This window comes from Coregonus clupeaformis, chromosome 6, assembly GCF_020615455.1.
Source record: "Coregonus clupeaformis isolate EN_2021a chromosome 6, ASM2061545v1, whole genome shotgun sequence".
NCBI classification, from domain to species: Eukaryota; Metazoa; Chordata; class Actinopteri; order Salmoniformes; family Salmonidae; genus Coregonus; species Coregonus clupeaformis.
Window position 1 is genome coordinate 37383916 of NC_059197.1, and position 113532 is coordinate 37497447.

At 45.3% G+C, this 113532-nt stretch overlaps 1 protein-coding gene and 1 non-coding gene across 2 annotated transcripts; one reads left to right on the forward strand and one right to left on the reverse strand.

Annotated features, from left to right (window-relative positions):
• Positions 1–4147: 4147 nt before the first annotated feature.
• LOC121568160 (FRAS1-related extracellular matrix protein 2-like) lies at positions 4148–112360 on the forward strand. The gene is made up of 26 exons (XM_045220365.1): positions 4148–8334; positions 8602–8851; positions 8995–9694; positions 11475–11564; positions 59132–59278; positions 63100–63330; positions 66051–66176; positions 66305–66556; positions 83482–83631; positions 86188–86397; positions 86935–87132; positions 87358–87522; positions 87777–87959; positions 88266–88396; positions 88666–88821; positions 89192–89395; positions 89663–89894; positions 90064–90395; positions 104293–104485; positions 104796–104900; positions 106741–106868; positions 107114–107248; positions 107725–107851; positions 109175–109362; positions 109552–109698; positions 110139–112360. Exons 1-26 carry the CDS (start codon positions 4259–4261, stop codon positions 110742–110744), a joined length of 9462 nt encoding a protein of 3153 aa, XP_045076300.1. The 5' UTR covers positions 4148–4258; the 3' UTR covers positions 110745–112360.
• On the reverse strand, positions 60535–60610 carry trnav-uac. The gene has a single exon. It is a non-coding gene; the product is annotated as a tRNA-Val (tRNA).
• Positions 112361–113532: the final 1172 nt, after the last annotated feature.

Sequence of the window (113532 nt, forward strand, 5' to 3'; positions counted from 1 at the left end):
CACCGCTTTGATGTTAGCGGAGAACGACAGGGTGTTGTCCAGGGTCACGCCAAGGTTCTTTGCACTCTGGGAAGAGGACACAACGGAGTTGTCAACCGTGATGGCGAGATCATGGAGCGGGCAGTCCTTCCCCTGGAGGAAGAGCAGCTCCGTCTTGCTGAGGTTCAGCTTGAGGTGGTGATCCGTCATCCACACTGATATGTCTGCCAGACATGCAGAGATGCGATTCGCCACCTGGTTATCAGAAGGGAGAAAGGAGAAGATTAATTGTGTATCGTCTGCGTAGCAATGATAGGAGAGACCATGTGAGGATATGACAGAGCCAAGTGACTTGGTGTATAGAGAGAATAGGAGAGGGCCTAGAACTGAGGCCTGGGGGACACCAGTGGTGAGAGCACGTGGTGCGGAGACAGATTCTCGCCACGCCACCTGGTAGAAGCGACCTGTGAGGTAGGACGCAATCCAAGAGTGAGCCGCGCCGGAGATGCCCAAGACGGAGAGGGTGGAGAGGAGGATCTGACGGTTCACAGTATCAAAGGCAGCAGATAGGTTTAGAAGGATGAGAGCAGAGGAGAGAGAGTTAGCTTTAGCAGTGCGGAGAGCCTCTGTGACACAGAGAAGAGCAGTCTCAGTTGAATGACCAGTCTTGAAACCTGACTGGTTTGGATCAAGAAGGTCATTCTGAGAGAGATAGCAAGAGAGTTGGCTAAAGACGGCACCCTCAAGAGTTTTGGAGAGAAAAGAAAGAAGGGATACTGGTCTGTAGTTGTTGACATCGGAGGGATCGAGTGTAGGTTTTTTGAGAAGGGGTGCAACTCTCGCTCTCTTGAAGATGGAAGGGACATAGCCAGTGGTCAAGGATGAGTTGATGAGCGAGGTGAGGTAAGAGAGAAGGTCTCCAGAAATGTTCTGGAGAAGAGAGGAGGGGATAGGGTCAAGCGTGCAGGTTGTTGGGCGGCCGGCCGTCACAAGTCGCAAGATTTCATCTCTCAGATCTGCTGTTGGCTCAATAAAAGCCATGCTATGCATGACATGTCAGTCAACGACACACATATCCCACATCATATATTTCGGATGATTGTCCTGGGCTAGACCCATTGGGTCATAATGTAAGCCTAGTATGTGGAATATGTAGAATGAGGAATATGTATGTGTATTGGTATTAGGAATTATTAGTATTATGACTTTGTAGGTGCAATATGTCCTTATACAGTAGGCCTAGTTAGCATTGTTGGGGAGTAGTGAACTACATGTAGTTCAACTAGTAATGTAACTACATTTTGCAGTAGCTTGGTGGTAGTTTAACTAAATTCAAATCTAGGTAGTGTTTTCAGTAGTTCATATTTTTTTGGGCCATGTAGCGGTGTAGCTAACTACTGGAACTACACACTACTTTTTTTGCAAAAATAAAATAAAATGTGGGGGAAGTAGGCAATTATTTTATTATATTTTTCGGCATCAGACCTGCCTAATTCTCACTTAAAATATATGGTTTTGTGTTTAATAGGCTAAACAACACATTCTATTAACATCTGACTCCAGGGAGATGTGTTCTCGCAATTTGTAGTCTATGATTTTTCAGATTTAGATATGATAGTTTTTTACGAAGTAGTTTTGTGAACTACTTTTTCAAAGTAACTTTAGTTAAGTCAACTATATTTTTTCTTAAGGGTAGCTTTAGTGTAGCTTAACTTCTTAGAGTGAGAAGTTATTGGTAGCTTAAACTATATTTTCAAAGTAGCTTCCCCAACACTGCTAGTCAGTAAAAATGTTCTGCTATTGTATTGATCTATTAGCCTATACAAGTAATTCCATTCTGATTAAACATATATTTTACAAGATAAAGGTATATAAAAGGTATATACTGTATATATGCATTACGCACAGTTTACCAGTATTTTTTATACCCAATGGAACTATTATGGTGGGCAGACTACTAGCCCAAACCATAGCTCTGGTCCAGGGTGTTTATGTGCGCCTTGCCAAACATGCTCAATGGGTGACATGTACGGTGACTATGCAGGCCATGGAAGAACTGAGACATTTTCAGCTTCAAGGAATTGTGTACAGATCCTCGCGACATGGGGCCGTGCATTAACATGCTGAAACATGAGGTGATGACGGCGGATGAATGGCACTCAGGATCTCGTCAAGGCATCTCTGTGCATTCATATTGCCATTGATAAAATCCAATTGTGTTGGTTGTCCGTAGCTTATGCCTGTCCATACCATAACCCCACCGCCACCATGGGGCACTCTGTTCACAACGTTGACATCAGCAAACCGCTCCCCCACATGATGCCATACACACTGTCTGCCGTCAGCTCGGTACAGTTGAAACCAGGATTCATCCGTGAAGAGCACACTTCTCCAGCGTGCCAGTGGCCATCGAAGGTGAGCATTTGCCCACTGAAATCGGTTACGACGCCAAACTTCAGGTAGGTCAAGATGACGAGCGCGCAGATGAGCTTCCCTGACAGTTTGTGCAGAAATGATTTGGTTGTGCAAACCCACAGTTTCATCAGCTGTCTGGGTGGCTGGTCTCAGACGATCCCGCAGGTTAAGAAGCAGGATGTGGAGGTCCTGGGCTGGCATGGCTACACGTGGTCTGCGGTTGTGAGGCCAGTTGGACATACTGCCAAATTCTCTAAAACTACATTTGAGGTGGCTTATGAACATTCAATTCTCTGGCAACAGCTCTGGTGGACATTCCTGCAGTCAGCATTCCAATTGCATCCCTCAAAACTTGAAACTGTGGTATTGTGTTGTGTGACAAAACTGCACATTTTAGAGTGGCCTTTTATTGTCCCCAAGCACAAGGTGCACCTGTGTAATGATCATACTGTTTCTTCTTTCTATCAGCTTCTTCATATGCCACACCTGTCAGGTGGATGGATTATCTTGGCAAAGGAGAAATGCTCATTAACAGGGAGGTCAACAAATTTGTGCACAACATTTTAGAGAAATAAGCATTTTGTGCGTATGAAAAATGTATGGGATCTTTTATTGCAGCTCATGAAACATGGGACCAACACTTCACATGTTGCATTTATATTTTTGTTCAGTATATACCGAATATGGCTCTGAACTGGACCAGAGCTACCCAAAACGATACATTCCATTACACCACAAGAGGGAGCTCGAACATGTCGCCTTAAACTCTACCCTCTATATTGATTTTCATCCACATAGAATCCTCTATTTTAGGGTATAATGTGTAAACTATTTGATGCAAATCGAAATGCTTTGTTAAAATATCTTCATGAAATGTTGATGGAGATTCGTTATAATGTAGCGTAGTTATTTAATATTTATTGATTTACTGTATAGACTTGTTATAGATAGGCTTATTATCAAAATGTTTCAAATATTTTGGCAATAATAACCGACTTACATACAGCGTTTCCATTGCTGGTGAAGAGGGCCAATTAAGTCTAATATGTTTTGGACATTTGTGTTTAGGTCTACTGTCAACTAATTACAAAAGAAAGAGATTAAAGTGGCAATCTGTGATTGCAACACCCATTTGTGGACTTTTAAGTTTATGATATATGCCCATTGATTCTTGAAGAATATAACTTATACATGAGCCTAGTTCAATTGTGTTTAAACATAAGCTTGTTTTACTGCTTTGTTTGTAAACAATGTAATTGTAAACAAACACTGTGTAGCCTCAAAACATGGTTAAAACTATCATTTTGATCTCATGGATGGTCAGTCCTTGCATCCATAGCTCTGTCTATGAATTTGAGTGGTAACATTTCTCCAGCCCCATCACGCAGTTATTTACCAAATCAGTGGCGGGCTGCCTGACTGCGTTGTTATTGTTTGAACTGCAGATTGCCACTTTAAGGAAAAGTGGTTTATTAGGCCTACCTGACCGCACACATCACTCCATTTATTATCGCTCCGTATTCAACCTGCTTCTTCAAGTCCAACCCATGCAATATCGTTTTCGGGTTTTGATTGACATCTTTCTCATCCATTCAAAAATCAAAAAACGCATTCCACCCTAAATATTCTCCAATCGGCGGACAAGAGGGCGTATCTCTCACTCCGGGGCTCCAAGTGCATGAAGTTTACCCTGAATAGAAGAGAGCAGCGGAGAGAGAGAGTATGGTACACCTCATCACTGATGCGTGTGAGATATTTATCAACACTCATTTTATACTCTCATAACTTTAGCTGCACTGCTCTTAGTTTTTCTGAATTTTATGTGCAAAATTCAACGTGTCTTTGCAGTGGCTTCTCTCTCCAAATGGCTTGGATTATTTCCCCGCCGTGGCAACACGAAGGGACCTGCGCTGTTTTTTTGCTCTCTGCTTTGATCGCAGTGATTGTGACAGGTGACTCCGCCGCGCAGGTTTTCGACAGTTATGGATTATCATATGCATTGAGATCGGAACTATCAGAGGATGCTATATTGGTGGCCAACAATGGAATACGCGTGCCTTTCGGGAGAGCAGTATTCATTGATCCTATAAATGATCTGGTAATCCAAGTACAACCGGGAGACAGATGTAGTATAACCGTTCTGGATAACGACCCGCTCTCCCAGAGGCCCGGGCAGCTCTCTCCCAAAAAGTTTCCCTGTGAGTTTGGACCCAATGACATAAAGTATTCTCACTTCGGGTCCAGGAGCCCCCCGCGGGATAGGGTGAGGCTACAGCTCAGATATGACACTAATACCGACACGATAATCATTCCGTTTATGATGGAGGTGGAGGTGATTTTCACACAGTTGGAAGTGTTAACCAGAAACATACCTCTGACTGTTGACAAACTGCTTGGCACTAGTAATCCCATTGACAGGAAGATTCTGGAGTTCACCTATGATAGGAGTGAACATCAGTGTAAAATAACATCTCTCTCCAGTGGCAGTGCATTACCCAGGTATGGAAAACTTGTGGATGAGGGAAAACTTGGAAAAATGGTGGACTGTGATGAATTTATTAAGATGAATATCTGCTATCAGCACACTTTTGCACACAAATCACAGAATAGAGATTATTTCCCAATGATTGTGGAATTACAAGATAAAGAGGGTAATCTTCTGAAGCAGGAGTTTTTCCAGATTATGGTGCGTATAAAGGATGGAGAGGAGAACACGGCTCCTAAACCCAGCTTCGTGGCCATGATGATGATGGAGGTGGATCAGTTTGTGATGACAGCCATCACCCCTGACATGCTGGCTGCCGAGGACATTGAGTCTAACCCTGACAACCTTATCTTCAACATCACCACCCCCCTCTCCTTTGAGGAGGGGTATGTAGTCAGCACAGATGACCGGAACCTGCCCATCACCTCTTTCTACCAGGGAGACCTCAAAGAACTAAAGATAGCCTACAAGCCTCCGTCTGTGGACTCTGAGACGGAACGTATCTTCCAGATAGAGTTTGAGGTGGTGGACACTGAGGGGGCTGTGTCTGACCCGTTCGCCTTCATGATTGTAGTGAAGCCTATGAACACGCTTGCTCCAGTAGTCACCAGGAATACGGGTCAGCTTCTCTACGAGGGTCAGTCCAGACCACTGTCCAGCTCTCACAACCTAGGGATCAGTGACGAGGACAACCTGGATGATGTCAGGATCACGGTGGTCGACGGGCTGCGGCATGGCCAGCTGACAGTGCTCGGGTCACGCAGGAAGTTCTTCACCCCGGCCGATCTGGACGGGGGCGTGGTCATCTACCAGCACGACGGCAGCGACACGTACAGCGATAACATCATCTTCCGGATGATGGACGGCAAGCACGAGGTGGAGTTCCTGTTTCCCCTGACGATCGTTCCCACGGACGACGAGCCGCCAATTATCAACGCCAACACGGGGTTAATCCTCTTCAAGAACCAGATTATGCTCATTTCGCCACTCACACTCAGCGCTGCAGACATCGACTCTGAGGACTCCACTATCAGGTTCACCATAGAGGCCCCGTTCTCGTCTATAGGGGAGGTGCTGCTGAGGCAGTCAGAGGCCCCAGAGGACCCCTCCACCTGGAGGTTCAACGCTGAGGATGAGCTGTATGAGAAAGAGGTTACGGAGTGGCTGCAGCAGGATATCACAGACGGGAAGCTGTTCTACAGACACACCGGGCCTCACAGCACTGACACAGTCATGGACCAGTTTGTATTCCGGGTCCAGGATGATAACGATGCCCCTAACCAATCAGAACAGAGCTCGTTCATCATCAAGGTTCTGCCCGTGGATGACATTCCCCCTGAGCTGTATCCCGGCACCACCCTCCAGATGACCGTACACGAGTACCAACTCACCTACTTCCGTAAGAAGTTTCTCCGCTACACTGACCTGGACTCAGAGGACCGCGATCTAAAGTACACCGTCACCCAGCCCCCGACAGACACAGACGAGAACAGCCCTGTGGTACTGGGGTCTATTGTGTTAACAGAAAGTCCAAACACTGTAGTTACTGAGTTTACTCAGGCTCAGGTTAACCACCATAAGATATCATACAAACCACCTGACCTGGAGCTGGGGATCACAGCCCACGTTCTGCAGTTCCAGTACACGGTGGAGGATACGTCAGGGAATACTGTCACTGGAACGTTCTCTATATTCCTGCAGCCTGTCGACAACAAGCCGCCTCAGATAACCAACACTGGCTTCACTATATTAGAGCGGGGAACGCACATAATCACCAGAGCTGAGCTGGATACTGTGGATTTAGACACGGACAGTAGCCAGATCTCCTTCACTCTCACTCAGTCCCCTCAGCACGGAATGGTCCAGTACACCTTCACCGACCTGACCAAAGGAGACGCGTTCAACCTGTTGGACATCGCTAATGACAGGATCTCCTACATCCACAATGGAGACGAGTCCACCAGCGATTTCTTCCAGCTGGATGTCAGTGACGGCGTCCATGTTGTGACCATCACCATCAGGGTTACCGTGAAGCCCATCGATGACGAGACCCCAACCATCAGCCTCCCGGCCGGAACCATCGGCTCCTACATCGATGTCCTGGAGAACGGAGCCACGGAGATCACGACTAACGTCATCCAGGGGCAGGACGAGGACACGGACAACCTCCGTTTGACCTTCATCCTGGAGGACCCACCGGTTTTCGGGGAGATCCTGGTGAACGGGGTCCAATCAGGAAGCTTCACCCAGGCTGACATCATCAACGGACTGGTGGTGTACACCCACACCAGCGGAGAGATCGGCCTCACCACTAAATACGACTACTTTAACCTGACGCTGACAGACATGTCTGATGAGTGGACGGTAGGGGGCAACAGGGTCACGGGGGTCAGGGTACAGATCACCATCCTCCCCATGGACAGTCAGGCTCCAGAGGTGTTCGTAGGCCCACAGTTCACTGTCGTAGAGGGAGAGAAGAATGTGATTGAGATTCTTCACATTAGCGCTGATGATATTGACACTCCTAATGACGACCTGCTTTGTACCATCATCGTCCAGCCCACTTCAGGCTATGTGGAGAACATCTCCCCGGCCCCAGGCTCAGAGAAGTCCAGGTCTGGGACGGCGATCAGTGCATTCACCATCAAGGACATCAGACAGAACCACATCTACTACGTCCAAAGCATCCATAAGAGAGTGGAGCCGGTCGAGGACAGGTTCACGTTCAGATGCTCCGACGGCATCAACTTTTCTGAGAGACATTTCTTCCCCATCGCTATCATCCCGTCCAACGATGAGAAGCCGGAGATTTATATGAGGGAGTTTGTCGTCATGGAAGGGATGAATATCGTCATCGACACGCCCATCCTGAACGGAGCTGACATGGACATCCCCTCGGACGAACTCACGTTCATCATCACCAAACCACCCAAGCACGGTTTCATCCTCAACCAGCTGACCACTGGCACCGTCACAGTCACCAACTTCACCCTGGACCAGATCAGGGAAGCCTCCAGTATAGTGTATGAACACGACAACTCGGAGACGAAGGAGGACAGCTTTGACTTAATCCTGACGGACGGTAAATATACCGTGGAGAAGACCATCATTGTTATGATCATCCCTGTAGATGACGAGACACCTAGGATGGCCATCAATGACGGTCTGGAGATAGAGATAGGAGATGTTAAATTGATCGATAACAATGTTTTAAAAGCCACCGACCTGGACTCTGAGGATAGTACTCTGACGTACGTTGTTCGCTACGGGCCGGGCCAGGGGTTGTTACAGAGGAGAACCCCTTATGGGACGTTAGAGAACATCACAGAGGGGATGAACTTCACCCAGTACCAGGTGGACCAGGCTCTCATTGTCTATATCCACAACGGGCAGGAAGGAATCCGGGACCTTATCAAGTTTGACGTGACGGACGGGATCAACCCTCTGATCGACAGGTACTTCATTTTTACAAATGTGTTTTCTAAAATACAAACAATACACTACAACAATAGAATAAACAACTTGAAAAAAATGATAAATCCATTAAAATAAATCTATTGTACATCAATACAAGACTATAATTCTGGATATAGCACTATGCTTATAGAACAATGATGATTCTTTCTAGGTATGACATTTCAGTTTGTCAGGTTGTCTCCTAACGAATTGTCTTGCAATTGTTTGTTTTGTTTATTTGTTATATTCTTTTTGTCAATTGACAGGTACTTCTACGTGACGGTGGGCGGCATCGACATGGTGTTCCCTGACGTGGTCAGTAAGGGGGTCTCTCTGAAAGAAGGCGGTAGAGTAACGTTGACCACAGACCTGCTCAGCACCAGTGACCTCAACAGTCCAGACGAACACCTGGTGTTCACCATCACCAGAGCCCCACAGAGAGGCCATCTGGAGTGTACCGACGGGCCTGGCATGCCCATCTCCTCCTTTACCCAGCTCCAGCTAGCTGGGAGCAAGGTACTACTGTTTTTTTCCTTTGTGTTATTCTCAACCATTTTTTTCAATACTCGTGATTTTATTCATTGATTTTCTGTAAACATTTTTAAATGGCGTATTGTTTTGTCTTTTCATGTGTGCAATTTTTAAAAATAATAATACAGGTTTACTACATCCACACGGCCGATGATGAGGTCAAGATGGACAGCTTTGAGTTCCAGGTCACCGACGGTTACAACCCTGTGTTCCGCACGTTCCGTGTCTCCATCACCGACGTGGACAACAAGAAACCAGTTCTAACGGTTCACAGCCTGGTGGTTAACGAGGGAGAGAACAAACTCATTACGCCCTTCGAGCTGACTGCTGAGGACCGCGACACAGCTGACCGCCTCCTGAAGTTCACGGTCACCCAGGTCCCTGTCCACGGTCGCCTCCTCTTCAACAACACCCGTCCCGTCACCTCCTTCACCAAACAGGACCTGAATGAGAATCTCATCAGCTACAAACACGACGGTACTGAGTCCTCCAAGGATTCCTTCTCCTTTACCGTGACTGACGGGACGCACACCGACTTCTACGTTTTCCCAGACACCGTGTTCGCGACACGGCGCCCCCAGATGATGAAGATCACAGTCCTGTCTGTGGATAACGGGGTGCCCCAGATCGTGGTGAACAAAGGGGGGCCCACCCTGAGAGTGTTAGAGACAGGTCACCTGGGGTTCCTCATCACCTCTAAGACTCTTATGGCAGAAGACAGGGATAGTCTTCAGCTGTCTGTCACCTTTAAGATCACTGTGGGACCAGAGCATGGATACCTCATCAACCTGGGTACAGGCAACGCTACCGTCACCACATTCACTCAAGGTAAGACGACCGTTACTTTAAATAGAAAGTTATAATCTACTATACTTTAGTCTTTTACAATACAACTTTATTGTCCAATGTTTTTTATTTTTATTCTTCATAAGTGATTGAGCAATTCTCACTTAGAGCTGTAGCGCTGTTGCTCTTATAATGGCTTAAGAGCTTACTATAACACCTACCTGTATAATGGTACTATGTAACTAGTATGGCCATTGGCCGCAACTGCACAGAGGTGTACAGAAATCAAGTATTGTGAAAATGCTTAATTTGACAGAGAAATCTTTTGTCTTTCTAGAGAGAGTCCATGAATGGAGTTCCACAAGTTCCTCAGGCAGACAGATAGATAGGGTTTCACCGGGCAGTGGTTTCTCCTACCCCAGACCTCATCTAGCAAACCTCTGCAGAGTATTAGAGCTCTTGAGTAAATACCAGCATATTTTACCTTACGTGAAGGCAAGGGGCCACAGACATGAAGAATAGCGAGTGAGAACATTAATACCCTGTCTGAGAGAGAGAGAGGCAGAGAGAGAGAGCGAGAGAGGTAGGGAGAGAGATACAGTAGAGAGAGAGTGGGGGAGAGGGAGAGAGAGAGGTAGGGAGAGAGATAGAGAGAGAGGGTGTGAGAGAGAGATGTGTTAGCTTCACTCACAGTGAATGCAGGCCAATGTTTGTTTAAGCCACAGAAATAGCTACAGTATAGAACAACTTCATACATACAGCCCAGTTTACAGTACAAATGAAAAGGTGCAAACAGTAACACAGTCAGTAAGGAATGTATGAACAAGGCCCCAATCGAACTCAAATGGCAGCATCCCAAATGGCACCTTATTCCCTATATAGTGCACTTCTATGGGCTCTGGTAAAAAGTAGTGCACTATACAGTATAGGAAAAAGGGTGCCATTTGGGTGGGATGCAGCTCCATTCTCTCCTTTATTTAATGACCCCCCTTCATCCCCATTCTCCTCTCCTTCTGCAGACCTGTTAAATATTTCAGGCAGATCAATCGCTATTAAACAGACAGTAAATAACGCTAGCTAATCCAGCATAGCCGGCGGCAGTGTCCCAAAACTGGCTTTATGTGCCGGCCGCTTTGAAGGGAAATGTTTTGACATCAAATATTGAAGATAGCAGGGGCAGTAATACACCTCACACCCTCCTCCCTGATATCAGTCTCCCAGCCTATAAAGAAGCCACTCCAGAACCAACCCTCCTCCTAGATAGTATCAGTCTTAAGAACCCAATCCAGCATAGCGTTGTTAGCCGATGCGGCAGACAGACGTGATGTGGTGTAGCTACTGCAGTCTGCCTCTTCTTTATGCTTCCTGTCTTTCAGCAGACTAATAGATAGATAGACACTAAACAGCCTGAGTTAAATCAGCTCTCCTTCCCTGCATCTCAATAGCCATTTCTTCTTCTTTTGTTTTCTTCTTCTTTTTTACTGGTGAGGCTTCATCCAAATAAGTTGTCCAACAGTGTATAAATAGGTTGTAGTAGTTCAGTAATATGACATGTGGAAGTAGTTTTAAGCCACATCAGAAAACCTATAATAGAGAACTGTCTAACAACTGTTCATCGCAGATATGCATATCAAATGTTGTAATATTGTATTGTATTATACCCTGCCTACCATATCAGCATTATTCATTTTCTCAGTCTATTTTCTTAGAGTCTATTAGAAAACATGCAAGGCATGGCAATGACATGAACTATACATGTAAGGCCAATATGTTTCAAGATGAGTATAAGAGTAAATTACATCAATATGATTTTCTTTTTCAGCTGAAATTGATGACATGAAGATTTGCTACGTGCTAAGAGATGGTGACAATGCTACGAGTGACATCTTCTATTTCTCCATTGAGGACAATGGTAAGTCATTCTATAAATGTTTTACTGATGGTACTGATGGTTTACATCGAATAATACCACAATTAAAGACTTTAAGTCCGGGAAAACTCCAGGGTTGGTTGGCATACCAGTCGAGGTATACCAAACCTGTTTTGATATATTCAGAGGACCGTTATTAGCATGTTTTAACCACTCCTATGTAAATGGTAGATTATCAGAAATTCAAGAAGAAGGTCTGATTTAATTATTACTGAAACAGGATACAAGTGGGAAATATAAAGATCCAGTCCATAAAAAAAATTGGAGGCCCTTTACACTTCAGTGTTGTGATGCAAAAATTCTAGCAAAATGTATAGCACATAGAATTAAAAAGGTATTGTCGGACATTATTCATTCTAATCAGACAGTATTTTTACATGGATGATACATTGGAGATAATATAAGGTAAGTACTGGAAACAATAGAACACTATGAAAAATCTGGGAAACCAGGCCTGCTATTCATAGCAGACTTTGAAAAGGCATTTGATAAAGTACGACTTGAGTTTATATATAAATGCCTGGAGCATTTCAATTTTTGAGAATCTCTTATAATATGGGTTAAAATCATGTATATTAACCCTAGGTGTAAAATAGTAAATAATGGCTATTTCTCAGAAAGTTTTAAACTGTCAAGAGGACTAAAACAAGGTTGTCCACTATCGGCATATCTATTTATTATGGCCATCTAAATGTTAGCTATTAAAATCAGATCCAACAATAATATCAAGGGATTAGAATTCCAGTGCTTAAAAACAAAGGTGTCATTGTACGCTGATGATTCATGTTTTCTTTTAAATCCACAACTTGAATCCCTCCACAGCTTCATAGAGGATCTAGATACATTTTCTAACCTCTCTGGATTACAACCAAATTATGACAAATGTATTATATTACGTATTGGATCATAAAAAAATTAAAATTTTACATTACCATGTAGTTTACCAATAAAATGGTCTGATGGTGATGTGGATATACTCGGAATACATATCCCAAATGAAATAAATGATCTCACTCCAATACATTTCAATAGAAAGTTAGCAAAAATAGATAAGATCTTGCTACCATGGAAAGGTAATTTTTTTAAATATTTTTATTTTATTTTTTATTTTTTGTCATTTAGCAGACGCTCTTATCCAGAGCGACTTACAGGAGCAATTAGGGTTAAGTGCCTTGCTCAAGGGCACATCGACAGATTTTTCACCTAGTCAGCTCGGGGATTAGAACCAGCAACCTTTCGGTTACTGGCACAACGCTCTTAACCACTACGCTACCTGCCGCCCTAAATACCTGTCTATTTGTGGAAAAATCACCCTGATTAACTCTTTAGTATTATCCCAGTTTACCTTTTTACTTATAGGCTTGCCTACGCCTAGCGAACAGTTTTTTAAATTATATGAGAAAAAAATATTCCATTTTATTTGGAACGGCAAGCCAGACAAAATTAAACGGGCCTATTTATATAATGAATATGAATTCGGAGGACAGAAATGATTAAATATTAAAGCATTAGACCTATCACTAAAAGCTTCAGTCATACAAAAGTTATACTTAAATCCGAACTGGTTCTCTAGCAAATTAGTAAGATTGTCTCACCCCATGTTCAAGAATGGCCTTTTCCTCTTTATTCAGATTACAACCTCTCACTTTCAATTATTTGAAATGGAAATAATCTCCCAAATATCACTATTTCTAAAACAAGCCATAGAAAGTTGGTTGCAATTTCAATTTAATCCTCCAGAAACGACAGAACAAATAATGCAACAAATATTGTGGTTAAACTCAAATATACTAATTGATAAAAAAAAAACATTATTTTTTGAATAAAATAAAAAAAAGTATAATCTTCGTAAATGATATTATAGGTAGGACTGGTGGAGTTATGACGCACATGCAGCTAACAAAAACATATGGAAATGTCTGCTGTACCCGAAATTACAACCAAATAATTGCAGCATTACTGCAAAAATGGAAGAGGAAAGTGGTAGGGGGAAAAAGTAAGGAACTTGTCTGTCAGCCTTGCATTAAAGAATATAACTGGTAAAGAAAATTGTGATAAATAAAAAAGTATATCAGTTTCATTTACGAACCAAAGGATTGACAGCCGTCCCATATAGATTGCAAAATAGTTGGGAAGAGATTTTTGACGTACCGATTCTATGACATAGTGTTTATGAACTGATACGCAAAATGACGCCGGATTCAAAACTTAGAATTTTTCAATTAAATTACTATACAAAATTCTTGCTACCAATATAATGTTATTTATATGGGGGATACAATCTTCCCAACTCTGCAGATTTTGCTGCGAAGAGACAGAATCATTAGATAATTTGTTTTGGTACTGTCCATTTGTAGCTTGTTTTTGGTCACAGGTCCAGGAATGGCTGAAGGATTGCAATATTTACCTGGAGCTAACCCTGCAGATAGCACTTCTGGGTGATCTGAAAAGTCATAGTCAATCGATCAATAATATAATAATACTTTTAGCAAAAATGTTTATTTTAAATTTACAATCTGTAGAAACAATGAGAATAGAAGGCTTCAGAACTTTTGTGAAACATCACAGTACAGTTGAAAAATATATGGCAAATAGAAATCCAATATGGATGGTGTTAAGAGATAGATGGGAGGTGTTGAATGGAGCTGAAGGATGGGACTAATAACTACTAACAACAACTAATAACAACAAGATAACTAATGTAAAGCATACTGTGTCCATAATAAGTATATATTGGTTATAGGTTAAGAGCTTTTGTGAAAGAGCACAGTTAGAAAGATATGGCATATAGAAGCAAACCGGATGGACATCATGAAAATGATCGGAGAGTTTGAGGGCAGAGGAAGTTCAGGAGTAAAAACAAACAAAATAGAATTATTGTAAAATTGACTGTGTCCATAAAATGTATATAGTATGTATAACCTGGAAGTAGAGGCCTAAGTGTTGTTGTTCACGAGTTTACTCCTGTCACGTTCGTTGAAGGACGGGTCAGATCAAGGCGCAGCGTGAAATGCGTACATGTTTATTACACTGATAAACACACAACAAACCAAACGAAACGTGAAGTCCTAAGGCTGAACAAGCCTATACACGGAACAAGATCCCACAACTAATGCATGCCAACAGGCTGCCTAAGTATGATCCCCAATCAGAGACAACGAGCGACAGCTGTCTCTGATTGGGAATCACACCCGGCCAAACACAGAACTACAACACCTAGACTGAAACATAGAAAACACAACATAGAACACCACACCCTGACTCAACATATAAGAGTCCCCTGAGTCAGGGCGTGACACTCCAATTAGGGAAGGGGTCGTGGGGTTGGAAAGTAATAAAGAGAAATATATTTTTTTTAAGGATATTTATAAATATGTATATGTACTTATATGTATGTATGTGTATATGTATGTGTATGTATATATATATATATATATATATATATGTGTGTGTGTATATATATATAAATATAAATATATATGTATATATATATATTTGCTAGGAAAAAAAAACATATGGGGGATTGGAAGTGATGCAGACAATTACATTGATGGAAGTTACAATCTATCTGCAATATTAAAGCTGATCTACCCCCCAAAATACAAATAATAATAATAATAATAATACCACATCTAACTATTTTAGTAGTTGAGAGGCTTTTTGTGAGCCAACATTGTGGATGCAGGCTTTTCCAGCTGTAGCCTAACCTATTCAGTGAAGGAGAAAATCTAAGCTGCAGTGGATGAGTGCATTGGTGTGAATGGGGCTTTAAATATATCATAGTGATATAGAACCGTAGCAGCAGGTAATCCCTTTAAACAACAGCAGCGGTATACAAAACAACGTTGAAGTCCCCCCCCTTGAAGTTCTGTGAGGCCAGAGAGAGGACTCTGTTGGAAATCTGTTTAAAACGTGACATCAAACCTTTCTTTAAGGCAGGAACTGTTCTTTGAGACAGGAAGGAATTTTCAGTTGCTCCAGCAGCTTGTTGGGACATGATTTTATCACGTTTAGCATGTAGGCCTACAGTACTGTGAGGTTTCTCTAAGGGGGATGTGGAAGCAGGCTGGAATTGTATACGTACTGTATGTTGGATCATTTATGTAGCACAAGTCCAATTCAGAGGTCCCCTGTTGAACATCTCTCAGCAATGTAATAAAAGTAACATTCATTGATTCACAGAGGAAACTAGGGTTGCGTCTCAAATGGCACCCTATTCCCTATGCAGTGCACTACTTTTGAACAGGCTATTGAATAGGGGTGCCATTTGGTACGCAACCTAGTTGACTGTCTTCAGGGCAAATACTATAAGTCATGTTTGTGGTCCTCTGTAGCTCAATTGGTAGAGCATGGCGCTTGTAACGCCAGGGTAGTGGGTTTGATCCCCGGGACCACCCATACGTAAAAATGTATGCACACATGACTGTATGTCGCTTTGGATAAAAGCGTCTGCTAAATGGCATATTATATGTTTTGGACACATCATAGTATTGAAGTGTGGGAAGAGTTGCTGAAAACAGACTAACAGCTAAACAGCTGGGAGTGGACGGAATTAGAATTTCAATCATTCTTCTTCTTGTGTTCTGTGTTCCAACCAGTCATTCCCTGACCTAGCCAGTCAGCCAGTCAGCCAGCCAGTCAGTCAGCCAGCCAATCACTCACTCAATCATTCAGCCAGCCAGCCAGCCAGTCAGTCAATCAGCCAGCCCAGCCAGTCTAGTTGCATGTCTGTTTGCCTGCCTGTCCGCATGTCTGTCTGTCTGTCTTCTAGACAAATAGATGCTCTGTGAAGTCTGCATTACACCATCCTACTACACCAGCCTACCCAGGCCTCCAGTCCTCCCAGGGCCTCCAACAGACACCCCAACATGATTGGCCCATTCAGTTTCTCCATGTATGGAATGGGCCACTTGAATTAGCAGAAAAATACTCTCACTTTGAGCACTGCCTGCGATGAGAGGCAGTGCCTGCGATGAGAGGCAGTGTCTGCATCCCAAATGGCACCCTACTCCATACATAGTGCACTACTTTTGATTAAAGCACTATGGGCCCTGGTGAAAAGTAGTGCACTATATAGAGACTAGGGTGCCATTCAGGATGCAGTTGCAGTGTGAGGCGGTGTGAATGGGGGTGGATGCGGCTGGGGCTTCGGGATTCATTTAAGTACAGTGTGTCCTTTCTTCTGCTCTTCTGCTCTTCCACGGCCGTGACGGTCTGACGGAATACAAAGGGGTCCTCAGACAAGGGCGTCTTTTCCCACAGGCACCTCTCTGACCCCCAACCCCACCCACCCACCCTTTCCCTTGACCTGGGAGTAATCTGGGGGTTCAGTGAGGTAATACACAGGTTATTACAGCAATCTGCTACTCTATGTGTGGCTGAATGAGGAGCTAATGGGGGTGTTAACTGGTGTCAGCCATTCAATCTTCTCTATGATAAAACTTGCAATACTTTTGAGGCTTTATCATAGAGAAGATTGAATGGGTTTTTATCATGCTGGTGATTCAGTCCTTCCCGTCGCTCTGGAATCAAGTTCAGTCAATACCTGTATTATCCACTCAGTTGGATCTGCCTCTCTCTTTATCTTCTGTATCTCTCACGCCTTTCCCTCTCGCTCTGTCTCTGTCTCCGTCTCTCTATCCTCTCCTCTCTTCCTTCCTCCCTCACTATCTCTCCCTCAATCTCTCTCGCTCTCGCTCTCTCGTTCTCTCTCTCTTGTACTCTATCTCACTCTCTCTATCTCCTCTTATAAACCATGAAGGTGCTTCTCTATTCCCACAAGAGGAGTTTCTCTGTCGGCTCTCTGTCTTTCAGACTCATTCATTAGCTGAGCTTGTTTCATCAGTCATTTAGTAGTCAGACAGGCACTTCACAAGGAGTAGGTGAATGTCAAATGCAATCAATAATTGTTATCTTGCTGCTTATCTTTCATGAGTTGTTTTAGTAATGATCTGAGCAGTGCTGGAGGTTGCCTCCCCTGTATGTATGTGTGTATGTGTGTGTGTTTGTGTGTGTGTGTGTTTGTGTGTGTGTATGTTACGGCTTTCACAGCCAACATAAACCTCTACATAAAGCATGCAGCAGCCGCAGCCCACTCACTCACAGCACTCATTACAAGACATTAGTGCTCTCATTTGCTCCCCGCTGTGGTAGAATGTTTATGAAATTCCAAGCTTTCCATAATGCTGTATTACAAGACTGATGTTAGTTCTTATCTATGTTGGCATGAAGCCACAGGGCTATTCATCGTGTCGAAGTTGAAATCTTCAGTTCCATAAATTAATGCATTAACTTGATAAACGACGCCACTTTACACTGGGAGTTGACTACATATTTTACCTGGCAGAGATGAGCTGACTACTGATGAGTTGTGTGCTATAGAATGTACTGGGAGTTCCTGTCAGATGCATGCTCAGGTATGCTGCCACAAATGTCTGCCCTGCTAGAGCTGCCTCGGTCAGCTGTAAGTGCTGTTATTATGAAGTGGAAACGTCTAGGAGCAACAATGGCTCAGCCGAGAAGTGGTAGGCCACACAAGCTCACAGAACAGGACCACCGAGTGCTGAAACGCGTAGCGCGTAAAAATCGTCTGTCCTCGGTTGCAACACTCACTACCGAGTTCCAAACTGCCTCTAGAAGCAACGTCAGCACAATAACTGTTCGTCGGGAGCTTAATGAAATGGGTTTCCATGGTCGAGCAGCCGCACACAAGCCTGAGATCACCATGCGCAATGCCAAGCGTCGGCGGGAGTGGTGTAAAGCTCGCCGCCATTGGACTCTGGAGCAGTGGAAACGCATTCTCTGGAGTGATGAATCACGCTTCACCATCTGGCAGTCTAACGGACCAATTTGGGTTTGGCGAATGCCAGGAGAACGCTACCTTCCCCAATGCATAGTGCCAACTGTAAAGTTTGGTGGAGGAGGAATAATGGTCTGTTTTTCATGGTTCTGGTTAGGCCCATTAGTTCCAGTGAAGGGAAATCTTAGTGCTACAGCATACAATGACATTCTAGACGATTTTGTGCTTCCAACATTGTGGCAACAGTTTGGGGAAGGCACTTTCCTGTTTCAGCATGACAATGCCCCTGTGCACAAAGTAAGGTCCATACAGAAATGGTTTGCTGAGATCAGTGTGGAAGAACTTGACTGGCCTGCACAGAGCCCTGACTTCAACCCCATCGAGCACCTTTGGGATTAATTGGAACGCCGACTGCGAGCCAGGCCTAATCGCCCAACATCAGTGCCCGACCTCACTAATGCTCTTGTGGCTGAATGGAAGTCCCCGCAGCAATGTTCAAACATCTAGTGGAAAGCCTTCCCAGAACAGTGGAGGCTGTTATAGCAGCAAAGGGGGGACCAACTCCATATGAATGCCCATGATTTTGGAATGAGATGTTCGACAAGCAGGTGTCCACATACTTTTGGTAATGTAGTGTATATATGTTTGTTTGTCTGTGTGTCTGTGTGTCTGTGTTTATCCAGGCAAGGTTGTAGCTGCTAATAACCTTTGTCCTGGTTAGATTTGGGTCGCTGCCAGATGCCGTCCCTGCTGAGTGATTGATGTCATTCCGAAAGGGGATGAACACTGGCCAACCTGCAGGGGAGATTTTGGGGGATTGGGGCTGTAGATAACCTAAATATGTGTGGTTGTTTTACCTAACTTAGTTGAAAGCACTGACTGTAAGTCACTGCTAAATGCCCAAAAGTAGATGTAAAATATCACCATGCTGAAATGCATTATAAGGTTGTAATAACCTTGATCTTGACATAAAGATAATAAAATATCATCACTATTACCTCTTTTACTTCTATTACCTTGATAAACTTCTGCGTGTGTGTGTGTGCATGTGTATGTACAGTGGGGGAAAAAAAAGTATTTAGTCAGCCACCAATTGTGCAAGTTCTCCCACTTAAAAAGATGAGAGAGGCCTGTAATTTTCATCATAGATACACGTCAACTATGACAGACAAAATGAGAGAAAACAATTCCAGAAAATCACATTGTAGGATTTTTAATGAATTTATTTGCAAATTATGGTGGAAAATAAGTATTTGGTCAATAACAAAAGTTTCTCAATACTTTGTTATATACCCTTTGTTGGCAATGACACAGGTCAAACGTTTTCTGTAAGTCTTCACAAGGTTTTCACACACTGTTGCTGGTATTTTGGCCCATTCCTCCATGCAGATCTCCTCTAGAGCAGTGATGTTTTGGGGCTGTCGCTGGGCAACACAGACTTTCAACTCCCTCCAAAGATTTTCTATGGGGTTGAGATCTGGAGACTGGCTAAGCCACTCCAGGACCTTGAAATGCTTCTTACGAAGCCACTCCTTCGTTGCCCGGGCGGTGTGTTTGGGATCATTGTCATGCTGAAAGACCCAGCCACGTTTCATCTTCAATGCCCTTGCTGATGGAAGGAGGTTTTCACTCAAAATCTCACGATACATGGCCCCATTCATTCTTTCCTTTACACGGATCAGTCGTCCTGGTCCCTTTGCAGAAAAACAGCCCCAAAGCATGATGTTTCCACCCCCATGCTTCACAGTAGGTATGGTGTTATTTGGATGCAACTCGGCATTCTTTGTCCTCCAAACACGACGAGTTGAGTTTTTACCAAAAAGTTCTATTTTGGTTTCATCTGACCATATGACATTCTCCCAATCCTCTTCTGGATCATCCAAATGCACTCTAGCAAAATTCAGACGGGCCTGGACATGTACTGGCTTAAGCAGGGGGGACACGTCTGGCACTGCAGGATTTGAGTCCCCTGGCGGCGTAGTGTGTTACTGATGGTAGGCTTTGTTACTTTGGTCCCAGCTCTCTGCAGGTCATTCACTAGGTCCCCCCGTGTGGTTCTGGGATTTTTGCTCACCGTTCTTGTGATCATTTTGACCCCACGGGGTGAGATCTTGCGTGGAGCCCCAGATCGAGGGAGATTATCAGTGGTCTTGTATGTCTTCCATTTCCTAATAATTGCTCCCACAGTTGATTTCTTCAAACCAAGCTGCTTACCTATTGCAGATTCAGTCTTCCCAGCCTGGTGCAGGTCTACAATTTTGTTTCTAGTGTCCTTTCACAGCTCTTTGGTCTTGGCCATAGTGGAGTTTGGAGTGTGACTGTTTGAGGTTGTGTACAGGTGTCTTTTATACTGATAACAAGTTCAAACAGGTGCCATTAATACAGGTAACGAGTGGAGGACAGAGGAGCCTCTTAAAGAAGAAGTTACAGGTCTGTGAGAGCCAGAATTCTTGCTTGTTTGTAGGTGACCAAATACTTATTTTCCACCATAATTTGCAAATAAATTCATTAAAAATCCTACAATGTGATTTTCTGGATTTTTTTTCCTCAATTTGTCTGTCATAGTTGACGTGTACCTATGATGAAAATTACAGGCCTCTCTCATCTTTTTAAGTGGGACAACTTGCACAATTGGTGGCTGACTAAATACTTTTTTTCCCCACTGTATCTGTGTGTGTCAGAGAGACTGTGTGTGGATAATCTATTGGTGTTCTTAACCCCATTGACAAGAACAAACCTCAGAGGTTTACAAACACATCCTTCACCTAATTGCTGTGCTTGACATATAATTGGAACATATTGAAAATAATAGGAGCTTAACCATTCATCGTCTGAACTTTTCATCGGAAACCATTTCCTTTAGTATTATGAAATAAAGGAAGCACAGCCTGTCTTTAGACTTGGTTTTGCGGTGGATGAATCATGCGCTAAAAGAGATGACACAGGTCACAGTCACAGTCACAGAGGTGTGTGTGTGTCTTGCTATTTGTCAGGCTTGTCAAGGTTTTGAATGAAAAATCACTGAGAGTTGAAGTTACACACATTCATTTGTGGCTTCATGTTTTTTTCTGTTTGGAGACACTTCACAGCTGTTTTCCTCTCCTCTAAAGGAAATGCATTTGCGCACACACACACACACACACACACACACACACACACACACACACACACACACACACACACACACACACACACACACACACACACACACACAGTCTTGTACAGCTAACCTTGTGGGGACACACAATTCAGTCCCATTCAAAATCCTATTTTCCCTAACCCCTAACCCTAACCCTAACCCGTACTCTTACCCTTACCCTAACCCTAACCTTAACCTTAACCTTAACCCTAACCCTAACCCTAACCCTAACCTTAACCAAAATACCTAACCTTAAACCTAACACTAATCCTAACCCTAGCTCCTAACCCTAACACTTAACGTAATTCTAACCCTAATACGAATTCTAACCTTAACCCTAAACCCCCTAGAAATAGCATTTGACCTTGTGGGGACCAACATAATGTCCACAGTTGGTCAAAGTTTTGTTTGTTTACTATTCTTATGGGGACTTCTGGTCCCCACAAGAATAGTTAAACACGTCCACACACAAACACACACATACACACAGAAACGACGCCCTTCAATAGGAAACTGCTTTAATTACTTAGAAAGTGTCAGAACTGTTTTTAGACCAGGGCATGACGGGGGTAGAGAGGAGGAGGGGAGAGGGGGATGAGCACCTGTCATGTTTAAGCCGGTTAATTGTAGTGTTTTGGAGCTCCTTCACCTCTTCATCTGTCGGGGCATTCAGGTGGGCTTACCTGAGCACACAGACACACAGGCCCTGGCAGCATCTCTCATTCCCAGACAGGAGGGTGTTTGTGGAACTGAGCTGAACTGAACTGGCTCCCTGTTTGTCCCAGTCTGTCCCAGACACACACCCTGCCCTGACTTTTGTTTTTCATTCCAGGGCTTTCTTTCTTACTTTCTTTCTATCTCTATCTCTCTTTCTCTCCCATTTTCCCTCTCTTCAGAGCATACACTCCCTCCCTCCCTCCTACTGCTCCAGGGCTCAGCTGACAGGTCTTTGAGATTTTTCACTCACTTCATAACCAGTACCTGCCTTAAAAAGTCACAGTCAACAGTATGCTCATCATATCCCAGTTGTAGCTAAAAGTCTTCAAGGTGAGCTATGAGAATGCAAGTGTTACAGTGGGTTTGCTTAAACCGTATCTAAGGATTTTGAGTTGTCTAATAGAGTAGGGCTGCTGGGTAGAGCAGTACATTCCAGACAGGACCATTGATCTGTACACTCAGGTACGCATGCACACAGTACCTGAGAAAAATAGGAATATGTCTCTCGCCTATCCAGTTACCATCGCATGACTGTCTGCAGCACCAAGCGCCAGAACCAGCAGGCCAGTTCTAGGTGTTCCTTAGTTCTGTCTCGTGAAACTGGATCAGTTCAGGTCACCACCGTAAACACCTTGATGTTCCTCCCCAGGTTCTCAGAACCATCCAGGAGCTGATGTCTGTAGCAACGTCTGCCAAAACCTTGTTTACGTCCCAAATGGCACCCTATTCCCTACATAGTGCACTACTTTTGACCAGGGTGCCATTTGGGAGGCTGTCATTGGTACTGTATGATCAATATTAATCACTGTTGACTCTGAAGACATATATGGACCGTCTCTGTCGCTCTCTGTCTGTCTTTGGCTGTGTAATCTCAGGGAATTTTGGCTGTAGCTGGTTGCGTGCTGTGGTTACAGGGAACAAGCACTCACACGCCAGCAGGAGGTCAGGGAGTGTGTGTGGGATGGGGGAATAATAGGAATGTGTGTTTTTCATCCCATAATTAATTGAACCACCACACACACAGACACACACACACATACACACACATACACACACTCACACCAATGGAGCGTGTATGCGTCCTTAGGAAATAAGACTTCTATAAGCATTACTTTTGGGCTCACAGTTACACAGGAAGGATCGTTCTACATGTTTTACGAGGTTCCAGACAGGATTCTGTTTTAAGATGTCAGCATCTCCTCACACCCCACCTGTGCTGCTGTCTATCTGTCTGTCTGTCCCTCTTTAACCATTTGGTTAGTGATCCTGTGTTGTGGAACAGTGTGTGTTGATTACAGACTGATGCTCACAGTAACAGCTGCTCTGCTCCTGAACCAGTGGCTCCATTACATGCAGTTTACCCTGCCTTTATATCCCTGCAGGAACATGATTCTCAGTTCCTCCACTTCCTCTCCTCTTCTCTCACTATCAAAGTCACAGATTAAGACGCAGATGAATAAATATCTTGTTAGATAAAAGCCTGTTTGTGGTAAAGTCAGTCAAAACCACCAGGAACCAACATGCTTCATAATGTGTAGGTATGTCTGTCTACTCTACGATACAGCCCCATGCTGAGTTAATGTCACGAGTTGCTAAGCCAGAACCCAGAAGCAGACCAGGACAAGGTAAGTAGAAACGAAGGTGAGTGTTTATTACAAATTCAAGAGTGATGTGGAATAATCCAGGGAACAGAGCGGGCGGCGTTGATTAGTTGTTGGGGGTGCAGTGGTTGATCCCATCCTGGGTCGGCAGCCGCCGACCACCAGGCAGAGGTTGGATGAAGGTTCCGGACGGGTGACTGCAGATGGAACAAAAACGGGGTAAGTAAGCAACCAACCAACAAGGTGCAAAAACAACAAAACTAACGCTAGGCTCTAAAACTGATACTCTGGTAAACCTACTGTTCATGGCTAACGATCCGGCAGGGACTGGATGTTAGGCCAGAGCCTAAGAAGGGTGATGATCAGGACCAGGTGTGCAGATTGCTGATGGGATGCAGGTGCGGAAATCAAGAGAGCTCCCCGGAGCGTTCCCGAACCCTCGGGAAACTGGAGATCACGAACAGAAAAACTAGTCACCAGACAGGACCCGACTCAGACTGCCGGGATCGTTACAGTACCCCCCTCCGGCCAGACGCCACCGGGCGGACTCCCCGGAGCGCCAGGATGGAGGCGGTAGAAGTCACTGATGAGGTCAGCATCTAGGACCTGTCGCCGCGGAATCCAACTCCTCTCTTCAGGACCATACCCTCCCAGTCCACGAGATACTGGAAACCCCCGGCCCCGCCGTCTGGAATCCATGATGCGACGCACCGTGTAGGCAGGACCACCTCCGATCATCCGAGGAGGAGGAGGAGGAGGCGGAGGAGGCAACAGAGGACTGAGGAAGACAGGCTTGAGGCAGGAGACATGAAAGGTGGGATGGACTCTGAGCGTCCTCGGTAGTTTGAGTCGAACTGCCACTGGATTGATCACCTTCTCCACCACAAACGGACCAATGAACTTCGGTAACAACTTCCTAGACTCAGTCCGTAACGGAAGATCCCGTGTGGCCAACCAAACCCTATCTCCGATGGTATAGGTGGGAGGCGGGGATCCGGCGACGATTCGCCTGGAGCTGATACCGGTCCGAAACTCTAAGGAGTGCCTTTCTGGCCCGATGCCAGGTCCGGTGGCAACGACGAATATGGGCCTGAACAGAAGGCACTGAGAGCTCCCTCTCCTGAGAAGGGAACAGGGGAGGTTGGTAGCCATACAGGCACTGGAAGGGAGACATCCCAGTGGCAGATGTAGGGAGAGTATTGTGGGCATACTCAACCCAAGGCAACTGAGAGACCCAGGAGGTGGGGTTGGAAGAGACCAGACAGCGTAGCGTGGATTCCATCTTCTGGTTGGCTCTCTCCGCCTGACCATTGGATTGGGGGTGAAAACCAGATGTGAGACTGACTGTAGCTCCAATGGCCAAACAGAAGGACTTCCAGACAGCAGAGGTAAACTGAGGGCCACGGTCGGAAACGATATCACTGGGCAACCCGTGGACCCTGAAAACCTCCCTAACCAGGATCTCGGACGTCTCCGAGGCAGAGGGAAGCTTGGCAATTGGCACAAAGTGGGCGAACTTGCTGAATCTGTCCACGATAGTCAGAACGACCGTGTTCCCCTCAGAAGCGGGCAACCCAGTGACGAAGTCCAGGGCCAGATGCGACCATGGTCGCCGGGGAATAGGAAGGGGGTGAAGTAGTCCAGAGCTGGGCCGATTGGTACTCTTATTCTGTGCACACACTGGACAGGCAGCAACAAAACCCCGAGTATCCTCGGCCATGGCAGGCCACCAAAAACGTCTGCGAAGAAACGCCATTGTCCGAGCCACGCCAGGGTGACAAGCCATCTTGCTGGCGTGGGACCATTTGAGGACAGCAGGACGAACCGACTCAGGCACAAACAACCGACCGGGTGGACCGTTACCGGGACCGGGCTGAGTCCGAAGGGCCGCCAGCACCTCCTCCTCAATCTTCCACATAACTGCTCCCACGACGCAGTTCCGGGGGAGAATTGTCTCGGTCTTGGACCCACTCTCCTCCGTCTTGGAGAACATCCGGGACAAGGCGTCCGCCTTGCCGTTCTTAGATCCAGGTCGGAACGTCAGGGAAAACTTGAATCGTCCGAAAACAACGCCCACCTGGCCTGACGGGAGTTGAGACGTTTAGCCGATTGCACGTAAGCAAGATTCTTGTGGTCAGTCCAGACAATAAACGGTTGCTCCGCCCCCTCCAACCAGTGGCGCCACTCCTCCAAGGCAAGTTTCACCGCGAGAAGCTCCCGGTTACCCACATCGTAATTCCTCTCCGCAGGCGAAAGGCGACGAGAGTAGTAGGCGCAGGGATGGAGTTTACTGTCCGTGGAGCATCGCTGCGACAGGATGGCGCCAACTCCCACATCAGACGCGTCCACTTCAACGACGAACTGACGGGCCGTGTCCGGTTGAGAGAGAATCGGAGCGTTGGTGAATCGCCTCTTCAAATCCAGAAACGCTCGATCCGCCTCCGGATTCCACTTGAAGGTCCTGATACTGGAAGTCAAGGCAGTTAACGGAGCGGCCACACGGCTGTAATCCCGGATGAATCTGCGGTAGAAATTCGCAAACCCCAAAAATCTCTGGAGCTGCAATCTCGTACCGGGCTGGGCCCATTCCAGAACCGCTCTAACCTTCTCCTGGTCCATCCTAATCTCTCCCCTGGAGATGATGTACCCGAGAAAGGATGTCGTGTGGGCGTGAAACTCGCACTTCTCGGCCTTCACGAACAGGCGATTCTCCAACAATCGCTGCAGAACCTGCCGGACATGCTGGACGTGGTCGGAAGGTTCCTTCGAGAAGATCAGAATGTCATCCAGGTAAACAAACACAAAGAGACCGATCATATCTCTCAGGACGTCGTTCACCATACTCTGGAATACCGCTGGAGCATTGGTCAGTCCAAACGGCATCACCTGATACTCGAAGTGACCCATCGGTGTATTGAAACCCGTCAACCACTCGTCCCCCTCTCTGATCCGGGACCATGTGATACGCATTGCGTAGGTCTAGCTTGGTGAACACCGTAGCACCCTGTAAGGAGTCGAAGGCAGAACTCATCAAGGGCAGGGGATACTTGTTCTTGACCGTGATGTCATTCAACCCCCGATAATCAATACACGGTCGAAGAGAGCCATCCTTCTTACCCACAAAGAAGAATCCTGCCCCCCAGGGGTGATGACGAGGGACGAACGAGACCAGCAGCTAGGGACTCCTTGATGTAGGTCTCCAAAGCCTCACGTTCAGGTCGGGAGATACTGTATAACCTTCCCTTGGGGTAGACAGCTCCAGGGAACAGGTTGATGGCACAATCATATGGTCGGTGGGGAGGGAGTGACAGAGCCTTCTGCTTACTGAAAACTTCCCCAAATCGTGATATGTCTCGGGAACCAGGGACAAATCTGGGGGTTTAGCCTCAATCACCTGACTGGGAACCGAATGGGGGCAGGCAGTCTTGAGACAGTTAGCATGACAATCAAGGCTCCAACTCGTTACCTTGCCCGTCACCCAATCGAACGTGGGATTGTGTTCCTTCAGCCAGGGGTATCCAAGGACCAGAGGAACATGGGAAGACGGCAGAATGAAGAATGAAATCCTCTCAGAATGATTCCCCGACAACCGCATCTTAACCGGTTCAGTCCTCATCGTGATACGTGCCAGACTACTGCCGTTCAGAGTGGTCGCTTCAATGGCTTCCGGCAATTGCTCCTTGGAAAGCCCCAGCTGTTCCACCAACTCGGCATCAAGAAAGCTTCCATCGGCACCTGAATCGATAAAAGCGTTAATCGCTAAGCTCTGATTCCTGTTCACAAGGGTAGCCGGGAAACGGGGTCTGACAGAGGTACTGAGAGGTTGAAACTGGCTCGCTAAAAGTCCTCCCAACTTTAGCGAGCCGGGCAGTTTGACGACCGCCGGGAACAAGTGGAGATGTAATGTCCCGAGCTACCACAGTAGAGGCAGCAGTTGGTCTTACGTCTATGTTGACGCTCCTCCTGGGTTAACCCGTGCCGCCCCACTTGCATGGGTTCAGAATCGGGGGAGAGGACCTCTCCACTAATCCTTTGTGGTGGAGAATGATCGACGTGTTCTGGTCCACCACCCGACCCGACTGGGAACTGAGAAGCTGATCGATTGGACGGACCCCATTGCTTCTCCCTCCTTCGCTCTCGGACTCGATTATCCACCCGAATAGACAAGGCTACCAAGCTGTCCAGGTCACTAGGCTCCGGATAGGAGATCAACTCATCCTTGAGCTGCTCCGACAGACCCTGGTAAAAGGCCGCTTGCAGAGACTCCTCGTTCCACCCACTCTCCACAGCCAACGTCTTGAACTCGATCACGAAGTCGGCCACGCTGCGAGTTCCTTGGTGAAGCGAAAACAGGCGCCTAGCTGCGTCCCTCCCTCGGACGGAATGGTCGAAGAGCTTCCTCATCTCGGCCGTGAACCCCTGGTATGAAGCCATGCAGGGGTCTTGTCGTTCCCAAACGGCTGAAGCCCACTCCAGCGCTCGACCACGCAGCAACGTAATCACAAAGGCTATCCTAGCCTTGTCTGTGGCATAAGAGTAGGGCTGTAGATCGAACACTAATCCACACTGCATAAGGAAGGAACGGCATCTTCCCAGCTCCCCCTCATATCTATCCGGCGTCGGAACCTTGGGCTCACGGAAGGACACAGCTCCAGAAGCGGCAGGCGAGATGGGTGAAACCGGTAGTGGATCCTCCACCGGAAACTTGCGTTGGTTCTGGACCTCCGTCAGACCCGGTAGAAAGGTTCCGCACTGACAACGCGATCTCCTGTAGTACCGTGCTATGATGGCCCAACATCTTCTCCTGATGGGTAATGGCATGGCGAACAGAGTCCAGGTCCGCTGGGTTCATTACTGGCCGGATCGTTCTGTCACGAGTTGCTAAGCCAGAACCCAGAAGCAGACCAGGACAAGGTAAGTAGAAACGAAGGTGAGTGTTTATTACAAATTCAAGAGTGATGTGGAATAATCCAGGGAACAGAGCGGGCGGCGTTGATTAGTTGTTGGGGGTGCAGTGGTTGATCCCATCCTGGGTCGGCAGCCGCCGACCACCAGGCAGAGGTTGGATGAAGGTTCCGGACGGGTGACTGCAGATGGAACAAAACGGGGGGTAAGTAAGCAACCAACCAACAAGGTGCAAAAACAACAAAACTAACGCTAGGCTCTAAAACTGATACTCTGGTAAACCTACTGTTCATGGCTAACGATCCGGCAGGGACTGGATGTTAGGCCAGAGCCTAAGAAGGGTGATGATCAGGACCAGGTGTGCAGATTGCTGATGGGATGCAGGTGCGGAAATCAAGAGAGCTCCCGGAGCGTTCCCGAACCCTCGGGAAACTGGAGATCACGAACAGAAAAACTAGTCACCAGACAGGACCCGACTCAGACTGCCGGGATCGTTACAGTACCCCCCTCCGACGAACGCCACCGGGCGGACTCCCCGGAGCGCCAGGATGGAGGCGGTAGAAGTCACTGATGAGGTCAGCATCTAGGACCTGTCGCCGCGGAATCCAACTCCTCTCTTCAGGACCATACCCCTCCCAGTCCACGAGATACTGGAAACCCCGGCCCCGCCGTCTGGAATCCATGATGCGACGCACCGTGTAGGCAGGACCACCTCCGATCATCCGAGGAGGAGGAGGAGGGGAGGCGGAGGAGGCAACAGAGGACTGAGGAAGACAGGCTTGAGGCAGGAGACATGAAAGGTGGGATGGACTCTGAGCGTCCTCGGTAGTTTGAGTCGAACTGCCACTGGATTGATCACCTTCTCCACCACAAACGGACCAATGAACTTCGGTAACAACTTCCTAGACTCAGTCCGTAACGGAAGATCCCGTGTGGCCAACCAAACCCTATCTCCGATGGTATAGGTGGGAGCGGGGATCCGGCGACGATTCGCCTGGAGCTGATACCGGTCCGAAACTCTAAGGAGTGCCTTTCTGGCCCGATGCCAGGTCCGGTGGCAACGACGAATATGGGCCTGAACAGAAGGCACTGAGAGCTCCCTCTCCTGAGAAGGGAACAGGGGAGGTTGGTAGCCATACAGGCACTGGAAGGGAGACATCCCAGTGGCAGATGTAGGGAGAGTATTGTGGGCATACTCAACCCAAGGCAACTGAGAGACCCAGGAGGTGGGGTTGGAAGAGACCAGACAGCGTAGCGTGGATTCCATCTTCTGGTTGGCTCTCTCCGCCTGACCATTGGATTGGGGGTGAAAACCAGATGTGAGACTGACTGTAGCTCCAATGGCCAAACAGAAGGACTTCCAGACAGCAGAGGTAAACTGAGGGCCACGGTCGGAAACGATATCACTGGGCAACCCGTGGACCCTGAAAACCTCCCTAACCAGGATCTCGGACGTCTCCGAGGCAGAGGGAAGCTTGGCAATTGGCACAAAGTGGGCGAACTTGCTGAATCTGTCCACGATAGTCAGAACGACCGTGTTCCCCTCAGAAGCGGGCAACCCAGTGACGAAGTCCAGGGCCAGATGCGACCATGGTCGCCGGGGAATAGGAAGGGGGTGAAGTAGTCCAGAGCTGGGCCGATTGGTACTCTTATTCTGTGCACACACTGGACAGGCAGCAACAAAACCCCGAGTATCCTCGGCCATGGCAGGCCACCAAAACGTCTGCGAAGAAACGCCATTGTCCGAGCCACGCCAGGGTGACAAGCCATCTTGCTGGCGTGGGACCATTTGAGGACAGCAGGACGAACCGACTCAGGCACAAACAACCGACCGGGTGGACCGTTACCGGGACCGGGCTGAGTCCGAAGGGCCGCCAGCACCTCCTCCTCAATCTTCCACATAACTGCTCCCACGACGCAGTTCCGGGGGAGAATTGTCTCGGTCTTGGACCCACTCTCCTCCGTCTTGGAGAACATCCGGGACAAGGCGTCCGCCTTGCCGTTCTTAGATCCAGGTCGGAACGTCAGGGAAAACTTGAATCGTCCGAAAAACAACGCCCACCTGGCCTGGACGGGAGTTGAGACGTTTAGCCGATTGCACGTAAGCAAGATTCTTGTGGTCAGTCCAGACAATAAACGGTTGCTCCGCCCCCTCCAACCAGTGGCGCCACTCCTCCAAGGCAAGTTTCACCGCGAGAAGCTCCCGGTTACCCACATCGTAATTCCTCTCCGCAGGCGAAAGGCGACGAGAGTAGTAGGCGCAGGGATGGAGTTTACTGTCCGTGGAGCATCGCTGCGACAGGATGGCGCCAACTCCCACATCAGACGCGTCCACTTCAACGACGAACTGACGGGCCGTGTCCGGTTGAGAGAGAATCGGAGCGTTGGTGAATCGCCTCTTCAAATCCAGAAACGCTCGATCCGCCTCCGGATTCCACTTGAAGGTCCTGATACTGGAAGTCAAGGCAGTTAACGGAGCGGCCACACGGCTGTAATCCCGGATGAATCTGCGGTAGAAATTCGCAAACCCCAAAAATCTCTGGAGCTGCAATCTCGTACCGGGCTGGGCCCATTCCAGAACCGCTCTAACCTTCTCCTGGTCCATCCTAATCTCTCCCCTGGAGATGATGTACCCGAGAAAGGATGTCGTGTGGGCGTGAAACTCGCACTTCTCGGCCTTCACGAACAGGCGATTCTCCAACAATCGCTGCAGAACCTGCCGGACATGCTGGACGTGGTCGGAAGGTTCCTTCGAGAAGATCAGAATGTCATCCAGGTAAACAAACACAAAGAGACCGATCATATCTCTCAGGACGTCGTTCACCATACTCTGGAATACCGCTGGAGCATTGGTCAGTCCAAACGGCATCACCTGATACTCGAAGTGACCCATCGGTGTATTGAAACCCGTCAACCACTCGTCCCCCCTCTCTGATCCGGACCATGTGATACGCATTGCGTAGGGTCTAGCTTGGTGAACACCGTAGCACCCTGTAAGGAGTCGAAGGCAGAACTCATCAAGGGCAGGGGATACTTGTTCTTGACCGTGATGTCATTCAACCCCCGATAATCAATACACGGTCGAAGAGAGCCATCCTTCTTACCCACAAAGAAGAATCCTGCCCCCAGGGGTGATGACGAGGGACGAACGAGACCAGCAGCTAGGGACTCCTTGATGTAGGTCTCCAAAGCCTCACGTTCAGGTCGGGAGATACTGTATAACCTTCCCTTGGGGTAGACAGCTCCAGGGAACAGGTTGATGGCACAATCATATGGTCGGGTGGGGAGGGAGTGACAGAGCCTTCTGCTTACTGAAAACTTCCCCCAAATCGTGATATGTCTCGGGAACCAGGGACAAATCTGGGGGTTTAGCCTCAATCACCTGACTGGGAACCGAATGGGGGCAGGCAGTCTTGAGACAGTTAGCATGACAATCAAGGCTCCAACTCGTTACCTTGCCCGTCACCCAATCGAACGTGGGATTGTGTTCCTTCAGCCAGGGGTATCCAAGGACCAGAGGAACATGGGAAGACGGCAGAATGAAGAATGAAATCCTCTCAGAATGATTCCCCGACAACCGCATCTTAACCGGTTCAGTCCTCATCGTGATACGTGCCAGACTACTGCCGTTCAGAGTGGTCGCTTCAATGGCTTCCGGCAATTGCTCCTTGGAAAGCCCCAGCTGTTCCACCAACTCGGCATCAAGAAAGCTTCCATCGGCACCTGAATCGATAAAAGCGTTAATCGCTAAGCTCTGATTCCTGTTCACAAGGGTAGCCGGGAAACGGGGTCTGACAGAGGTACTGAGAGGTTGAAACTGGCTCGCTAAAAGTCCTCCCAACTTTAGCGAGCCGGGCAGTTTGACGACCGCCGGGAACAAGTGGAGATGTAATGTCCCGAGCTACCACAGTAGAGGCAGCAGTTGGTCTTACGTCTATGTTGACGCTCCTCCTGGGTTAACCCGTGCCGCCCCACTTGCATGGGTTCAGAATCGGGGGAGAGGACCTCTCCACTAATCCTTTGTGGTGGAGAATGATCGACGTGTTCTGGTCCACCACCCGACCCGACTGGGAACTGAGAAGCTGATCGATTGGACGGACCCCATTGCTTCTCCCTCCTTCGCTCTCGGACTCGATTATCCACCCGAATAGACAAGGCTACCAAGCTGTCCAGGTCACTAGGCTCCGGATAGGAGATCAACTCATCATTGAGCTGCTCCGACAGACCCTGGTAAAAGGCCGCTTGCAGAGACTCCTCGTTCCACCCACTCTCCACAGCCAACGTCTTGAACTCGATCACGAAGTCGGCCACGCTGCGAGTTCCTTGGTGAAGCGAAAACAGGCGCCTAGCTGCGTCCCTCCCTCGGACGGAATGGTCGAAGAGCTTCCTCATCTCGGCCGTGAACCCCTGGTATGAAGCCATGCAGGGGTCTTGTCGTTCCCAAACGGCTGAAGCCCACTCCAGCGCTCGACCACGCAGCAACGTAATCACAAAGGCTATCCTAGCCTTGTCTGTGGCATAAGAGTAGGGCTGTAGATCGAACACTAATCCACACTGCATAAGGAAGGAACGGCATCTTCCCAGCTCCCCCTCATATCTATCCGGCGTCGGAACCTTGGGCTCACGGAAGGACACAGCTCCAGAAGCGGCAGGCGAGATGGGTGAAACCGGTAGTGGATCCTCCACCGGAAACTTGCGTTGGTTCTGGACCTCCGTCAGACCGGTAGAAAGGTTCCGCACTGACAACGCGATCTCCTGTAGTACCGTGCTATGATGGCCCAACATCTTCTCCTGATGGGTAATGGCATGGCGAACAGAGTCCAGGTCCGCTGGGTTCATTACTGGCCGGATCGTTCTGTCACGAGTTGCTAAGCCAGAACCCAGAAGCAGACCAGGACAAGGTAAGTAGAAACGAAGGTGAGTGTTTATTACAAATTCAAGAGTGATGTGGAATAATCCAGGGAACAGAGCGGGCGGCGTTGATTAGTTGTTGGGGGTGCAGTGGTTGATCCCATCCTGGGTCGGCAGCCGCCGACCACCAGGCAGAGGTTGGATGAAGGTTCCGGACGGGTGACTGCAGATGGAACAAAACGGGGGTAAGTAAGCAACCAACCACATTGACCCCCGCACATTGACTCTGCACCGTTACCCCCCTGTATATATAGCCTCCCTACTGTCACTTTATTTTACTTCTGCTCTTTGTTTTTCTCAACACTTTTTTTGTTGTTGTTTTATTCTTACTTTTTTTGTTTAAAATAAACGCACTGTTGGTTAAGGGCTGTAAGTAAGCATTTCACTGTAATGTCTGCACTTGTTGTATTCGGCGCATGTGACCAATAAAATTTGATTTGATTTGATTTGATTTGAACCAACAAGGTGCAAAAACAACAAAACTAACGCTAGGCTCTAAAACTGATACTCTGGTAAACCTACTGTTCATGGCTAACGATCCGGCAGGGACTGGATGTTAGGCCAGAGCCTAAGAAGGGTGATGATCAGGACCAGGTGTGCAGATTGCTGATGGGATGCAGGTGCGGAAATCAAGAGAGCTCCCCGGAGCGTTCCCGAACCCTCGGGAAACTGGAGATCACGAACAGAAAAACTAGTCACCAGACAGGACCCGACTCAGACTGCCGGGATCGTTACAGTTAATGCTGATCATACTCTGCTCTAGCCCAGCAGAGTTTAAAGGCCTCCAATTCATGTAATGTGTAGATCAGCATAGCTCCTCAGTTAGGGATGAGTTGCTATCTGAGAGTTAAATATATGTTCTCTCTGCTTCTGCTGTTTCTTAAACATTCAATCCTCTCTATATTTAACAGTTACTTTCTGTACACAATCATCTCCTTTGTCTGGCACAGAGGGCATGGCTGTCTGTTCTCTCTCTCTCTCTCTCTCTCTCTCTCTCTCTCTCTCTCTCTCTCTCTCTCTCTCTCTCTCTCTCTCTCTCTCTCTCTCTCTCTCTCTCTGTCTTGTTCTTCCTCAGGTCAACACTCCTCTTTTCTACTCTCTTGTCATCTGTCCACCCACAGGGCTCTCCATGCCCAGCTGGGGAGAGTTAGATCAGATTAAATGTTTGTTTCCCCACACTGTATTTCCCCTCATTTCCTCATATCCCCCCCTCCCCCTCATTACTTCCTCCCCTCTTCCCTCATCCCTCATCCCCTTCTCCTACCCTCCTCCCCTTGCCAGAGTGGCCATCATGGAGCCTCAAGGGACAGAGGCAGAGTGAGACATGAGTGTGTGAATATGGATTAAATAAGTGAGAGATGGAGACTGGCATGTTGTGTTATAACCTGGGTGTCATGTTTCTGCATCCCAAATGGCACCCGATTCCCTATGGTGCACTACTTTTGTTTGACCAGAGCCCTATGGGCCTTGATGAAAAGTAGACAACTATATAGGGAATAGGGTGCCATTTGGGACATTGCCATGGTGTTCATCTGACCCAGTTATCTGGAGAGCAGAGAGACAGGTCCTGGGAGCTGCCAAGGTAATGTGGCTGTACTAACACAGTACCCCTATTAGGGAGGGCAACCCCATCCGTGTTTGTGTCAGGAGTGTGTGTATGTGTGACAATGTGTGTGAGCACATAGAGAGAGAGAGCTACCAGAGAGAGAAGAGAGGGGCTGGAGCCAGTTAGGGTTCACATGTAGGGAGGCTATATTCCCTAGTGGATGGAAGGCCCAGTCCAGGCTTGTTCTATTCTGGGGAGGATGACGTGTGTTGTCATCCAGCCTTAGGATGTCGCTCTAGCAGAACACAGGCTGTTCAGGACTGTTCAGACAGCACAGTTAAACTCTGTAGAGGGCTGTGCATTCCTTTGTCCTTGGGTTAAAACACCAGAAAGAGAGACACTGATAGAATGTCAAGGAGTACGTCCCAAAGGCATCCTATTCCCTATTTAGTGCACTACTTTGGTCAAAAGTAGTGCACTAAATAGGGAATAGGCTGCCATTTGGGACGCAGCCCCTCTCTCCCTCTCAGGCTGTTTCTCAGAGCCTCTGTGAAGGGCCCAGACATACACCCTCTTTCATGGTTCGTTACTGAAACAGGCGATGATCAATTTCTAGCGGGTCCTGTGTGGTTGGTGCTCTCTGACTTTTCTGTCTTCACAGCGGCAGGGCTTTGGCTCCGTAAATCAGCCAGGATAATGTGTTTAGGCCCCTGGTTGGCACACTGCTCACACACACACACACTGGGCTGCGGTGGGGCTTGACAGGCCTCTTTGAGAAGCCGTTGACAGCTGGGTTAGTCGATCGGCAGCCCTCTCTTCTCCTGCTGGGCCTCACTGCCATGACTGGAGCCTGACTGACCCTTCCTCCACTCCACAGAGATATTAATCCACCAACTACACTTTAGTTTGATAACATCAAGGTCTTTGATATTAAATAGTCACAGTGCTTGATCTGTGTGCTGTAATGTTGTCTACTTAGCTGTTCCTAACTAGACTACATCATTAAGGGATTTTAATCATTAAGTGATTTTAATATGATGGGCTGAAGGCCAAGGTAATGAAAAGGTATGAAGGGAATCTTTGTAGTCTTTTGAGGATGGCATCTTTAACTCCCTGCTTCCACCCCAAATGGCACCCTATTCTCTATGGGCTCTGGTCAAATGTAGTGCGCTACATGGGGAATAGGGTTCCATTTGTGATGCAGTCCTAAACTCCCTGCCTATTCCAGCTTTGTGGAGGGAGCCACAGGAGACTCACACTGGAAATCAGACAGACACCATGCCCCCCAAGGGTGTGTGGGGAAGAGGAGGTGGTGTCGATCATCTTCTGGGATTTACTCCCTCCTCTCCTCCTCTCCTCCTCTTCCTCCTCTTCCTGTCGTACCCCTTTCCTCCTCTCCTCCCCAAGCGGAGACTGGTAGGCAGGATGTGGCGATTGATCTGGTAGGGAAATGAAGCGAAAGGGAGGAGCAGACTGTAGGAGATGAAAGGTGTAGACTGTGTGTGTATTCTGAAGCCTGCAGCCATGCTCTACTCTCTAAACAGGCTTGTAGAGGCACGTTCTCAGGGATCCTACAGACCTCATGGAGACTGAATGAAATGCACCAACACAGGCCTTAAAGAAGACCATAGCTGAGTCCCAAATGGCACCCTATTCCCTATATAGTGCACCACTTTTGACCAGGGCACACATGCAATGGTTTTCTCTGGCTTGTAGGGAGCAAATCTTGTGTACCAGACTCATAGGTTTCCCTTCCTACTGCATAGATTTGAATATACTGTGTCTGTTTTAAGAGGTGAAGAGAGAACATGTAACATGTTTTCTTCCTGTCTGGCTGATAGTTTGCTTGCTGTTATAGCTCTCACTTAATGAGTGGAGACCTCAGGTTTTTACAAGCAGCTAAACAGATATGTTGTCCTGGAGTCTCCAGAGTCAGACCTGACAGACAGACAGACAGAGCCATCACCCTGTGACCTGGATAGAAGGAGTGTGTGTGTGCATGCGTGCCTGTGTGCGTACGTCCGCGTGCACATATATCTGTGTGTGCGCTCGTGCATGTGTGTGCATCTGTGTGACCCAGATAGAGGGAGAGTGAAAACTATAAAGGGACTAGGGTGTAATTTGGGACACAGACATGTCTTTATTTTCAAGACATGTATCCATCAGTGTTCCGTAAACTGAGTTACTGAAGCGATACTTTTCTTGCTGGAAGGCATCACTCTCTCTGTCCCCTTAGGGCTATTCTATATGCTATGCTTAAGTTAAATGGCTAATCCCGGCCCAGAGCTATGGTTTACCCCTCAATCTATAGAGGTATGTGTCTCATGAGGAATTCTCTCTCTCTCTCTCTCTCTCTCTCTCTCTCTCTCTCTCTCTGTCTGTCTGTCTCTCTCCGTCTCTGTGTGTGTCTGAAGTGAACCCGTCAGTCCGTGTCTGGGCTTCTCTCTCTACCCGGCAGTTACCCAGCAGCACCTAAGGCTGTAGAGAGGGAAAGGGAGAGGAGTTACATTGGCAAGCGGAGGGAAATAACATAAGAGAAAGAGAGACAATGAGGGAAAAGGACTTGACGCCGAAGCAATCGAATATACATCTGTTTCATTTCGCTTCCTAAACCCCTCTGTAATCTGTTAGAGCTCAAACCCTATCAGCAGATAATTGGTCTGTAACACCTCTTTGGTAATTATTAGTGACTCATCTTCCAGGTTATAAAGTAATGTTATTCACAAACCCGACTCCAAACCCACCTCTTCAGTCTGGCTTTCCCCTCAAAGTAACTCAGACCCTTCACTCAGCCCCTAGCTCAGCTAAAATGCTTTCATTGTTTTATCCTTTGCGTTTTTCACCTTTGTTGTACAGTGTCCTTGTTTTTTTTGAAAGGTGAATTATTATTAATTCAGAATGTTGTATCCGACTATAGACATGGTATATAGAGCTGTTCTGGTCCTATTCTTGAACAGTGTAATTGTCACCAGTTTGGGGCCAGCTGAGTTGCTAAGACTGTTTTCTCTGCAGTAACTATCTAAAAGTGGATTGGCCATTCTGTAAAGGGCATTCCACATGCATGAGTGCTTCTCAGTTAACATGTCACTGGCAGCAATGTGGGTGACAGTGCAGATAGATTGTCTTTCTCTGTTATATCTTTTAATATTTAGCTACAATCACGTACACCTGTTTTAGTCTATTCCTTCAGGTAACTAAAATACTGCATTATTGTATACCTGAAATGGAGTATGTATTTTTACACTCATTGAAGAATTCACATTGTTGAAACATACTGGAAGTATAATTGTGAAAATAGTTAATCATGAATCAACATACCATTCGTTGTAATTAGTCAGTACTATGTACTGTATAGCTGCCTGAGAGGTCTTTCTAGAGCTAGCTAGAGTGGCGGTGGGGGATTAGTAGTGGAAGGCTGACCCTGACTCCTCTCTCTCAGTCTCTGGGTGTTCTCTGTTGCTAATCGAATAAATGGGAGTGTTGAGGTCATTATGGTGGAGGGAGGGAGGGAGGATTCAGAGAGAGACAGGAGGGCGAGCGAGAGAGAAAGAAAGAGAGAGAGAGAGTGGCTCCCCCCTGAACTCCCCCTCACATCTCTGCATTATGGGACCAGCACTCCCAAGAATGTGGCCTAGTGCAGACAGATATCTCCATACAGACCTGTTGCTCCTCTAGCATATAGAGACATCCAGACAGAAAGATCTAGCTATTGGGAGAGCCCTGGCTTGTATCCCAAATGGCATCCTACAGTATTCCCTATAGAGTGCACTACTTTTGACCAATAGTAGTGCACTGTGTATAATATAGGGTGTCATTTGGGCTATGGGCCCTGGTCAAAAGTAGTGTACTATGTAGGGAATAGGGTGCTGTTTGGGACACACTTCTGCAGGGTCCAGGCCACTTGTCAGGAGGGGTGGCTAGGAGAGGGAGACTGAGGAAGGGAGAGAGAAAGAGAGGGAGACTGTGGAAGGGAGAGGGAGGCTGAGGGAGAGGGGTGGGAGGTGTTGGGGTGAGCAGGGAGCAGTGGACCTCATAGTCCTAGTGCATTATAATACACAGGCCTGTGCACACAGAGCTAGTACATAGATGGCTGACCTCAAAGACCCAGTCTATAATACACAGAATAACACAGAGAGAGAGAGAGAGAGGCCTGAGCTCCCATCATTGTGTTCCTATATTATGATGTTTACACATATCTTTGGCATATTTGAATGATCATATGAGATGCCTATAGATGACCTTGTTGACATTCTGTAGCTGAATGGAAGAATCTGTCAGGGGCTGCATCCCAGATGGCACCGTTTAGGCCCTGGTCAAAGGTAGTGCACTATAGGGAATGGGGTGCCATTTAGGACACATCCTTGTAGTGGTTCAAAGCAAAAACAACTCTGCAGTTGTTAGAAGTTAGAACAGAGCACGTCTCTTTAAGTGTAATCTCCCTGTAACATACAGTATTTTCAAAGCCTACGATTTTTTCAGTGCAGTTAGTCAGCCACGTGAAAAGTATTTTAATTCCTTTGCACTAAGACTGTAAATACAGTTAGTAAGAGCCTTAACCCATCAGACAGTTACAGCATACACCTGCCTTAAAGGGGCAGTCTGGGATTTGAATAAAAACATAGATGGCTCTATGGATGCAGGACTGCCCATCCATAAGATTAAAATAAATCCAAAACGTGCCTCCCGAGTGGCGCAGCGGTCTAAGGCACTGCACCGCAGTGCTAGAGGCGTCACTACAGTCCCCGGTTCGATCCCGGGCTGTATCACAACCGGCCGTGATTGGGAGTCCCATAGGGCGGTGCACAATTGGCCCAGCGTCGTCCGGGTTAGGAGAGGGTTTGGCCGGGGGGGCTTTACTTGGCTCATCACGCTCTAGCGACTGGTTGTGGCGCGACCGGGCACCTGCAGGCTGACGTCAGTCGTCAGTTGAACGCGGTGTTTCCTCCGACACATTGTTGCGGCTGACTTCCGGGTTAAGCGGGCGGGTGTTAAGAAGCGCGGTTTGGCGGGTCATGTTTAAGAGGACGCATGACTTGACCTTCGCCTCCCGATCCCATTGGGGAGTTGCAGCGTTGAGACAATATCTGAATTAGGGAGAAAAGGGGGTATAAATAAATAAAATAAAGAATACATCCTAAACATTTATTTATCAATCCCAGATTGCCCCTTTAATTATTTACTTCAGAAACACTAACATCCGTATCTCAAACAAACAGGTTTGCATGCTTCTACTAGAAGTTCCCTCTCTACCTGTCATAAACAAAGTTTATCAGCTCCTTAGGAACTACAGGTGGCGTCCCAAAATGGTAAGTAGTGCACTATATAGGGAATAAGGTGCCATTTGGGACACATGCAGATGCAGCTCCCCAGAGTGTTCTCCACTTCCTGTTCTACAGGATTAGCAGTCTGGCAGACAACATTAACAACTGTGTAATGCTGTAGAGACATGCTGCACTAAATGAAAGCTGTGGGGCCCTAAGGGCCGGCTCTGAGCCCTGTGAAAGGAGACAAGCTCAACAAACAGCCTGCTCTATTAGTATGGAAACCAGAGTCTCTAGGGCTGCGTCACAAATGGTTCTCTATTCCCTATAATATATAGTGTACTACTTTTGACCAGAGCCCTATGGGAAAAGGGTGCCATTTGGGATGCACGATTAGTAGCCTGTAGGGTCTGGAGTTTTTATATTCTGCTCTCCTCTCCTTAGCAAACAGCACACCATTATTCCCGCTGACAAGAGAGCAAACAGGCATCATTCAGGAGGTCAAGACAATAAGCACGTCCCTCCCTCTCTCTCTCTCTCTCTCTCTCTCTCTCTCTCTCTCTCTCTCTCTCTCTCTCTCTCTCTCTCTCTCTCTCTCTCTCTCTCTTGAGTTGAGGTGTCTTTGACACGTGTTAGTGACAATATGCTGCTTTGTACCCTCTGGTATGGTAAACATCCTTTATTCCAACAGACTACTGACTACATTATACTCCTCTCCTGTCTTCTCTACACGTGGGAACTGTGACAAATGTGTTGGACATCTTGAAAGATGTTGTTTGTTTTACAAGCCAGTCGTCCCAAAGGGGTGTAATATATTCTGCTTTTGGGCAACAAAACAGGTGTGTATTTAAATTAGCTAGTTCTTAATGAAAGAGGAAGATCGGTACGATCTGTCGTTTTTAATAAAGGAGTATGATGGATTCGATCTCGGGGTAAAGGTTGCGTACACTCTTAGAAAATAGTGGAACCTAAAAGGGTTATTCAGCTGTCTCCATAGGAGAACCCTTTGAAGAACCCTTTTTGGTTCCAGGTAGAACCATTTTGGGTTCCATGTACACTGAGTATACAAAACATTAAGGACACCTGCTCTTTCCATGACATAGACTGACCAGGTGAATCCAGGTGAAAGGTAAGATCCCTTATTGATAAACTTGTTAAATCCACTTCAATCAGTTTAGATGAAGGGGAGGGGACATGTTAAAGAAGGATTTTTAAGCCTTGAGACAATTGAGACATGGATTGTGTATGTGTGCCATTCAGAGGGTGAATGGGCAAGACAAAAGAGTGGGGGTGCAACTCAGTATTAGGAATGTGTTCCTAATGTCTGGTATACTCAGTGTAGAACCCTTTCTACAGAGGGTTCATACCTGAAACTCCAAAGTTTTTTTTAACCTGGAACCAAAAAGGGCTCTAACTGGAACCAAAAAGGGTTATCCTATGGGGACAACCGAATAACTTTTTTTGGAACACTTTTTTCTAAGAGTGTAGTAGTTTGATTTCTGAGATGTTGAATGGACAGAGATCGTAAGCAATTCTTTAGCATATTGTGTCCAGAAGGTCTCTGAGGAGAATTGTATGTTCCTCTGAGAACAATGGCCTTGTAGCAGTCAGAGTTTTCCTTGTGGCTGTGGACAGTAGGGGCGGTCATTGTGGTGCTAAGAGCGGTCATGCATAATTGACTGGTAATGGGCGACTCGAGAGACTTTAATTTAATCTGCGGTGACCTTTATGAGTGGGAGCTGGAAGGCCTTCATGTGTGAGAGCTCTGCCCCAGGTTATGACATGGACACTTGTATTGGTTTAGCTCCTCAAATCAAGTCTGGGAAATGTATTTATTATTTGATCCCGGAGAGTCACTGCTGTTGTTTTTGTTGTTGTTATTGTGGATGAGTTATTTACAAAAATAATCATGATCCTGAGTCCCTCAGCAAACACTTATACATTAGCTTTGTAAGAGGAAACCCTAGAAGAAAGAAAGAGAGAGCGAAAGAAGGAGAACCTTGTTGAATATCTCGTGCCCACCCATGTCTGAAGGGTTTAATCCTGCAGCTGTAAGTGCTAAAACAGACCATAATGATAAGGTGGTGTTGGCCAAGGATCAGGCCTGACCTTGGGGCTTGGCAGGACACACTGTGTACCCTGGTCTGGTCTGGACCGGTCTGGTCTGCATGTCAGCACTGACGGACATACAGACCTCTCTCGACAGTGTGAAGCGGCTGTCTTATCCACAAGGTGTTCTGTATAGCCTGCTGTGGAAGCTAGGGTGTGTCCCAAATGGCACCCTATGCCGTGTATAGTGTATAGCCCATAGAGCCCTATAGAGTAGTTCACTATAAAGGAAATAGGGTGTAATTTGGGATGTACCACTACTGTATGAACCTGGTTTTAGGAAGCTGCAGCTGTAGGAGCTAATATTCCAAGGCAGAACAAATAGGATTATTGGTAAAAGCCATGCAGGGTTTTTATTTAAGTATAATGCCCGAGAAGCCGGTGTTTGGAGGATATATTGGCACGGGTGTTGTTAGGCTCGAGACGAAGTCTTCCACAATATATATTTCCGACACAAATCTAGGGTTGCTACCCAAGCCGGCTGGTCGTTCGTTCTATCGGTTCGGTTGCCAGAGACGTGACCCAGTCGTTCAGTCTATTTGTTCTGTATCAATGGACGCGACCCAGTCGTTTGTTCTAAATGTTCCATTGCCATACTGGCTGGCAACTTTCTTATCCCTTGCTTGCAAGCTAGCCAACTATGGCTAACTTACGGTCACGTCAAAAAGTGCAGCCAGAATAACAGCAAAGTAGCTGCATTTGCATTTGTTTAAGCTGTTTTCTAGTGACATTTATTTGGATACATCCATAACAATGAGCTAATGAGGCACGATTTCGCCTGGCATACAGTAGATAATGTGCTCACTTGTCAGGACACTGTTGTTCAGAGGAGCTAGCCAACAACACAGCTAACACAATCACTTCAAAATGTAGCTGGAAAGACTGCAAACCAGCTGCACATAGTTTCGATTTACCTTTTTTCAATTGACATTTCTTTTTACAGTTGAAGTCGGAAGTTTACATACACATTTTAGTCATTTAGCAGACGCTCTTATCCAGAGCGACTTACAGTTAGTGAATACATATTTTTTTATACTGGCCCCCCGTGGGAATCGAACCCACAACCCTGGCGTTGCAAACGCCATGCTCTATCAACTGAGCTACATCCTTGCCGGCCATTCCCTCCCCTACCCTGGACGACGCTGGGCCAATTGTGCGCCGCCCATGAGTCTCCCGGTCGTGGCCGGCTGCGACAGAGCCTGGATTCGAACCAGGATCTCTAGTGGCACAGTTAGCACTGCGATGCAGTGCCTTAGACCACCTTAGCCAAATACATTCAAACTCAGTTTTTCACAATTCCTGACATTTAATCCTAGTAAAAATTCCCTGTCTTAGGTCAGTTAGGATCACCACTTTATTTTAAGAATGTAAAATGTCAGAATAATAGTAGAGAGAATGATTTATTTCAGCTTTTATTTATTTCATCACATTCCCAGTGGGTCAGAAGTTTATATACACTCAATTAGTATTTGGTAGTATTGCCTTTAAATTGTTTAACTTGGGTCAAATATTTCAGGTAGCCTTCCACAAGATTCCCACAATAAGTTGGGTGAATTTTGGCCCATTCCTCCTGACAGAGCTGGTGTAACTGAGTCAGGTTTGTAGGCCTCCTTGCTCGCACACACTTTTTCAGTTCTGGCCACACATTTTCTATAGGATTGAGGTCAGGACTTTGTGATGGCCACTCCAAAACCTTGACTTTGTTGTCCTTAAGCCATTTTGCCACAACTTTGGAAGTATGCTTGGGGTCATTGTTCATTTGGAAGACCCATTTGAGACCAAGCTTTAACTTCCTGACTGATGTCTTGAGATGTTGCTTCAATATATCCACCTAATTTTCCTTCCTCATGATGCCATCTATTTTGTTTAGTGCACCAGTCTCTCCTGCAGCAAAGCACCCCCACAGCATGATGCTGCCACCCCCGTACTTCACGGTTGGGATGGTGTTCTTCAGCTTGCAAGTCCCCCCTTTTTCCTCCAAACATAACAATGGTCATTATGGCCAAACAGTTCTATTTTTGTCTCATCAGACCAGAGGACATTTCTCCAAAAAGTACGATCTTTGTCCCCATGTGCAGTTGCAAACCGTAGTCTGTCTTTTTTATGGTGGTTTTGGAGCAGTGACTTCTTCCTTGCTGAGCGGTCTTTCAGGTTATGTCGATATAGGACTTGTTTTACTGTGGATATAGATACTTTTGTACCTGTTTCCTCCAGCATCTTCACAAGGTCCTTTGCTGTTGTTCTGGGATTGATTTGCACTTTTCGCATCAAAGTACGTTCATCTCTAGGAGACAGAACACGTCTCCTTCCTGAGAGGTATGATGGCTGCGTGGTCCCATGGTGTTTATACTTGCGTACTATTGTTTGTACAGATGAACGTGGTACCTTCAGGCGTTTATAATTTGCTCCCACAGATGAACCAGACTTGTGGAGGTCTACAATTTTCTTTCTGAGTCTTGGCTGATTTCTTTTGATTTTCCCATGATGTCAAGCAAAGAGGCACAGAGTTTGAAGGTAGGCCTTGAAATACATCCACAGGTACACCTCCAATTTACTCAAATGATGTCAATTAGCCTATCAGAAGCTTCTAAAGCCATGACATAATTTTCTGGAATTTCCCAAGCTGTTTAAAGGCACAGTCAACTTAGTGTATGTAAACTTCTGACCCACTGGAATTGTGATACAGTGAATTATAAGTGAAATAATCTGTCTGTAAACAATTGTTGGAAAAATTACTTATGTCATGCACAAAGTAGATGTCCTAACCGACTTGCCAAAAATATAGTTTGTTAACAAGAAATTTGTGGAGTGGTTGAAAAACGAGTTTTAATGACTTCAACCTAAGTCTATGTAAACTTCCGACTTCAACTGTATATATCCATAAAATGATGCCAGCTGATTCATTATTTCGACTGGCTGAGAAACGCTGCCTGTCTGTCCGTCGCGTCCCAACTCCCAACTCGTACATTACTATGGGACAGCTGGAGATTGAATTTGAATATTGAAACAATGTTGCAAATGTCGGAGAGACAGACAGCAAGATTTATACAAATCTCTGCTGTTGAAAACTAAATGTTAGTCTAAAAGAAATGTGAGATAATGTCTAGATGCTTTTTATAGTGAAGATCAAGTTTATAAATTGCTTGGCTGGGTTGATGAGACAGTGGATTGCCCAGTCAGATGGAACAGAGTAAATAGACATTTAACGTCATAGGTTAGCCGGTGGTAACTTGTGGAATCGACACCGGCTGGAATGCGGTCTTAACCAATCAGCGTTCATGATTAGACCCACCCGTTGTATAAATGTGCACATGCCACACATTTCCAGTCACATTTAACTAATTGACCTTTACCAAAGTACCTTCAGGTTAAACTTTAGCAGATTGTTCTGTTTGTTTAGGGAAACTTTTTCTACTGGTTTCTCATGCATAATTATATGAAATCAGCATATTTGACTTATTTTTATATCCTTTTCTCACCTAATTCAATGCTGGAAAATTACTAGAGAGCAGTCTCATAGGGCTATCTTTCCAAACCTTGTCACATTGACTGAACTGAGCGAAGCCTGGGCTAACTAGAGAGTGGAGTATTTACTCAACCCATTGTGTAGGAGAGTTTATCCAGTGTGTGGGAAATGGCGTCATCAGTGAGGTAACTGGAGCATGGAGCAGCAGACTCCTAGCACTAGACCTGGGTTAAAATACTATTTGAAATCAATTCAAATAATGTACAGTGGGGTAAAAAAGTATTTAGTCAGCCACCAATTGTGCAAGTTCTCCCACTTAAAAAGATGAGAGAGGCCTGTAATTTTCATCATAGGTACACGTCAACTATGACAGACAAAATTAGAAAAAAAAATCCAGAAAATCACATTGTAGGATTTTTAATGAATTTATTTGCAAATTGTGGTGGAAAATAAGTATTTAGTCAATAACAAAAGTTTCTCAATACTTTGTTATATACCCCTTGTTGGCAATGACACAGGTCAAACGTGGTTTTCACACACTGTTGCTGGTATTTTGGCCCATTCCTCCATGCAGATCTCCTCTAGAGCAGTGATGTTTTGGGGCTGTCGCTGGGCAACACAGACTTTCAACTTCCTCCAAAGATTTTCTATGGGGTTGAGATCTGGAGACTGGCTAGGCCACTCCAGGACCTTGAAATGCTTCTTACGAAGCCACTCCTTCATTGCCCGGGCGGTGTGTTTGGGATCATTGTCATGCTGAAAGACCCAGCCACGTTTCATCTTCAATGCCCTTGCTGATAGAAGGAGGTTTTCACTCAAAATCTCACGATACATGGCCCCATTCATTCTTTCCTTTACACGGATCAGTCGTCCTGGTCCCTTTGCAGAAAAACAGCCCCAAAGCATGATGTTTCCACCCCCATGCTTCACAGTAGGTATGGTGTTCTTTGGATGCAACTCAGCATTCTTTGTCCTCCAAACACGACGAGTTGAGTTTTTACCAAAAAGTTCTATTTTGGTTTCATCTGACCATATGACATTCTCCCAATCCTCTTCTGGATCATCCAAATGCACTCTAGCAAACTTCAGACGGGCCTGGACATGTACTGGCTTAAGCAGGGGGACACGTCTGACACTGCAGGATTTGAGTCCCTGGCGGCGTAGTGTGTTACTGATGGTAGGCTTTGTTACTTTGGTCCCAGCTCTCTTCAGGTCATTCACTAGGTCCCCCCGTGTGGTTCTTTGATTTTTGCTCACCGTTCTTGTGATCATTTTGACCCCACGGGGTGAGATCTTGCATGGAGCCCCAGATCGAGGGAGATTATCAGTGGTCTTGTATGTCTTCCATTTCCTAATAATTGCTCCCACAGTTAATTTCTTCAAACCATGCTGCTTACCTATTGCAGATTCAGTCTTCCCAGCCTGGTGCAGGTCTACAATTTTGTTTCTGGTGTCCTTTGACAGCTCTTTGGTCTTGGCCATAGTGGAGTTTGGAGTGTGACTGTTTGAGGTTGTGGACAGGTGTCTTTTATACTGATAACAAGTTCAAACAGGTGCCATTAATACAGGTAATGAGTGGAGGACAGAGGAGCCTCTTAAAGAATAAGTTACAGGTCTGTGAGAGCCAGAAATATTGCTTGTTTGTAGGTGACCAAATACTTATTTTCCACCATAATTTGCAAATAAATTCATTAGAAATCCTACAATGTGATTTTCTGGATTTTTTTTCTCAATTTGTCTGTCATAGTTGACGTGTACCTATGATGAAAATTACAGGCCTCTCTCATCTTTTTAAGTGGGAGAACTTGCACAATTGGTGGCTGACTAAATACTTTTTTTCCCCACTGTATCTGTGCTTGATTGATAGAAAAGTCTGAAAAATGTAAATCTCACCCATCTGAAACTCCAGGCAGGCTAGAGCAAACTGCAGGGGGTCCGTGAAAATATTGAAAGGGGAAAAAAATGGACAAAATGATTTTTATTTCAATATTTTTTATGAATATCGCTAGCAACAACAGAATAAACCAATTTAGAATGACATACCTACAGTAGAAATTAGATGTCAGCTTTTTTTCTTACCTCCTAATATTGAGGAAATTACACTCATTGGAGCCAATTCCATTCACGCACCCACGAATAGGCTACCAGTGAGGCAAGTGCCGTTGGCTGCTGGTAAGTTTTCTTGACTTGGACATACATTTTTGCCAACACATGGCTAACCTTTGTTTAACCAGCTAAACACCTGCTCTTAGCGAACATTTGTTTGGAGTTACCTCTCTAGCTAATAGGCTATCTTAGAGTTTACATTTCCTCTTGCAATTATAATGTGGGGAGGCCAATATAATGAAAAACAATCTACCAAATCTATTTGATAATGTTGATTACTTTTTCATTCACCTGATGATAAGACAAAAAGTTTGCCAACATATGATGGGGGTCACTGGGTGACTGGTTTTCCTGGGAGGGGGTCCCTGGGCAAGAAAAGGTTGAAGAACCATGCCTTAGATGGTTCTCATTCCCTTCCTCTCTCCCTCCCTCTATTCTCCATGTCCCTCCCTCTCTCTTCTCTCTCTCTAACCTCTATCTCTCCCTCTCCCAGCTCCTTTGTTCAAAGCCACCTACGGCCTTTTCGGCCTTCCGAAAAATGTCCCCTCAGAGTTACCACTATCCCAAAGACCAGAGTGTCCCTCTTGAATGAACAAATTGTCAAATTAGGCCAGATGCAAATCCAGATGTCTGTCTGATTTATGGCTGTCCTACTCCCTGAAAGCCTGTGAGCCCAAGGGTTAAAGAGTTAAAGCTAGTGGCTAAGGGTTAACGTCCTTTAGTCCTGCCTGTGGACAAGGGTTAAGGATATGTAGCCTTGCTTCACAATTGTCTAATAAACATCCATCTGTTATAATAGCTCTTTAATCTGATCTGATTCAATGATACATGTGACTCCCACCTCCTCTCTAATTCAGCCCCTATCCTCCTCCTCCTCCTCTTTCATTACTGCTTATATAGAGTTTTGTCTGATTAGGCTGCATCTCTCTCTTTCTGCATCTCTCTCTCTCTCTCTTTCTCTCTCTCTCTCTCTCTCTCTCTCTCTCTCTCTCTCTCTCTCTCTCTCTCTCTCTCTCTCTCTCTCTCTCTCTCTCTCTCTCTCTCTCTCTCTCTCTCTCTCTCTAACTCTCTCTCCTTCAGAATCCTCTGTACTTCCTCTGTAATGGGAGTTTTATACAGTGTAGCATGGTAATAAATAACATAGAGAGATGCATGTCCGGTCCTCAGAGCTTGGCTTTTGGCCCATTGTTGTTGTGAGAAACAGGATGCGTCCCAAATGGCACCCTATTCCCTTTATATAGTGCAGTACTTTTGACCAGGACCCATTACTCACTCTAGGTAAGCATTTTAGTGCAAACAGTAGTGTAGTGTATTTTTAAACTCATTGTCACAGACAGCCAGGGTTATTCTGCTGCCTACTCAGTGTAGAGCAGCTCATTGGGTCGAGGGTTGTCTGCTGCACCTGCCTGCCTGCCTTGCTAGGTGAGAGAGGGTGACTGAGTGGAGGAGGACCTGAGAGAGACAGATAGACAGACAGAGAAAGATGGAGACAGACAGACAGACAGACAGACAGACAGACAGACAGACAGACAGAAAAGGACCCCGTCAAGCATCCAGGCCCCCAGGGTGACCAAATAAGGACCGTCTGCTGTGTGAGTTGAGACAAGAGACAAGGGCACTGAGAGAGAGAGAGAGATTCAGCAAAGAATGGCGCCAGAGGAGATGGCTGCCATTTTACGGGCTCCTAACCAATTGTGCTATTGTGTGTGTTTTTGCGCGTTATTTGTAACTTATTTTGTACATAATGTTTCTGCCACCGTCTCTTATGATCGAAAAGAGCCTCTGGATATCAGGACAGCGATTACTCACCTCGTACTGGACGATTTTCTTCAGACACCCGACAAGGCCCAAATCCCGTCATTCGCATGAGAAAGAGATGGCGATATCGAGGACGTAGGTCGGGTTGCCTTGTAAGGATCCGACGGCGAATTGGTAATCTGCCTCTACCATCAGTCCTATTAGCCAACGTACAATCATTGGATAACAAAATAGACTAACTACGATCACGGATATCTTACCAACGGGACATTAAAAACTGTAATATCTTATGTTTCACCGAGTCGTGGCTGAATGACGACATGGATAACATAGAGCTGGCGGGATATACGCTGCATCAGCAAGATCCAGGCTCTGTCGCAGCCGGCCGCGACCGGGAGACTCATGGGCGGCGCACAATTAGCCCAGTGTCGTCTAGGGTAGGGGAGGGAATGGCCGGCAGGGATGTAGCTCAGTTGATAGAGCATGGCGTTTGCGACGCCAGGGTTGTGGGTTCGATTCCCACGGGGGGCCAGTATAAAAAAAATATGTAATCACTAACTGTAAGTCGCTCTGGATAAGAGCGTCTGCTAAATGACATCTGCGCTGAGCTAAAGGGTAGAGCTGCCGCTTTCAAAGAGCGGGACTCTAACCCGGACGCTTATAAGAAATCCCGCTATGCCCACCGACGAACCATCAAACAGGCAAAGCGTCAATACAGGACTAAGATTGAATCTTACTACACCGGCTCCGACACGCGTTGGATGTGGCAGGGCTTGCAAACTATTACAGAATACAAAGGGAAGCACAGCCGCGAGCTGCCCAGTGACACAAGCCTACCAGACAAGCTAATTACTTCTATGCTCGCTTCAAGGCAAGCAACACTGAAGCATGCATGAGAGCATCAGCTGTTCTGGACGACTGTGTGATCACACTCTCCGTAGCTGATGTGAGTAAGACCTTTAAACAAGTCAACATTCACAAGGCTGCAGGGCCAGACGGATTACCAGGACGTGTACTCCGAGCATGCGCTGACCAACTTGCAAGTGTCTTCACTGACATTTTCAACCTGTCCCTGACTGAGTCTGTAATACCAACATGTTTCAAGCAGACCACCATAGTCTAGTGCCCAAGAACACTAAGGTAACCTGCCTAAATTACTACCGACCCGTAGCACTCACAGCCATGAAGTGCTTTGAAAGGCTGGTCATGGCTCACATCAACACCATTATCCCAGAAACCCTAGACCCACTCCAATTTGCATACTGCATACTACAACAGATGCACAGATGATGCAATCTCTATTGCACTCCACACTGCCCTTTCCCATCTGGACAAAAGGAACACCTACGTGAGAATGCTATTCATTGACTACAGCTCAGCGTTCAATACCATAGTGCCCTCAAAGCTCATCACTAAGCTAAGGACCATGGGACTAAACACCTCCCTCTGCAACTGGATCCTGGACTTCCTGACGGGCCACCCCCAGGTGGTAAGGGTAGGTAACAGCACATCTGCCACGCTGATCCTCAACACAGGGGCCCCTCAGGGGTGCGTGCTCAGTCCCCTCCTGTACTCCATGTTCACCCATGACTGCATGGCCAGGCACGATTCCAACACCATCATTAAGTTTGCCGACGACACAACAGTAGTAGGCCTGATCACCGACAACGATGAGACAGCCTATAGGGAGGAGGTCAGAGACCTGGCCGTGTGGTGCCAGGATAACAACCTCTCCCTCAACGTGATCAAGACAAAGGAGATGATTGTGGACTACAGGAAAAAGAGGACCGAGCACACCCCCATTTTCATCAACGGGGCTGTAATGGAGCAGGTTGAGAGCTTCAAGTTCCTTGGTGTCCACATCACCAACAATCTTTCATGGTCCAAACACACCAAGACAGTCGTGAAGAGGGAACGACAAAGCCTATTCCCTCTCAGGAGACTGAAAAGATTTGGCATGTGTCCTCAGATCCTCAAAAAGTTATACAGCTGCACCATCGAGAGCATCCTGACTGGTTGCATCACCACCTGATATGGCAACTGCTTGGCCTCCGACCGCAAGACACTACAGAGGGTCGTGCATACGGCCCAGTACATCACTGGGGCCAAGCTTCCTGCCATCCAGGACCTCTATACCAGGCGCTGTCAGAGGAAGGCCCTAAAAATTGTCAAAGACTCCAGCCACCCTAGTCATAGACTGTTCTCTCTGCTACCGTACGGCAAGCGGTACCGGAGCGCCAAGTCTAGGTCCAAAAGGCTTCTTAACAGCTTCTACCCCCAAGGCATAAGACTGCTGAACAGCTAATCAAATGGCTACTTGGACTATTTGCATTGTTCCTCCCCCCACCCCCTCTTTTATGCTGCTGCTACTCTCTGTTTATTATCTATGCATAGTCACTTTAATAACCCTACCTACATGTACAGTGAGGGGGGAAAAATATTTGATCCCCTGCTGATTTTGTACATTTGCCCACTGACAAAGAAATGATCAGTCTATAATTTTAATGGTAGGTTTATTTGAACAGTGAGAGACAGAATAACAACAAAAAAATCCAGAAAAACACATGTTATAAATTGATTTGCATTTTAATGAGGGAAATAAGTATTTGACCCCCTCTCAATCAGAAAGATTTCTGGCTCCCAGGTGTCTTTTATACAGGTAACGAGATGAGATTAGGAGCACACTCTTAAAGGGAGTGCTCCTAATCTCAGCTTGTTACCTGTATAAAAGACACCTGTCCACAGAAGCAATCAATCAATCAGATTCCAAACTCTCCACCATGGCCAAGACCAAAGAGCTCTCCAAGGATGTCAGGGACAAGATTGTAGACCTACACAAGGCTGGAATGGGCTACAAGACCATCGCCAAGCAGCTTGGTGAGAAGGTGACGACAGTTTGTGCGATTATTCACAAATGGAAGAAACACAAAATAACTGTCAATCTCCCTCGGCCTGGGGCTCCATGCAAGATCTCACCTCGTGGAGTTGCAATGATCATGAGAACGGTAAGGAATCAGCCCAGAACTACACAGGAGGATCTTGTCAATGATCTCAAGGCAGCTGGGACCATAGTCACCAAGAAAACAATTGGTAACACACTACGCCGTGAAGGACTGAAATCCTGCAGCGCCCGCAAGGTCCCCCTGCTCAAGAAAGCACATATAAAGGCCCGTCTGAAGTTTGCCAATGAACATCTGAATGATTCAGAGGAGAACTGGGAGAAAGTGTTGTGGTCAGATGAGACCAAAATCGAGCTCTTTGGCATCAACTCAACTCGCCGTGTTTGGAGGAGGAGGAATGCTGCCTATGACCCCAAGAACACCATCCCCACCGTCAAACATGGAGGTAGAAACATTATGCTTTGGGGGTGTTTTTCTGCTAAGGGGACAGGACAACTTCACTGCATCAAAGGGACGATGGGGATGCCATGTACCATCAAATCTTGGGTGAGAACCTCCTTCCCTCAGCCAGGGCATTGAAAATGGGTGACAATGACACAAAACACACGGCCAAGGCAACAAAGGAGTGGCTCAAGAAGAAGCACATTAAGGTCCTGGAGTGGCGTAGCCAGTCTCCAGACCTTAATCCCATAGAAAATCTGTGGAGGAAGGTGAAGGTTCGAGTTGCCAAACGTCAGCCTCGAAACCTTAATGACTTGGAGAAGATCTGCAAAGAGGAGTGGGACAAAATCCCTCCTGAGATGTGTGCAAACCTGGTGGCCAACTACAAGAAACGTCTGACCACTGTGATTGCCAACAAGGGTTTTGCCACCAAGTACTAGGTCAAATACTTATCTCCCTCACTAAAATGCAAATCAATGTATAACATTTTTGACATGCGTTTTTCTGGATTTTTTTGTTGTTATTCTTTCTCTCACTGTTCAAATAAACCTACCATTACAATTATAGACTGATCATGTCTTTGTCAGTGGGCAAACGTACAAAATCAGCAGGGGATCAAATACTTTTTTCCCTCACTGTACATATTACCTCAATTACCTTGACTAACCTGGGCCCCCGCACTTTGACTCTGCACCGGTACACCCTGTATATAGCCTCGCTACTGTTATTTTACTGCTGGTCTTTATTTATTATAATTATATTTTATTTTTTGGGGGGGTAGATCAGCTTTAAGATGCAGTTACATTGATGCAGATTGTAACTTCCATCAATGTAATTGCCTGCATCACTTCCAATCCCCCATGTTTTCTTTTCTCGCAAATATATATATATATAAATATATTCATATGTACATGTATACACACATACACACGTCTTTACTTAACACTTATTTTTCTTAAAACTGCGTTGTTGGTTAAGGGCTTGTAAGTAAGCATTTCACTGTAAGGTCTACACCGGTTGTATTCGGCGCATGTGACAAATACAATTTGATTTGATTTGATTGTGTGGGGGACCACTCAGCTCAGCCACCTACATTCATTAGCCTCCCTCACAGAGTTCTCCTGTCTATCACAACACAGCCCAGTACAGTTACTTTTAACAGTACAATACCATGATGAAGGCTTCACGCTGACACACATTGGTATCAAAAATAAAGCTAGATTGACATGGGAGAATAGGTGAATTAACATATTGAATCTAATTTATTTTCCATTAACATGACTGTCCATCTATAATGAGCACTGTGTGACTCCATTTACATAGATCAAGAGTCTAATCTAAAGTAACTATGGGACTGGCAACAGAGGACATTAGCTAGGTTAGGTTTTTAGTCTGGTGTATACTTTCGAAAAAAGTGACTAGTGACTCCTTGTCCTTTGGCTGGGAATGAGAGGAATATGGGAAACCAATTTAGACAGCTAACCTCTAGCTCAGCAGATTGGCCCTGGGTGGCAGTTAAAGATTAACTGAGATGTTTTTCTAGGGCCTCTTTGAAGTGTTCTTACTTCAACTCCTGCTTATCTTAATTACTGAAAAATAACCTTATGGAGGTTAATGGACCTCTGGCTCCTTGCACCAACACACCTCTATGCACCAACACACTTCAGCTGCCTAACACAAGCACCAGCGGTGTGGTTATTCTGGCTTCCCAAACCTGATGATGACTGGCTCATATGATAAATAATTGATTTACTGATATTCCTGAATTATGAATGTAAAAAGTATGTTTCTTACATTCTGAAGGCATTGCACAGCTTTGGATTTTGCCCTCTCCATGTTGGCTACTATTCCTGCCCACAAGAAGGTGATCTTTAAAGTGCTTAATGTAGAAGTAAAGTGGAGGAAGTTACCTTTGAAGTGTAGCTTGATGAGAATGTTTATGTCTCCAGCGTAATGTAAATGATTAGACATCATGCCACCATGTAATGTTCACAATGAGACATATGACCGGGGCACAGGCAGACTGGTGCAGTATTATACCTATACATGGTCTCAGGACGTCCCTGGGGGTAACTGACACTAAAGACAAACTGTGCATTCCAAATGGCACCCCTACTCTCTTTTTCAAAAGTAGAACACTATATAGGGAATAGGGTGCTATTTGGGATGCCTTTGCTGTTACTATTCATCTCCTCTCACCTCAGATGTGTATCAGGCTAACATTAACAACATAGTGTAAACGTAGAGACGATGCCAAGCTTTCCAAAACAAGATCCTAACTTTAATCCAGCATACCCAGAAAGATAGGAAGATCCGTCTTCTCTTAACAACATTTTAGTCGGTCTGAAGTCCCTTACAACAGCTGTGAGTGCTTATTAGCGTAGTTGTATAACTTTACAGGTTGTTGAATGAGTTCTGGAAGGAAACAAGGACCTTGTGGCAGTTTTCTATAAAGAGATTATGTCTGTGGTGGGAGAGGGCCAGGTGATTTAGACCAGTAGCCTTCACGACTCAGAGATCACACACACTGTGCTTACCTGTGGCATGGGTCTAGCTGCTCCCTCTAAGCCCTAGTACAAGGTACGGAGGTCTAAACACACACCCCTCTGTTCCAGCAGAGTAATCCAGAACATACACAGGGGGAAAAGCTATTTTCACTCCTGCAGGAGTTATTAAAGTAGAGAGTTATTAGACCCAACTCTACTCCCAGTATGCCCTTAACCCCTGAGAATGGACAGGCTTGGGAAACATGGGGCCAGTGGCATGGATGTAGTAGCTTGGTTTACATTAATATAGTACTGAACCATCAGCAGCTAGAGATCACTGGGTTGTAGTTCTAGGATACCTCTTCTCTTTCATCTAGAACCGTGTTGACGGAACCCATTACCGTGGAAACAATCAGACTTTGAAGATGAGCCAGAAAACTGTCAGCCCTTCAGTTAGTTCAGCCGTATCCTCATCATCTCCACTTTATTTAGCTCTACCTTCGTCATCTTCACTTTATTCTCCATCATCTTCTATGTTAGTTCAGCCGTATCATTGTCATTTTAACGTTAATCTATTAGACCACATGAAACAGCAATGAACAGGTGCAGTATAGGCCACGGTTCCACACACTCACTATGCTACATGCCCTTCTATACACACACACACACACACACACACACACACACACACACACACACACACACACACACACACACACACACACACACACACACACACACACACACACACACACATACACACAATAAAACAGTAACACCCTTGTGAATGTGTAGGTCTCACCCTCTCTTGAAAGGGAAAAGGCTACATAGCAGAGCGGTCGACTGGACATGACAGATTTACTGACCATGACAACTGGGGAGGGGGAAGGGCAGAATGAAGGAGAGGAGAGAGAGAGAGGGGTGGGGGGGTGGGGGGGGGTTAGGGTCTCAGTAGTGGTGCCAACCCCTAACAGACTCAGCCGTCTGTAAACCCAGAACAATACCCAGAACAGTATGTGTCCCAAATGGCACCCTATTCCCTAAATAGTGCACTACTTTTGACCAGGGGCCCATAGGGCTCTGGTCAAATGTAGTGCAATATATCGGGCAGTGGTATTCAAATTCTACCATATGAGGTCTGGACTACTGCTGGTTTTCTGCTCTACCTGATAATTCATTGCACCCACCTGGTGTCCCAGGTCTAATTCAGTCCCTGATTAGAGGAGAACAATGGGGAAAAAAGCAGTGGAACTGGCTTCGAAGTCCATATTAGAATTTGAGGGATATAGGCAATGGGGTACCATTTGGGACTCAGACCCTCCGGTTTCTCTTGCATTCTTTCATTCCTCCCACCTCACATCTGCCAGCTGTCCAGCTGTACTGTAGAAACACCTGGGTCTGTCTCCCTCTACCTTCATCCCTCCATTCTCTTTTCTCTCTTCATCCTTTCTCTCCCTCCTCTCCCTTCATTCCTCCATCTCCCTCCTCTCCCTTCATTCCTCCATCTCCCTCCTATCCCTTCATTCCTCCCTCCCTCCTCTCCCTTCATTCCTCCATCTCCCTCCTCTCCCTTCATTCCTCCATCTCCCTCCTCTCCCTTCATTCCTCCCTCCCTCCTCTCCCATCATCTCTTCATCTCCCTCCTCTCCCTTCATTCCTTCATCTCCCTCCTCTCCCTTCATTCCTCCATCTCCCTCCTCTCCCTTCATTCCTCCCTCCCTCCTCTCCCTTCATTCCTCCATCTCCCTCCTCTCTCTTCATTTCTCTATCTCCCTCCTCTCCCTTCATTCCTCCCTCCCTCCTCTCCCTTCATTCCTCCATCTTCCTCCTCTCCCTTCATTCCTCCATCTCCCTCCTCTCCCTTCATTCCTCCCTCCCTCCTCTCCCATCATCTCTTCATCTCCCTCCTCTCCCTTCATTCCTTCATCTCCCTCCTCTCCCTTCATTCCTCCATCTCCCTCCTCTCCCTTCATTCCTCCCTCCCTCCTCTCCCATCATCTCTTCATCTCCCTCCTCTCCCTTCATTCCTTCATCTCCCTCCTCTCCCTTCATTCCTCCATCTCCCTCCTCTCCCTTCATTCCTCCCTCCCTCCTCTCCCTTCATTCCTCCATCTCCCTCCTCTCTCTTCATTTCTCTATCTCCCTCCTCTCCCTTCATTCCTCCCTCCCTCCTCTCCCTTCATTCCTCCATCTTCCTCCTCTCCCTTCATTCCTCCATCTCCCTCCTCTCCCTTCATTCCTCCCTCCCTCCTCTCCCATCATCTCTTCATCTCCCTCCTCTCCCTTCATTCCTTCATCTCCCTCCTCTCCCTTCATTCCTCCATCTCCCTCCTCTCCCTTCATTCCTCCCTCCCTCCTCTCCCTTCATTCCTCCCTCCCTCCTCTCCCATCATCTCGTCATCTCCCTCATCTCCCTTCATTCCTCCATCTCCCTCCTCTCCATTTTCTCCCTCCATTCCCGTCATCCCTCATTTCACACTGTTCTGTTTAGGCTAAGGGGCTTGGAGCCACTGTTATAACCCTGCTGTTAATAATAATAATGGCAATAGTATGTGTGTGTGTGTGTGTGTGCTTGCATGCGCGTGCGCGTGTGTATGTGTCTGCGTATGTGTAAGCGCCTACGTTTTATGATTTATCATTTTGAGTGTGTGTGTGTTTGATGTCTGTGTGTGGTGTCGCTCTCTCTGTGGTCAGTACGGTAGCAGTGCTGCCTTCCAGGAATACAGAGCTTTGAATTCCACTTCAAACGGAACTAATAAAACAACCCTGACACACACACATGCACACGCACACACACACACACACACACACACACAGAGACTAACCTTTATCTCTCAATTACAATGAAGCCAATTAAACCTTCTACTTTATACTTCCTCATCTGCACTGATACCTCCCACTGAATATACTGGCAGGCTGTTTGTTCTTGTGTGTGTGCACATGTGCATGCGCATGTGTTTGTGCTGATACTGATGCCTCCCACCGAATATAGGCAGGGAGTCTAGCTGTCCTACAGGTTCCCATAAAACGGCCATGAAATGATTCTAATGAAAAGATATTGAGATAGGAACATGTCCTGAAAACAAACAGCTTTTCCATTATAAATGTTTTGAAGTGCAGATAATGTGTTCAGAAACTCAACTTCTTCCGGTGTCTTTGCTGAATGAATTCCCTCTCATGTCGATCTCCGTTTTTTGCTGTTGTTGACAAACATCCACACAGAACGACACTAGCACTTGATGTAATTTAATTTGTGGATTCAAATAAAGTATTTAAAATGTGTGTGTGTGTTTCCTGTACTCACTGTACTGTAAGTCACTTGTCTGCAAAGTGGCACATAAGACACATTATTAAGTGATCCTCTCTGATGGTGCTGATAATCAGGTTTATGTGTGTGTGTTTAGGAGGCAACAAGCTGAAGAACCAGGTGTTCAGGCTGAACTGGGCCTGGGTCTCCCTGGAGAAGGAGTACTATGTGGTGGACGAGGAGGCCAAGTACCTGGAGGTGGTCCTCAAACGACGAGGATATCTGGGAGAGACATCCTTCATCAGTGAGTCAAACTACCTTCTTATTATACACATCCTTATACACATTGTCTACGTCCCAAATGGCACTCTCTTCCCATCAGTCAGGACATCCATAGACATCATAATGACATCATTGGCTCTATCCCTCCAGGGAAGCTCCACAGCTTTTCAGCCTTTCATGTTCATGTAACGGGCGGCAGGTAGCTTAGTGGGTAAGAGCGTTGTGCCAGTAACCGAAAGGTCACTGGTTCTAATCGCCGACTAGGTGAAAAATCTGTCGATGTGCCCTTGAGCAAGGCACTTAACCCTAATTGCTCCTGTAAGTCGCTCTGGATAAGAGCGTCTGCTAAATGACTAAAATGTAAAATGTAAAAAAAATGTAGCGGATGGCTGAGTTAGCATGGCCCAGTGACATCACCTGCCCCTAGATCTAAGAGCCAACTGTCACTCCTCGTCCAATTCACACATTTTTGAAAGGAAAGGAATGTTAATGGGTGTCCTGACAAAAGTAGTGCACTCTATATGCCATTTGGGACATAGCCTTGGAGAACAAATAGAGGGGTGCAATTTGGGACGCACACCAAGAATAGCAGAGGGCCAATCTCTTGACAGAGCAGGGGAAGGACAGACAACTTCAGGGTCATACAGGTCACGACCTTTCACCCCTGACCCTTCTCCTCAGGGCAGGATTTATCCTTTTAGCCGATCAGACAGGACGACCCTCCTGGGGACAGCAAGGGCTCATGGGAGCGGTTACGTGGAGTTGGTGGTCGTCAGAAAGATGCCCGCTGTCGCAGAGTTAGACGCCACTCTCTGTGAACATTCCTTACATTTTACTGTCCTGGACTGAATAGTGAATAAACACAGTGCAACAATAGATGGGACAGTAAACCTTAGTTTTATAACACAAAGTTTATACACAGGGTTTATAACAAAGGTTTTATGGCTGACTGGAACCCATACTACTGACACCACTGGTATTGTTTTCATTGTTTTTGTCCGGAATCCCAATATGTTCGGGATATCAATAAAGCTATGCTAGTTTGAATAGCTGAAGTTTGAGGTCAGATCACATGGGTCAGGTGTATTGAGTTGTCCCCAGCTGTGTCTCCCTGTGTCTTTGCTAGCTTTGAGGCTGTGGTGTGTTACGTTGTCCCTGTGTGCGTCACAAATGGCCCGAAATATTCTCTATATACATTTACATTTTACATTTTAGTCATTTAGCAGACGCTCTTATCCAGAGCGACTTATAGTTAGTGAGTGCATACATTTTTCATACTGGCCCCCCGTGGGAAACGAACCCACAACCCTGGCGTTGTAAGCGCCATGCTCTACCAACTGAGCTACACGGGGCCATAAAGTGCACTACTTTGGACCAGGGCCAATTGTTGGCCACAGGGCTCTGGTCAAAAGCAGCCCTGTGTCTCTGCTAGCTAATGATCTCACTCTCCCTCAGTGGGGTATGCAGATAATATGAAGATAATATGCAGATGATATGCAAATAATATGACCATTAGACTATCTCAAGGGTCTGCCCTCTTCAATTAGAGTAAAGGAACTAAGGAAGTCTCTTTTTCTTGAAGAACACAAAGAAGAGGGTTATATCACCCTTCTAAGGGGTTAACTGATTAGCATTTCTGATTACGAAGAGAAATAACTCAATTCCATACTGTGTACACTTTTGAAACTGTTTTTAAAAGATATTAAAAGAGGTTTCTACGGTACTCCCCTAAATGTGATAGTATTTGAGAGTACATGGATATATTTATCAGACGAACATCATTGCATCAGTGAAATGTTCTGTCTCTCCAGCAGTGTGCTTATACGAGGTTAGGCAGGACAGAACAGGAGAAATGTGGTGTGCATCCCAAATGGCACCCTATTCCCTACATAGTGCACTACTTTTAACCAGAGACCTATGGTAGGCCACTATATAGGGAATAGGGTGCCATTAGGAAAGCCTCCAGAAGCACACACAGCACACTGGCATTCCTTTCTGCTCCTCAATGTGTTTAATGGATCTCAAACCTCAAAGGATGGAGGGAGACGGAAAGAGAAAGCCAAACCTTTCAGATCAGTCTGACAGACCCGCTACCCATCTGCCTGGGTACTGATCTGATCTCAGGCCAGTGCTTCACACAGAAGGAGACAGAGGATATCTGCTCCATCCCAGCCCTGATCACAAGACCTAGGATGCGTCTGAAAATGCACCCTATTCCCTATATGGCGCAATACTTATTTATTGGACGTTGTGAGGCATTCGGTAGTGTCGCGTGCGTCACGGGAGGTGCTAGTCTAGCAGCTATGTAGAGCTAGCCTGCTGCTATATAGGCTAAAGCTAAAATGTCATAGCATTTGAACGCAGGCCTGCTGCTAGGCCTAGAGCTGCTGCTGGGATCAGGGCGCTGTAGTCCTCCTTCTGTTGTGAGAGAGACAGAGCCTCCATCCCAAATAGTGTCCTATTCCCTATATAGTGCACTACTTTTGACCAGAACCCATATAGGGCTCTGGTAAAAAGTAGTGAACTATGTAGGGGATAGGGGGTCTCATTTGGGATTCAGACAGAGTTAGGGAGCCAACTGTGCTCCTTCCTTCCCGCTTCTCGACCTGCTCTTTGAAGACAGGTGATATATATCCCGGCTCTGTTGAGCTCATCCATGTTATCTATGAACACATGTCAGCAAGAACTGTAGGAGCCCCATGAACACGTACAGGGCCCTTTTCCCTTCTCGATGCTGGCATATCAAAGCTCACTTTCCCATTCATTTCTTCAAAGAATTAAATGGTAATTTTGGTCCAAAACCCCAACTCATACATTTCTGCCTCCATCTGTGCACCATTGAAGCTCTTTAGTGTTGTCTTCTCTCTTCCTCACTTCAATCTCTCTCTCTCTCTCTCTCTCTCTCTCTCTCTCTCTCTCTCTCTCTCTCGTTATCTCTCTCGCTCTGTTCCGAGGAAGTGTGGAAAGTATCTGCTTCTTCATTTATTTGTTTGTTTGTTATTATTACTATTATTTATTTCTTTATATTTTTGTTGGTCTATCTCAGAGCGAGCCAGCCATGGGGTCTGCTCGGCTGCTATCATTTATTTACTGGGGACCTCCTGCTGGGAGCTAGCGCAGGGAGTGTGTGTGTGTCACGCTTCATCGTGGTTGTGTAGCTAGCTGAACAGCAGGAGTCCTGCCATCGTCACCAGCCATCAGTGACAGCAGGTCTGATCAAACAACACTGGCACAAACTACCACCAGCCAGCCGGGCAGGCTAGACTCAGTAGGCTGGGCAGTAACAACAATGTAAATCTACCAGTACTTCTACACTACCTGCAAAGACAACCTTGTTTTAAGTTGATTCTGCTTTACCCACAAGATAGTTTAATTATGTCAAGGTAATCTGTCTTGAAAGGAAGCAAAATTATCTCCCAATGTGGCATGGGAGGTAATTGACCTTGGTAAGATTGACAGATATTACAGTGTCCTCTGTGTTCAGTCAGACCACTAGGGGCCAGATAGAGAGACTCTGCTGTCAGGACATCCTGATTACCATCCTGATTACCATCCCCTCCTCCAAGTAATTATGTGATTACCATACTCCCTCCTCCTGGTCCACGTCAGGGCCATCTGCTAGCTGACACATCACAACTTCATCTAACGCTGACTGCTTCTCTGACTCCATCTCTGACTGGGCTCTGTTCTCAGTTGTTGACTAGTTATTATATCTGGATGCTACCTTTTGACCTTATGTTGTTGAATGCCACATTATAAGAACATTTGTATTATTTACATGTAATCATTTCCTCTTCCTCCTCCTCCCCTCTCTCCTCTCCTCTCTCCTCCCTCCTTGCCCAGGCATCGGCACCAGAGATGGTACGGCAGAGAAGGATAAGGACTTCCGTGGTAAAGCCCAGAAGCAGGTCCAGTTTAACCCAGGTCAGACCACGGCTACATGGAGGGTGAGGATCCTGCAGGATGGCGTGTACGAGCAGTCTGAGACCTTCCAGATTGTTCTGTCAGAACCTGTCATGGCTGCCCTGGAGTTCCCTGACACAGCCACTGTGGAGATCCTCGACCCAGCTGATGGTATGTACTACAGTTCCATGATCCAGAGTAGCTTGTTTTAACAGTCTAAACAGTGTAGGGTTCAAATGACTAATGTTTGATAAGTCATTACTACAGGTAGATTATTCATCAGTCTTAACAGAGATGATTGGTCTGAGGTTATCTCTATGGGAGAGGCAGGGTTTTATAGTAGGTGGGTGAGAACATCCAGGTCAGTGGATAACAAGACATGGACCTTCCTCAGCTTCATTAGTGTGTCCCATGTTAGTGAAGCTGCTCTGTTTTAGTGAAGCTGCTCTCTGTTAGTGAAGCTGCTCTCTGCCTCTTATCAATCCCTGGCCTGGCCCCAGAGCCTGCACTTAGCAACAGAGCATAGTCCATCTTAACCACAGCATGAAATCATGATGAGACTGAGAGTAAAGTTTTAGACCTGGGTTTAGCCTGCCTGCCTGAGTAAATGGAGACAGGAGACTATCATATTGGTCACATCATGGAAACCAACATGGGTGTTATACTTGGATTAAGGTTGCAAAATTCCCAAATTCCCTAAATTACTCCTGATTCCAGGCATCTTCCAACCGGGATTCTGGAAAACTTGGGAATTTTGGGACGGTTACCGGAGTATTCCAACCCCAGGTTAGATATAGTGATCAGTAGCACTGCAACAGTAATCCATATGGGAAGTTGTTTTCTCCAGAAAGGTAAATAAACAAGTTAAATTGGGTATGGAGAATCCCATGGTTATGGTCGGGGCCAGGGTATGGATGGACAACACTAGACTGGAGCCTTCCCAGGGCTCTCATGTTGTTCACACAAGGTCTGTGTCCCAAATGGCACCATATTCCCTATTTAGTGCACTACTTTTGACCAGAGCCCTAAGGGCCCTGATCAAAAGTAGTGCACTACATAGGGAATAGGATGCTATTAGGGACGTAGTTAAAGTATCTAAATACAGTTCAGAAAAACAATGTTTTTAAAAACAGCAGCTAAGCCGTTAATTCCCCTGTGATACTGTAGTTGGAAGGCTGAGGGAGGGAAGCTCTTGCATAATGTACATATAAATGCCTCTCCTCTCCTTCCCCCTCTGGGGTCCCGCTGTGTGAGAGGAGGAATATTCTGTCAACAACTTATGTTGGTTAAAATGTATGGAGGATGGTACTGTTTGTCTCACAAAAAACGTTAGTCCCTTGAGGGAAATTAAGAAAACTTGCTATCAACATCAATATTAATATTTTAGCGTTAGACATTAACATATCATTCTGCTTCATGACCACAAACATGTTTATACATTAACGTATGAAAATACTATTTTAGATTTCCATGATTTCCCAGCTTCTCAGAGTATGTCTGTGTCTCAAATGGCACCCTATTCCCTTTGACCAGAACCCTATGGGAATAGGGTGCCATTTGGGACTTATCTTACAACTAACCCAGTTTCTAGCAGCTCCTTTAAATCTGAATCTCTTCAACTGTCAAAATAGTTCAAGTTTAGTCAGAGAGAGAGAGCAAGAGAGAGAGAGAGAGAGAGAGAGAGAAGAGAAACTATCCACATTAAGGCCTGTCAGCTTGGAACTTAGAGTATGTTCTGCCTTGGTAGGAGCTGGTATTAAGGGCTATAAGCCTGAAGGTTCTGCCAGCCTGAGTAGGAGATAGAACATCTACTTGTTTAGCCAAGACAGGGCTGGGCAGGTCCAGTGTCCTGGTCAGTCAGTAATTGGTCAGGTGGGACTGTTGGGGTTTTTGAGAGTTCAGGCCCTGTTGGCACACTGGTACCTTATTAGCACAGACGTCCAGATTCAGAATCAGAGTAAAGAATAGGTTTTAAGAAGAAGAAACATTACAGTGATAGAGAGAATATTATAAACCTGTCTATGTGAGGTAGGTACTTCTTAGTGTAGGCCTCTGGGATGTAACTCAGGTCTAGTAACTTAGACACAGTCATGCTATGCAGAATAAAGGAGGAGAGGAGAGAAGGAGACAAGGAGAGGAAAGGACAGAACAGGGGGAGTGACTGTAATACAGACTGTAAAAAAATACCAATGGTTTAAACAGGTCTCTGCTTGCTAACAGAATCAAGACACGTCAGGTTTATTATCCAGGCCCACTTTTACTGTTCTTCCTCACATGTGAAGTCTACAGTACGGAAGCTGGACTCCTATTAACAATTCACTAAATGTATACGTATTTCCCTGAGAGGTCCCTGTGTGTCAGCTGTCAAATCAGAGAGGCTTCTAGGTAGTTGTATGTGCCAACCACTGATGTTAGACATCATATCCCCTGTATGGATCCCAAATGACGCCCTATTCCCAATATAGTGCCCTACTTTTGACCAGGGCCTGCATAGGGCTCTGGTCAAAAGGAGTGTACTATATAGGGAATAGGGTGCCATTTGCGACACAGACTATGTCTTCTGATAGTCTGCCTACGTTCACTGGGTCAACACATCCTTTATAGAACTCTGTTAAGTCCTCAGAGAGGAGCCTGGACCAGAGCACCAACAGTAATATACTGTAACTCAGACAGAAATATTCAACGCATCGTCGTACCCTCTTCTCATCAGCATAGCTTCTGTATTAAGTACGTACACAGTGAGTAGGATGTGATGGTTTATCTCTCTCTCTCTCTCTCTCTTTGTCGCCCCCCTCTCTCTCACGCTGCCTCCCCCTCTCTCTGACTCTCTTTCTCCGTCTCCCCCCACCCCCCACCCCCCCCCCGCCCTCTCTCTCGCCCTGTCCCCCCAGAGTCGACAGTGTTCATCCCGTCTGCAGTCTACCCTATAGAGGAGGACATCGGGGAGCTGCTGATCCCAGTACGCAGGAGTGGTGACATCACACAGGAACTCATGCTCATCTGCTACACACAGCAAGGTACAGTCCACACGCAAACGCAAACACACACACACACCATAGCTTCAGGTAATGTCCCTGCTAGAGTCCTCTCTCCTCTCCATCTCTCCCTCTCTTCTCATCCCTCTCTCGTTTTTTCTCTCCTACAGCCACAGCTACAGGGACCATCCCCACTACAGTCCTGTCCTATTCTGACTACATATCCAGACCTGAGGAACACAACAGTGTCCTGCGCTTTGATAAGGGCGAGACGGAGAAGTCCTGTCGTGTGGTGATCATAGATGACTCTCTGTATGAAGAAGAGGAGAGCTTCAACGTTACCCTCAGTATGCCCATGGGAGGCCGTCTGGGACAGGAGTACCACACTGCCAGGGTCACCATCATACCTGACCTGGACGACGGTAAGATGACCCTTCACTTTTCACCTTTGACCTTCAAACCTCTCGTCTGGAGGACAGGATAACAGTTACCAGCTGAGGAACGTGTTAATATCACTCTTGAATCGACTAGGTATGCATCCCAAATGGCACCCTATTCCCTATGTAGGGCACTACTTTCGACCAGGGTAGTTCACTTTATAGGGAATAGGGTGCCATTTGGGACATGTATTACAATGAAAATGTGTTTTTTCACAACGTGAGAGTGACAAAAAAAAAGATTGCTCCTGTCCTGTCACCTCTGATTATGTTAAGAAGAAGAATGTTAGCAGACTTGTTTTTTTTAAACGTTGCTTATAAGCAAAGGAGACTGTTGAGATGGTGTGTAAAATGGTACATTTACACAGTATTCACGAAACATCTAGAACAGATAGATCAAGGGACCTTCAAAAGGTACAAACAAACACACACGCACACAAACACACACACCTATACACAAAGATTGGAAAAGAAGAACACAACTACTCCTTAGGCAAAGTGAATTAATTACTTTACTACATTTACATTTACATTTACGTCATTTAGCAGACGCTCTTATCCAGAGCGACTTACTAATAGAAGCAGACTCCCATCTGTTGGATGTGGTTTTGTTTACGTATTTATGTATTGGTTAATTATATCCTTTAGATGAAGAGCATACCCTAAACTTTGAATTAACTTATGAAAGAAAAAATACTTGGTATGTTAAATGACTTATTGTTGCTATTCCGACTGATACAGGGAAACATGAGGTACACAAATGATGTAGTACCAACTGAATTAAACCAATAGAGGAATAGTGGCTAGTTTGTGTATGTACATGTGTGTGACCAGGTCCCATAGTGCTTTGGTCCAAAGTCGTGCACTGAGGAAGGAGTAGGGTGTCATTTGGGACGCAGCCCCTGTGTGTCTCCTCTTGCTGGAGGGAAACCCTTATCGCAAGGCTCATATCCACATGATAGTCTCCTGTAGCTCCTATCTCCCAAACAGCCTTTGTTCAACAGCACCTCTTGAGCGTTCCTTTCTTCCATATCTGCCTGGCTAGTTCCCTATCTCCCTTCTCCCTATAGACCCTGGCTGTGTGTGTGTGTGTGTGTGTGTGTGTGTGTGTGTGTGTGTTTGTGTTTGTGTGTGTACCCTGGACATCTAAAGAAAGCACCGCTGTGAAAGGGTGGCAGGCAGGGAACAGTGGATTTGAAAATCCCTTGGTATAATCGCTGAATCTTCCCTTTCAAACTTTAATCAAAACTCTCTGCACACACACACCTTCAAAACGGCCGTTTGAAACAGCTAATTGGGTTGATACAACTCTCCACTCAGCATTCCAGAACCTCGCTGCAGGAGTTTAATGGAGTCATAAAAGTATTGGAGGAGGCCTGTAGATGGAAAGAAAACGTTTAATGCAGATCATTAAGATACATTTAACATGGTTAGATCTACACCAGGGGGGCAATCCGAAATGGCACCCCATTCCCTAAATTGTGCACTACTTTTGCCCACATCCCAAATGGCACCCTATTCCCTATATAGTACACTTAATTTGCTCAGAACCCTATGGGCCCTGGTCAAAAGTAGTGCATTATGTAGGGAATAGGGTGGCATTTGAGACGCAACCCTGGTCTGAACTACCATCTCAGACTGAGTGAGGATTCACCAGATGTTCTTTCACAGGGTAGACCATCTAGACAGGACAGCTCCCCTCTTACCAAACATATCTCTCTAACAGTCAGGCCCTCTCATAAACCTGCCATGGACAGGATAGTAAATGATAGTTGAGCTCCACTCCCTACTCAAGACAAGAACCATGACGTTCTGGAGGATATCAATCAAATGTGGAACATAAAGGATAGACTGTATGACATATTCAATAACATCTTATCCCATTGGATATACATTTCACTTAATCATTGTTTGAGGGCATGGTTTCGTAATATCTCTTATTTTAAACAATCTGGTTTTGTAGAATAGAAACACATTTATTTATTTTCAGTCTTAGATCAATTCAAGTATCCCAAATACTTTGGGGCATGTATTTATTCTAGCATTCACTGTTTAATGTCCAAAAGGTTTCTCAGCCACTGAGTTGAGATTGGGCTAAAGGTTCTCTTATAGCCTCCTTGGGAACAGAGGCAGGCACACTACTTCAAGGGTGTGTGTGTGTGTGTGTGTGTGTGTGTGTGTGTGTGTGTGTGTGTGTGTGTGTGTGCGTGCGTGCGTGCGTGCGTGCGTGCGTGCGTGCGTGCGTGCGTGCGTGCGTGCGTGCGTGCGTGCGTGCGTGCGTGCGTTCCTTGGTATTCCCCTCAGAGTGTCAGAGCAGCTGTTGGGATGCTAAACGAAAGTGTTAATGGTTTTAATAGTCTGCACCCCTGTATAACAGCCCTGTATAACAGCACTATAATAGTCTGTACCCCTGTATAACAGCCCTGTATAACAGCACTATAATAGTCTGTACCCCTGTATAACAGCCCTGTATAACAGCACTATAAAAGTCTGTACCCCTGTATAACAGCCCTGTATAACAGCACTATAATAGTCTGTACCCCTGTATAACAGCCCTGTATACCAGCACTATAATAGTCTGTACCCCTGTATAACAGCCCTATAATAGTCTGTACCCCTGTATAACAGCCCTGTATAACAGCACTATAATAGTATGTACCCCTGTATAACAGCCCTGTATAACATACCTATAATAGTCTGTACCCCTGTATAACAGCCCTGTATAACAGCACTATAATAGTATGTACCCCTGTATAACAGTACTATAATAGTATTTACCCCTGTATAACAGCCCTGTATAACAGACCTATAATAGTCTGTACCCCTGTATAACAGCACTGTATAACAGCCCTATAATAGTCTGTACCCCTGTATAACAGCCCTGTATAACATACCTATAATAGTATGTACCCCTGTATAACAGCACTGTATAACAGCCCTTTAATAGTCTGTACCCCTGTATAACATCCCTATAATAGTCTGTACCCCTGTATAACAGCCCTGTATAACAGCACTATAATAGTCTGTACCCCTATATAACAGCCCTATAATAGTCTGTACCCCTGTATAACAGCCCTGTATAACAGCCCTATAATAGTCTGTACCCCTGTATAACAGCCCTATAATAGTCTGTACTCCTGTATAACAGCCCTATAATAGTCTGTACCCCTGTATAACATCCCTGTAATAGTCTGTACCCCTGTATAACAGCACTGTAATAGTATGTACCCCTGTATAACAGCCCTGTAATAGTCTGTACCCCTGTATAACAGCACTGTAATAGTCTGTACCCCTGTATAACAGCACTGTAATAGTCTGTACCCCTGTATAACAGCCCTGTAATAGTCTGTACCCCTGTATAACAGCCCTGTAATAGTCTGTACCCTTGCATAACAGCCCTATAAATCAAATCAAATTGTATTTGTCATATGCGCCGAATACGACAGGTGTAGACCTTAGTGAAATGCTTACTTACAAGCCCTTAACCAACAATGCAGTTTTAAGAAAAATAAGAGTTCCCTTTAGCAGGAAGTGTTGTACCCCTGTATGCACATCAGTCACTGGCTTCATCAATAAGTGCATCGATGACGTCGTCCCCACAGTGACCGTACGTACATACCCCAACCAGAAGCCATGGATTACAGGCAACATCCGCACTGAGCTAAAGGGTAGAGCTGCCGCTTTCAAGGAGCGGGACTCTAACCCGGACACTTATAATAAATCCCGCAATGTCCTCAAACGAACCATCAAATAGGCAAAGAGTCAATACAGGACTAAGATTGAATCGTACTACACCGGCTCTGACGCTCGTCGGATGTGGTAGGGCTTGAAAACTATTACAGACTACAAAGGGAAGCACAGCCGCGAGCTGCCCAGTGACACAAGCCTACCAGACGAGCTAAACCACTTCTTTGCTCGCTTCGAGGCAAGCAACACTGAAGCATGCTTGAGAGCACCAGCTGTTCCGGATGACTATGTGATCATGCTCTCCGTAGCCGATGTGAGTAAGACTTTTAAGCAGGTCAACATTCACAAGGCCTCAGGGCCAGACGGATTACCAGGACGTGTACTCAGAGCATGTGCTGACCAACTGGCAAGTGTCTTCACCGACATTTTCAACATGTCCCTGACTGAGTCTGTAATACCAACATGTTTCAAGAAGACCACCATAGTCCCCGTGCCCAAGGACACTAAGATAACCTGCCTAAATGACTACCGACCCGTAGCACTGACGTCTGTAGCCATGAAGTGCTTTGAAAGGCTGGTCATGGCTCACATCAACACCGTTATCCTAGACCCACTCCAATTTGCATACCGCCCCAACAGATCCACAGATGATGCTATCTCTATTGCACTCCACACTGCCCTTTCCCACCTGGACAAGAGGAACACCTACGTGAGAATGCTATTCATTGACTACAGCTCAGCGTTCAACACCATAGTGCCCTCAAAGCTCATCACTTAGCTAAGGATCCTGGGACTAAATACCTCCCTCTGCAACTGGATCCTGGACTTCCTGACGGGCCAGCCCCAGGTGGTAAGGGTAGGTAACAACACATCTGCCACGCTGATCCTCAACACGGGGGCCCCTCAGGGGTACGTGCTCAGTCCCCTCCTGTACTCCCTGTTCACCCATGACTGCATGGCCAGGCACGACTCCAACACCATCATTAAGTTTGCCGATGACACAACAGTGGTAGGCCTGATCACCGACAACAATGAGACAGCATATAGGGAGGAGGTCAGAGACCTGGCCGTGTGGTGCCAGGATAACAACCTCTCCCTCAACGTGACCAAGACAAAGGAGATGATTGTGGTAGCTGCACCATCAAGAGCATCCTGACTGGTTGCATCACCGCCTGGTATGGCAACTGCTCGGCCTCCGACCGCAAGGCACTACAGAGGGTAGTGCGTACCGCCCAGTACATCACTGCGGCCAAGCTTCCTGCCATCCTGGACCTCTATACCAGGCGGTGTCAGAGGAAGGCCCTCAAAATTGTCAAAGACTCCAGCCACCCTAGTCATAGACTGTTCTCTCTGCTATCGCACGGCAAACGGTACCGGAGCGCCAAGTCTAGGTCCAAAAGGCTTCTCAACAGCTTCTACCCCCAAGCCATAAGACTCCTGAACAGCTAATCATGGCTACCCGGACTATTTGCACTGCCCCCCCACCCCCACCCAATCTTTTTACGCTGCTGCTACTCTGTTAATTATTTACGCATAGTCACTTTAACTCTACCCACATGTACATATTACCTCAATTACCTCAACTAGCCGGTGCCCCCGCACATTGACTCTGCACTGGTACCCCCCTGTATATAGCCTCCCTACTGTTATTTTATTTTACTTCTGCTCTTTTTTTCTCAACACTTTTTTGTTGTTGTTTTATTTTACTTTTTTATTAAAAAATAAATGCATTGTTGGTTAAGGGCTGTAAGTAAGCATTTCACGGTAATGTCTACACCTGTTGTATTCGGCGCATGTGGCAAATAAAATTGGATTTGATTTGATTTGTAGTAGTGAGGAGATCGTTTCTAGACAACACACAGACTTGTCACAGTCAGTATGAAGATAAGACTATCACACTCTCACACACACTCTAACACATGCAATGATCTGTGGTTCATCCCAAATCACACCTTATTCCCTACTGTAGGTACGTCCTGACAGGTAATCAATCTACAGTACTGCTCTTCTCCTTCAACAGACAGGCCTTTCTAGTTTATCTAACAGAGTCCATTCCATTATCACCTCCTCCTTGTCAATTTTATCTATAGGCTGACATCAGCCCTGTCTCTCCAGGACTATCTCTCCATTTCTCTCTCTCCAGGACTATCTCTCCATCTCTGTCTCTCCATCCTTCCCTCTCATCGTATCCTGGCACCTTAAACACCCTCAACACCTGATGCAGGATGCTCTTGGGAGGTGCCGCCACACTGTTTTACCTCATGCCCTCTTTGTATTGATCAGGTTACAGCTCCTGGCGTCACTAGCGATGGAGTTAGGCAGCTTGTCAGACAGTAGCTTCAGGCTATGGTTTCCTCTCTGCCTCTTTGTCTTCATCTGATTCTTGACGCCATGCAGGCAGAATCAGGATCCCATTCTAAGATAACAATGTACACAAAGCAAGCTTCCAGGAAGTAGGTATTTCCCCCTGCCCTACCCACCCCTTCTGTGTGTGTGTGTGTCTGTGTCTGTGTCTGTGTCTGTGTCTGTGTCTGTGTGTTATTCTATACATGAACCTGTATGAACCACTCCACCCGGTCAACTGATATGCAGGAGGGAGAGGATCCTGGTTGTCAGTCAGACGCCCTGTCGGGGCCCCACGCCACGGCTCTGAGAACACGATGATGTCGGATAGATAAGGACTAAAGGGAAACTTAGAGGAGAGACTGTGACTGTTGTAAGCATGGGGAGCCTCTTTGTCTGAGGTAAACTAATCTCAGGACTGGAGACGTATTAAGGCTTGTTTCCTGTTGTTTTGGTTGTTAATTAACTAGAACAATGACAGTGTTCTATACCAAGACACAAAACATGCCAAAAAGTTCATGCCAAGAGGAACTTTAGTTCCATACATTTGGAATGATCAGTTTAATATTTTTTTACATTATAGAACACATTTCCGATACAGTCTGTAGTGTGATTGTATTAAACTGATACAGTGGTTTTCGTACCAGCATTGCCAGCACACTGCCTGTCAGACACAGAGCATGGAAATACAGATTACAGCCCACTCTCTCTCTAACTGTGACCAAAGGACGAGGTAGTATGTATAGCCTGGCAACGATTGTCAGTACAGTTAGCTAAATCTCATACAGCTGTGGTACCAGGCTAGTAGTGTGAGTTTTCAGGTGTTTATCAGTGATGTGCTACCTTCTATGATGCAGAGAAAATGTAGACTATTCAGTGGGCACACAGTGACAGGTAGGAAATGCCTTTTGCCTGTAACCACCTTAAACTGTTGACCCTTCAACCCAGTTCCTCTGAGAACACTTCACGTCCGCAGAAAACCCAGTTAGCTAATCTCATCTCAGGGTGCTTATAGGAAGTATTTCTTCCCTGTTTACCATCCTACCGGCCTCTCAAACATCCTTGACAGATACTCAGGCAGTACAGGCAGAGCATGGAATCAGCCTTTCTCCCCGGTTTGTTGTACTGTAGAAGTGGTGGTCTTTTGGGATGGTAAGTGCATGCACGTGTAGCATCTGTCCCTGCCAGTGAGGGTCCTGCGTCCTGCTGTGCCTCTCCAGGGTGGGCTGAGGTTTCAGCAGCTGGCATCTGCACCTGGTCCCGAATGGACTGACCTTGTCCCATTAAACACACACGCACACACACTATGTCCCGTCTGGGCTGACCCGGTCCCATTAAACAGTCAGGGGCCTTAGGAGGTAACTGTTTCCCCCCTGCCGAATTCCACTTTAGCACTTCCACTTCCAAAGAGAAAAGGATTAGAGCTGGACATTCAGGAGATGCAGCCAGTGTCCCTTCTAACCAAACACAACCAGAGATACAGTTGAAGTCGGAAGTTTACATACAGGTTGGAGTCATTAAAACTTGTTTTTCAACCACTCCACAAATTTTCATCCAGAAAATGATGTCATGGCTTTAGAAGCTTCTGATAGGCTAATTGACATCATTTGAGTCAATTGGAGGTGTACCTGTGGATGTATTTCAAGGCCTACCTTCAAACTCAGTGCCTCTTTGCTTGACATCATGGGAAAATCTAAAGAAATCAGCCAAGACCTCAGAAAAAAAATGGTAGACCTCCACAAGTCTGGTTCATCCTTGGGAGCAATTTCCAAACGTCTGAAGGAACCACGTTCATCTGTACAAACAATAGTACGCAAGTATAAACACAATGGCACCACGCAGCCGTCATACCGCTCAGGAAGGAGACGCGTTCTGTCTCCTAGAGATGAACGTACTTTGGTGCGAAAAGCACAAATCAATCCCAGAACAACAGCAAAGGACCTTATGAAGATGCTGGAGGAAACAGGTACAAAAGTATCTATATCCACAGTAAAACGAGTCCTATATCGACATAACCTGAAAGGCCGCTCAGCAAGGAAGAAGCCACTGCTCCAAAACCGCCATAAAAAAGCCAGACTACGGTTTGCAACTGCACATTGGGACAAAGATCGTACTTTTTGGAGAAATGTCCTCTGGTCTGATGAAACAAAAATATAACTGTTTGGCCATAATGACCATCATTGTGTTTGGAGGAAAAAGGGGGTCGCTTGCAAGCTGAAGAACACCAACCCAACCGTGAAGCACAGGGGTGGCAGCATCATGCTGTGGGGGTGCTTTGCTGCAGGAGGGACTGGTGCACTTCACAAAATAGATGGCATCATGAGGAAGGAAACTATGTGTATATATTGAAGCAACATCTCAAGACATCAGTCAGGAAGTTAAAGCTTGGTCGCAAATGGACCTTCCAAATGGACAATGACCCCAAGCATACTTCCAAAGTTGTGGCAAAATGGCTTAAGGACAACAAAGTCAAGGTATTGGAGTGGCCATCACAAAGCCCTGTCCTCAATCCTATAGAACATTTGTGGGCAGAACTGAAAAAGCGTGTGCGAGCAAGGAGGCCTACAAACCTGACTCAGTTACACCAGCTCTGTCAGGAGGAATGGGCCAAAATTCACCCAACTTATTGTGGAAAGCTTGTGGAAGGATACCCGAAACGTTTGACCCAAGTTAAACAATTTAAAGGCAATGCTACCAAATATTAATTGAGTGTATGTAAACTTCTGACCCACTGGGAATGTGATGAAAGAAATAAAAGCTGAAATAAATCATTCTCTCTACTATTATTCTGACATTTCACATTCTTAAAATAAAGTGGTGATCCTAACTGACCTAAGACAGGGAATTTTTACTAGGATTAAATGTCAGGAATTGTGAAAAACTGAGTTTAAATGTATTTGGCTAAGGTGTATGTAAACTTCTGACTTCAGCTGTACAACCTAACTACACATGTATTATAGGTACCGTGTGTAGACTGTATATGATCTCAATCAGTAAAGGGTATCTCTGGTACTTGGAGTCTGCTGCTTTTCACTTTTTATCGCCAGAAATATGATCCTCCTGCAGTCACTCAGGCGCCCGAGGACAGGAGCAGCCTCTCCCTGCCTGATTATAATAATTATTTACATTTTTTACATTTACATTTTAGTCATTTAGCAGACGCTCTTATCCAGAGCGACTCACAGCCAGTGAATACCTTTTTTTTTTTTTTTTTTTTTCTTTATACTGGCCCCCCATGGGAATCGAACCCACAACCCTGCCGTTGCAAACACCAAGCTCTATCAACTGAGCTACATCCCTGCCGGCCATTCCCTCCCCTACCCTGGACGACGCTAGGCCAATTGTGCGCCGCCCATGAGTCTCCCGGTCGCGGCCGGCTGCGACAGAGCCTGGATTCGAACCAGGATCTCTAGTGGCACAGTTAGCACTGCGATGCAGTGCCTTAGACCACTGCGCCGCTCATTTACTAGGATAATGTGTTTAACAGACGGGTGGCAGGTTTTATTGGAATACAGAAATGATACTCTGACCTACTGTAGTGCTTGCTGAACGTGCAGTCTAGCCCTGTAGGTATAATGTTAACACTACATTTAACACTACAGTTAACACTATAGTTAACACTGCAGTTAAAACTACAGTTAACACTACGCTACCTCTCCCTGAAAGGCTTCAGCACATCTGTTGCTGTCAATGTGACCTGGAGTCCAGGTGAGTCCAGATAGGGCGGTAGGGAGGTAATAACAGGGTTTAGGGTCAGCCCACTACTCTCTTCTCCTCTCATCCTCATCCAGGACCCAGACCAGACCCGCCCCATGTCCCACTCTCACCAGAACCATAATCATACCTTACAGACTGTAGAGCATTCCGGAGATTTACAGACCAGTGACACCACTGCATAAATACAAGGCTGTAATTCTGCTCTACAAGCATTCTCATGTTTTACTGTCCCACTCCATACCACACCCCTCTCCTTCCCCCCATTGTGTCCAGGTGCGTGGCATACACGGGCGATTGAGTCTCTATCAAACAGCAATTACCTGTGCGTGAAAGGACAAGTCCTGTCATACTTACGGAAGGCAGGCAGGCTGGCAGGCATACTGTGTACTGTAAATACATGGATGTGGACGTGGTAACGCCCTGGATAGCTATCTGTGCATGTAGAAGAGCTGTGTGTGTGTCTGTACATTCATGTGTGTGTGTGTGTGTGTGTGTGTGAATGATGTTTCTGAATCCTCTATTGTGGGTCTGACTAAGAACATCCGCTACTATTTCAATGAGATCACCGCCGCCTGCCAGTCTGCCAACGTGGCAGAAAGATTCCCTATTACAGCCCATATGTCTCTGGTCAAAAGTAGTGCACTATATACAGTAGGGAATAGGGTGCCATTTGGGACGCATTCACAGAGTGGGCCTACACATCTCACTACTTTAAAGTATAACATAGCTATACAGTGCCTTCAGAAAGTATTCAGAGCCCTTGACTTTTTCCACATTTTGTTACGTTACACCCTTAATCTAAAATTGATTAAATTGTTTTTTTCCCTCATCAATCTGCACACAATGGATGGTGCCAGGTTTCCTCCAGACGTGACACTCGGCATTCAGGCCAAAGAGTTCAATCTTGGTTTCATCAGACCAGAGAATCTTGTTTCTCATGGTCTGAGAGTCTTTAGGTGTCTTTTGGCAAACTCCAAGCAGGCTGTCATGTGGCTTTTACTAAGGAGTGGCTTCCGTCTGGCCACTCTACCATAAATGCCTGATTGGTGGAGTGCTGCAGAGATGGTTGTCCTTCTGGAAGGTTCTCCCATCTCCACAGAGGAACTCTAAAGCTCTATCAGTGTGACCTGACCAAGGCCCTTCTCCCCCGATTGCTCAGTTTAGCCGGGCGGCCAGCTCTAGGAAGAGTCTTGGTGGTTCCAAACTTCTTCCATTTAAGAATAATGGAGGCCACTGTGTTCTTGGGGACCTTCAATGCTGCAGAATGTTTTTGGTACCCTTCCCCCGATCTGTGCCTCGACACAATCCTGTCTCAGAGCTCTACAGACAATTCCTTCGACCTCATGGCTTGGTTTTTGCTGTGACATGCACTGTCAACTTTCCAAATCATGTCCAATCAATTGAATTTACCACAGGTGGATTCAATCAAGTTGAAATTGAGCTCAGGTGCATCATGTTTCCATTGATCATCCTTGAGATGTTTCTACAAGTCTCATAGCAAAGGGTCTGAATACTTATGCAAATAAGGTATTTCTGTTTTTTATTTGTAATAAATTTTCTAAAATTTCTAAAAACCTGTTTTCACTTTGTCATTATGGGGTATTGTGTGTAGATTTTTAAATCCATTTTAGAATAAGGCTGTAATGAAACAAAATGTGGAAAAAGTAAATGGATCTGAATACTTTCCGAAGGCACTGTATATACTGAACAAAAATATAAATGCAACATGCAAAGTGTTGGTCCCATGTTTCATGAGCTGAAATAAAAGATCCCAGAAATGATCCATATGCACAAAAGCTTATTTCTCTCAAATGTAGTGCACACATTTGTTTACATCCCTGTTAGTGAGCATTTCCCCTTTGCCAAGATAATCGATCCACCTGACAGGTGTGGCATATCAAGAAGCTGATTAAACAGCATGATCATTACACAGGTGCACCTTGTGCTGGGTGACAATAAAAGGCCACTCTAAAATCACACAACACAATGCCAAAGTTTTGAGGGAGTGTACAATTGGCATGCTGACTGCAGGAATGTCCACCAGAGCTGTTGCCAGAGAATTTAATGTTCATTTCGCTACCATAAGCCGCTTCAAACGTCATTCTAGAGAATTTGGCAGTACGTCCAACCGGCCTCACAACCACGTGTAACCACGCCAGCCCAGGACCTCCACATCCGGCTTCTTCACCTGCGGGATCGTCTGAGACCAGCCGCCCGGACAGCTGATGAAACTGGGAGTTTGCACAACTGAAGGATTTCTGCACAAACTGTCAGAAACCGTCTCAGGGAAGCTCATCTGCGTGCTAGTCATCCTCAACAGGGTCTTGACCTGACTGCAGTTCGGCGTCATAACCGACTTCAGTGGGAAAATGCTCACCTTCGACGGCCAATGGTATGCTGGAGAAGTGTGCTCTTCACGGATGAATCCCGGTTTCAACTGTACCATGCAAATGGTAGACAGCCTGTATGGCATCGTGTGGGTGAGCGGTTTTCTGATGTCAACGTTGTGAACAGAGTGCCCAATGGTGGCATTGGGATTATGGTATGGGCAGGCATAAGATATGGACAACGAACACAATTGCATTTTATTGATGGAAATTTGAAGGCACAGAGATGCCGTGACGAGATCCTGAGGCCTATTAACGTGCCATTCATCCGCCGCCATCAACTCATGTTTCAGCATGATAATGCACGGTCCCATGTCGCAAGGATCTGTACACAATTCCTGGAAGCTGAAAATGTCCCAGTTCTTCTATGGCCTGCATATTCACCAGACATGTCACCCATTGAGCATGTTTGGGATGCTCTGGATTGATGTGTACGACAGCGTGTTCCAGTTCCCCACCAACATCCAGCAACTTCACACAGCCATTGAAGAGGAGTGGGACAACATTCCAAAGGCCACAATCAACAGCCTGCGCAAAGAAGATGTGTCACGCTGCATGAGGCAAATGGTGGTCACACCAGATACTGACTGGTTTTCTGATCCATGCCCCTACCTTTTTTTTTAAAGGTATCTGTGACCAACAGATGCATATCTGTATTCCGAGTCGTGAAATCCATAGATTAGGGCCTAATGAATGTATTTCAATTGACGGATTTCCTTATATGAACTGTAACTCGTTGAAATTGTTGCATGTTGCGTTAATATTTTTGTTCAGTGTAGTTATAGTAGGTCATTGAATAATCCAGTATAACTTTAGATGACTTTATGTTTGATATGCAGCTGCTGCTACAGTATGTTCTTTATTAGAGAACTGTGATTAGTGTTATACAGTAGGCAGAGTAACAGTAACCCTGCTGCCTCCGTTAGATAAGGCATTCAGCGCTGTCGTTCAAGACTGATCAAGCAGCTTCTGTAGTTGGAGGAGTACAACAGTCCCCTTAAGGATGGAGGGTTGTGTGTGTGTGTGTGTGTCTTTGTGTGTGTGTGCGTGTGCATGTATGTGTTATAGCTGGGCGATATGGACAAAAATCCATATTGCGATAAATTGCCTGAATTTATGTGATAATGATTAACATTAATAACATAAATATGCACCACAGTTTTTTTCAAGTGCTAGCTGTGCCACTAGAGATCCTGGTTCTAATCCAGGCTCTGTCGTAGCCGGCCGCGACCGGGAGACCCATGGGGCGGCGCACAATTGGCCCAGCATCGTCCAGGGTAGGGGAGGGAATGGCCGGCAGGGATGTAGCTCAGTTGGTAGAGCATGGCGTTTGCAACGCCAGGGTTGTAGGCATCAATTGTCCCATTAACAATCACCCATATTAGCAAACTTATTTAGTTTCAAACGTCACATTTCTCTAGTATAGGCTACTTATCATAATGAATGAAATCAGCAAAATGCCTGCGATAAGTGATCGGTGTGGTCGATGTTGATCATTTTTGGTTTATCGTCCCAGCTATAGTGTGTGTATGTGTGTGTGTCTCACTTGTCATCACACACACATACAGTTATTAAGACAGATCTTTTTTTTTATGCTGCTGCTACTCGTTGTTTATTATCTATGCATAGTCACTTTTACCCCTACCTACATTTACATATTACCTCAATTACCTCGACTAACCTGTACCCCTCACACATTGACTTGGTACCGGTACCCCCTGTATATAGCCTTGCTATTGTTATTTTATTGTAATTTTTTTATTATTTTTTTTGTCACTATTTTCTTAACTCGTATTTTTCTTAAAACTGCATTGTTGGTTAAGGGCTTGTAAGTAAGCATTTCACGGTAAGGTCTACACCTGTTGTATTCGGCGCATGTGACAAATAAAATGTGACTTGATTTGAGATGCTTCACTGTAACATGTCCTTTGTCTTCTAATCTCATGTTCAGCGGTTACTTTACACTACGAAGTTCACTCTGTAAAATTCAAGGAAATTATTCTACTTCCTAATAAACAATGGTTTGTTTTCCCAAGATTATAAATGGCACCTCACTGTCAAAATGACACCCTATTCACCCAAATCTGTGTCATTTTGGATTACTTACTTAGTCCTCTTTGTCCCGGGTGAGAAATATGGCTGCAACAACCTTCTACCACTGGAGTCTTTGGCCACAGATTGAGCCCTGTTTGTGGCCCATTTAGGATGCTACCTAGCTAAACCTCCACCTGCCTTGACCTCAGGTAACTCTACCCAGAGAGAGGTGTGCCTGGGTCTGGGTCGGAGCAAGGTAAGCCCTGCGGTGTGGTGGTGCTGGGTCTAGCTGAGTCCTCCCTCAGCCCAGGAGCCAGGGGTTTATCTTACACCTAAAGGGCCGTGCCTCTTTGAAGATGGTGTTTGTCTGCTGTACAAACCAACCTTACCTGATTACTACAGCTGCAGGTCTTGGACTCTGCACACACACACACACACACACGGATCTGATTACCGCAGTAGTGTGGAGAACGAGCTGAGACAGTCTAAAGTTTGATTTGTAGGGAAAGACACTGGCAGCTACATAAACCCTGACACCACACACCCTTTGTCTAGGTTTGATCTCGACACACACACACACACTTTTTCACATCCCAAATGGAACCCTATTCCCTACATGGTGCACTTCTGACCAGAGCCCGTCAAAAGTAGTGCACCAAATAAGGGATAGGGTGCCATTTGTGACACATCCTTTTTCTTTGTTTGCTCTCGACACACACTCTTTGTCTAGGTTTGTTCCCGACCTAGATAAAGGAGGAACGGTATATTTGTCCTGTGTGTGCACCCTGAAAGCATATTACCAATTCAAGGCACTTTCATACCTGACAACAATGCCTTCAACCACAAATCCTCATGCTTTGTCTAAAGCAACATTTTTCCCTCTGCAGCTAGTCTGACTTGCTAATACTGTGAGATTATGATATCCAATCCTTTTTAAATTGTTGAAAAGTGTTATGGTATTCTTTGAGTCCAGATAAGTAAATAAGGTGTTAGAATAGATATCATTTACATCTCTTTACACCTGTCTGATAAACACAGATATCAGCCTGTCTGATAAACATAGATATCAGCCTGTCTGATAAACATAGATATCAGCCTGTCTGATAAACGTAGATATCAGCCTGTCTGATAAACATAGATATCAGCCTGTCCGATAAACATAGATATCAGCCTGTCTGATAAACATAGATATCAGCCTGTCTGATAAACATAGATATCAGCCTGTCTGATAAACACAGATATCAGCCTGTCTGATAAACATAGATATCAGCCTGTCTGATAAACACAGATATCAGCCTGTCTGATAAAGATAGATATCAGCCTGTCTGATAAAGATAGATATCAGCCTGTCTGATAAACGTAGATATCAGCCTGTCTGATAAACGTAGATATCAGGCGTTTTGCTTTACACAGTATAAAGTCACAGTAATTGCTCTTATTTCACATGCTTTGAAAAGCTCTTCATGTATAATTTCCTCTTTCAGTGTTTATTTAGATTAAGTCAATGCATCAGATAAAATTAGTATTTGCCTTAGTTGCTGCAGTACTGCTACAGTACTGTTTTATCAGATGGACAGATTAGTTCTATACAGAGGTATTTTTCAGCCATTATTAGCTTCTTCTCCTCCTTCTCTCTGCTCTCCTCCTCTCCTCCTCTCATATCTTCCCATTTATCTGTGTCACTTTGAGATGAGAAACACAGCTAACTACCAGACCAGCCTAGAGGTGTGATCATCATCGTCATGGAAACAGGGTATATGCCCTTGGCGATATCACCACCATTCAATTCATTCATGTGTTCACCATGGCTATGTCTGAAATGGCATCCTGTTCCCTGTGTAGGACCAGGCTTCTGCTGTTCAGTAGTCTGGAGAGAAGGGTTGGTTTGATCCATTTTCACACACAAAAAAACAAGTAAAGCGCTTAATCATATAATTCAGAGCCAACAACTGCCACTCCAGTTTTACCTCAAAGTTGTTTATTTTCCCAGAACGTACAGTAAATGAGCCCAGGGTCCTACTCTTACTGTGAGGGCCGTTACACTCAATCAACACCCTCCCTGTGTTTCTGGTTGTTTGAGTCAGCTGTGATGTTAGTTGACAGCAACTTCCCAAGAGACAGCCCAGTTCAAAGCACGCAAAGTACAGAGAGGGAAAGAGGAATAAAGAGAGAGAGAGCAAGAAGAAGAACGAGAGAAAGTGAGAGAGAGAGAGAGAGAGAGAGAGAGAGGGTGTCAGAGGGAGTCAGAGGAACAGAACAGTGTCGGGGAGATTGACTGTAGAGGAATCTGGGCTCAGGAAAGTACTAATTGTAGACAGGCAGGCCTGGACTCCTCCAACTCCTCTACGTATGCACACACACAAACACAACCACACTCCTCTACCACAGTCGACTACACTGCACCGGGTCCTTTCAACCAGACACGGAAACAGAGCGATGCCTTCAGGCTTCTAGTCTTTACATTTATATTCTGTACATGTTACAGAATAACATCCCCTCAAATATACCATACTGTAATTCAGGTGCTTTAAGTGGTGGAAATGACTAGTGTTGAGTTGAGTGCCAGCTAGTGGCTCAATGTGCAGTCATTTAGCTCTGTCATCAGAAGTAATTGTAGTTGAAATGTGGGTTATTACAAATTCAACTCAATAGTTACATCAGACAGTATCCAGCTGTGAAACTAACTGAAACAAGAACGTTATGTATAACATCTTCCTGTGTTTCCTCTCCTCTCCTCCACAGCTCCAGTATTCTACTTCGGAGACACAGACTACCATGTGGATGAGAGTGATGGTTATGTGGAGGTCAAGGTGTGGAGAACAGGCACTGACCTCTCTAAAACAGCCACGGTCACTGTACGCTCCAGGAAAACAGACCCTGTCTCTGCTGAAGGTAGATACAATACAACACAATACAATACAACACAATACAATACAACGCAACACAACACAATACTATACAACGCAACACAACACAATACTATACAACACAATACTATACAACGCAATACAACACAATACAATACAACACAATACTATACAACGCAATACAACACAATACAATACAACACAATACTATACAACGGAACACAATACAGCACACTGTATGTCTATGACAGCACACTGTCTGCAGAAAGTAGGTGTCCCAGTCCATGTCCCTACAGTACAACACACTGCTCTCACACATGGGACTGTACTACAATAACATGTATTTGTGTTACAGCACACTGGCTTTACCGCTGTATTTAAAGAGTCATATAGAGCTTAGGAAAAGGTTAACCAGGTGGAACAATAGGCTTTAGTCCACCTCAGGGTTAGTCTGTCTGTCTGTCACTCTAGTGTTGTGGAAGCAGAAAGAACGCCCAGAGCAATGCAGGCTGGATTTGTTGGGATGTTATATGACCATTGGTCGAGAGGGGAAGGGCTCTGCTCAGCCCCAGTTGCATCCTAAATGGTACCCTATTCCTTTTGTAGTGCACTGCTATTGACCAGGACCCATAGCGGATAGGGTGCCATTTGGTATTGAACCCCAGTCTGGTGACTGTTGAAAAGTACAGAGGAGGGTAGGCCTACAGGGTTGGGAGAGACAGGGTTGGGAGGGACATGGTTGAGAGGGACAGGGTTGGGAGGGACAGGGTTGGGAGGGACAGGATTGGGAGGAACAGGGTTGAGAGGGACAGGGTTGAGAGGGACAGGGTTGGGAGGGACAGGGTTGGGAGGGACAGGGTTGGGAGGAACAGGGTTGGGAGGGACAGGGTTGGGAGGGACAGGGTTGGGAGGAACAGGGTTGGGAGGGACAGGGTTGGGAGGGACAGGGTTGGGAGGGACAGGGTTGGGAGGAACAGGGTTGGGAGGGACAGGGTTGGGAGGGACAGGGTTGGGAGGGACAGGGTTGAGAGGGACAGGGTTGGGAGGGACAGGGTTGGGAGGAACAGGGTTGGGAGGGACAGGGTTGGGAGGGACAGGGTTGGGAGGGACAGGGTTGGGAGGGACAGGGTTGAGAGGGACAGGGTTGAGAGGGACAGGGTTGGGAGAGACAGGGTTGAGAGGGACAGGGTTGGGAGGGACAGGGTTGGGAGGGACAGGGTTGGGAGGGACAGGGTTGAGAGGGACAGGGTTGGGAGGGACAGGGTTGAGAGGGACAGGGTTGAGAGGGACAGGGTTGGGAGGGACAGGTTTGGGAGGGACAGGGTTGGGAGGGACAGGGTTGAGAGGGACAGGGTTGGGAGGGACAGGGTTGAGAGGGACAGGGTTGGGAGGGACAGGGTTGGGAGGGACAGGGTTGGGAGGGACAGGGTTGAGAGGGACAGGGTTGGGAGGGACAGGGTTGGGAGGAACAGGGTTGGAAGCAGTGTTGGTGATAAAGCTGGATTGAGTGAAGACAGAGGAATGTAGACTGAATCCCTCACACACTCTAGTGTTTAAGTCTGGATAGAGAGTATTTATATAGCTCCTGGAACTAAAACCTTCTCCCTGCCTGCAGCCTTCTTCATATCGCCTGCCCCCAAGCACTCATCTCTCTCTCTCTCTCACTCACTCCTCCTTCCCCCTCACTCCTCTCTCTCCTCCTCCCCTCCTCCCTCCCTCCTCCTCCCTTTCTATCTCCCTCCCCTCTCTCTCTCTCTCACTCCCTCTCACTCCTTAATTTTCTCTTCTCCTGCCTGCAGCAAAATATTGTTTCTATCCCATCTAATCTGTTGAGACTCAGTGGTAATGCATTCCCAAGCAGACACACATACTGTAGCTTTATAATACAGTCCCAAGTGGAGGGACACACAAAGCTGGTTCAGAAACACATAGCTGGGTCTGTGGGTCAGACGTCCATAGCTAGGGTTGGTCCTGAATGGCACCCTGTTCTCTATATAGGTCACTACTTTTGATCCGGGTCCAAAGGTGTATATATAGGGAATAGGGTGCCATTTGGGACGCACACTAGGTCAGAGGTACAGGAAGCAGTCAGGTGGGTAAAGGCCATGCCATCAACACCCTGCCTCTTCACAGCTCTGAGTGGATGAAGAACATGTTTACACCCTCCAGGTGGCCTAGGGAGATATCAAATGTCTCACACTACTGCAGCCTTAATCCTGACACAGATTCCTAGTGCTCCCGCACTGCTATGTACTGTTGAGAGGAAGCAACATTTGATCAACATGTTGTGGTATTTCCATTCATCTAACTCACCGCTACTGATGTTACTCGTGTGAATTATAGAGTCATAGGAGATCTAAGCCCATATGTATCAAGTGTCTCAGAGTAGGAGTGCTGATCTAGGATCAGTTCTGCCTTATAGATCATAATGAATAAGATAATTTAAAGACAGGGAGGACCTGATCTGAAATCAGCACTCCTACTCTGAGACACTTACAGCCCCTGGTGTTAAAATAACATCAAATACTTTAATCCCCTCATCCCTCTCCCCTCATCCCTCTCTCTTCTCTCGCTCCTCTAGCCGGTGTGGACTACATGGGTATCAGCAGGAACCTGGACTTTGCCCCGGGGGTCAGCCAGCAGACGTTCAGGGTGACCATCCTGGATGACCTGGGTCAGCCAGTGCTGGAGGGGACCGAGACATTCGAGCTGGTCCTCCGCATGCCCATGAACGGCATCCTGGGAGAACCGGGGAAGGCCACCATCCTCATCAACGACTCCGTCTCCGACCGTGAGTGAATCGTGCAGATATTTTCTGCGTTCCAAATGCCACCCTATTCCCTATATAGTGCACTACTTTTGACCAGGGCCCATCGGCTCTGGTCAAAATTAGTGCACTATATGAGGAATAGGGTGCCATTTGGGACACAGTCCTAGTCACAACGTATCTGACTGTGAGTGAACCTATCTGATTTGTTAGAATGTGTCTAATTATCAATGAAATCTAATATAGATTAAAACTAGCACTGGCATTTCATTCAGGAGTTTAGAAACCAATCATACCTTGGTCTGACAAAACAGGGCATCTCCGAAACACATTAACACCAATAAAGATGATTGACCAATGCTGCCACTTAAAGCTTACAGTATCACGTTACTGTAAGTGTCCTTATAAATGCATTCATAAAGCCTTTATAAAGGGTTTATAGTGCACTATAAGATCAGATGTAGACAGTTATGAGAATTATGTCATGGTTATGATCAACACTGTTTCTCGATGCACTTTATTTAATGTAGATGATTTCTTTATGTGATTGTCCTCTAACAGTGCCCAAGGTGCAGTTCCGTGATGCCATGTACATGGGGCATGAGAACTCAGGTCAGATCTCAGTCGTGGTGTATCGTAGTGGAGACATCAGTTACAAGTCAACGGTCCGCTGTTACACCAGACAGGGCACCGCTCAGGTCATGATGGACTTCAACGAACGACCCAACACAGACGCTTCCATCATCACCTTCCTACCAGGTAACACTGAAAGCAATTCTGTAAAAGACTGTAGAAGACTGTCACAAGGAACACCTCGTAGGCCAAAAGGGTATAGTTTCTCTGCGCATTTTGGAATCGTTTGGAATATTTGTAAAATATTTTTCAACAACTGGTTACTCCTTTTCGCTAATCTCTCTCGATCTCAATCTCTCTCTCTCTCTTCCTCCTCCCATCTCCATCTCTCTATCCCTCCCCTCTCTCCAGGGGAGGTGGAGAAGCCATGTGTTCTGTCCCTTGTTGATGACACGGAGCATGAGGATGAGGAGGAGCTGAGGCTGGTATTGGGGTCGCCCTGCAGTGAGTCTCCATTCGGAGCGTCCATCGGGAAACAGAACGAGACTCTGGTCAAGATCAAGGATGACTCAGACAGTAAGACTGACTGACTCATAGATGTAATAATTTCATCTGTAGACAATAAAATAAGTAGCACACTCTATAATAGTCCCAGATACATATTGCATTACTTTCTTTATTTTCTAAAATTCATAATCTGCTTCTTAACTTGTTTTGGGTGTGTGTCTTCAACTCATTCTACTCTGTTAGTCTGTAACCTTGTTTAGTTAATATTACATTTCACACTGCTCCATGTCTGACTCTGTGACTCCCATCCATGTTATCCCCAGAGGCCATCATCAAGTTTGGGGAGACTAAGTTCAGTGTGAGTGAGCCTAGCGGGGTAGGCCAGGTGTCCCTGGTGAAGATCCCAGTGCTGAGGGTAGGAGACACCTCCAAGGTCTCTGTGGTCCGCGTCCACACCAAGGACGGATCAGCCACCTCCGGAGAGGACTACCATCCTGTGTCTGAAGGTGAGAAATATTACAACATCTCACACATCAACATCTCACAACCTCTCACATCAATAAGGCCATGAGTTTTTCTTGACAATGTGATCTGATTAGGAAAAGATCCTGACTGGTAACTCAGTCAGTATCTGCAGTGTATAGATGTTTCCTGTCTAACCTAGTGGGTTCGATCCCCGGGACCACCCATACGTAAAAATGTATGCGCACATGACTGTAAGTCACTTTGGATAAAAGCGTCTGCTAAATGGCATATTATTTATTATTAACCTAGAGCCGTGTTGTTGTTGTTGTTGTTGTTGTTTACCCCAGACATTGAGTTCAAGGAGGGTGACACAGAGCACTTCATTGAGGTGGAGATATTGTATGATGGAGTCAGAGAGATGAGAGAAGCCTTCACTGTCCACCTGAAACCTGATGAGAACATGGTGGCTGAGACGCAGGTGAGGACTGGAACAATAATATCACATACTGTAGACTCAGCAATATGACATTGACACAAGTAGCAGGATGAACCGAGAATACCGCAGATAAGCACGATGCACTCACTCATAGTATTTGCGCATGTGCTTCACTTACCTTCAACGTGATAGCTGCGCGACAAGAACAAGAGAGAAGTTTAGTTGTTGCGTTAGTCGTGTAGTTTACGTCGTGCATCACTACCTTTAACAACACTTTTATGTTTGATCTGTTATTTTCTGTCCGTCCACAGATGAGTAAGGCCATTATCTACATAGAGGAGACCAACAGCATGGCGGACGTCACCTTCCCCTCCGTCCCACAGGTGTTCTCCCTACTGCAGTATGATGACACCTCCAGAGCCAGACACACACACCCGGTGGGAGGCTACCCCGTTGTCTGTGTCACGGTACGGAGAATGGTTTATCAGGAGCTTTTAACCTCCCAGTCCAGGTGTTTGTCCCAAATGGCACCCTATTCTCTGTTTAGTGCACTACTTTTGACCAGAGTCGCATAGGGAAGCCATTTAAGACATAGACCAAGGCATCATTGTATTCACTGTCTGCTCTTAATTTGCCTAAAAAACTAAGTAGTTTCTTTGGAATCGTAAATATGTCAATTACGATTCAATTAGGATTTCATTTGATATTGAAGCACAGATGAGTGATGTTGATGAACAATGCTAATTAACCCTTGGACTACATTACAGTATATTTAGCCTCATTCCCAAACACTGTCTCCTCTCTCCTCCCTCTCTCACCCCTCCCTCCCTCTCTCAGGCTTGTAACCCTAAGTACCCTGACTACGACAAGACTGGCTCCATCTGCATCAGCGAGCACATCAATGACACGCTGACACGCTACCGATGGCTGGTCAGTGCTCCAACCAGCCTGGACGGGGTCACTAGCTCCATGAGAGAGGTGGACTTTAATACCTTCTTCTCCTCCTCCAAGATCATCACATTGGACTCTGTCTATTTCCAGGTAGAGAACACATTATCAGTGAACTGAGTGTGAATTTGGACTGACTCAGTCAAAGAGTTGAACCTCTGAAAATACATAAAGTAAATCATTGAGTTCATGATGGGATTGAATTGACTGTATTGATGTGATTGAGTTGACTGTATTGATGTGATTGAGTTGACTGTATTGATGTGATTGAGTTGACTGTACTGATGTGAGATGCCCACCACTGCTAAGTGAATGATCCAGTTGACTGTATTGATGTGAGATGTGTGTCCCTCCCTCCAGGCTGGTTCTAGGGTGCAGTGTGCAGCCCGGGCTGTGAACTCTAACGGAGATGAGGGCCTGGAACTCAGCAGCTCCATAGTCTCCATCAGTATAGAGGATGGTATGTGCCAGCCTCGTGTGGTGGGTACAGTGGGTGCTGAGCCCTTCTCTGCCAAGCTACGCTACACCGGTGCAGAGGACCCAGACCACCCCAACCTCATCAAAATCACTGTCACCATGCCACACATAGACGGTGAGGAACACAGAGACTTCTAGCTTCTCTCTCGTTCTCTATTTCTCTTGCTCTCTATTTTTCACACTCTCTTTCTCTCTCTATGTCGCTCTGTCTTTCTTTCTCTCTTACTCTCTATTTCTCTCTCCTAACCCCTTGTCTCCCCTCTCCTCTCTCCTCTCCTTTCCAGGCATGCTCCCCGTGGTCTCCACCCGTCCTATGTCTAACTTTGAGCTGACGTTGAGTCCTGATGGGACTCGTGTGGGGAACCACCGCTGTTCTAACCTGCTGGACTACACCGAGGTCAAGACCCGCCATGGCTTCATCACCGAAGCCATCAAGAACCCTGAAGTGATTGGGGAGACCTCTCCCTACCAGTACAGCGCCCTCCTGAGGGGATCCAGTGTACTGCGCTTCTACAAGAACCTCAACCTAGAGGCCTGTCTATGGGAGTTCACTAGTTACTATGACATGTCTGAGCTACTGTCAGACTGTGGAGGGACCATCGGTACAGACGGACAGGTGAGAGAGCAGTGTGTGTGTGGGGGGACACTATCAGAACAGACAGACAGACAGGAAGGTGAGCTGCCCCACCCCACAATCCCACCAGACCCCTGACCAATTGCAAAAGAAGTATGGGAGAGGAGTTATGATGATTTCTTGGGAAGAGGTGTTATGATGATTTCTTGGGAAGAGGTGTTATGATGATTTCTTGGGAATAGATGTTATGATGATTTCTTGGGAAGAGATGTTATGATGATTTCTTGGGAAGAGATGTTATGATGATTTCTTTGGAAGAGAAATGTACTTGCTCAGTATTTGACCTCCAGTTCTTTCCTATAACAGTTCTTGTAATTTTCCTTTTCACAGACAGAATCCTTTACAGTCACCTGTCTGTTAGCTACCCCTTGAGGGGCCCCTGTCAGACATTGTTCTTTTAAACCCCATGTTAACCTCACCAGTAATAACTAACCAAACACAGTGCTTTATGGATTCCCACAACTCCTCATGAGGCCTGCTATTTATCTTGTCAAAATGGCATCTCCAACATTCAAAGCATTAAAATATTCTGCTCTTTTCTGTACTGTGCTCTTTAAACAGCTGCTGCTGCTGTGTTGAGGGAGGGACTGCTCTTACAGGTCTTAAACTCCCTCCCTACTTCCCTCTCTCTCTCTTCCTCCCTCCCTCCCTAACCCTCCCTGAGTGGAGATCTTAAACCCTGGTCACATGCTTCAGTGCTCCTGTCATGTAGATTTCCCTTGGAAACCTCCAGTCACTTCAGTGTAGTTAAATCCCAGTCAGTCTATTAGTTCACTAGCACATAATTAAGCAGGCTGCGGTCATAAAGAGATGCCTGCAGAGAGAAGAGATGCCTGCAGAGAGAAGAGATGCCTGCAGAGAGAAGAGATGCCTGCATTGAGAGAGAGATGCCTGCAGAGAGAGAGAGAGATGCCTGCAGAGAGAGAGAGATGCCTGCAGAGAGAGAGAGATGCCTGCAGAGAGAGAGAGAGATGCCTGCAGAGAGAGAGAGATGCCTGCAGAGAGAGAGAGATGCCTGCAGAGAGAAGAGATGCCTGCAGAGAGAAGAGATGCCTGCAGAGAGAGAGAGATGCCTGCAGAGAGAAGAGATGCCTGCAGAGAGAAGAGATGCCTGCAGAGAGGAAAATATGCCAGCAGAGAGAGAGAGATGCCTTCAGAGAGAGAGATGCCTGCAGAGAGAATAGATGCCTGCAGAGAGAGAGAGATGCCTGCAGAGAGAGAGATGCCTGCAGAGTGAAGAGATGCCTGCAGAGAGAAGAGATGCCTGCAGAGAGAGATGCCTGCAGAGAGAGAGATGCCTGCAGAGAGAGAGAGATGCCTGCAGAGAGAGAGAGATGCCTGCAGAGAGAGAGAGATGCCTGCAGAGAGAGAGATGCCTGCAGATAGAAGAGATACCTGCAGAGAGAGAGAGATGCCTGCAGAGAGAGAGAGATGCCTGCAGAGAGAAGAGATGCCTGCAGAGAGAGAGAGATGCCTGCAGAGAGAGAGAGATGCCTGCAGAGAGAGAGAGATGCCTGCAGAGAGAGAGATGCCTGCAGAGAGAAGAGATGCCTGCAGAGAGGAAGAGATGCCTGCAGAGAGAGAGAGATGCCTGCAGAGAGAAGAGATGCCTGCAGAGAGAAGAGATGCCTGCAGAGAGGAAAATATGCCAGCAGAGAGAGAGAGAGATGCCTTCAGAGAGAAGAGATGCCTCCAGAGAGAAAAGATGCCTGCAGAGAGAGAGAGAGCAAATGGTTAAGGCCTCCTCACGCTATTGATCCCCCCTGCTGTAGCTCATCAACTAGTACCCTTGCTGTGTGTGTGTGTGTGTGTGTGTGTGTGTGTGTGTGTGTGTGTGTGTGTGTGTGTGTGTGTGTGTGTGTGTGTGTGCGTGCGTGCGTGCGTGCGTGCGTGCGTGCGTGCGTGCGTGCGTGCGTGCGTGCGTGCGTGCGTGCGTGCGTGTGCGTAAAGGAAAGGAAAGGAAAGGAAAGTGCATGTAGAATTTATGAGAGGCTAACTACTTACCCAATTTAAGGTTATGTATATTGTTTGGTTGAAAAAACACCAACTCAATGAAATATCATTAAATTCTATGTAAAGTGAAATTCCATTTTGCAAGATAAATGAGACTGTAAATGGAAGAAGATATTGCATGTGAACATGGATGAGTTATGATACATAGGAAGTATAAGATAATTATATTTTATGGAGGCAGGGATCATCATTCTCTTCTAAAGTAAACTACCTCCACACTTTATGACTTTCCTTCTGGCAGCTTGTAATCCAGCGTTAGCCTTTTTGTTTACATTGAAACTTTTTAAAGTTAATATTCTGACAAGACAGAGCTTTGTGGGAGAGGTTGGAGTTGATCAACACTTGATAATCCTGAATGTCAGGGTCTGCCTTAGTACCATGTACCAACACTGGTTTACCTTGGTCAATGTCCCTCCTATTGTCATGTGAATTTCTATCTCTAATTCAACCTAAGCTTGAATCATTACCAGAGGTTGTAAGGCTCTGGTTTTAATCATCAATGATTCAAGGTCCACAACCAACAAGTACTATCTGTATATTTATTCATGGAGAGAGCTCTCCCGCCAAAAACACAAACATACTGTTTTTATACCCCTTGACAAACAAAGGCACTATGCTCCTCCCACCTTTAGGTGAATTTCTTAAACAGTTCCCGCCTTCCCCCTTGAATGGTTAGTACCGCCCCCTCTGTTAGTGGGTTGACACTACATGATAATTCTAACATTTATACTGTGTTTGGGGTGAAATTCTTTAGTCATTATTCTTAAAATCCAAATTAATCTAACAATCCACCCCTTTGACTAAATATTCCCACATTCAGGATAAATGTATTTTACAAGCATGATTAATCTCAGAGATCACATCAGAACTAATAAACATTTCATCCAATTGTGGTCTTTCAGGGTCCAAATCCTCGTCATCCACCAAGCCTGGAGGATAGTTTTTCACATTCCCCTGGTCAGAGTCCAGAGTCAGTCCATCTCTCATCATTGTTTAGATACTGCATTTCACCAACGCCTGACTCACCAATCCTCGGACACAGGGAACAAGACAACAACCACATAATACAAGAATACCCATACAAACACTGATCGCTCCTAAGATGGTGGCTGCTAGGGTTTTCCATTTACCAAATATTTCATCAAACCATCTATCCACAATGTACTAACTTCTGAGTTCAGTTCATCCTTCACTTAGTGCAGTTAATTCTGTAAGAGCTCTGGTGACTGTCCCATCCAGTGTGGTGTTGTTAGGGATAAATATGCAATAATGGCTCATCTTTCTATAGACACCGGCCCTTTCTGCCTGATCTAGAACCAACCTCTACTACGTTATGAGCGGGATGGCGGATAATCGCTCAGAGATCCCCTTTACTGCATCTCTAGTCTGGTCAATAAATCGTTGTTGGTTGTAATAGATATAATTTATCCAATCCATATTTTTGTTTATTGTCACCCACCAGAAAAATGTTGTAGTAAAACTCTCCCATATTTGATTCATAGCTTTGTATTCGTCTGGAACACCCCTGGAGATGCCTATACCATCTATCCAAATTGGGCTATTTCCTTCCTGACTTATTTATTTTTCTCCTAATTATTCTTCCTGTCACTGGTCTTTGATGACCAATTCTTACAGGTTGGACCAACAATACTGGTGCACAAGTACCCACCCATCCCTCTGGTAATGTCTGCCGAATGCTCCCTTTTTTAGTGCATGCCCACCACACATCAGTCAGAGGGATGGTTAGGTTCCTAATTTTTTTTCCTCCCATCCTTATCTAAATCAGTCACATTAATTATCTCCTTACAGCCATCAAAATCACCCAAGTTACGGGTGCCATTTCTATGTCTGTAACACTGTTATTCGCCAGGAGTTAAAGTGAATCTAGGTGGGCTGACCCAGTATGTCAATTTTGCCAGCCCAATCCCTGTGCAATTTGGCTCTTTTTGATTGGACCCCAGGTCTAATACACAGGGAAACATTGCCGTTGGCATTGGGGCGGTCAACATTGTCGGTCGCCCAATGGAGCATGCATAACAATTGGTCTCCCCCAAGGCCCTAGCGGTGTACTTCATCCACTTTAACCAGAGATTCTCATCAGGGACCCCCTCCACTTCCCCATTGTTCCATTCTTGGAGGAGAAAATCTTTCATAGTGGACGGGTTAGTTGAATTGACTCCGTCATCCCTTGACTGATCTACTCGGTCTATTGCTGTTAGTGGATTAATGACAGTACCTGTGCTTTCCATATCTTTTGACTCCATCAAATGTAATCTTAGACAAGTATCCCATCCGTATTTGTCCGCGCAAGCCCAGTAAGTTCTTTTCATGTCCTCTTTAGTGACTTTTACTATCGTTACTACCATTTCCGTGGGGATGTCGTTATACCTTCTTATCCTCCATCTGGACGTCCAGCCCCCCCCCCCGTCTCATATCTCCGTCCCCCAGTATGTCTAAATACCTGAGCCCAGGAACAATCTGCCGAGGGAGCTGAACATAAATACAACGGGATTTTATAATCCCATGTTGCTTGCTTATCTGCTCTGATAAGATCCCTAATCCTAATTTTGAATCTTACTCCCCACCCTTCTCTGACTCCTATTTTGTAGATCACTCGCCCTTGATGGTCAGTATGTCGGGTCGCTTTCCCTTTATTTCTTAATAATGGTAAGGCCATAGCGTAATTGGTGCGAGGTGGTGGTGGATTTTGACCTACCACGACTATTGCCGAGACTATGATGCAGCTCAGGGTCACCCATATTCCCAAAAACCGCCAACCCTCTCCTGTCTTGAGTCCTTCTGCTCGGTACCACCCCATACTCACACCCTAGGAACACACTACAGTGATGATAGGTCTGGGTAGGAGATCTTCGTTGACAGAGGTGACCCCCGGACCCTGTGGCCAGTTCCGCTCGTCAACTCTGCGTGTGCTAAGCGGTGCTTGTATGTGGTCTTACCTTCTTGCAGTGGGTAACATGGACCCAGGTTCCTCTCTCTGCTATTCTAATGGCCAAGGTGGTGACCAACATAACCTGATAGGGCCCTTCCCAACAGGTCTGCTTCCAGTTTTCCTTCTAGTGACTGGATGCTCACCAGTCACCTGGTTAGATAGTGGGTCACCTTCTCCTTTAGTTCACCTGTGGGGCACAAAACCTCTGACATACGGGTGTGGTTAATAAACTATCTTCACACATGTTCAGATTAATGTAACAATTTCTGACTGCATTCTCTTTTTAGACTATCTAAAAAATGTTGTTTTTTTAAGTATTTTGTCCTCTCCTTCGTATATTATCTAATACAATTAGCCTCTTCCCCCCTCTTGACACATAGTTCTGCTTATGTGTCAATTTTTTCCACCTTCCTAAACATTCCCTTAGGTTATTTATCAACCAATTGCCATGCCTTTCATTTTTGAGATTGTTTTTTGCTTCTTTATTGCTCCTCCCACTTCCTTTGTCTTTATGGTGGCTAAATTCGACTTTCATTCAGTTCAGAATCAATTAGTAATCCAATCAAACAATCTCTTATCTTGTAAAAACACTTATGTTTAGTTCAACCTCTGTTCTACCCCGGCTCTCCCGGGCTTGACCTGAAGACTGATTGTTGGACATGACAAGTCTATTTTTTAGGTCACCTAAGTATTCTGCCTAGCAACAAAGAATAAAAACCTCTATGTTCGTGATTAACCCAGTTTTCTCTAATAGCCCACCAAAAAAAAACCATCATCTTTAAACCACGACCAATTTCATATCCCTCTTTACTCTCTACCATTTGGGTAACATCCCTGATATATTTATGAAAAGCTAAGACTGTTTGGGAAGAGAGCAACAACATAAACTGTTCTTCCTCCTCAGAGTTCCAAATGATTTTATCATGGGCTACCATTGCCTTCCCATAGATAAGATCACTTAATTTACCCGTATGCAGTACATAATGGAGTACCCAAGCTTTACAGCAGACTATACTTACCAAAAAGCTCATCATTCTTCATCTAATTTTTTATTTTTTTTCTACTGGCCTCCCCCAGTGGGAATCGAACCCATAACCCTGGCGTTCCAAACACCATGCTCTATCAACTGAGCTACATCCCTGCCGGCCATTTTCCCCCCTACCCTTGACGATGCTGGGCCAATTGTGCGCCGCCCATGAGTCTCCCGGTCGCTGCCGGCTGCGACAGAGCCAGGATCCGAAACAGGATCTCTAGTGGCACAGTTAGCCCTGCGATGCAGTGCCTTAGACCACTGCGCCACTCAGGATAATAATAACTGCAATAACTATCAATAATAATTATAATAACTATTACGAATTATATTGTCCTTTTTCTGATGTTATAATTGTAGTCTATTCCATCACTTTAGTTTAAAATATAAAGTTATTTATAACAAATCCAGAACCCACCACAGGCTGGCGCTATTCCCCCAGCACAACAGCCAATGCCACTTGCTTCCCTGTAACGAAAATAAATTATCGTTTTAAAATTTTCCAACTATTTGTATTTTCCCGCTAACCCATTTCAGTTCGCTATTCAATATCTTTAACAGTTCTCTCTGATTCGGCCCCAATCAATAAAACAAATGCTTGATATCGTTTATCAGCATACACTTAATGACATTCCTACCATCTGAACTTATTTACTGTCTCTCACCCCCCCCCCTCTCCTGCTCCTTCCTACATTATGGGGGAGGCGCGGGAAACTTCCCTACAATCTTCCTTCTTAGGAAATAATGTCATTCGTACTTATAACATATTTTCATAGACCTATCTAATGCAACTTTTAATACACGTAAAAAAACTCTCTCTCTCCACCCATTCCTTATTGAATAAGTGCGTCTTCCTAGTTACCCCATAACCACGCCTCAAATCTTTTATTCAGCATTTAACCAACCAAATACTAAGTAGTATCTGATTATCATTTATAGCCGCCGTTGAATTCCCTCATACACACATATTTCACCTTATGCCATTCAAATGCCCAACACAACAGAATAGTTCCGTGCAATTCTCTATTGGTTCTTACAAGTCGCTCCGGACCAGAGCGTCTGCCAACTGACCAAAAATGCAAATATTCTCTACTTTCTCACTCATTACGTACGTCTACGTTTGAGTGCGAAAGTTCATAAACATGCATTTACATTTTAGTGATTTTGCAGACGCTCCTATCCAGAGCGACTTACATGAGCAACCAGGGTTAAGTGCCTTGCTTAAGGGCACATCGACAGATTTTTTTCCCCTAGTCAGTTCGGGGATTAGAACCAGTGACCTTTCGGTTACTGGCACAATGCTCTTACCCACTAAGCTACCTGCCGCCCATCGTTGGACTTTATAGGTACCTCTCAAATAATCGCTTTGTGGTGTTTTTAGCCAATTCTTAATTGACACGAATAATTTTTTCAACCATTTTACCCGTTGAACCAAAAAATTGACTGTCCTATTCCTTTTCCCCTGCAGTCACGATGGTTAAATATTCCTTTGTCCCCGTTAAAGCATTTTCGTGCTTAAAAAAACACACTCGCTGTCTCTAGCCCCTCCTTTCGCTGTTTTTTCAAATTAGTTCCAGTCTACATGCATCTGTTTGATCATAAATTCTAATTTTTCTACTTCGAGATGCCCAATAAATTCATACCTCTTCTCCCAAATGGATCCATAAAACATATTTCTTTCATCTCTTTCTAACATATATCTTTCATCTCCCGTTAATTCTCGGACTTGTTTAGAATATGTCTTTCCCATGGTGGAACAATAAGAAATCCCCCCCCCCCTTTTAGTTTTTTAAATAATTCACTCCCAAATTATTTTCGTAGGAGCTAATATCTTAGTGCGCCTCTTGCTTTTGTAATTAACCATTTTAAATGATTTAACCCCTAACCCAGAGTTTCTATTTAAAACTCCGGTTTCATGAAAAGAGTAAGTTACCCAATTTTTCTCACGCGACTTATTTTTTTCTCCACCCCTGAAATAATGATCACGTCTCCCGATGGATTAAGTCTCACACATATACGACCTTATCATTTGCCAAACTTGTTTGCAAAGTTCTAGCAAATGCCCAGTTGCACATGCTACTCCCGACACATCCATCTCATACGATGATAATTATTTCCCTGTTTATACTGAACATTGCAATTCGTACAATGACAATATTAACTAGTTTACATTTGTGATTGCATTCACTCCATGTCATTTCGGACTAGTTTATTTTTGTAATAGCTATTTACCTAGGATCAATTGCGGATCCTCCCTGTTTCGTAATAATTATTACCTTCTTTGAGATTTTGGTAACCTGTCTGCCCTTCACAAGAATTCCTATTCTTATACAAGTTCAAATCATTTCACCAAAATCCATGAATAAAACTACTGACCTTTTCCTTGTAGTTTGGATTCAAATAATTTTTCAAACTCGTTAAAGTCTTTATCGTTCATAAAGAGTAATCACCGGCCTGTTTATAACCTTAACGTCGAAGGCCAGGACTATTCTCCACGGATGCAATCACCCGGCCGTGCACGGATTCGGTGTTCTGAGAACGATAAAGACGTATTTAAGATCCGCTCAGAAGGACCAATCTGTCATGTGAATTTCTATCTCTAATTCAACCTAAGCTTGAATCATTACCAGAGGTTGTAAGGCTCTGGTTTTAATCATCAATGATTCAAGGTCCACAACCAACAAGTACTATCTGTATATTTATTCATGGAGAGAGCTCTCCCGCCAAAAACACAAACATACTGTTTTTATACCCCTTGACAAACAAAGGCACTATGCTCCTCCCACCTTTAGGTGAATTTCTTAAACAGTTCCCGCCTTCCCCCTTGAATGGTTAGTACCGCCCCCTCTGTTAGTGGGTTGACACTACATGATAATTCTAACATTTATACTGTGTTTGGGGTGAAATTCTTTAGTCATTATTCTTAAAATCCAAATTAATCTAACACCTATGTGCAGATTTTATGTACTGTTCTAGTCACTGGCAGCCATTTGATAACAGACTGATTTGTTTTAAGTATCACTGTATATGTGTCCCAAATGGCACACTATTCCCTTTTCACTATTCTCTTTTTATTATAATGCATTACTTTTGACCGGGGCCCATAGGAAATAGGTTGCCATTTGATTCATAGCCAGAGACTGAGCTGCTTTAAGTGTCACTGTGTTGTTTTAAGTAAGATCCATAACTAAGAGAGAGAGTGAGACCCCGCCAGGTATTATAGACGTGTCTCTATACACCCAGAAACCCTATACCCCTACTGCAGGGTCTGCCTGTGCACCTGTGTCACATCCATATGAGCTGTCCTACAGGTGAGTTGTACTGTAAGCTTCAATCAGTGTGGCCAGGCAGAACAAACATAAAGACTCAACAACAGCTCTAGTCTAGAGGAACATTATTTGTGTCCCTGTGTTCTCTCTGACCTGATTGGCCCTTAAGGGTCCGACCGACTGGGAGGCTGGGGGGGCTGAGTAGAGAGGTTGAGGGGTACAGAGAGACTGAGTCAGACCGAGCTTGGGGCCCCAGGCTGGCCTCTCACTGTGCTGGGACTGACGCTGTCTCTCTGTGTCTGTGTGTCATGGTGAGAGGCTTTGTCCCCAGCTTATCAGACCACAGAAATCCATTAGGTCTCAGCAGGCAGTGTCAGGGTCATACAGCAAATCATCTGCCTCAGCTCTCTCTGGGTTCTACCAGTTCTCTTAACTCTAACTCACTCTCCTCTTTCCTTCTCTCTCTCCTCTCGCTCTCTCTCTCTCTCTCTCTCTCTCTCGCTTTTCTCCTTTTCGTTCTTTCTCGTTTTCTCCCTCCCTCCCTCCCTCACTCTCTCTCTCTCTCTCTCTCTCTCTCTCTCTCTCTCTCTCTCTCTCTCTCTCTCTCTCTCTCTCTCTCTCTCTCTCTCTCTCTCTCTCTCTCTCTCTCTCTCTCTATATATATATATATATATATACAGTGGGGGAAAAAAGTATTTAGTCAGCCACCAATTGTGCAAGTTCTCCCACTTAAAAAGATGAGAGAGGCCTGTAATTTTCATCATAGGTACACGTTAACTATGACAGACAAAATGAGAAAAAAAAATCCAGAAAATCACATTGTAGGATTTTTAATGAATTTATTTGCAAATTATGGTGGAAAATAAGTATTTGGTCAATAACAAAAGTTTCTCAATATTTTGTTATATACCCTTTGTTGGCAATGACACAGGTCAAACGTTTTCTGTAAGTCTTCACAAGGTTTTCACACACTGTTGCTGGTATTTTGGCCCATTCCTCCATGCAGATCTCCTCTAGAGCAGTGATGTTTTGGGGCTGTCGCTGGGCAACACAGACTTTCAACTCCCTCCAAAGATGTTCTATGGGGTTGAGATCTGGAGACTGGCTAGGCCACTCCAGGACCTTGAAATGCTTCTTACGAAGCCACTCCTTCGTTGCCCGGGCGGTGTGTTTGGGATCATTGTCATGCTGAAAGACCCAGCCACGTTTCATCTTCAATGCCCTTGCTGATGGAAGGAGGTTTTCACTCAAAATCTCACGATACATGGCCCCATTCATTCTTTCCTTTACACGGATCAGTCGTCCTGGTCCCTTTGCAGAAAAAACAGCCCCAAAGCATGATGTTTCCACCCCCATGCTTCACAGTAGGTATGGTGTTCTTTGGATGCAACTCAGCATTCTTTGTCCTCCAAACTCGACGAGTTGAGTTTTTACCAAAAAGTTATATTTTGGTTTCATCTGACCATATGACATTCTCCCAATCCTCTTCTGGATCATCCAAATGCACTCTAGCAAACTTCAGATGGGCCTGGACATGTACTGGCTTAAGCAGGGGGACACGTCTGGCACTGCAGGATTTGAGTCCCTGGCGGCGTAGTGTGTTACTGATGGTAGGCTTTGTTACTTTGGTCCCAGCTCTCTGCAGGTCATTCACTAGGCCCCCCTGTGTGGTTCTGGAATTTTTGCTCACCGTTCTTGTGATCATTTGGACCCCACAGGGTGAGATCTTGCGTGGAGCCCCAGATCGAGGGAGATTATCAGTGGTCTTGTATGTCTTCCATTTCCTAATAATTGCTCCCACAGTTGATTTCTTCAAACCAAGCTGCTTACCAATTGCAGATTCAGTCTTCCCAGCCTGGTGCAGGTCTACAATTTTGTTTCTGGTGTCCTTTGACAGCTCTTTGGTCTTGGCCATAGTGGAGTTTGGAGTGTGACTGTTGTGTCGAGAAAACGTTGCTAATTATGCTGTGAAACCAAGGAGTCCGCTTATACTGTACTTTGATTATAAGTTGTATTTATATCACAAGATTTCAGCATAAGTTTACAGACGTCTGCAGTATCTGGAGAACAGTGTCCCAAAATAATATGTCTGTTCTGATCTCCTTTGTCTCAAACCAAGTATTTATAATCTTTACCAGGATATGGGTGGTTTCCCATACTGACCAATCACCTGTCTCCACACAACAGACTTCCTCTGTTCTATGGGGTGTCCCTCTAAAACTGCTCCCCCTAAAACTGAATAAACATCCTCTCAGGTTCCACTTTGAAAACATTAGCAAAGTCATAATTCCTCAGATACTACATGACTGTTTGAGGTTGTGGACAGGTGTCTTTTATACTGATAACAAGTTCAAACAGGTGCCATTAATACAGGTAACGAGTGGAGGACAGAGGAGCCTCTTAAAGAAGAAGTTACAGGTCTGTGAGAGCCAGAAATCTTGCTTGTTTGTAGGTGACCAAATACTTATTTTCCACCATAATTTGCAAATAAATTCATAAAAAATCCTACAATGTGATTTTCTGGATTTTTTTTCTCAATTTGTCTGTCATAGTTGACGTGTACCTATGATGAAAATTACAGGCCTCTCTCATCTTTTTAAGTGGGAGAACTTGCACAATTGGTGGCTGACTAAATACTTTTTTTCCCCACTGTATATATATATCTCCCTTTCTCTCTTTCACTCTCTTTTTTTCTCTTTCTCTCTGGTTCTTTGTCTCACTGTAGTCTAACTGTTGTTTAAGGGTTCCAAGTACATTAGAACAAATCAACAGCCTGGATTGTTTGTTATGTCTTGATTGCATGATTAACTTCAGAATGGGATGGTTTTATATTCATTGTTGACAAAGCAATAATTGAATAACACAACCAAACATTCATCAGTTATAAATGTAATGGTTTGCTATTGTTGCCATATACAGTGAGGGAAAAAAGTATTTGATCCCCTGCTGATTTTGTATGTTTGCCCACTGACAAAGAAATTATCAGTCTATAATTTTAATGGTAGGTTTATTTGAACAGTGAGAGACAGAATAACAACAACAAAAATCCAGAAAAACGCATGTCAAAAATGTTATAAATTGATTTGCATTTTAATGAGGGAAATAAATAAGTATTTGACCCCCTCTCAATCAGAAAGATTTCTGGCTCCCAGGTGTCTTTTATACAGGTAACAAGCTGAGATTAGGAGCACACTCTTAAAGGGAGTGCTCCTAATCTCAGTTTGTTACCTGTATAAAAGACACCTGTCCACAGAAGCAATCAATCAATCAGATTCCAAACGCTCCACCATGGCCAAGACCAAAGAGCTCTCCAAGGATGTCAGGGACAGGATTGTAGACCTACACAAGGCTGGAATGGGCTACAAGACCATCGCCAAGCAGCTTGGTGAGAAGGTGACAACAGAAGGTGACATACAGCACAGCACAGTGTAGCTACACTGAGTGTACAAAACATTAGGAACACCTTCCTAATATTGAGTTGCACCCCCTTTTGCCCTCAGAACAGACTCAATTCGTCAGGACATGGAATACAAGGTGTCGAAAGGGATACTGGCCCATGTTGACTCCAATGCTTCCCACAGTTGTGTAAAGTTGGCTTGATGTGCTTTGGGTGGTGAACCATTTTTGATTCACACGGGAAACTGTTGAGCGTGAAAAACCCAGCAGCATTGCAGTTCTTGACACAAACCGGTGAACCTGGCACCTACTACCATACCCTGTTCAAAGGCACTTCAATCTTTTGTCTTGCCCATTCACATACACAATCCATGTCTCAATTGTCTCGAGGCTTAAAAATCCTTCTTTAACCTGTCTCTTCCCCTTCATCTACACCGATTTAAGTGGATTTAACAAGTGACATAAATAATGGATCAAAGCTTTCACCTGGATTCACCTGGTCAGTCATGGAAAGAGCAGGTGTCCTTAATGTTTTGTACACTCAGTGTATATGAAGTGGTATTATGCAGTCTACTGGTAGTTACACTCACTGATCACACTATATGCACTTAAGCACTACATAAGCCACCGTAATACCCTCTATATGTCACCTGCTATCTTTATTGCATTCTTAATCACATGAATCTATAGAATATAGATAAAGACCAAGCCATAACCATATATCAAGTTATGAGTGGGTCTGAATACTGTTCCCATGAGGTATTGGCAAGCTCCATACAGATAGGCAGCTTGTGAATGTTTAGTATAGGTCTATATATAAGTAGTACTTGGGACCTTTTGTAAGCTCCCTGCTTGTTGGATGTTTAAGTGTGTGGATGTTTAAATGCGCTTTGCAGAGTTTGATGTAATGTATGTATTTCTATCACTATCTATTTCTCTCTGTATTTCTCTTTTTATTTCGCTATCTTTCTCTCTTTCTCCCCCTCCCCCTATTTCTCTCTCTCTCTTTATTTTTCTCTCTATTTCTCTCACTATTTTCTATTCCTCTCTCCATTTTTCTCTCTATTTCTCTCTCTTTAGTTCTCCCTCTTTCTCCTGTCTTTCTGTAGGTGTTGAACCTACTATTGCTAGTATTCTGTATTACTGTAAAGTTACTATAAAGGGTATTGATGTTAAAATGCATGTTAAATACAGATTGATTTGATATATGTCTCTCTCTAGGTGTTAAACCTGGTCCAGTCTTATGTGACCCTCCGGGTGCCCCTACATGTCTCCTATGTGTTCCACTCCCCGGTGGGGGCAGGGGGCTGGCAGCATTTTGACCTACAGTCAGAGCTACGACTCACCTTCGTATACGACACTGCCATCTTGTGGCGGGATGGCATCGGCAGCCCTCCTGAGGCTGAACTACAAGGCAAGTCTCACATCAAATTAAATATATTGAAAAGTAATTTCACTCTTTACAGAATGAGGCAAAAACAAACAAACAAATACAACACTGTCTGGTGTACTTTGAGCACAGATGATATGGTTATGTTAATTTTTCTACAGCAATGAATGAGGATGTGTTAGCTTGGTGTGACAGTTTAGCTTGGTGTGACAGTGAGACCAACGGGTTGCATTCTGCAGCTGCCCTTCACCGCACCTTCCTCAGTGGGTGTGCTATAATAGTAGGGATGTGTTAGTTCAGTGTGACAGGGAGACTGACTGGCTGTATTCTGTAGGAGCCCTGTACCCCACCAGTATGCGTATCAACGAACAGGGTCGTCTGGTGGTCAACTTCAAAACAGAGGCTCGATTCAGAGGACTGTTTGTCATATCACACTCTGGTATGTTCACATTATCTACTCTTTTCATACAGTACATCCATGGGCTTGAACTAGTAGTGTCTCAGAGTGATCTTATTCATTGTGATGTAAAAGACAAAACTGATCCTAAGTCAGCACTCCTACTCTGACACGCTTGAAACTGTACATACAGTGGCTTGCAAAAGTATTCACCCCCCTTTGCATTTAAAATATTTTGTTGCCTTACAACCTGGAATTAAAATGGATTTTTTGGGGTTTGTATCATTTGATTTACACAACATGCCTACCACTTTGAAGATGCAAAATATTTTTGTGTGTGAAACAAACAAGAAATAAGAAAAAAAACTTGAGCGTGCATAACTATTCAATCCCCCAAAGTCAATACTTTGTAGAGCCACCTTTTGCAGCAATTACAGCTGCAAGTCTCTTGGGGTATGTCTCTATAAGCTTGGCACATGTAGCCACTGGGATTTTTGCCCATTCTTCAAGGCAAAACTGCTCCAGCTCCTTCAAGTTGGATGGGTTCCGCTGGTGTACAGCAATCTTTAAGTCATACCACAGATTCTCAATTGGATTGAGGTCTGGGCTTTGACTAGGCCATTCCAAGACATTTAAATGTTTCCATTTAAACCACTCGAGTGTTGCTTTAGCAGTATGCTTAGGGTCATTGTCCTGCTGGAAGGTGAACCTCCGTCCCAGTCTCAAATCTCTGGAAGACTGAAACAGGTTTCCCTCAAGAATTTCCCTGTATTTAGCGCCATCCATCATTCCTTCAATTCTGACCAGTTTCCCAGTCCCTGTCGATGAAAAACATCCCCACAGCATGATGCTGCCACCACCATGCTTCACTGTGGGGATGGTGTTCTCGGGGTGATGAGAGGTGTTGGGTTTGCGCCAGACATAGTGTTTTCCTTGATGGCCAAAAAGCTAAATTTTAGTCTCATCTGACCAGAGTACCTTCTTCCATATGTTTGGGTAGTCTCCCACATGCCTTTTGGCGAACACCAAACATGTTTGCTTATTTTTTTCTTTAAGCAATGTTTTATTTCTGGCCACTCTTCCGTAAAGCCCAGCTCTGTGGAGAGTACGGCTTAAAGTGGTCCTATGGACAGATACTCCAATCTCCGCTGTGGAGCTTTGCAGCTCCTTTAGGGTTATCTTTGGTCTCTTTCTTGCCTCTCTGATTAATGCCCTCCTTGCCTGGTCTGTGAGTTTTGGTGGGCGGCCCTCTCTTGGCAGGTTTGTTGTGGTGCCATATTCTTTAAATTTTTTAATAATGGATTTAATGGTGACCGTGGGATATTCAAAGTTTCAGATATTTTTTTATAACCCAACCCTGATCTGTACTTCTCCACAACTTTGTCCCTGACCTGTTTGGAGAGCTCCTTGGTCTTCATGGTGCCGCTTGCTTGGTGGTGCCCCTTGCTTAGTGGTGTTGCAGACTCTGGGTCCTTTCAGAACAGGTGTATATATACTGAGATCATGTCACAGATAATGTTACACTTAGATTGCACACAGGTGGACTTTATTTAACTAATTATGTGACTTCTGGAAGTAATTCGTTGCACCAGATCTTATTTAGGGGCTTCATAGCAAAGGGGGTGAATACATATGCACGCACCACTTTTCCGTTATTTATTTCTTCGAATTTTTTGAAACAAGTTATTTTTTTCATTTCACTTCACCAATTTGGACTATTTTGTGTAAGTCCATTACATGAAATCCAAATAAAAATCCATTTAAATTACAGATTGTAATGCAACAAAATAGGAAAAACGCCAAGGGGGATGAATACTTTTGCAAGGCACTGTATTCCGCTTCAGTTCTGTATAAACCTAGTCTTACCTGTGTCTGTACCCAGCGTCCTCTCTGTCGTCCATGGTGATGTGTGCGGATCACCCTGGGGTGACCTTTAATCTCAGCCTGGTGAGGAGCGAGCCCACCTACAACCAGCCCATGCAGCAGTGGACCTTCACATCAGACTTCGCTGTGAGGACAACATCTTATTTTCTTCTATATTTAATACTGTGTTATCAATATATTTCATATCATCTTTATTTCTTTATTTCTTTATCTGCTAACGCTGTCTTTAGTGTAAAGACTTGGGAGTAGCATATAGCATTTACAAGATTTCTTTCTTAAGTCGTAGTGTGTTATCGGCACTGGTGTAACCTGATTAAATAAAGTTTTAACCCGAGGTAAATAATTGTGTCTTACTCCCCTCTGTCTCCCAGGTGCGTGACTACTCAGGTACCTACACGATGAAGCTGCTGCCCTGTACCTCTCCTCCCAGTCTAGAGTACTCCCTGCCTCCTGTCTGTAACCCCAGAGAACCTGTCACCTTCGACCTGGACATACGCTTCCAGCAGGTCAGATCACCCTAGGATAACTACACTATAGGTGCTATCTAGAACCTTAAAGGGTTCTTCGGCTTTAGCCATAGGAGAACCCTTTGAATAACCATTTTTGGTTGCAGGTAGAACCCTTTTGGGTTCCATGTAGAACCCTATGTAGAAAGGGTTCTACATGGAACCCAGAAGGGTTCTACCTGGAACCAAAAAGGCTTCTACCTGGAATCAAAAAGGGTTTTCCCACGGGGACAGCCGAATAACCCTTTTGGAACCCTTTTTCTAAGAGTGTACATCAATATCATATTATTAAAAGTGTCTGTGAGATGACAATCTTTGAATGTACACAGAGATCTACTCTAGTGGGAAACAGCTTGAGGGGTGTTGTCTGATTGTAACACTGTGATTGGTCTCTGTTCTCAGATGGTAACACTGAATGGTGTGTGTTTTCCTATACTAAGATGGTAAAACTTTGTACTGTGTGTGTCCTATCCCAGGTGAGTGACCCGGTTGCGGCTGAGTTCAGTCTGAACACACAGATGTTGCTGCTTTCTAAGAGAACTCTGTGGCTGTCTGACGGATCCATGGGCTTCGGACAGGAGAGCGACACCGCATTCTCACAAGGTACTGTAACGCTACAAACAAACACAGCCTTCTTACAGGGTCATTTATCAATCAATGAATCAATCACTCACCTTATAGAAATCAGTGGCGGTCGGTGCCGTTTAAGATATGAGCCTTCTTTCTATTACAGCATATTGGATGACTGTCATTCATATTCGATTCACCCAGCTTAATGTAACATGGAAAGGTTTAGGCTACTACGTGATACTCCATGTACCATCATGAGGTTGCTACAACCTAGCCTATGAATGAAAGTTTACAATGTAGGTGCACAGGTCGAGAGAACATTTTGAGTAATCAAGGTGACAGACAGTGACACATTCAATACTGCCTTGCACACGTTTGCCTGCATCTAGCTGATCTAGTGTGTAATCATTAGTCCAACAGTTGCAAAAGAGAGTTTCTTTTGGACAATTTCAGGTGTGTTTATCCACATTTCGTTCCGTTTGCTTCCATTTAAGAAACGTTTTCAACAAAATCTACGGAATGAATACACACCTGATCACACGCAAACACAGTTCACTTTCATAGCAGCCACATACAAACAGCATAATCACTTTGCTCGTCGTATATATAATTCCATTCCATCTATCTACTTGCTCTCCTCCTCTTACCTTTTCTCCTTTGCTTGTGGACTTCAGTGCACAACACATCTGGTGTCTGTGACCAGGCGAAATAACCTTTCCAAGCCTAACCTTCATATCATGACCGCTAACCGCTACACACAGCCTACATCGTTGTCACCATATTAGCTAACATCATAGTCAACATAGCTACTAGAACTAACGCGTTACTAAACCGCTATAATCATGCTGTACAGTGTACAGTCAGCAAGCAGTTTAGCAGTTACACCGGCGGGACCCGGTGGCAATAAATTAACAAAACCAAAAGCTTACCTTGACTTGGAAGAGTTCCAGTGTTGGATAGCCATAGCCAGCTATCTAACATAGCATCCCTCTCTGTTTGAGCCGGGTGTTTGAGTAGGCTAAACTAGCTAGCTGCATTTGCTAGCTAAGTATGTGAACGTGAAAGTGGAGAAAAAAAATACTACGAAATATAGCTAATTCTCTCTCTCTCTTGCTCCTCCTTAATTCTTTCAGAAATGTGTTTGTTCAAAACTGTTAAACTATTGTCTTTCTCTCTTTCACAGTCTTCTCACTTCTCACACACACCACCTTCTCATGGGTCCTGATCAGAAGTAGTGCACTACATAGGGAATAGGGTGCTATTTGGGATGGAGGTAGCCCCATTGACTATCTGATTGATTGATTGATTGATTTATTTATTTATTACTGTATTAACCCAAACCTAATCTCCTCCCAGGTGATATGATCTATGGCAGAGTGATGGTGGACCCAGTTCAGAACCTGGGAGATTCCTTTATCTGTAACATAGAGAAGGTGTTCCTGTGCACTGGTGCGGATGGATACGTACCCAAGTACAACCCCAACAACAATGAGTACGGCTGTCTGGCTGATGCTCCGTCGCTGCTTTACAGATTCAAAATCATCGTAAGTACAGTACAGTACAGTACAGGGCCTATAGTGCTCTGGTCAAAAGTAGTGCAATATCTGGGGAATAGTGTGTCATTTGGGATGCAGACAAGGATGTAGTACAGGGTAAATGCACATGAATATCCTAAACACCTTTACCAATGTTGGTACAGTATTTACTAGTGTTTCCCTCTCCTCCCCCTCCAGGATAAGGCCCAGCCAGAGACCCAGGCCAGGTCGTTTGGTAACGTGGGGTTCAGGGCTCTGCTGGCTGTAGACGACCCTCAGGCCCTGGCCCTGGTCAGACAGCCTGGATCTGACGGCTTCAGCATGGACTCTACAGCACTGTTCCAAGTACGTCTCCCTGACCCCTACGCTACATAACACAGAAGAGTGGAGAAGGAACATCCCTGTCTTATTCCTATTTCTAACACTCTCTTTCACTGCTTTAAAGCTAGAATCATAAATGAATTATATATACCCATTGATTATTGACGAATATAACTTATAAATGCCTTAGGAGCTTAGTTCAACTATCGTACCTCAAAACATGGTAAAAACTATAATTTTGATATCATGGATGGTCAGTCCTTGCATCCATAGCTCTGTCAATGAATTTGAGAGTGGTTACATTTCTCCAGGCCCATCCCTCAGCTTTTTACCAAAACAGAGGCGGGGTGTCGCTTGTTATTGTTTCTATTAATGACTCTAGCTTTAATGACCAGGAATTGTTCCTGTCATGGTCAGGTAAACTTCCCAGCCCTCATGACTAACCCTGTTCCTCTGGTGTCCAGGTGTCAGCAGGGAGAGAGTGGTTCATCCACACCATCTATACCGTCCGCTCCAGAGAGAACGCCAACAGGGGCATCGGGAAGAGGAGTCTGGAGTACCACACACTCACCCAGCACAGCAGGATGGTTACAGGAGGCCACTCCCTGACCCAACACAGCAGCATGGACAGAGAAACCCAGCATCAAACTATGGCTGCAAGAGGACCGTCAATGTCCCAGTCCCAGTCTCGCTCCAGGCGGTCAGCAAACGGGGTGCCAGACCTGACAGAGGACATCGGCCTGGACAACAACCGAGGCACCAACATTCTCCATATCACACTGGACCTCAGCCGCCAGCGCCGCACCAGCCCCGACCAGGAGGTCCTCACTCAGGGTATGGTGCCCAGGGAGCTGAACCTTCCTGCGGAGAGTGAGGATGGCTTGGTCCTGATCATAGGTATCCTGGTGGGCCTCCTCCTCACCATCCTCATCATCATCGTCATAGTGCTAACCGTACGGTCCAGACAAGAGAAGAAGAAGATGGAGGTTCCCACGACAACGTCATGCTCCACTGAGCCCATGGTGACATCAGGGTTCACTAGCGGTGGCTTGGACAGCTCAGAGGTCTGACGGACAGACTTCCTTCGACATAACCACTGAGACAGACAGACAGACTGATGAACGGATATTCTCCACAGAAAAAAACCCACTTACAGATGTTTTGTTTTTTAATGTTATTTTTTTGCAAGTGCCTCATATTTTTTACATTGGGACATAAATAGAGGGAAGGGACAACTGACAACGAGAGCTTTGGTTACATACAAAAACCTACTTGAAATCCTGCAGTCCTTCTGCTCTGCTGTAGGGGAGACCATAGAGGTAAAACAATCTCTATGGGGAGACTTCCCCATCTAGGGCAGGATCTGTAACCTGTTCTGTTCAAGGCACTTGCTAGCGTTCATTATTGCTTTGTTTTATGATGTCACACTTGATCCCAAAATTTTTTGTGATTTGTCCAAAGGTGCTAAAGCAGCAGATGCCTCTGTCCTGTAGGATGGATGGTGGTCCAGTGAGTTGGTAAAAGGACATGTAGCAGGGCTATTCAACTCCAGGCCTGTAGGGCAGTAGTAATGCTGGTTGTCTTTTCTACCTGGTAGTTAATTGATTGATTGATTAATGTCACTGATTGGCCAGAGAGTCCCAGGATGTAATCAGTTCCTGGTTAGAAGGAAAGAATGAAAACCAGAGTTGAATACCGGTATTCCTGATATTCAGTATTCAGTATGATCGCAAAGTTGTCATAGAACTGTCATAGTTGTTAACGTGTATGTTTGTTATCCCGTGTCAAGCCACTGTCAATAGTCTGCTAACACTGGGAATATGTCCTACTGTAATGTCCTACTGTAGCTCTCTGTCAGACCTGGGTTCAAACACTATTTGAAATCTTTCAAATATATTTGCTTTAGCCTGCCTGGACTGCCGGGTGGGACTTTTATATTGGTTCCACTGCAACAGGCAAGGTCAATTGATCACAGCATTAGTATTTTACATGATTTAAAATAGTATTTGAACCCAGGTCTGCTCTCTATACTGAAGTATGGAGACTGATTCATGTTGAAGTTCTACAGGTGCCTAAGAATCCACTGGATGTTATAATGTAGGATGCGTCCCAAATGGCACCCTATTCCCTATTTTGCACTATAAGTGGTGCACTATATAGGGAATAGGGTGTCATTTGGGATGCACACTTAGATTGTCTCTATCACATGGTTATTCTATTTGTTTTGTATGTATTAATGGTTATATCATTTGTGCCTGCTTTTGATTAGTATTTTTATTTTTTATTTTTTACTTGGGTAATAATGTGTAAAGCAGGTTTTCGGTGAAATTGTTGGGGAAAATGTGTCTAATCTACTTTAGCTAATTCAGACTCAATTATATGTTTATCTATCCAATAGTCCTAAAATCATGGTTGTAGTGACTTTTTATGGGTCTGTCCCAAATGGCACCCTATTCCCTATTTAGTGCACTACTTTTGATCAGAGCCCGTAAGGAATTAAGGTGTGATATAGGGAATAGGGTGCCATTTTGGACACATCCTATATCAGTGTGGTCCTGTATTTGAATACATACAGTACAGCACTGAATTGAATCTAATGAGAAAAGGTATATCCTGTAGGGGAGAGTGGGGTAAGTTGAGCCATTTTTTACATTCAGCATCACTCCATCAAGGGAAATATAGTATTCTTTCTAACAAAGATATCTACATATGTTTCAGGATGTTGTGTATCCCTGAAAATAATCAGAATTTATGTAAACATTACAGTTTTGAAAACATAGCTTGTCCAAAAAAATCTTGGCATGACTTGGCACGACTTACACAGTTCTGTACTGAATGAAATATTGCCACTACCTTTTTAAAACCATGTCTGTCTTTACTTCCCAAACACAATTCAACACAATCACTTTTTTGTCTTTTTAACAAATACTTTTTTTTACACTTTAAACATAGGCCAGGCCTTGTTTTTACCTCATAGCCCTCATATCCCAGCCTTGCATTATACCTGGGAAGAAAACATTTACTCAACTTACCCCAAGGCAAACAGTTTGACTATATTAGCCCACACAGCTACAAGGATGCACTTTCATGCTAGGTTTAGGACCTCATATTGAAGCTTATAGAGACCCCAACTTATGTATAGAACATTTTTACAATTATCTACTTTGGTTTAGATACAAGCATCATGAAACCTCTTAACACAATAAATTCATTTGACTTGGTGAAAATATAGGGGGCCGTGGTCAAAAGTAGTGTACGATATCGAGAATTGGGGGCCATTTGGGACTCAGACCAGAATATGTTTTATCAGAATGCAGTTAAAGGGAAAACCAACTATGACCTACTACAATCTAAGTCACGGATGTTAGATATATTATCATTAATACATTACAGAATTATTTATTTATTTGATCACATAAATATCCATAGGGATTGCCAATAATAAAGATATAATATTTATTTCCCTCTCAGATAACTTTCTAATCAGCCACAAACCACATAAAATATGTTTCAGACATGGTTGCCACTTTTGCACTGAAGTGATGCATAAAGAAAAGGTATAGACCTGGTATAGACCATCACATTGTTAATGGATGTCCCAGTCATAAGACTAAGATAACATACAATGACCTCCATACTGTATCTATAGATACTGACTTCATATACCCACTGCTTTATAAACTTCAGATTTGTATATTGTTTGCTGTTTTATTTTTGAAAACATAAATGCTATGCAACTTACAATGTCATACCACTAAAGTAGCATTGAATCCCAATATTTCTTTATTTTTTAATATGCAGATTTTTGCTGATTTTACATTTTGTCACTGTACCACCAATAGCTCTTATATCATGTTA

What these genes read in the sequence shown, in the direction of transcription:
- LOC121568160 (XM_045220365.1), top strand. Translation starts at nt 4,259, where the DNA reads ATGGCTTGGATTATTTCCCCGCCGTGGCAACACGAAGGGACCTGCGCT. An exon ending in CATACCTGACCTGGACGACG is followed by an intron (nt 66,557 to 83,481) that starts GTAAGATGACCC and finishes TCTCCTCCACAG; the next exon opens with CTCCAGTATTCTACTTCGGA. An exon ending in ACTCTACAGCACTGTTCCAA is followed by an intron (nt 109,699 to 110,138) that starts GTACGTCTCCCT and finishes TCTGGTGTCCAG; the next exon opens with GTGTCAGCAGGGAGAGAGTG.